The sequence below is a fragment of the Phyllostomus discolor genome, chromosome 4 (genome assembly GCF_004126475.2).
Source record: "Phyllostomus discolor isolate MPI-MPIP mPhyDis1 chromosome 4, mPhyDis1.pri.v3, whole genome shotgun sequence".
Lineage (NCBI taxonomy): Eukaryota > Metazoa > Chordata > Mammalia > Chiroptera > Phyllostomidae > Phyllostomus > Phyllostomus discolor.
The window spans coordinates 109,822,073-109,966,251 of NC_040906.2; the positions used below are offsets into that span (position 1 = coordinate 109,822,073).

A 144,179-nucleotide genomic window follows, 5' to 3' on the forward strand; every position below is an offset into this window, starting at 1 on the left:
AGCAGTAAGGGCAAACTTTATCTGTATTGAACTAGGAGTCACTCCAAACCACAACACATGAAAACAGAAAATGGATGGACAATGGGGAGGAACTTAGCAGACATAAAGGAGATCAAGCCTGAGTGCTTGGAGAAGGAGAAACCAAGGAGAAGCAAGGCAGGCCACACTAAAGACCCTTAGATAGGCTCAAGAATCAAAAGTAGGTCAGTGCAGAGGGAAATTGGAGGAGTGAAGATTCAAGAAGTATAGTGCTAACTAGGGAGATTTGCTTGAAGCCCTATTCAGTATCATATTTTTCAGACCATAAGATGCACCTAGGTTCTAGAGGAAAATAGGACAAAAAACTTTGAAGCAAAAAATGTGGTAAAATATTTAATAACATAAATAACATAATATTTTATCAATGTAAATGTAAACAGAACTCAAAGCAGCATTAACAACCATTATTCCTCCCAAATTTGGGGGGTGCATCTTATAGTCCAAAAAATATGGTAAATGGTCAGATCCCCACTTCCCCAACCTCACCTAATATAATCAGGCTACTACCTTTACCTCCATAGGAACCAGGAAATGTCACTTGTGGGGAAAGTAAACCAAAGGAGTTCTAGATGTGGAGACACCAGACATAGAATAGTGGGAGTGAAACTTATAACAGAGAGATCTGATCAGATCACTGGAGAGGAATAGAGAGGGGCCATAGAAGGAGGCTGCCCAAAGCAATGGTAAACAGTCTAACACAGGACTGGCTGAGAAGCTGAACACCTCCAGTGCACATGGAATTATGGGCCAGAAGATTTAAACAGAAGGAAGGCAGAGACTGGCTGGCTGGTTGGCTCTTCCTCTAGGATGTCTGGATGATTGTGCTGTAGCTGCCTGCATTTCCCAAAGGAAGGTATTTTAAGTGGGAGAAGGAACTCAGGGTGCAGCCTAGAATTGGTCTGGCCTGGCAGAGGATGGCAGGGTTATTCTTCTTGGGGTGTTCTAGAGAGGATGGGCTCTGAGGCAGAAGTCTGCCATTCTTTCAAAATTATGTAGCTTTTTAATCTTATATTGTTTTAGTTTGTAAACTAATCTTATAGAAATAAGGTAATTAAAAACTAGCAAGGGGAACTCAAGATTAAATATTTTAGCCTTAATTGATAGGCTTAAAGTGATTGAAGCTGGAACTCAAGAGCTGAAGATTTCAGCCTGAGCTGCTGGGCTTAAGTGACTAATGCATGTGGAAAGCTGTTACTCCAAAACTGTATAGCTTTTAAATAAATACTTCTTTCCTTTTTCACCAAATCTCGATCTTCAGAATTTTGCCTAGAGGGTGGCAGCAGACAGCAGGACCTCACTTGCTGTTCAGTAACAAGTCATCTTACTGAAAAGAGAGAAATTAAATTTGAAGTGGAAAACCAGACACCCAGGCCTCTTCTGCTGCTCCGTTCTACTACCCAGCAGAACATGTGAGATGCTTCTCAGGAGAGAACGTACCATACCAGGAAAAAGAGCCACAGATACTGGCATTTAAGGTTCCTCATAGGAAAATCCTGCAGTGAATCCCTTCAGTTGACAATTTCCAAACACATGCTTGGAGAATCCCAACGGCTTTTAGGACTTCACTCAAAATATGAATGAGCAAAAATCACCAGATGCCAGAGGAAAACCTTTAACATGAAAGAACAAAAAAGCTCCAACATGTATGAATAAGGATGTGTGTGTGGGAGGTGGAGAATTACAGGAAACAGAGACAATACAGGGGCATAAAAATACTTCAAAAAAATTAAAGTATCATCAGAGAAACATTGCATCCAGGAAAGAAGAACAGGATGCTAGAAGAAGGAATAATTTAAGAGCAAGAAAGAGCAGTTGGAAATTACAAATAGTATAACAAAGCAAAATTCAGTAAAAAAAATTTATATTCAAAGATAAAGACAATGAAATCCTCCAATGTAGAATACATTTGGAAATTGTTCTGTCAGAAACTATCATGAGAATATTCCAATAAGATCACTGGTCTGGTATCTTTAAAAATGTACTATTAAGCCTGGCTGGCGTAGCTCAGTGGATTGAGCGCGGGCTTCGAACCAAAGTGTCGCAGGGTCGATTCCCAGTCAGGGTACATGCCTGGGTTGCAGGGCATGACCCCCAGCAACTGCACATTGATGTTTCTCTCTCTCTCTCTATCTCCCTCCCTTCCCTCTCTAAAAATAAATAAATAAAATCTTTAAAAAAAAAAACATACAAAGCCTAAAATATTTATTTTTTTAAAAAAAAAAAGTGTTTAAGGACTTCCACTCAAGATGGAGGCATAGGTAAACATGCTTCATACCCTCATGCAACCACAGAAAGAATAACCACTAGACCTCAAGACAAAAAACACCCAGAACCATCAGAAAATCAAGCTGTATGGAACTCTGACAACCAAGGATTTAAAGAAGCACATTCGTGCAGATGGAGAGGAGGGGCGGAGATGCAGAGACACAGTGTGGTGCAGAGAGGTGGCAGCAGCAGAAGGGAAGGTGCTACATTTACATGTGGTACACAAAAATCAGGAGGGATACCTTGGGAGCAAGTGATCCCAGCCCCAGCCCAGACTGCACAGCCCAGGGCTCCAATGCCAGGAAGATAAATGCCCATAAATCTGGCGGTAAAAACCAATGGGGGTTGGGATGGTGGAAGAAACTGCCAGGTTTACAGGTGACTCTGACCCACATGGACTTAGAACGTACACAGACCCACCCCCACTGGGATTCAGCAACAGGGCAACTGGAATGGCACCAATTGCCATTCCAGGGAGTAAGTGAAGTGGCTGGAAACAGGGCAAGTGCCAGGGAAATCTCCAGAAGCCAGGCAGAGGCACCGTCCCCTTTCTGAGTCCTCCACCCACACAGAGCCACAAAGCAGTGAAGCAGGTTGACCCACCTTCACAATTACCTAAGTCTTCACCCCACACAATTTACAGGTGCCTCTTATAGGCCATGCTACTAAGACAGGGAGTCAAAGCAGCTCTACCTAATACACAGAAACAAACATAAGGAGGCTGCCAAATTGAGGAGACAAAGAAATATGGTCCAAATAAAAGAACAGAACAAAACCTCAGAAAAAGAACTAAGCGAAACGGAGATAACCAACCTACCAGATGCAAAGTTCAAAACACCAGTGATCAGTATGCTCAAAGAACTCATTGAGTATGGCAACATATAAAAAAGACCCAGAAAGAAATGAAGGTTACACTTAGTAAAATAAAGAAAAATCTACAGGGAACCAATAGTGGAGAGGATGCAGCTGGGATTTAAATTGACGATTTGGAATATAAGGAAGAAATAAGCATTCAACCAGAACAACAAGAACAAAAAAGAATTTAGAAAAACCAAGGAGAGTGTAAGGAACCTCTGGGACACCTCCAAATGTACCAACATCCGAATCATAGGGGTGCCAGAAGGAGAAGAAGAAGAGCAAGAAATTGAAAACTTATTTGAAAAAAATAGTGAGAGAAAACTTCCCTAATTTGGTGAAGGAAATAGACATACAAGTCCAGGAAGCACAGAGAGTCTCAAACAAGTTGGACACAAAGAGGAACACACAAAGACACATCACAATTAAAATGCCAAAGGTTAAATGTAAAGAGAGAATCTTAAAAGTAGCCAGAGAAAAGCAGAGTTACCTACAAAGGAGTTCCCCTAAAACTATCAGCTGATTTCTCAAAAGAAATATTGCAGGCAAGCAGGGGCTGGAAAGAAGTATTCCAAGTCATGAAAGGCAAGGACCAACATCCAAGATTACTCTATCCAGCAAAGCTTTCATTTAGAACTGGAGGGCAGATAAAGTGCTCCCCAGACAAGGTAAAACTAAAGGAGTTCATCAACACCAAGACATTATTACATGAAATTTAAAGGTAATTATATCTAAGAAGATAAAAACTATGAACATTAAAATGGCAATGTGGGACAACTATAATAGAACAATAAAAAAAATATATAAAATGGCAACCAATTCACAACTATCCACAACTGAATCTAAAAAAAACTAAGCAAACAACCAGAACAGGAACAGACTCATACATATGGAGATCATTTGGAAGGTTTTCAGCTGAGAGGGGGAAGGGGAGTATGGGGGGAAGGTACAGGGATTGAAAAGCATAATTGGTACATACAAAATAGACCAGGGGAGGTTATGAATAGAATAGAAAATGGAGAAGCCAAAGAACTTATATGCATGACCCATGGACATGAACTAAGGGAGGAATGCTGGAGGGAAGGAGAGTACTGGGTGGAAGGGGACAAAAGGGGAAAAATTAGGACAACTGTAATAGTATAATCAATAAAATATATATTAAAAAACAGTGTTTAGTGTTTAAACTGATAGTGTTGATCACAGTATTTCACCATTTCTTTACTTGAACTAGTTCATAATAAATACCTATAAAAATTAAATATGTCAAAATGTTGATTATTGTTGCATTTAGGTAGTGGGTATACTCATGTTGAATATATTATACCCTCAACTTTTCTTTGTTTCAAATTTTTCCCAATAAAAACTTAAGGGAGAAAAATCATGACAGATATCTAAAATTTTATAGAATTTTATGTTAATGTCTGTAAGAATTGTGGCCTATTTCGAAAAGAAGTCAAAGCAGTAAATAAATGGTTGAATCTAATCAAAGTGAGGTAGTTATTATAGGCTCTAACCAGATGGGGTAATTAATTAATGATATAACTGAAATTTTCCCTAGTTTTGGTGGAGTAGTCTGGTTGTATAAAGTCCAAGTAAAATCCAAGGGAATTTGGCATATAAGAGAACTAACAATCACTAATATTTATAAGTTTATTAGGCTTACTATAAATATGTACTTGAAAAGGTTTGTCAGTGGACAATGAAGTTATGTGAAAAGGAAGTAAAGCATTTTAAAAGCATGCAATTTGAACAGATTTGTATTTTGTTACTTGGCAAAGGTGCCTTTTCAATTAATTGCTGATATTTACTACTTTTAACTAAAATAATGAAGTGTATCAGCAGTATGTTATAATTTTCTCTTTATTCTTCTTTCAACAGTTTGGGAGAGTCATCCTTGAAGATGTTTAAAAAAACACACTTGTAGAAGACAAACATATAGACAATAGAACAAAAAGATAAGACTAGAGGATCTAGAAGGTAGAGTGCTTGAATAATAGCAAGTCCTGGTGGGGAAAAAAGGAAAGAAAAACCACAAATCTTTAGAGAAGAAATTATCAAATAAATAAATGAGAGAAAGCTTCCCAAAATCAAAGGACATGTGTCTCCAGAATAAAAATCCCACTGAGTTCCCAGAATGACAAATGAAAAGAAGCATGCCAGTGTTCACACACACACACACACACACACACACACACACCTTGAAATTTCAAACATCAGGAGACCCTAAAAACTTCCAGACTAAAAAAGTGAATTAAAACAAACTCAAGAGCACTACTAGACACTAGAAGACAACAGAAACTGCAAACACTTGACAGAAAAAAATTTCTAATGTAGGGCTATGTAACCATTTAAATTAACCAGTGAGACTAGAATAAGACCCATTTTCCTGCAACATCTCAAAAAATTATCCTTCAAGCATCCTTTCTCAGGAAACTATGGAAAAGGGGGAACTCTACCAAAAGAAAGGAGTAAATCAATAGAGATGAAGGCAGGGGTCCTGGAAAAATTTTTTGTCAGATCTACTTAACAATGATTGGTTTTTAAATTATGTGTTCATATTAGTTTCAAAAATTAAAAAAAAAATTGAAAGAAACAAAGTGAAAGAAAGCCGGTGCAATTGAAGAATAGTGGGTAAGGCCAAAATAAGAAAAGGTACATAGGCAGGAGCCAAATCATGCAGGGTCTTCTATGCCCTGCTAGGGTTTTAGATTTTATCCTAGTAGAGATGAAAACCCCTTTAAAGGATTTAAAACAGGGGAGTGCCATGATCAGATTCCTGTTTTAAAAGATTGCTCTGGCGACTGCATGGAGGATGGTTTGGAAGCAAGCAAGAGATCATTATAGTAACTTCGTAACCTGCTATCATGGTAGCACTGGAAATGGAGAACAGCGTATACATTTAAGAAAGACTGAAAAACTAGAATTGGTTGATTAGAAAAGGGGATGATAGGGAGAGAATGATTATGGATAATGCCCAGGTTTTTGATGAGCAAATAAATGGATTGTGGTGGCATTAAGTGAATCAGAGAATACCAGAATAGGATATTTTGCCTTGTTTAGTCGGGGTTTTATTTGGGAGAGAAGTGCAGCAGCAGGAAATGATGAGTTGGATATATATTCAATGTTCGAGGTATCTGAAAATCATTCCAGTAGAGATGTTCGGGGAGCATTTGCCAAAACAAGTTGGAGCTCAGAATAGAGGTCAGGGCTGGAAATTTAAATTTGTGAGTTATCATCATAGAGAAGGTGAAAAATGCAAGATATGTAAGTAGGCTTCACTGAGGGTGGTACCAGTCCGTCAGTGCTGCTGAACAACAGAGGATATTGTGCAAAGGTTGGAGTGCATTTTATAGTGATATTAATAGGGGGTTATATTCAGGTTTAATAGGTAGAATCAGGTACCCTAGACCTATTCCAGTGTCAAGGTTCTGCCCCCACCTATACACACACAAGTTGTCCTACATCCTGTATAACTTTGTCCTGCTCCTCTGGATATTCATGTCAGTGAAGTAAAAACAAAAACCATGTATAATTATTTTAGAGCTTAAGCCTGTTCCACACATACAAACACCAAGATTTTTGCATGGGTTTCATACAAGGGGAAAACAAAAAAACAGAATTTATTTATAAAAAAATTGTATATTTATTCTCATATGTTTAAACCTCAGTCACCTTCAAAGTATTCTCCATTTGATGCAATACACCTGTCAAGGCTCCCCCCCCCCCCACTGCTTAAACAGTCTTTGAATTCATCAATTTTGATGCTTTTTAGTGCTTCTGTTGTTTTTTGTTTTACCTCTTCCACATTGGCAAAATGTTTCCCTTTGAGGACTTCTTTTCATACGGGGGAACAAAAAAAGTCATTCGGGGTAAGATTGGGCGAATAAGGAGGGAGCAGCACAGGGATCACGTTGTTTTTGGTCAAAAACTACTGAATGCTCAGCGAGGTGTGGGCAGGTGTGCTCATAAATCACCCATCATGAAATGGGAAACCACATTGAAAGAGTCTTCAAATGAATTCACTGAAGCCAGACACAGCCTCTCATAACACCACCAGCTGGTCCACTGATACAGATGGGTTCCTAGAACACTCACCTAGCAGGGAAAGCCTATACTACAAGGGAGTGGCCCTCCAGAACATAATTCTGTTTTGGGGGGGAGGGTATCTGCCTTCTACATTGGGTTTTCTAAATATGCATCTGTAATATAAATTGAGACATCAAGAGAAACTTATTCTTTTATGTTATTATTATTTTGTTTTTCTAAACTGTACCATGATTTATTATACCAGAAAACCAGATGACTGTACCACCACACATGCTGTGTTACTCATTTAACTTACCTCACCACACCGTATTTGTGGCTGCCACATTCACAGTGATTTCCATGTATATGTGCAAACAAATGACTACTTAATTAAAGTCTTCTCTCGTATAATATAACTGAGCTTTAACCTACTGAAATATGTATTGTTTTATGGTAACTACTATTATAAATTGTCTTCCTTTTCATTCTCCTCTATGACAAGGGCATAGAGGAGATTTTTTAATTGGATTTGTATGTAGTTTCTATTAATCATGCATGTCATTCCAGGATAGAAAAGAAGGTTTGACAACATTATTTGTTTTAAAAAGTGATTTTCAGTGTTCTAAGGTCCTTGCATTGTCCCCAAAGAGTAAAAGTACAAATTTAAATTTACGTTACACTTAAACAGTTACACTTTTTTTTTAAAAGAATGAGCCTTTTTTTTTAGATTTTATTTATTTATTTTTAGAGAGGGAAGGGAGGGAGCTAGAGAGAGAGAGAGAGAAACATCAATGTGTGGTTGCTGGGGGTTATGGCCTGCAATCCAGGCATGTACCCTGGCTGGGAATCGAACCTGCGACACTTTGGTTCACAGCCCACACTCAATCCACTGAGCTACACCAGCCAGGGCTTACACTTTTTATATGATATAAAATTAGGGATATGATGGTTGGTCCCATTTCTTTACCCTGCACCCACATCTCTGCAGTGGCTCATGAGGCCAGGGCTGGAGTGGCAGTGTGTGAGATCCAAGCCGAGGCCTGAGGAGGCCGGTGGCTTTCTGTTTGCCCAGAAAGAGGTTTCCCTGGGTGGCTGCAGCCCTTTAAACTGAGCACCAGAAAGAACACAAAACAGAAGACAGTAAAATATCAATAGGCTACAATTAGAGATCCTTTTTATCTCCCCTCTTTCACCCAGAGGAAGAGTTAGAGATTCTTTATCCTACTATTTTCTGAAGTTTCTAAATGAGCATAAATTACTTTCCATTCTGATAAAAAAAAAGTGGGGGGTTACAAAAGAAATGAAATCATTAACTTTATTTGCAGTATATTTGTTTCTCCAAGGACATGAATTTATCAGAGTGCCTTGCACACAGTGGGCAGGCAATAAATACTTGTTGAATGAAAAAATAAACTTCCTTAATTCATCTCTCCAGGCTTCCATTGCAATTCTCTTGTTCTTAGCCTTTCTCTCCCTTAAGGCCAGTTTCCAAATTTTCTCACAGTTTCTCTCCCCCTTCTGATTCTTCCTTCTCTTTCCCTGGCTCTTGGGGAAGGAAGGGGGAGAGGGAGAGAAACATTGACAATGCAAAAGCTACATCGAAAGGTTGCCTCTCACACCCCCCCAACTGGGGACCTGGCCTGCAACCTAGGCACATGCCCTGACTGGGAATCAAACCAGGGACCTTTTGGTTTGCAGATCAGTGCTCAATCCACTTAGCCACACCAGCCAGAGTGCCCCCTTTTATTCTTTAATTAGGAATTACGATCCCCTTTCTTTCTTCTCTCCTGTTTCCTTCTTCCATGAAATTTCTCCCCCTTAACTAGCCATAATAAATACTTATGCATTATTTATTGAAAGTGTATTGTTTACAGAAATCTATCCTGTGTTTAGTGTTTAAATAATTTTAAAATATAAAATGTATCTATATTTGTGCTTAATTTGTAAGGACTATTTTGCTGTGGCTGGTGTGGCTCAGTGGGCTGAGCACTGACCTGTGAACCGGAAGGATGCCAGCTTGATGCCCTGTCAGGGCACTTGCCTGGGTTGCAGGCCAAGTCCCCAGTAGGGGGTGAACAAGAGCCAATCGATGTTTCTCTCTCTCTTTCTCCATCCCTTCTCCCTCTGAAAATAAATAAAGAAAGTCTTTTTTTTTTAACTATTTTATTTTTTAAACAATATTTTCACTGTATTTTTTCCAGTTATCTCCTTTTATTTATTTTTTATTTTATTTATTTATTTTTAGAGACGGGAGGGAGGGAGAAAGAGAGAGAGAAAGAAACATCAATGTGTGGTTGCTGGGGGCCATGGCCTGCAACCCAGGCATGTGCCCTGACTGGAATCAAACCTGTGATGCTTTGGTTCACAGCCTGCGCTCAATCCACTGAGCTACGCCAGCCAGGCAATTTTTAAAAAATATATTTTATTGATTATGCTATTACAGTTGTCCCATTTCCCCTACTTCACTCCCCTATACCCTGCACACCCCCTCCCACCTAGAATCCCCCCTTTAGTTCATGTCCATGGGTCATACATGTAAGTTCTTTAGCTTCTACATTTCCCATACTATCCTTGCCCTCCCCCTCTCTATTTTCTACCTACCATCTATGCTACTTATTCTCTGTACCTTTTCCCCCTCTCTCCTACTCCCACTCCCCTATTGCCAACCCTCCATGTGATCTGCATTTCTGTGGTTCTGTTCCTGTTCTAGTTGTTTGCTTAGTTTGTTTTTGTTTTAGGTGTGGTTGTTAATAATTGTGAGTTTGCTGTCATTTTACTGTAAATGTTTTTTGTCTTCTTTTTCTTAGATAAGTCCCTTTAGCATTTCATATAATAAGAGCTTGGTGATGATGAACTCCTTTAACTTGACCTTATCTGAGAAGCACTTCATCTGCCCTTCCATTCTAAATGAAAGCTTTGCTGGTTAGAGCAATCTTGGATGTAGATCCTTGCCTTTCATGACTTGGAATACTTCTTTCCAGCCCCTTCTTGCCTGTAAAGTCTCTTTTGAGAAATCAGCTGACAGTCTGATGGGAACTCCTTTATAGGTAGTTCTCTCCTTTTCTCTTGCTGCTTCTAGGATTCTCTCATCTTTACTCTTGGCTAAGGTAATTATGATGTGCCTTAGTGTGTTCCTCCTTGGGTCCAGCTTCTTTGGGACTCTCTGAGCTTCCTGGACTTCCTGGAAGTCTATTTCCTTCACCAGTTTGGGGAAGTTCTCCTTTATTTGTTCAAATAACTTTTCTACTTGTTGCTCTTCCTTTTCTCCTTCTGGTGCCCCTATAATTCGGATGTTGGAACATTTAAAGATGTCCTGGATGTTCCTAAGCCTCTCCTCATTTTTTGAATTCTTATTTTTTCATTCTTTTCTGATTGGATATTTCTTTCTTCCTTCTGGTCCACTCCATTGATTTGAGTCCCAGTTTCCTTCCCATCACTATTGGTTCCCTGTACATTTTCCTTTATTTCACTTAGCATACCCTTCATTTTCTCATCTAATTTGTGACCAAATTCAACTAATTCTGTGAGCATACTGATCAGTGTTTTGAACTGTGCATCTGATAGGTTGGGTATCTCTTCATCGCTTAGCTGTATTTTTTCTGGAGCTTTAATCTGTTCTTTCATTTGGGCCATTTTTTTTTTGTCTTGACTTGCCTATTATGCAGTAAGGGGCAGAGTCTTAGGTGTTCACCCAGGTGGAGGAACACAGTGGCTGGTTTGTGATGCTGTATGTGGGGAAGGAGTCCGAGAGGGAACAATGGCGCTTGCTCCACTCTCTGCTGGATTCAGTCACTTCCCCGACTTCCCCCAAGCAAACTGGGCCCTTCTGGTGCTGATTCCTGTGTGGGCGGGCTTGTGTACATTCTAGGACCCTGTGGGTCTCTCCAACAAACTCTCCTGTGATGCTGGGAGTTTCTCCAGGCACCTCAACCCCTACAGGTGTTTTCAATCAGTGTTTTGAGGCTTTATTTACTCGAGCTGGGACTCTGGGTTGCGTGGTCTGTCTCGTTCCCCAGTTACGCCTGGTTTATCTGCACGAGAATGTGGGACACCTGTCCCACAGAGTCCGCCAGACACCTTGTGCACCGTGCCCCTCCACAATCTGCCACCTCTGCTGGGTCTGCCAACTGCCACCTTGCGTGCCCAGGGTCTGCCAGTAACCGCTTTGCCACTCTCCCACTGGCCGCCCAACTACACCCCTCCTATGGGTCTGGGTGAATGTGTCTACTTTAAGTCCTTGGTTGTTGAACTTCCATACAATTCAGTTTTCTGTCAGTACTGGTTGTTTGTTGTTTCTAAATTGTTGTTGTCCTTATTTTGGTTGTGCGAGGAGGCACAGTGTGTCTACCTACGCCTCCATCTGGCCAGAAGTCTAGAACTATTTTAATAACACAGTAAGAGTTAAATTAAGTCGCTTTTTAATTATATGTGAATCTTGTTTGGCTTTTCTGTGGTTCAGTGGTTCTGGGTGGAAAAGTTTCACCACCCTTATTTTATACCTTTCCAAAGAAAAGGAATGTCCTCCAGTGACCTTCAAATTTTGAAAATTCTGCTTATTTGGACAGACAATATTTGCAAACAGAACCAAGGCCATCTTTAGGAAGCTTTTGGAGCACAAGCCAAATACCACTGCACCTTCCTATATATATTTCTGTCCAGGTAGAATAAGGTTACAGTGAGCATTATGGGCAAACCTGAAGGAGAAAATAAATCACAACCGTGGGTTGGTCACTGAACCTCTTTGGACCTTAAATTCCTTTTTAACAAATGAAGAACCTGTCACTGATGATCTTGGAGGGTCTTTCCACATTTGGTATCTTATAAGTTAATTTTAAACAATTTCTAAAAGGGAAGCGTAAGCCCAAGGGGTAGGTTTTCTCTCTGTGGAATCCTAGAATTGCAAAGCTGAAATGGTTCCATGGAGTTCACCTAACATGACCTGAAATGATAACTTCACCTCTGAGAACCAAGGTGTATACCTGTAACATGAGACTAACAAGGCCTGTTTCACCAGGCCACTAGGAGAATTAGAGTTAATACCTGCTTACTGTTAAAAACAAGACAAGAGGCCCAAACGAAGTCATTTATGCTTAGCCCCATGTCAGCAAACTGAGACCTAACTACAGTTTGGACTCTCTCAGAGATAGATCGTAATCCAGTCAATTGGGAATCACTCGATCAGCACTAGTCTGACAGAGACCCTGCCATCCTCTGAAGGGAAGTAACCTTGCAATAACCAACTGGTTTTTTTGCCTGTATAACTTCCCTGTTTTCCCTCCCTTCTGCCCATAAAAGCCTTTCATTTTGTAGAGGCCTTGGAGCTCCAATCTTCTGATAGATTAGATGCTGCCCTATTCAAACTGATTTTGCTCAAATAAACTCTTAAGATGTTTACTATGCCTCAGTTTCTCTTTCATCACTACCATATGGGAGACATTCAACAAATGACAGCTATCATTTGGCCCAAACTTCCTAATTTTTAGACAGAGAGGTCATTAATGACTGACCCAAAGGTGACTAGGCTGGTACCTGATGTCAGATCTCCTTAATCCCTGGTCAGCCTTCTCTCACCTGAATCCTTCACAAAATCAATTTAAGTATATGATTTTGACCACAACACTGAACATCTACTACTCTTCAGCATCTTAGGGGGTCTACCTCCGTTTATAATAAATAAAAAGCAAGAGAGAACAACCCAAATTACTAGTTAAACAAGTGTTAAGTGCTATAAAGATTCAGAGCAAGAAGAGGAACTTTCTGAAATTGTTCTCTTCAACTTTGTTCAGATGTTGCTATCACAATTCAAAATCAAAGAAAGCTAAGGAAGGGCTGAGCTAGCAGTTCCTTCCAGATCCAGCCTAGGAATGTATGTGTGCGTGCGTGTGTGTTTGGCAAACTTTTAAGAGTAGGAATCCATGAGGGCAATTACTTAAATGTCCAAACTTTTAAGAATAGGAATCCATGAGGGCAATTACTTAAATGTCCCCTTAAGATGTGAAATTCTCTTTAAAATACTATTGTTATCTGTGATTATGGATAAAAGGAGGAAATATTGAAAATATTTGTCACTGTAACATGTTTTTATGTCCATTCAAACTGCATAATAAATGTTAAGGAAACCAGTATATTTTAATATACGGACAACTTACAGTTGACATTAAGGAGGGCAATTTTAACTCATAAAAAAATCTTTGTGTGTTCCTTCTAAAGATAATATTGGTTTGGATGGAGTGTATGCATAACATTAATACTAATAGTACCTTAATTTTTTCTAGTGCTTTAAGGTGATAAAATACTTTTACATAATTTTGATTATGTTTTCTTCCTCACAACAACCTCATGGCAAAGATAGGTCAGTTATTATTTTACAGATTAAGAAACCAAAGTTTACACAACTTGCTCCAAGAGTGGTGGAATGACCTCACACCAAGTCATTTGGCTCTTTTTCCAATGTTGTTGTTGTTGGGGGTTTTTTTTGCTACATCATATTGCCTTATGAATCTGATATTACTTCATGTTTTCCTCTTCATGTCCCTTGTTCTCACACAGACACTGACTCATTTCCAAGCAGGCATCACAACTCCAAAGAAGCAAGAGCACTTTGGGCTCTTTGTTAATCAGAAGAAATCTTTCTGAATTGGACTAGTTCCCATTATTTGTTTGTTTTTCGTTATAAAATTTCTCAGAGAGTGGAGGTAAGGGACGAGGACACATGCTTTGGTAAACAGATATTGCCTTTCCTCAGTTATTGAAAGTCTGGGGAAAGAAGACTTTCTTTTCTTTTTCAAATGCAGTTTAATACTCATACGAGGTTTTTTAAAAAAAAAACTTCCCAGCATTCTCAGTATTGGGTTCAGGTATTGTGTTCACAAACAGGGGAAACGTGAGCCGGCAGAGCCAGGCATGGGTTGGGAAGGTCAGAGCCTGTTTGTAAACTAGTAACAGGAGGAATGACAGATAAGCATATTATCGGTTTACACCCGGCCTCTGCCTAAGTCCAGAGTAACATACTTCTACATTTTCTGACTTCCCCATTCTGGCTCCTCACAGGACTTCTGTTTACGCAGGTTTACTTGATTCTTGAATTTCAAGCTGAGCATTCTATGTACTTTTACAAAGTCCCACAGTCCTGACACTGCCCTGGCATGCGGGTGGGGGAAGGAAGGGGAGCTCATGCCCTCATCAAGATCTCAGTGGGAACTGTGTATAGATTCCTCTCCTGACTGCCACTGAAATTTAACCACTAAGCTTCAAGAAAATGTTCTAGTCTCTCACTTTCATCATTTCATCCTCCTTTCCACTACCACTCAAAATATACTCTACTACCTACTTGTCCATTATCTTCTAAAAAAAGACAAAATATCTTAATAAAATTCCAAAATTATATTACAATGTGGAATATCTTTCAAAGGATTTGTTTTTTTAAAGCAGTTATTTTTCTTTTTAAAGTAATTTAAGCTTAATATTGTCCCAGGAAACCAAATGGATACATTTGCAAATAGCTCTGTGTGGAGAAAACATATGTCAGCTCTTAGGTAGGACTAGTCTCACCCTCCAAACTTTTTTATTAAAATATTTTTATCATAAAATAAAACACAGAAGCAAGACAACCCAAAGGAAATGTTTGCCTTAAGGAACCTTTTAAAGGCAAACACCCTCGTAACCACCACCAGGTCAAAAAACAGGACTTCACTACCTACCGTTAGAAGCCCCTTCCACGTGTCCCTCCTCAGTCACAACTTCTTCCCTACCACTACCACCTAGTAAGTAACCATCATCCTAACTTTTATAGTAGTCCCCTTCACTTCACTTTTCTTTCAATGGTTTTACCACCAAATGTTTACCCCTAGGCAGTATAGTCTCTCACCCCAATACACACGTTTTAAAATCTTTCTGATATGTATTGTTTTTTTTTTAACCTTACAATTTATCTCTTAAGGAGCAGAGGTCTTCTGACCTGTAGAGTCTTCCATAGCCAGGACTTCTCGAATTGCACCACCATGGTGCAGTTCAGCATGTGCTTTGCTCCCTGTTTCCCATAAACTGGCTGCTGGATCTCAAGTCTAGATCAGATATAGGTTCAGTCCCATTAGCAGCATTTTAGGTGGTGGGATGGCTTTTCCTCAAGAGGCACAGAATGCCTAGTTCTCTCTATGATCTTTGAAAATGTTGATGCATAATGCCTGTATCTACTGATTCACAGGAGGTTGCAAAATTGGGACATTCTATCATTTCTCTTATATGTAATAATGGAGTACTTTTATGTAGATTCCCTCCCCTTTTATCTTATTTGGTTACCCAAATAACAAAACTTAATTTTTGAAAGTTCCTTTGGAAGAGAGATCCTGCCATCATCATTTATCTAGTTTTCTTGGGGTCCTATGCCTTGGACTGTGACTACTTGTTTGTTGAATTTGCATGTGAGACATTCCCTACAAATTAGACTGAGGTACACTGAAGTTGTATGTAAAGCAAATGTATATTAACAAAGATTTAGTAGTAAATTCCAGCCACTAAGAAACTTAAAATTCTTGTATTCAAGGTCCAGTTTCCTGCTGGTCATAAGCCTTTGTGACTTCATAAAAAGATTGTTAACAAAGGTGAACTGATGGAAGTGAAGTAAAACCGATTCTTGTGAATCTATTTTGGGTCAGTATGCAGGGTTCTGGCTGGCTTCCCTATACAAAGTCAGAAATTAACTATTTCAATCTATATCTGAGCACAGTTTGGACTGCCAGATTGTGATTGGTGATTATTCTTTCAAATATTCTCATTTGATATGCAGTGATCTAGAGGTCATAGAACTAACCCAAATATTTAGTAAAAAAATGCAAACATAATTACTCTGAGAGTTCAAAAATCTTGGGATTTGGGGGTTTTTATATTTACTACTGTACATATGATATAGTATATAGAAAGAATAGTTTCTTATATGATAATTGATACTAGCTATGGCTTTAAAAATATTCTCATTTTGCCTGGCTGGTGTAGCTCAGTGGATTGAGCGCGGTCTGCGAACCAAAGTGTCGCAGGTTTGATTCCCAGTCAGGGCACATGCCTAGGTTGCAGGCCACAGCCCCCAGTAACCGCACATTGATGTTTCTCCCTCTCTTTCTCCCTCCCTTCCCTCTCTAAAAATAATAAATAAAATCTTTAAAAAATATATTTTCATTTTAAGACAGTCAACCTTAAATGAGTTGTTTAGTGGCAATAGTCAAAGGCGTTTACAGTGCTTCCTGGAAGGGCTCAGTTCGCCTGGACACAGTTAGGTGAAAGGGCCATACCTCACCGAGTGTCCAGCAAGAACTTTGGGGTCGGATGGTCTGGGCTCTCAGTTCTTCAGCACTACTTGGTAGTTTAATGGCCTTAGATACTTTGTTTTTGTCTCGCTTTTTTCATTTGTAAATCTGAGTAATCAAATCTATCTCCCTAGTTGCTGAGAAATTTAAGTGATGTAAAACACTGGGAAAATGCTTTGTAATAATTACTGTTGATAGATGTTATATTTTTTAAATTTTATTTTTCAATTTACTAGTTTTTTTTTAAGATTTTATTTATTTATTTTTAGAGAGGGAAGGGAGCGAGACAAAGAGAGAGAGAGAAACATCAATGTGCAGTTGCTGGGGGTTATGACCTGCAACCCAGGCACGTACCCTGGCTGGGAATCGAACCTGGGACGCTATGGTTCCCAGCCCGTGCTCCATCCACTGAGCTACGCCAGCCAGGGCGATAGATGTTATATTTAAGGAGACTTAAATAACAGTTAATGAGATGAACTGTATTGCCTTTTGATATTGGCCATTAAGACAACTGAAAATTCCAGGTCTGCCAAGCTGACACTTAGAAACGTTTCAGTTTCACATATAAATACATCTGAGAGGTTCATGTTTTGGAGATGAACTAAAGTAGAAATACAATTATAAAATCAGCATACACCTGTGCTTTCTATGAATATGCATTTGTTATACTCCATCTCCTTGATGTCTACTTTAAAAAGAAGTATCAGGTCTGATACACTATTATAGACAAAAATAGAACCACATGACCTTAGCCTGGTTCTCCAACCTTTGCGCCAGATTTTTGTATATTACAAATCTGCAGAGAGGAACCTGTCTAGAAAGGAAGGATTTGTTTTAAGAATTCTTACAGGAACATTAGAAAGGTTTTTTTTTTCCTTTCTTTTCCTTGACATGAAGACCATAACACTGTACTTTATAGAAATGGAAATAAAGGCATTAGTTTAAATAATCCTCCATGTTACTTAGTATATGGAGAAGTGAAAGTTTGAATCCTATAAAAAGGATCCAAACTTTTCAACTAAATTATTTATATTTATTTTTAAAATTTATTTTTATAATTATTTACATTTATTTTTTCAACTCAAATTACTTCTATTTATTTTTACTACTAAACACTGTGGCAGACACAATGCTATGTGTTCACCAGACCATTTTTCATGTTCCTCCCCGGGGAACACAGGAAGTGATACCTCCCAGACTTCTTAATCAGGCTGAGCCATGTAACTAGCTCAGGCTAATGAAATGTCAGCAGAAGTGAAAGGTTCACTTCTGGATGAGACAAAGAAAAGCCTTGGCAGGATTCTCCAATCAAGCTCATTCCAATCTTGCTCTTCTGCCAGTCTAGCGTTGGGATGACAGAGCCAGAGATGAAAGCTGCTGAGACTGCTGAGTCACCACTTGGAGGTAAACTGCCCTATAGTCACCTGCCCTTCAGGTGACTAGTGCAGCATCATAACCTAGCCCATCCTGATTCAAACACAGTACTGGATGCTTTACAGTCCTTTAAAGTGAAGTGAAAGCACAGAAATGGGGAATGACCTCTAGGCCACTAAGATCAAATTATAATGAAAACATTTTGATTTTTTAAAATTAATGTTATTGACCTTGAAAACGCAATTTTGCTATAAAAATGCTCAGCAACCATTTGCAACCTATTGGAATGAGAGTCAAACTATTTTATCATATTACTAATATTTCAATTCTGATCCTAATGTTAGCCCCCAAATTAGTTTTTAGAGACTTTTGTAATGAAAAAAGTTGACTTAGAATTTAAGAAATCATGCTATTATTAACTTATATAGTTTTCAACATTTTAAAAATAGAATAGTCTGCATAACTAGTATAACATTTTATTTAATTAGTATGATAACTTTTAAAAAGCACAAAAGCCATTCTAAATCATAACAGGATTAATACTATATCTTTTCTTTTATGTTTTCTAGCACTAGTTTTATAGGGTTTTTTAGATGTTGAAATATTTTTCTAGTAAAACAACCAGTTTTCCAATAATTTGCTTTCAGTTGACTTAAAATTTGTAAATCAACTTTGCTATAGCATCTAGTTTCATTAAAGTCAAGGTCTGAGAAAAACGTGTTTTACCTCCCCTTTTTGATCAGAATACATAACCAGGATAGAGGGTTCCCGGCAAAATGTGTTTAAATAATTCCATTGTTCTTACTACCTCCTTATCTCAAATGCACAGAGGAGAAGAGATCGGGGCTCCACAACTTTCTATAAGCTTTAGCTGTGCTGGGGCTACTTGAGTTTTACAACTCAGATTACTAACTTTTCCGTTTTATACCTTCAATAATTGAAAGAGGGTATCCACAGCCCAGAAATCCAATCTACCCTGGCGGGGCGGGCGTGAGACCATCCTCCTCACGACTGGTGGGCACGTCCCAGGAAGGAAAGGTGACACCCCCCTACTGTGGGGCCCGGGGCCACAGTCTAGAGCTCAGCTTTCCCGGCGTGCCCCGCGCGCTGAGGGGACTCTTAACGTGAAGTGCTGGGTGATTCAGCCGCGTGGCCGCGGCGGCCAGGGCAGGGGGCGCGCACCGCTGGGGCTCGGGCGGTCCCCGAGGCGGCTTTTCCCGGTGCGGTCGGCACGCGCGTTCCACACGAATTCGGTCCCCTGGTACCAGATCGCGGCAGGGAGCGGCAGGTAAGTGGCGGCGGGCATGATCACAAGATTAGCCTTTGTGCCGGGCCATTTCCTCAGGACGCCGTTCGGGCGGAAGTCCGTCGGGTCCGACCCCGACCCCCCACTCCGGTGAAAAGGCTCCGGGACTGAAATCATCATGAGGAAAAATGTCGGCAGATGGGTTCTAGGTGCCTGTTTTCGTGCGGAGGGCGAGGTCTGAAGATCCCGGGAAGGGTTTACCTGTATGGAAGTCGTAAATACAGTCGTGGGGACAGCTGAAGTATAACTTGTCTGTTTCTTCAAGGCCTTTGGTGTTTTTATCCCTCCAGAAATGAGGAGAACTTCGTAATGTTTATTAATAAGACATTTGCAGACACGATTATTTTCTGGCGATTAATTGAACTCATTAAAAATTATGTAGTTGGTCGGACTCCTAAACTCGAGCAGAGAGTGCATTTTGCTCGCTTTTTTCACCCCTGCTTCAGTCTTCTCTGCCACCCACAAACAACCAGCTTTTATCAGTGGGTCTGCCTGCAAAAGAGCTGGGAGAGCCTTACCAGGTCATTTTCTTTTAGATAAAACCTCGCTTTTTATAACAGACAGTGTCTTCAGGTTTACACACCTAGCTCTCTACACTATCAAAAAACCTTTTCTGTTATGGAATTGGGGTGACTCAGAAAATTCCTGGGTTGAACCGATTTATTTATAAACAAACCGGCGAGCAAACTACAGGATAAACAAGGCAATGGAGCAACTGTTTAACCAATTCGTGAAAATGCATTTTCCAGGCCCGTTCACTGTGCCCTTGCTGGCTGCTAAACAATCAGTGAGCTGCAGCTGTTACCTGAGAAATTGAGGGGGTTTTTTTTATGGCTCCCAAAACAAAGAGAGTAATACCAGTGGAATATGATGAATCCAGAATCAAAATCTTCACTCTCAGCTCTGTCCCCTCCCTCAAATTCTGGCACAGTAATTCTCAAATTCTCAAACATAAGTTTGCTCCTTAAAAATGCCAGTACCACTCCCAGAAATTTGATTGTAGAGATCTGTGATGGGTGCCTGCGTATGCACTTGAAGCAAGCACCCTCCTTCTGCCTGTCACTGGTGATCCAGGGACCACACTTTCAGCAACTCCACCATAGGGCTGACCTGAGGATTTTTTGAAGGGCCCAGCTCCCTTATCCCTTTATTGCTTTTATTCTCCCCTGCCCACTAACCAATCAAAAGCCAAGGAAGGGAACTTCAGAAAAGAGAGTGTTTTCTTGGACTCACACCAGGGTAGGAAATGACTTCATACATATTTCTAATACTGCCTTGGTGTTTAGAGATAGCCAGTGCCTATATAATCTGTGCTTTTTCCCTCTGGAGGCTACTTTCAATATTATCAGACCAGCGGTGCCATTACTCCTAATTTCCCCCTCTCAGCTAAGTCTCCTTCCCTTAGAACCAGGGTAGCCACTGCTGTGTAATTCCCGTGGCCCTGAGCTCTCAGATTTCCTGGCATGTAGCAGTACCAGTAGCACTTATGAGAGCTTTTAGTTCCCTCATCAAATACCCCAGCAATGCCTGTTTTGTGCAACATTGGAGAGATGGCACAGAGTTACATTGCTCCCCTGAGGCAGGGCAGGATCTCCTCCTCTGCTGCCAAAAGCTTTTTGTGTTTCTTAGTCCCTCTTCAAATAGATGCCTAGGGATGAGGTTAGAGTTCTGCTGTGTGTGTCTGACCTGTTTTCTTTCTTTGGTATCTTTTTAATGTCTGATTTCTCTTCTTCATCCATCTTTTTCTGTTGGTTCACAAAACATTGTCTTTCCTTTTATAGTCCTCGGCTTCCTGATTACGAATCATGTCTTCCTCTGCCTCCAAGTCTGAACATGCCTGCCCCTCCTTGGCTAACTGGAGGAAAAAATTAGGGAAATAGTTGGAAAATTATTGACTTCTAGTTGGAATACCCAGAGTCATGAAAGTATAAAGCTTAGAGATATAAGGAGGCCTATTATGAATTTATCTAGTGCAATCCTCTCGTTTTTCAGATAAAGAATCTGAAAGATGAGATGGCAGAGTGAGGACTCCTGGCTCCTAGCCCAGTTTCTTCCCAATAAGTCATCTCGAGAAAAATGCTGCAAAAATGGAAGAAAGGTCCAGAGAAATTAAGTTATGAGGAGATGAAGAATATGGAGAGGCTTTCACATTACTACAAAAGCAGGATTATTTGGGAAAAATGGAGAATGTGATGGAACTATATAAATTATGAAGAGTGGTAGTACTAAAATGAGGAACTCTGTCTGAAGCTTGAAATAAATAGTAAAAGGAAAAATAGGAGCAAATAGGTAGTTTTCTTATAATCCCAAGAGATGTTTTTTTTAAAGATTCAGTAGAGATTAAGTACATTGATTAATTTTTATTATGTTAGACATTTGAGCAATGTCCAGAATTTTTTGAAGTTGTCACATAACTCTACTGTTGTCCTTACCAAAGTTATTAGGTATCTCTGTGGGAGACAGGATATAAGACTGATATAACTACTAACATAATTCAGTATATCCTGATGTTCCTACAGGAAGTAAGATTATTGGAATAGTATGTGCATTTCTGGAATAGTGGGAAGGAAAGAAGTATGGCTAAAAGAAGAGAACCTTTTGATATCTTTGCTTAGAGTCCCCAAATTAGACATTGTTGGATTGTTCTTTTATATTCATGAAAAGCAGAATTAGAAATACTGTAGTAAGGACTTATTAATTCATAGACATTATTATATACCACATGCATAAGTGCTTTTATGTTCATCTCCTTTTATTATCTCCATTTTATAACTGAGGAGTCTAAGACACAACAAGCTTAAGCTTGCCAAAAGTCACAAACCTAGTAAGTGGTCAGTGTTCAAACTTAAATCTGGCTGACTCCAGAGCCATGAAGATTTATGCTCAATAGCACTCTCATTATATAGTTGACCCTTGAACAACCTGGGCTTGAACTGCACGGTTTCACATATATGGAATTTTTTTCAGATGATTGCAGTTCAGTTGACCCTCACAGTTTAAACCTGTGTTATCCAAGGGTCAGCTCCACGTTTGGGAATCTGAGTATGCAGAGGCTTATACAGTTTGTACAGTGTGAGAGGTCATGCCCCTAACCTGCATTGTTCAAGGGTCAGCTGTACTTCATGGGGTGGTAGTTAAAAATGTGGAATTTGGATTCAGTCTTTCTTTGGTTTCAAATCCTAGCTCCTTCATTTACTGACTTGGATAAAGTACTCATCAGTGTCTGTGCCTCTGAAATAGTGTTTGTAATAGTACCTACCTACCTCAGAGAGTTGTGAAGACTGAGTTAATCCTTGCAAAGCGTTTACACTGGTACCCGAGATACTGAACGTTCTCAGGAAATGCTGGCTGTGCGTTGTCTTTTTTTTTTTTTTTTTTTTTAAGATTTTATTTATTTATTTTTAGAGAGGGAAGGGAAGGAGAGAGAGAAACATCAATGTGTGGTTGCTGGGGGCCGTGGCCTGCAACCCAGGCATGTGCCCTGACTTGAACCTGGGATGCCTGGTTCACGGCTCGCGCTCAATCCACTGAGCTACGCCAGCCAGGGCCATTGTCTTTAAAAATATAATTTAATTTATTGGAAGATACTGTTTTCTTCAGATTCAGATCTTTTCTACTGTTGACATTGTAAGGGTTTCTGATAAATATTGATATAAAGTAAAGTATCTCTTTCTTACTAAAACAGGGAGCCTTATTACAAGTTCGGAAAGCATTGAGCTGTAGTGGAAAGATCTGAAACCCAGCCAGAGGATTTTGTTTCAGTTGTCTCTGTTACTGCATTCCCATTTGTTTCATAGAGAAGGCCATAAGAACCAGATGAAGTAACAAATATGAATGAAATAATTGCATGCTATACAAGTGTAAAATACTGTTATTAAAATTATAGAGGAAAGTGAAAATAAATTACTGTTGAGATTATTTCCAACAGTAATAATTTCCAACAGTTGGAAATTTCCAACTTCCTTAGAATAAAATAGCTCTTATGTGAAGATCACAGTCTATACCATAAAACCATATTAGACTCCTTCCATATGTTTGTCTTAAATCTCTTCTTGGTGGGAAAGAGTGAAATTTAATTTTGGCAGCTGTCACCTGTGTATTAGTTTGCTAGGGCTGCCATAACTATCCTAAACTGTCCTAAGCTTTTCTTTTTCTTTTTCCTTTTTTTTTGAGTTGAAATATTCTAACATTTTAATAGAAAAAAATTGGAATTGAAAATATCCCCCATTAAGCAGAATCTTCTCTGAGCATCTGTATAAAGAGTGTTTTTTAAAATTTTTCTTTGTTTTAAGCTTTTATTAAAAGAAAAAAATTCAACATTTTCTTGAAGAGTCCCTCATGTTTAGAGATATATTTTTTCCTCATTTTTCAAAGTAATAACATTCATTTTAGAGACTTTGGAATATTCAATAAAACACAATTTAAAAATAAAATCACATATGAGCCTACAATTAAGGGAAAATAATATTTTCAGTCTTTTTTCTATGATTATATTTATTATTTCAACCTGCCTTTTTAAAATCTAATATGTCAATACTGTTTCATGCTATTTTAGTTATTTATTTTTTTATTGAATTTATTGGGTCATGCTATTTTAGTTATTATTCTGAAACTCTTTTTTTTAGTCTTTTAATGTGGTGGATTATATTGTCGAATAAAAAACTGACAATAGTCAACACAACAATTATCTTAATCTCTTTTCTTGTTTTAGTATTCCAGTGGCCTACAAGCAAATCTTTAAGTACTCAAAAAACTCTAAATCTTAAAAATGTAAACTTACAAATCTAACGTATTTCAAGATGTGCTTAAATATTGCAACACTCTTTTCAAACTTAGCAAGTTTTTCTTTTATCCTTAAAGTAATAATAATCAAACTTAAACTCAGTTACTCAAGGATACATTTTGTAATCACATATCAACCAGCTGAGATGCTTCAATATGTCAGATTACCTCAAACATTACATCTGAAATCCAGATGGATCTATTTTATTGATTTAACACATTTCATGTGCCATATATTGTTTAACTACTTTGTAAATGTTATTTAATATTCAGAAACTTTGTAAAGTAGGTACTATTATTATCCCCCATTTTACAGCTGAGGAAACTGAGGAAGAAAGAAGGTAGCGAAATTTCCCACAGTCACATAGCTAAAAAATAGTGGAGCGAAGCTTCAAACCCACACTTTTGGCTTCAGAGTCTATAACTGTTACCATTATGCTGTGTTACCTCTCCTTTTAGGTCAGATTTACTTCATGACTACTGTGTAAGTTGCACAGTTTTGGGGCTGTCATCCAAGCCCCAGTTCTGAGGCCAGGACATAGAGCTACCCTATGCTGATAATGGACACATCTAGAACCTTTTCTGTTTAAATAGTTGCTGTGAGAGGACCTCTAAATCAATTACCTCCAGATAAGTGTTGATTTTACTAAGTACAAATTAAAGTCTTACCCAATTCCACTGTAATTTCAACTTTATTACCTAAACATTAGCTAAATGAAATTCTATAATTTCCATATAGGGTGCTTCTATCTTTTGATTGGGTTCAGCTAGTTTTGGTCATTCTAAGAACACATGATTCCTAAGAAAAAGCCAGTCAATATATGACAGAATCTTGGGGGTGAGGTCCCTAACATCCAGGACACTGTTGTGCTTTCCTGGAAGCAAACTTCCAGGAAATAGCAAAGGGATATACTAATAGTAATAATATCTTAAAAGGAACAGTGTAAGACAGTACAATTAAAAAAATTTTTTAAGTGTATTAGTCAACAGACTAGGCCATTTTACAGGAAAAAGCTGTGTGTAGAGTGAGAATGGATCAGTACATGTTGAAAACTCCTTTTTTTTAAAAAAAAAAAGACATTTCTTTATTTTTAGAGAGAGAAGGGAGGGAGAGAAACATTGCTGTGAGGTGTTGCCTCCAACTTTTCAGCCTGCTACACGAGGCCCAGCCCTCTGAGCCACACCTGTCTGGCTGTATGTGGAGAATTCTGGAGGCAGTCCATATCACCATGTCAGAAGATGGTTCAAGGACTGGTTCCAATTAGTGTCAAAGGTTTTCACAGATTCTTAGCAAAAGTGAGGGCAATGCAAACGATCACACACACGCACATGCATAACCAGGTTTAAAGCACTTGACATTAAGACCAATATAATAACAGATTTTTAGGAAAAAGAAACACTACCTTATTAAATATATACATGATGTTAAGACATTCCTGATTTCAAAAGTACTAAAATGTGAACTGAAGAATTATAGTGTGTGTTAATATAATGCTTTCTTGGGAAAACTATCTTTTGTATCCAAATTATACCTTTACTTTTTTTATTACTTTTTATTATTTATTGAGTTTGAAAGGGAAAGAGAAAAAATATTGATTCCTTGCTCCACCCATTCGTGCATTCATTGGTTGATAGCCCACTTTTGTCCCACCCTGTATGTTGATTAATTTGTTGACAATCTGAGACCACCAAAAACTTCTCTATAGTTTTGAGAGATTTAAAAAAACGTAACTGATAAAAGTATAGTTCTAAAAGTACAGGTTTAGTTTACAAAAATAACATGTTTATTATCTGTAAATGTTTAAGAGTTAACAGTGGTATCATAATTGTTTTATTACCTCCACAAGTAGATATATTCAGAATCCAGTACTTATTTCTGTAAAAGTATAGATACCCAGAGCTATATTGTAAATAGAGGGATTTGGTAATCCCTCTATTCTATCTATAGATAGAATTGGAATGAGGGATGATGTGGTGGCTAGGTGTTAATGCAAGAAAGGAGAAGCAAGCAGATATTTTTTAAAAATAAGGTTTTGAATATGATTTTTGTAAGCTTGAAACTAGTTTTGGATATTTAATATAATAACAGCTAACACTTTTTCAGTGTTTACCCTATGCCAGAGACTGTGCTTTATTTGAAGTATTCGTAACTTCTAAAACAGTTCTCCCAAATAGATACTATTATTATTCTTAATTTACAAGTGAGAAAATTGAGGCTCAGGGAAGTTAGTCATGCGCCCAGAGTCACACAACTAGTAAGTGGGGGAATCAAGAACCAACCCAGGTGATCTGGTCCCAGAGCACTTGCTGGTGAATATGGGAGGCAGGGTAGCTGATGCTTAAATATAGCTTTCCTTCATTTGAGACTTTGTGAGGAAGTAGTATTGCAAAGGGAAAATATTTTATAGCATCAGTTCTTTGAAAAGAAAAAGAAATAAAAGAGAAAGGGATTGGGGAAGGGGATTGATCTCTAATAGGGATTAATTATGCAATTGCTTAGGCTCACAGGGAGAATATGTAAGGAACGCATGCGTAGAAACCTTGACCAGTATTCAAGAAATGCACTACCATGAGTTTTTTTCTACACAGAAAAATGTCTTCTGATATAGCTGCAATATTAATCTAGAAATATATAATTTATCTTCAAAGTATATAATGTATTTGTGGGTTAAAATGGCTGCAGTACATTCACATTTTACTTTTTAAATTAAAAATTTGAACAGTGTCTCTTAACAGTAAACATCAAAATTGCTCTGGTACTAATAGTTTCAATTATCCACACATATTTCTGTTAATATTTCAGTGGATTGAGTTATGGCAGTAATAAATAAAGCAAAATTTTACTTCCATCTAATAAGAGAACAACAAAGCTACATTCTGGGTTGTAAACTGGCACAGGGAGTCCAGATGTGTGCAGTTGCCGTCCTCATTAAATTTAATGTGCAGTGAAGACTACCACAATCACTCTAAAACTATAATAAAGCTGGTGTTACTCAGTGCAGAAGAAAAAGTATAAATGAGTAGTTAAGACATAACTTTAAAGATTAGAAGAAAACATGTCCCTGTTGACAACTTAAAAATATTTCAGAACTTCTAAATAGATAAGTGACAGAAAAACAATGGCAAAATATTAAATTATATTTAATATTTATGTATTAAATTATAGATAAATCAGTGGAACAGAGTTTAAAAACTACACCAAGCATATATCATATGTTAGTACTTGATAAAATTGACATCTCAATTTAGTGTGGGGGGAAAATGGACTCTTCAGAATATATTATTAAGGCTTTTAGTTGGTTAGCCATTTGAATTTTGTTAGATCTGTACCTTAATGTAAATATCAAAATAAGCTATATACGGGTTAAAAGCTAATTTTTTTTAAATCTATGTATTGGGTTGAGTAAAATTTGGTGCAACCATGGAAATTATGTACCACTGAAAAATTGATGTAAGCCCTAGCTGGTGTGGCTCAGTGGATTGAGCACCAGCCTCCTAACTGGAAGGTCATCGGTTCAATTCCCAGTCAGGCACATGCCTGGGTTGTGGGACTGGTCTCCGGTTAGGGGTGTGCAAGAGGCAGCTGATGGATGTTTCTCTCCCTCTCTTTCTTCCTCCCTTCTCCCTCTAAAATTAAATAAATAAAATATTTTTAAAAGTTGAGAATTAAAAAAATAGTGATGTAAGACTATGATTATTGACATACAACCATGTTTGTTGCATACTGAATAGTATATACAGCAGAATTTCAAATTGTAAAAATAAAACACAAAATATATTTATGTATTTATACTTAGGAAAATCAGGAAGAGGACTTATGGCTGATTTTTGTCTTTTTAGTGTTTTCTGCCAGGAACAATGAACACATACTACCCAAGTGCAGGATTATTGTTTGTCTTCATTTTTTAAAACTCTGCATCAGTAAAAGTTTTTTTAAAAAAATAGGACAGCTTGGCAGAAGAAGAAGAATGTGGCATTTTCCTGAGGGAAAAGTGGAAAGACATAGAAGATCAGGTACAAATGAAAAGTTAGGCAACTGAGACAAAAAATAATAATTCAGAGAATTCCAAAAGCAATACAGTGTGTGATTTTACTACATCAAACAGGGAAAGGTAGCTAAAATCAGGAAAACTATACAATAGAACATAAATGTCTTCCAAAGTGGAAGGAGCATGATGAACTTACAGAGTCAAGTCAATGATTAGTAGTCATACAAGGGAGATCCCCATACCCACATTTATCTCTTGTCTTCAGATAGTGCTTTATGCTTTTTGAGGACTTTTCTATACATCCGATTTGAGAAAGGATTGTCCAACTTAGTAGTGGTACATGCATCCATTTTTATGGCTTAAAACACTGAAGATTAAAGGGCGTTTTTCTTGGTGACATGGAGAGTTAATAACAAAGCCAAAGCTATAACCTGCTTTGCTTTAGTCTAGTGGGTGGTCCTGTCATCCTGTCTTTTAAATATTTTTAAGTTATTTTCAGAGAGAGGGAGGGGGGAAACATTGATTTGTTGTTCCACTTAATTATGCCTTCATGGGTTGATGCTTATATGAGACCTGATGGGAACGAACCCACAGCCTTGGTGTATCAGGACAAATCTAACCAACTGAGCTACCTGACCAGGTCCCACCATGCTGTCGTGTTATCTCACAGACTACCAGGGAGATGTAAGCAAATCCTGGGAAATACCCAGTGATTCTAGTCATGCCTGACAAACTAGATATGAATAAATCCCTGGTATTACCAGTACCCTACCCACCCAAAACTTTTAAGGCTGTCAAAAATGAAATTTTGGAAGCATTGCTGAAAATAAATAACTACATTAGAATGAAATCCTATTTCACATATCAGATAAGCAAAAATAAGACTGAAACACTGTTAGCATGAGTTCTGGAGCATGGACACTTCATGTTGCTGGAAGGACTATAAATTGGAATATTTATAAAGGATAATCTGGTTTTTATAAAGGATATATCCAAACTTAAAGAGCTTTTTCCATAGCAGGTTTACTTCTGGTTTATTCCAAGGATATAATGGGGTAGATGCCCAAAGATATGCGTACAAAGATTTCACCACACCTTGGTTGATTTTTAAAGTATTTATATCTTCCTATATTGGCTGATTTTTTTTTTCAGTGAGCACATTGCTTTTATGAGCAGTAAAACATTAATAATGCTGTTTTTATTAATGGAAAAATAAAACCATTTATCACAGGATTCTTGCATTACTACCATAACTCCTACTTGATAGCAAAGATCCTGGAAACTACTGGTTTTCTCTTTCATTTCTGAAAAATAACAGAAGGAATAACTTTTATAATCAGTAATGGAGGAAAGGCAAGAGGGTGGAAGCAGTGTGACTGGTTGAAGAGAATGTGGGAATCCAAGGACCTAAGTTTGTAATCTTCCTGCCTCTTAGCTAGAGTTGTGATTTGGGGCAAGTTGCTAACCTTTCTAAATCTTGATTTTTTTTTCCAACAGTAAGTGAGAATAATTAAAATATCTTTCTGGGGTTGTGTCAGTATCAAATAAGATTAGGTTTGTAAAAGCTTTGTAGACTCTGTAGTTCTGGAATAATAACAATAATTAACATTCATTGCGTGCTGTGTGCAGGCATCATACTGAGCATGATGTATAAATGTATGACCTCATTTAATCTTTATATCAACCTGTGTGGTTAATGGTTATTACCCTCTCTTACAAGTGAGCAAGCTGAGACACAGAGAGACTTAGGAACCTGCCAGGGCCACGGTTGTAAAGGTAGAGCCATAATGAAAGATTGTACTTTGGGGAGAAATGTAGCAAGAAGTCTCTAAGAAGTATTTATGTCCCACCAGTCTGCCAGACTTTTTTGAGGAAGACAGCAAGTACTTGGGAAGGGAGGGCCCAGTGGAAATAGCTTACTTACAAGGGTCACTCTCTCTACAGATTTAAACAACTAAATTATTACAGGTTTGGGATATTAGGTAGGAAAACTCCAAGATTTAGAAATGTTAAGAATAAAGTTTATATGGGCTTAATACTGGTGTGGTCTTAATATTTTTAGAAATAATCTGGAAATGGAAAACCAGAAAGCCTTAGTCAGAAGACAGAGTTTCTTCTGAGATTGGAACTTTACGGTTGCACATGCAAATGGAGTGAATAGAAACCTCACACAAAAACATCAATAGAGTTGGTTTATTTACACACACACACACACACACACACACAGCCCTGGCTGGGTTGCTCAGTTGGTTGGGGTGTTGTTGCATAAACGGAAAGGTTGAGGGTTTAGTTCTTGGTCAGGGCACATTCCTAAGTTCTGGGTTCGGTCCCCAGTCAGGGTGCATACAGGAGGCAACCACTGATGTTTTTCTCTCTTTTTCTCTCCCTCCCTTCCCCTCTCTCTAAAATCAATGAGTATGTCCTTGAGTGAGGATATAAATATAAATAAGCACACACACATATATACACATATACACTCACGTGCATGCATGCTCCCATAGTACATTTTGAAGATGGCAGCCTTTTAACTATCGGTCAGTAGTATTCTGGAAGGTGATCGTGGAGACATTTTAGATTGTATCTGTTACCTCTGTTGTCTCTTTCTCTACTTTCTCCCTCTTTTAACCAAAATTCTGGGTATCACCAGAGAACATGTGTGAAGCAAAATGGAATCTGTTCACCTCTATAGACAACATTAGCAGGATTCTCATTACTGTGTGTAATGGAACTAGGCCAAAGTCAATGATAGGCAATTAGAGTAGTTAAAGAAAAGGAGTTGTTTCACTTCAGAACAGACTGAAAGGACTAGGATTTGTGTCTGGAATGAAAGTTTGGCAAAAATGTGATTACTTTCTGAATTTAATTATGAAGTACAGATGAGGGGTAGATAATTTATTTACCAAATTCAATGGCATTCTACCACATACATCACCACCACCCAGCTCTCACAGAGAAGAGACATGGCCCTGAAGTAGAAGATCAGACCCTTGTTCTGCTGATGGACTGAAAGCATAATGCTTTTGAAATGCATCCATGTTCAGTTTGATTGCCCCCAGCCCCATTCCATCGGGATTTTAAAAATCTGAAGAGTTCAGTGGCAAGATACTGATCTTAACGGAACAGTGATCTGTTTAATTTTCTTATTTTCTTCAGAAATAATTAATTAGAGGAAATTGCAAGTAAAAAAGAATACATTATCGAGATTATTTTGGATTAATACTCGAGATGACTGTGTTCTAGAGAGAAACCAGTGTGTCCTTATGTAGGTGCAAGACATATGTGGAGACAATTCCTCTGTCAAAGATTGTATGTAAACTTCCCAAGGTAGGGAGATTGTGATTCTAAATGTTTTGCTGTTCCAGGTCAACAAAACCAAGACTTAACAAAATATGGGACTTCATAGGAGACCTGTGAAATAAATAATAAAAATACTTGTGTAGCTCTTCAAAGTGTATAAAAATGCTTTTACCCATGAGGTATGGAAGTAAAGTTTGAGCTGACTTGCTGGATGTTAAGTTTCTTTGCTTCATAGCTATACAGTCTGTGTTTCATTGGTATTTTTCTAACTCCCAGCTGTTTTCTGAACCAGACTCTTCAGTTCCTGTTAGGTGTGCCAGGGATGTGTTTTGTAGCAATAGAAGTCTCTATTGTTGGAGTACTTTGCTTATTTCTTTTCTTTTTTTTTTTTTTCTTAGATCTGTTCTGAGGACCAAGATTCATTTGGGGAATGGTTACAGAATTGAACCATGGTAGGCAATGAAAATATACATTCAAAATTGAATGAAACATCCATCCTGGAAGGGGAATAGACCATGAATCTTAAATTTAAAGTGGTTTCCCCTGGCTGGTGTGGCTCAGTGGATTGGGCGCCTGTCTGCGAACCAAAGGGTCACCTGTTTGATTTCCAGTCAGGGCACATGCATGGGCTGCAGGCCCCGGTAGGGGGTGCACAAGAGGCAACTATACGTTGATATTTCTCTCCCTCCCTTCCTTCCCCTCACTCTAAAAATAAATAAAGTCTTAAAATAAATAAATAAACTGCTCTGGTGTACATTGAAGAATTTTGTGTCAGTCTGTTTACCTTTTTGGTGTCATAGGTCAAGAGAGTTTTGTTCTGTTGTTCTAGGATTATAGAAGAATTCGTTCATAGGGGACTTATGGAAATGTTGGAATGATTAGGTGATTTCTTCAGGTGTGTGCCAATAAGCATTAATCCTGAGACAATTACCTGAAAAAAGGAGTTCTGCAGCCAAATTCATTTGGGAAAACTTTGCAAACTGGGTCCTGTCTTGAGTTCCACAGTACACTCTGATCTTGTTTATTGAATTGTAATTTGTAGTAGTTAAGTAAAGACAACTCAAATATTTGTAGATGGAATAGACTCATATAGTATTTCATATATAGCAGTTAAAAAGGGATGGACTAGATCTTGATCTTCCATCATGGATGGATCTCAACATTAATTTAGAAAAATATTACAGAATGGGAGATGCATATTGAATATAGTTTGTTTTTAAAACAGCTATATGCTTTTAATATTATATCTGTGTAGGATAAAGTCTTAAAAGGATTGAGGATAATGATCAAAGGGTCCTGTTTAGGAAGGGAAATAGTCATGTATTATTTGTAATAAGAATTAACTGGATACCAATAAAATGCCTGTTAATGCACAGCAAGTTACTTTCTTTTCTCTCCTTGGAGATCTCTACTAATTCCAAGTGTATCTTTATATTTATTAATTGATTGTATACAAGGTAAACTGACTTTTGAGCCTTGGTACTATAGAATGGAAAGAAAGCATTTTCATTCTAATCCATTGTAATGAAACCTTTTTCACACTAAGGAATAAATGAAGTAATATATACACACAGTCTGGGCCAGTGATTTTCAACCTTTTTCATCTCAGGGCACACATAAACTAATCACTAAAATATCGTGGCACACCAAAAAATACATTTTTTGCTGCTCAGGAAAAAAATGCTATAATTTTGATTCATTCACATCAGACAGCTATTGTTATGTTGGCTGTTGTGAATTTTTTAAATTTTTTAAAAATTGTTATTCAAGTACAGGTTTCTGTCTTTTACTCCCATCCCAGCCCACTCCCCACCCCAGTGCTCCCCACCTCCTTCCCATTTCCACCCCCCCTAGTTTTTGTCCATGTGTCCTTTATACTTGTTCCTGTAAACCCTTCTGCTTTTCTCCTGAAATTCCCTCTCCTCCCCCCTCTGGTTACTGTCAGCCTGTTCTCTATTTCAGTGTCTTTGGTTATATTTTGCTTGTTTGTTTGTTTTGTTGTTTAGGTTCCTGTTAAAGGTGAAATCATATGGTGATTTTTTTTATTTGACAGTCTAAGGCACAGGTGGCAAACATAAGGCCTGCAGACTGGATCCAGCCCTCCACCTTGTTTTATCCGGCCCAGCACCTTGTTTCTACCTGGCGGCAGCACCGAGCTCCTTGCCACTAGTTAAGGAGTACTTATATTTATACAGTCCTAAAATTACATTCGGCCCTTTGAAGGCAACTGCAAGGCTGATGTGGCCCCCAGTGAAAATGAGTTTGAGACCCTGGCTAAGGGAAAAGAGGTCAGTGCCCCTGGCTAAATAGTTATCGCATGTTTTAAAATTTTTTGTGGCACACCAGTTGAAAATTGCTGGTCTTCTAGACTGCAAGTTTTCAAGAGGTAGGCTTATTCAAGTTTATTATATTTTTATCTAAGAGGTCTTTGGAGAGCAACAAAGAGAAGTTTGAACTTGGTTTTTGTTTTGTTTTTTAAATTTTTATTTATTTTTAGACAGGGGAAGGTAAGGAGGGAGGAAGTAAAACATCAGTGTGTGGTTGCCTCTTGTGCGCCCCCTACTGGGAATCTGGGCTGTAACCCAGGCATGTGCCCTAACTGGGAATCAAACCAGTGATCCTTTGGTTCACAGGCCAGCGCTCAATCCACTGAGCCATACCAGTCAGAGCTGAACTTGGTTCTTGAGCATTTAGTTAAGAGTTGAGAAGCAGCAGCTATAGGTTGAGTGAAACACTGTAGTTAAAACCAAGTAACCGTAAAGAAGCAGATCCTCTTTTGGTCTTTCCAGTGTTAGTAAGAATGCCCTTTCCAGTTCCATGGATATTCTTTATCCTGTTCTGTAGAACCAGTCTTGACATCTTCTGAATCTAACTTGAGGACAGTAGTGGTTCCATTTGGCTTTACCAGTCTCCACTTAAATTTTAAGTTGCTTCATTTTTGTGTGTGTAAATAAGTTTTTTTACTTTAAGAAAGTGTAATCATGGAAAAGCTGTGCCCATATATCAAGTTTTCTATTGGAACATTCACCTGTTGACTTAATTTGCCTAATGTTGGAAGAGTCGTTGTCTGAAAATAAAATATTTCATCAACTGAAATTATCTCCAATTTAAAATAATTTGTTTTGACTCACATATATTGACTCATCTTTCCAAAGTGGTCATTTTTATATTTCCTCCAAGTTAAAACAGGTACTAACTGATCGATCAACTTTATGCTAAAAAATGTATTAATACAAGTTATGGAGAGATTCAGGATTTAATTCACATTACAAATGTTTATTGGCACCTTTACATGCTTGTAAATTCAGAGTATTAAAACATGATACTGCCCTTAGTGACCTAACTTCTTCCTAAATTGGTGTTAGCCTGCAATGCATAAAAATTGCTGGTGATGTCAGGTAATTCTTCCACCAAAACACCAAGTGCAAATCAGTACAATGTAAACTGTGAAAGAACTACATAGGGTGAACTTCAAGAATGAAAATGTTTTCAGTAGTTGGACAGCCCCCAGTGAGAATGAGAAGGACTACAGGGCGTGACCACCTGGAGGAAAGGTATGAGGCTTCCTGCCTGACCTCTCCATTCTGCCTACTCAGCAAATGAATACCTTGCACAGGGCATCCACCCAATAGGTGTTATTCACGATGATCATGCATTGCTGGAGGGAGAATTGGCCCTATGAGAGGGAAACATCAATGTGTGGTTGCCTCTTATGCACCCCCTGCCTGGGACCTGGTCCAAAACCCAAGCATGTGCCCTCACTGGGAATTGAACCAGCAACTCTTTGATTTGCAGGTGGGCACTCATTCCACTGAGCCACATAAGCTAGGGCTACATTTTGCTTTTTTTAGTGCAGGTGACTTCTAGTTTCAGCTCTCACACTAGCATTATTGTGATTGTTTGACATCTTCTAGTGTTTCATTGTTGCCAGGAGTGTGTGTGTCTCCATTGTTAAAATCTGTAGGCAGATTTTCTGTAAGTGACCAATTGGACTCCTCCTTTCCTGTGTCTCTGTAGTATAAACACCACCAAATTACTGCATCACCATTAAATATGTAGAATTGATCATGAATATAGCTAAAGTTAGTACATTCAATGTTTGTTTACGGATAAAGCTTGAAATTATTCCCTAGTAACAGGTTTATCAACAGACCATTTAAATAAGCCAGTTTCTCTCAGTATAAAACCACAGAAATGTTTAAGATGTCATTTCAGAACAAGAATGAGAGGCATAGAGCTGTCAGTTCTCTAGTTTGGCTGCGTGCCACGAAGCCCTTGGAAACCTGTTTTGAAAGTGTTCTAAATCATGCATATTCCTGTCTTGCAGGATTTTTTTCTGATCGAGCAGACAGTTCAGCGTAGATTCCAAGGATGAATGTTCACCGTGGCAGTGAGAGCGACAGGTTATTACAGCAGGAGGCCAGCTGCCTGATGGATGAAAGCTCAACTGCAGCCCAAGAAAAAGAAACAAATAGCCTGACTTCTTCTGGTCTTCAAAACCTCACCTACCCTCTCAGTCCCAGGAATGATGGTATGGTGATTAGATATTACTTAGTGTGGAGGGCTTTCTGACACCTGAGCATCTCCTCTGCCCAGAAGACACAAATGTTCTTAATCTAAATAAAATATCCAGTTAATTGTCTTAGCTTACATATCACAATTATATAAAGTTAAACCATCACAGAAAATCAGCCAGGCACCTCTAACTTGGCGATAATGGTGTAAGAAAAATAGTCATGGGTTTGCCAGGCAGAAGACAGATGGAAGTTATAGCTCTGCTGCCCATCAGCTGTAACTGCAAGTGAGCTCCGTGATCTTTCTGAACCCTACTTTTTTAATCTAGAAAACAGATTTTTAAAAATTATTTAAAAAATGTTTATTGATTTTGCAAAGAGAGAAAGAAACATTGATGTGAGAGAGAAACATCGATTGGTTGCCTCTTAACACGCACCCCAACCAGGGATCGAACCTGCAGCCTAAAGATGTGCCCTGACCAAGAATGAAACCCTGAACATTTTGGAGTATGGAACGACACTTCAGCCAACTGAGCCACACTGGCCAGGGTTAGAAAACAGGGATATGAATATTCTTACCTCACAAGGATGGAAGATAATGGATGTGAAAGCTCTTAAACTATTAGGTTCTTTTTAACTTTTAATAAAAACAACAGCAACAATAATAGCAATTACACTTCATGAACACTCTCTGTGCTAGGAGTTTTACATACGTCTCATTAGATCAAGGGTTGCAAACTGTAGACTGGACTGCTGCCTATTTTTGTAAATAAAATTTTGAAATACAGACATCATTCCCATTTGTTTACATAGTGTCTGTGGCTGCTTTCCTGCTGTAGGGCAGAGATGATGACCCACAAAGCCCAGGCTATGTACTTCCTGGCCCTTTTCAGAAAGTTTGCAAATCTCTGCTTAGATTAGTCCTCCTTGTAAAAATGAGGAATCGGAGGCTTTAAAAGTTTAGGTAACTTGCTCAGATATAGGGGACTGGGATTTGAACCTGTATCTTTCTGATTAGCCTCTACTATTATTTTATATATATCAACGGACAGAGTGACTGACTGCCACCCTAGCATGTACCATTAGGGAGAATTTGTGCAATGAGTCTCTTTTCCTGCTCATGCATTTAAGGGTGGAACCTGAGGATCCTTCAGGAATCTAATTTAATTGCTTCATTGCTGGGGTGCAAATCAAGCTTTCTAGAGAACTGAATTAGTGACTTCGACACCCACTTTCATTTCGAAAAACAGCACTGCCCGTGAAGGCTTGTCTGGTGATGAAGGTGTGTCTTGCTCCTAGCTTGTCTGTGGATTGTGTGGCAAAATGAGGGCCGCAGCAAAAATTTAAATCCTACAGAAGCTGTAGGATGTGAACCCTAAATTGTTTTTTTGGTCTAGATTTTTCCTTTTCTCTAGAAACAAGTGGGGGAAAATTGAGTGTACTCTAGCTAACAGTATATTTGGTTATCTAAATGCCTGAAAATGGGCGGTAATCATGTTCATTAAGGATTGTATAGAAATTTAAAATACAAGGATGGGAGTGAGATATTCAGTTGTATCTATATTTTATTTCTTTAAAAAAAAAGTCTTGAAGAAAATGTAGAAAAATGTTAACTGAGCTTGCCAAATCTAGGTAATGGCATATACATATTGTATTAAGTCTGTGCTTCAATATGTTGAAATTTTTCATTCAAAAATATTTGTTAACATTAAAATAAAATACATTAGGAGAACTGCATATTTAAGAGTCGCCTCTGGTACCCCTTTAGTAAACAGTTGTTCCAGCTTGTCTTCTGTGTACATCACACTTCATTAGTTCCCTTTTACAACTCTTTTGCATGACGCGGTGTCACACGTTTTTAAGTGCTCTCACATACTTTGAATTGATAGTCCTGTGAGGTGGGTGCAATGAACATTCTCATTTTACACAAGATGAAATGGGTTTAGGAAAATAAAGTACATAAAGAAAATGGCTCTCTGGTGATAGAAAAACTGAGATTCCAAGCGTGAATCCTAATCCAAGGCCATTTGCACTGTAATTTTGCTGCTGATACCAAGATCTGCCTATTCAAAAAGTGGTGTTGATGAAGTTAGGATTCTCCTGTGATAGTGCAAATGCATTTCTCTGTGATTTTTCTAGGAAAAGTGATACATCAGGCAATTAGAGTCTATCGTTATGTTTCTGGAAAATAAAATTTGGAAACATTCTTGAAGAATGTGGAAAATAAACAGTTTAATCACACAGAGGTAACAGGTTCCTTAAAACACAGGAAATACAAGAGTATTAGGGAGGGAAGTGAAAACAGAAAAAGTAATTACCTCTGTGGAACAAGCCAGGGCAGTCATGGGGTGTGGCAGGGGACTACTGGTTTTCCACAGAAAGTCTTCTCTAGTGTTTAATTTTTTAAAACCATGTAGAAGTTTACTTTTAAAGTTTTTAATCATTTTATTTTAAAATGTGGGTATTACTTGATCCCTCCCTCCCCCTCCTCCACCCACAGAAAAGAGCTGGGGCTGGGGGTCCAATATAAGTCCCCGGTTGTATTTTTTCTTTATGGTCTCTAGGAAGGAGTTTGCCTGATGACCTCTAAAAATCCTTGAGGCGGGCGGTTGTTTAATTTTTATTTTTTAAGAACACTGGGTTTGTTTTCTCCCCAAAGCTTTTTTCAGTCAAGTTACTTGGTTTGTTTGCATGATCTTTTAGACCTTTCACCTGACTATGCCTCTCAGCCAGCAAATCTTCAGTTCCCTCACATAAAGTCACTTCCCGAAGACGTCAAAGGCTCTTGCTTCCAAGGCGGAAATAAACGGAACCATGAATCCTTTACTCTGGAACGATTTGGAAACAGCACTGTGGGCTTTGGCAGTAACGTTCATTCCCTGGCGCCAGAGAAAGTGACGCTTCTGGTAGATGGCACACGTTTTGTGGTGAATCCACAAATATTCACTGCTCATCCGGATACCATGTTGGGAAGGTAATTGATGATCATTTTCTTCCAAATGCACTCTGTTCTCTAGGAATAGAATCCCTGCTGTTTATCTTGCTATAGATATGAAAATAAAAGGCATTGCATTGCTGATTTTTCTGCCTTCCTACTTGGTGAGACAGGGAGTTCAGGCTGGTAAAAAACCTTACGTGTGTTGGTGATTTAGGGGGCTGAGTATTTTATTTATAAAGCCAATATAATGAACAAAAGGGAGTGCAGTCAGAACTATGTAACTATGTAAAATAATCTGCTAAATCTCCTTCCCTAGTCCTCTATAAACTCACTCTAAAACAGAAGTCAGACACTTAATTTCTTCTATTCACAACTTGCATAACCTCACAAAAGCAATGTTTTCTAAGTTCCACAAGTCAAAGACACTGGGATAAGGTGCGATTAGGGGTGAGGGGCGTCTTTTGTCTTTTAATTAAAAAAAAAGACAATTAGGTGTTTCACATGACACAACACCACAGCCGTTTCACAGAAACTCATTCTTTTGTCTGCCATCTATCTGTGGGCTGTGCTTGGGAACAGATGTCATAGTGTCGTTTCCCAGAGCCTCCATCACTGCTTGTTTTCTAAAACGGAGTCCCTGTATCTGGCTGTTTTGTTGTTTCCTGGTTGCTCTTTTTATTCTTCATGTTTAATTCAGACTGTGGTCTTATCCTCCTCTCACCATCTCCTACCCCAGCTTTTCAGGGTTAGAACTTAGAAGATGGAAGGAGACTGACTCTCAGGAGGCGCACTGGCCAGAAGCCCTCTGGGGATGTGGGCTGGGGGTTAGCGGGCGTAGACCTTGACATGAGGAAGAGCAAACGGGATAAGAGTAAAATGCGTGTGTATATACACACACACATTTGGCTTTTGAGGATATTCATCTACTTAGAAGTAGATGTTATTTAAAGCTGTAACTTCACTCAAGACGTTGAACTAATTGGAAATGAATTAGAAATCAGAGTGGACTGCACTAATTTCCTGAATCTTAGGCTAAATGGGATGTAGCTATTCAAATATGTGTTTACTTGAACATATACATACAAAGTCACGATGAACCATTCTTAATCAAAACCAAACCTATACATTTCTCAAACATCTCAATTAACATTAAACTACAACATTAAAACATTTTCAAAATTGACCCTATATTTTATCAGACTTGACTAACTGTACTCAGTCTTGGTATTACCATTACTAATGCCCGGCCTCCAGTTCCCCCCGCCCCGCCTGAAAGTGTTCCTCAGGGCAGGCCGGCTGTTTGCAGTAGGTTTCCTCTGAAAGTAGGATAAAGAGAAGAAGGCAAGCATTTTCTAGGTAATAGATTCTCAGGTGACAGTGGTTCTTTGAATCTAGGAGTGGGTTGTTCCAAGATGATAGTCTGATTTCTTTACCTAAATAGCTCATTAGCTGAGTTGGCCGAGATCACAGATTCTGAGTTACTCAGGTTTGTTGTGTCCTGTAGGTACATACAGTATTCATAAGCCCAGCCAGTGAGCTTACAGATGTGGACCACGGTCACAGAGGGGACAGAGTGAGAAGTTGAGAATGGGGTAATGCAGATCTCTGCCACTACTAGAGAACTGTCTCTGAGTTTACGCCCGGCTGATGACAGGGGCAGGGAGGGCGGGTTGTGTTTATGGCATGTTCACTATTTGGTTCATAACCGTCTCGGCTAGACTGCAACCAGAGCGTTCCAGGAAAATGTCAGCATTTTTTGCAGACAGCTTTTATCAGGATGGACTTCCTATGTATGATCTAATGATTTGGAAAGCATGTGATATGGAGTCTTCTTCAGACCTTTGAAAAGCAGCCAATTCAGAGTGGAAGTTGACAGTTTTGAACAGTTGAGCAGCAGGGCTTCCCAGCAGGTTAGGGAAGGAAGTGGCAGGAGCCCCCACTGGGAACACAGATCAGACTAGCTGTAGATAGTAACTGTCTTCCCTGTCCTTGGTGCTGGCTTTCCCCTCCACAGCTCGTGCACAGAAACGCAGCGGCGGTCACAGCAGTCACAGGGACAGTTTTACTGGAGGGGACTGGAGAGACGGGAGGGCGAAGGGCAGAAGATGAGTAAGAAAAGCCAGACTGCCTTGTATCCTTGTGACATCTGAGTGTGTGCCCAGAGCAGGCCTCCTCTCAGAAATACGTCAAACTGCTCATAAGCCTGATAACACCTACCCTCCTTTTCTACTTGACCTGACATTCCCATAGTTAAGAGTTACTCCTTGGATTAAAGAAGGGCTTCCTCCCGCCCACCTAAGAGCTTCATCATTAAAACATCATTAACATATCTGTACCTACAAATACAGATTCATCTATCGGATTAGATGTTGAAAAGCAAAACTCAGGAATATTGAGGACTGCATACCAGATCAGTCAATGTCAATAGAGGAGGGAAAGGAATAGGAAAGGCCAGGAGCATGAGACACTGTCTCCCTGAGCTGCCCGGTCAGTACAGTCAGATTCCTGGTCCGTGGGGAGGGCCAGAGAGGCACCTCATACACTGCAGACATTTCCCAAGGCCTGGCCCTGCAGATACTGTTTTACTTCATTTGCTGTCACAGAACAGAGGACTTGTAGCATCATGCCTCCTTGCACTCAAATGCGGAAAGCAATTGCTGCCTTTTCCAGTCTGAAGGGTGTTTCCTAAGACTTGAGTACATCGTAGGGGCTGGGCCAGGCTCTGTTCACTCACACTAGGAGAGAGTGAAATGCAGTCTCCCCAGAATGAAGGGAAGAAAGAAGTCCTACTTCTGAAGAATCTTGCTGGAGCAGGTCACGTTGTTGCCTGGTGTCTTTCAGGATGTTTGGACCAGGAAGAGAGTACAACTTCACACGGCCCAACGAGAAGGGGGAGTATGAGATCGCTGAAGGAATCAGCGCGACTGTCTTTCGAACGGTGCTGGTACGCAGGAGCCTTTTTGTTACACCCTCGGCCCACATGGTCAGAAGCCCTGAGAGTTCCGCCAGCCTGTGTCCCTGACTTTAGGGTCTCTAGTTTCCAGTTACTGACATTTCCACTTTATTTTTTCATCCCTGTAACTTAAGTCTGTGTGAACTCAGTGGGTATCAATTTCTCATTAAACATGTCAGGATAGCCAGGAATCACTTTGCTGTTAAATGAATCAACCACCTTGGTGATAGTGCTAATAGTCCATCACTTTAAGAGAACCAGCAGTGAATAGGATGTTGAAGAGATAATTTTTCATCTTGTTCGTTGCCTGTATTTCTTCTTCCTGATCTATTTACAGGATTATTACAAAACCGGTATCATCAATTGTCCTGATGGCATCTCTATCCCAGACCTTAGAGATACATGTGACTATCTCTGCATTAACTTTGACTTCAACACTATCCGATGTCAAGATCTGAGTAAGTACAGGAACAGCTAAACTTAGTTTGCCTGGAATTGAAGTGTGGGTTGAAAATCATCACAGAGTCAGAGATGTGATACTGTCCTGCTTCCTCTCTTGCTGCAACGCACTGAGAGGAAGCGGAGCAGATAAAGAGAATGGGTAGTGGGTTCTAAACCTGGCCTGACCATGAGTCACCAAGCTAATTCCTTCCCCTCTTGGGGCCTTAGTGTTTCATCCTTTTAACAAATAAAGTCAAACAGCATAAATCGGCTGGGTTCCTACGATTATTTTTATCATCGTTAACTTAGTGTTTACTAAGTGCTTTACAGATATGAACTTGGCATAAGTCTTAAAATAACCATAAAAGATGGGTGGTAACCCATTTAACAAATGAGACTAAGAAATTTTAGCTTGTTCAAAGCTCTAAGCGTTAAAAACTGAAATTAGAGCCAATTGTCTGACTACAAATTCCATGATCTTATCATTACTTAGGCTTCCTGAAATTGTTCTTTGAAGTTCATGATACATTTCCGTGCAGATTCCATAAAGTTCTCTGGACTTGTGGTTTCTTTACCAGTCTAGTACATACTTAGAGCAAGCCCCTTGGTATCACCAAACTTCAAATTATTCCTCTTCTCTGGTATTCTAACTCCATATTCTGGTATTCTAACTCGAAATCGAGATCCAGAGCATATTCAGAAGAGGTACTACAAAGAATCATCCCCGAATGATGGTTCTTTTTCTTGTAGAATTAATGTTTATGGTATGACACTGTGTTCAACAAAACCTCTGATCAGAGTGCTCAGGGATTTTCAACATAGTGGAAGCGTGGTAGAATGTGAAGCATACTTAACAAAGTCATCTTAGTTATCACCTTGGAGCAGGAAACAATCTCGGCCCATCAGTGGGTCACTTCTCTGGGCCTTATCAATGACAACAGCTATTACCCCATAGTCCTCACTCCAGTAATGTACATACTTGGGCAGAGAGGATGCTCACCTGCACTTCTCCCCCAGGTGCTTTACTGCATGAACTGTCGAATGACGGGGCTCACAAGCAGTTTGATCACTACCTCGAAGAGCTGATCCTGCCCATCATGGTGGGCTGTGCCAAGAAAGGGGAGCGAGAGTGCCACATCGTTGTGCTGACGGATGAGGATTCTGTGGACTGGGATGAAGACCACCCCCCACCCATGGGGGAGGAATATTCCCAAAGTAGGAGCCACCTGCATAACATAGATGTTTTCAGCAAGAAACATGCTGTCCAGTGTAGCAGCTAGATCCTAGAACCCCCATGAGTGTCACTGTTGAGCCGGCGGTGAGCACACTCCCCGGATGACAGTGCAGGCTAGCGATGTGGTCTGACCGTCATGCCTCGGCGCGCAGTGTAGTGGGTGCTCACCTTCCGTGCTACAGCTGCCGTCTGGCCCTGGTCAGTCGTGAGGCAGCACAGTAGATGGTGGTGTCATTCTCTTAATTTTAAGTTCTTTTGAATTTGTAATAATTCAGAATTCAAAAAATACAAAGGGATATATACACTGAAAGGTCTTGTTCACGCCCCCCTGCCTCATCTGCCCAGTTTTCCCCATTTCTCCCAGATGTTTTCAGTGTGCATATATAAGCTCTTACGTGTTTTTCCTTTTTTTCAAGTGACACTGTAGTATTACGGACTGTTGTACACCATTTCTTACATGAAAAGTTTCCGTGATCTTTTTTATAGCACTGTAGTATTTCATTGCATGGTTGTGCTGTAATTGATTTAACCAGCCCTGTTGATGGACATTTAAGCTATAAATTATAAATGATGCTGCAGTGAATATCCTTTTAAACAGTCTTTTCACTCATGCATATCTCTATAGAATAGTATTCCTAGAAATGGAATTCCTGGGTCAAAAACTTTGTACTTTCATAATTTTGATGGATGTTGCCAAATTATCCTCCATAAATGTTGAGCCAGTTTATACTCACAAAACATATGAAGGTCTTCTGTACCCTTACCAAAACAATGTTTCACTAAACTTTTATGTTTGCAGTTTGAGTTTTAATTTGCACTTCTCATTTTATGAATGAGATTGAACATCTTAATTTTTAAGAGCCATTCTAATTTCCTTTTTTGTTTACTGTATTTGTGCCTTTTACCCGTTAGAAAATTGGGTTGTTAGTCTTTTACTTAGCAATTTGTGGAAGTTTCCTATTGTCACTATTCTCTCTCTATATTAAGGAAGTTAGCCCTTTGTAATATGAGTTGCAAATATTTTTTCCAGTTGATTATTTGTCTTTTTAGCTTTGATAGTGGTTTTGACTGAGTAGGAATGTATTTTTGTACAGTCAAGAGTATCAGCTTTTATTGCTTCTAGGTTTTATGTCATACCCAGAAAGGCCTTCTTTATCCCGAGATGATAAAAATATCTTGTATGTTTTCTTTCTTATGGTTAATTTATTATTTAACATTTAATCTGTGATCCATCTGGAATTTGTGTGTGCGTGTGTGTGTGGCTTCAGGGTGAAAAGAAATACAACTTTCATTAGTCTGATTCGGTTAGCTCATCTCTTTCCTCTACGGAAGTTGTTGTTCCACAGCTAACCATACATTTCCCCCCCCTCCCCACCCCAGTTCTTTATAGCTCCAAGCTCTACAGATTCTTCAAATATATTGAGAATCGGGATGTTGCTAAAACAGTGTTAAAGGAACGGGGCCTAAAAAACATTCGCATCGGAATTGAAGGTAACAATGTCCCAGTCAGTCAGTGTGCAGCTTATGGAGCAGGTTGGAACAATGGCCCAGCTTGTGTTCTTAAAACCCAGATTCCAGAGCTCCTAGACAATGGACACACATGTAAACTACCTTTCTACCCAAGTGTGAAGGATCTTTATTTCTGTTTTTGTTTACACTTACATTTCCTTTTCATTTTATTTCCTCTGGTGGGTAAATGGAGCAGGTCTCGTGGGCTCATGAAGTGGGAGAGCTGTTTTGCCAACAGTCTTGGGTACACATCTTTCTGGGATCTGGAAGGGCCCTTCTGAAAGCTGTAGCTCGGAGACTGAAAATACAAGTTTATTCTACTATATACCTTTGAGAAATGCCTGGGTGTATAGACAGAATTGCCTTAAATGACCTTGACAATGACTCCCAACCTGTGGGCTCCATGGAAGGGTCTCAGAGACTGAATCCCAGACAGTGCAGAAGCCACCCTGGTCTCCCTTCCATGAGTCTTTGACTCTTGTGTTTTGCTACTTTTACTGTCTCAGTCTTGCCCACAGAACCCATCAGACCTTCCTTGGGTCTGACTTAGGTTGGAATTTAAAGTTGGAAGAGATTTTTAAGGTCATCTATTAAACCTCTTTCCACTGTGTACTTCCCCTCTCTCTGGAGACCCCAGGGACAGGTGACAGGGATCTCTCCATTTCCCAGAGCAGCACGCCAGACTGTTCTGCCACCAGAGCATCCTGCTGCATACCTTAGAGGTGACCACGTCCTGCTTCTGTCTGAACTCTGAAGCTGTTTGAATAAGATTCCTCCCGTTGCCATGTGACCACCTTTCAGTTATTTTAGGCAGTCCACATTCCCTTAACTAGTTCTCATACAGTGTGCCTGCCAGGCAGTAGAATTAGAGGCCTGGAGTAGCCATGCCCTAGCAGGACTTTTGTTCTACAGTATTGTTGCTAGCAACTAAGGCTTCTGAAATTACTAAGAGGCTTCTCTCCCTTCCACCAGAAGGAATTTTTGTTACTTCCCTTCTAGGGATAAGGCCAACTAGCCGAGCCAGAGGGAAGACAGCCTGTAGGGGACTGGGGCTGGGAGGACACGGTCACAGGCTGGTCGCTTCCCTAGTAGTTTTTGTGCAGTCTTTGGGTTTGGGAGGAAATTGATTCGGGATGGAAGGATGGAAGCCAGAGTGAGCATTTGCTGAAGTCATGAGAATGGCCTTTTTCTGTTTCAGGTTATCCTACCTGTAAAGAAAAAATTAAGAGAAGACCTGGTGGTCGATCTGAAGTAATCTATAATTATGTGCAGCGCCCCTTTATCCAGATGTCATGGGAAAAGGAAGAAGGAAAGAGTCGCCATGTGGATTTCCAGTGTGTTCGGAGTAAATCCCTCACTAATCTGGTAGCCGCTGGAGAGGATGTCTCGGAGGATCAGGAGATACTAATGCATCACCCGCCCCAAGTGGATGAACTTGATCGGCTAAATGCCCCGCTTTCTCAGATGGCTTCAAATGACTTTCAGGATTAGGGCCAGCTATGGGTCCACCCCTATTTGAAGTTTTTCTGCCTCTGGGCTGCCCAAAGCCAATCCTCCCCATGTGTAAGAGACATGCTTCTCCCCTCCTTTCCCTTTCTGCCATAATTAACGTGCACCCCTTTTGGTATATTTGCACCTCTGGCAGGGGATGAAAAGCACTCACTGGTAATCAGCTACCAGCTTTGCAGCAGCCCTGGTAACTTGAAAATTTAGGTCTGGTGCTGTTCACTGAGTCTTTGTGTAACTGCAGAAGCAGAAGAGGAAGTCAGGACTCCTGTTGCCTCATTCAGCAAAGCAATTCTCATCTTTCATGCTTTGTTCTTGGCTTTTGTGTGTTTTGCTTTATACCAGGCACATTACTTAGTAGCAAAGGGACCAAACTTAAAAGGAGACAATCTCTTTTTTGCGAACAGGCACTAATGGCATACTCATTAGGGGTTAATGAAGATGCCACCCCTGGTGACATCTGTGCCCAGACTGTGTCAGGGAAGAAGTAGGCTCTCATTCAAAATGTCTAAAAGGAAATTTGTAGGTGCTTAAATTCAGTTTTGTTTTTTCATTAATGCAGTGAACAATCCCAAACCACACAAATTCTGTGACAGGAAAGGTAATGGCAACAGTATTTATGAAACCTTAGCTTCATGGTGTTTGAGCTGAAATAAAGGACTAAATTTGAAGGAAACTCACAACTGTAGTAGAAGAACCTCTCCAGGTCAGCCATTCCGATGGTCCTGGCTCGGAGTCTGGTGTGAAGCCACAGGTCTCTGCCCGGATCAGCATGTGGCTGTGGTGTGGCTGCGAGGCCTTAGATGGCACTTACAGGCTTTCAGTATGTGCGCAAAAGTTTCTCAAAAGGGCTCAGTTTCTCAGCAGGAGAGTTATAAGAGCTCCAGTGAGGGAGCCTTTGGGGTGAAGCTGGGTGGGGAAGCATCACCTGCCCAGGCTTGGTGCCAGTACAGGGTTTTTCTTTGTATATTCTTTTCATTCTTATGGAGTTTTTTTTCAATATCGGGATATTTTTAATTTTTGAAATAGCCTATCAGCTGCTCACACTGGATAAGAAACCACACTAATGTCATCCCAAAAGGAAGGATGAGTTGAAGGGAAATGAGACCTAGTAATTGTGTTTGCTCTGTCAGCTATGTGTCAATGCACAGTGTGCGACAACCCAGATCACTCCGTGCACTGAACCACCTTCCCCGCCCCGATGTCCCCATGGCTGGAGCCCAACAGACTGTGGGAGCATCTCCCACTTTGTGTGCAGGCTGGCTTTCCCGTCCCCTACCCAGAGAATGTGCTCCTCACAGATGACAGAGAGGCACATAGTTTCCTTTCAAGTTCTTTTAAGGCAGGAACAAGACCGGTCTTCAATCCCACTCCCATACGATACTGCAGTTGATTCTGTTTCATGGCTGTTAGTCCCAGTTCTCCAAAGGTGACGTGAGAAGGGTGTTGAAAGCTGCCCTTTCCAGACTTGAAGAACAAGAATGTCTTAAGTGTGTTCTCTGTGCATGCGGTCAGCATCACAGTGGAAATCAATGCTGTGTTCCTTACTCTGAAAAAGTGAAAGGGGTTCAACTGAACCACCCTTTTACAGACTTCTGGTTCCCATTGGTGTCCCTTTGTAAGGCTGAAGGCCAGGGCTTGGGGTTAGACTTGTTTTGTAGCCAGAGGGTAGTTTTATTTCTGTGAAACTTGGCTAATATTTGATGTCAGGGTGACTGTGACCTTAGTAGTAAACATTCATGCCCTCTGGTAGTTGACTAGTCCAGTAATTATTTAATAGTGCTTCCTTTACACGTTTCAGTTGACTTCCTTGTCATTGCAAAGGAAATTTGCAGTCTTTTTATGTAGTCTGTTATGTATAACTTCTGTTCAACAACTGACGTGTCGTTAACATTTAGTAAGTGTCACCCTGCTGCAGCTATACTGATTTAGTCCTTGCTTAGGTAGAAAGCCAGGTATGAAAGTATGGCATGTACTTAACACTTTTTTCTGTGTAAAAGAAACACTTACTCAGGCTTTCAAGAACTAGATCTTTTTTCCCATATTGGGTTAACGTGCTTTTGGCCCCAACCCCATGGAAAATCTGTGGAGGTAAATCTGCTAGTGTCACCAGGTGATGGTGACTGGGGAAAAAGCTGGGCCCTCAGGCTGCTTCTGCTGGAGAGGAAGGTTTTTCCTGCACCCCATTGCCTCCCAGCCTGGAGCTCAGCATCACTGTAATCTGTGGCTCCCCTTGGTCATAGCTGCTCTGTTCCCATGGTCAGGTACTGGCCCCCTGGGCAAGAAGTGTTTCTGACAAAAAAGGTGGGACTCAGGTTTGGTGTTATTTCTAAGTGCCTAAATAATTAAGCCAGGCAGTTTATACAGAGACATGTTCATAAGGAAATGGTTTTACGCAGGCTGTCTTACTCAGAGGTATCTCAGCAAGCCAAGATGAACCTGAATTTGATCTTTCGAATCCAGGGCTGTGTCTGCATCATACCACATACCACAAGTAGGAAGCATCTGCCATTGAGGACTCAAGAGTAGTGGACAAGGAAACAACGTTAAAATGTGTCTGGTGACATCATTGATTTCTCCAAAGTGGTGGAAAGGCATTGAGAAAGAATGAATAACAAAAGGTAAAGAAGCTAGAAAGTAGCTGGATTTACTGCACACAATGTGCAATAGCCAATATTATTTTAAACTAAAATCCATGAGAATAGTGTGATACCTAATGTATACAGGTCTACAAAAATACTATGAAATAAGCCCAGGAAGGATGGATATATTTGCAAATAGTGTCCCAACAGTTCCTTGTGGAAGTAAAAACAATCAGAACAAAGGCTTTACATCACACTGTCAAAGTGTGATATGGAGCCTTTTTTATCGAGTGAAAGTAGACAGTTAAGGAGGGGGTTGAGTACTTGATTCGGTGCCACTTATTGCAGTCAGTTTGAAATTGTTGAAATGGGCCGAGTTCAGAAAGCAAACCTGATGCCTTTGTGGGAGATGGAGCGACATTTGTGCTCTGGGCGGGACCACCTCTGCAGAACATTTTCTCCTTAAGGCAAAATGCCTTCAGTTTTGCCTCTGTGTTTAAAGTTGCACATGTTCACCTACCAGTGTTTACGAAATCCTATATTTGGGATGCTTTTTTTAATAATAAAATATTATTATTTGTGTTTGTGTGTGTGTTTAGAAGAAAATAAAGTTAGAAGAGTTTAAAAGGGACTGAAAGGAGCAGCACTGGCCTGCCCAGAACAGCTTCCTTTCCTACAGTGGCTGTGGGTGGGTCTCGCCTCAAGCCTGTGTGTTTCCCACTCTGCTGTTTCTTTGTACCTCCAGCTTCCAGAGCCTAGTGGTCTTCCTTCTCTAGTTCCTTGCATTCCAGACTCCTTGAGCCCTCAAACTCAATTAAATAGGATCCCTCAAAGTGAAATGTAAATTTAAAAGAGGACTCAAACTTCCACGTCCCAGTTTTGGTTTATAGCAAGTAAGAAGCATGGCAGCAATGAAAAGCAGGTGGGAGGGTAGAGCGGCATGCAGGCAGGTCCCTTGGAGACACTGCTATAGAGACTTTCTCATCCTTTGGTATCCGACTGCGCCCTACTCGGGTCTGGGATCTAGTGAGGCCCCTCGGCTCGCCTAGCCTGGGAGCATACTGGTGATGCAACTTCAAGGGGTGCTAAAGCAAGCCTGTGCCTCCCTAGCAGGCCTGCCTGTATCAGCACAGGTTAGAACATGTTCTGAAGACGGCCTGTTGAGTATATTTTGTGCCAAGCTGTGTAGGTCATATAGTTCTGTCAAAAGGCCTTTTATAATCACATGAAGATGTTTATGAACAGTCCAGCTCACTCAGGAACCTCAAAAGGGTGGAGGAGCCGGTTTTTACTGTGAGGGGTAGAATTCACAAGAGAATTCTAGAGGTGACACATGACTTGAATTGTGAAGGATAAATACTAGGTTTGGATCCATGAGTACAAGGGTAGGTGGTATCCAGGGCAACTCAAGCAAAAGTGTAAGCAAAAGTGACAATAACTGCTTATTGTCTTCAGGGAAGTGGATGGGGTGATGCAGATATGAGGTCAGAGGAAGGATGCACCTTGGACAAAGGAGTGTTGGGAGTCCGCAAGGGTTTTATGCAGAATGACATGATCAGACTTGAAATTTAAAAGAATTTCTTTGGCAGCAGCGGGGGCCAGACTTGAAAAAAGGACCAAGGGCAAAAAGGTCATTTAAGAGACCACTGCATTGGGTTCAGTAAGGAATAATGAAGGCACTGGTAGGACGGGTGGCCGTGTCCTGGACATGCTTACTGACAGGAGCCATGTAAGAAGTTTCTGGCTTAGACAGCTGGGGAGACACCTAGAAAAAAAGGTTGTGGAGGTGCAAGAGGAGCTATAGACAGCTTTAGTCTGAGCCTGAAGACAGCCCTCCGATGGCAATGTCTAGTTGGCAGTCGGCTACGTGAGATCTATAGGGTTCTGGGGAGCAGTCTGGGTAGATTGGTCACTTTGAAGACCTCACCACAGAACCATGGCAGTTGGAGCCCTAGTATGAGGCAGATGGAGGGAAAAGGGCAAAAGTCATTGCTCTGAGGAGCATCACCAGCATTTAAGGGGTGGCAGAGGAATTACCAAGGAGCAGCAGGTTGATTGAGTAAGATAAGGAGCAATGGCAGGGCACCAGTGCCCAGAGGAATAATAATAAAAAAAATTAATACTAGCATGCTTTATACATGGCATAATTAACACCAACATTTCACACAAAGGACAGGAACCAGACTGGAGCGGGTTCAGCGGGTTCAAGTGGGAGTGGGAAATGATGTAACAAAAGTGACTGCAGTGCACCCCATGAAGCAATCACCCAGAGCTCTGTGCCTGTATCACAGCACGAGGCTGTTCACACCAACCTCCACAATCCCGGACTGCTCGCTCCCCTCTGCCAAATCATTGCAGTTTACGAGCATCTCCCAGAAACTTCCCTAAGCTTCCCAACAACTTTGGGTTGGCTTAACAGTATTGTTACATTGACACTAAAACATGAACTTTATAATTGATGCTGCATTTAAGCCACTTTGTGGGTAAGAATTCTCCCCTCAAACTGATTTGCAGTCAGAACCACAGAGCACTCCCTGTGTACCCTGAGTGCCTGGTATTGAACTCTGTATATCACAGGTACTTAAATGTTATTTGGGTAAGATGTTTTTCTCTGAAAATATGCCTGAAAAAAGCACGTGGTGGTTGGTTTTAAGTCAGTGTTGGCTTTGATAATTCCAGGTCAATGTATAATACCTAGGAAGGGAAAATACCATTCACTGAATCCTTCTGAGTCCTAAAAACCCCCTTCAGATAACACACAAAGGACCAGAAGAGACAAACAGGGGATCTAGGATACATGCTTTCCAAGGAAATGATCCAGATAACAAGTATTAGTAATAAATAGCAGAGGATTCCTATTATGCCATATAGATGAGTTTTTTGAAATTACAATCTGCTAGTCAAACCTTGAATATCAATCCCAAAGGAATTCATCTGTTACTTTTGAAAATATTCTAAAAAGAAGCAGGCACCGAAGAAAATTCTGATGCTCTCTGAATCAAGAGGAAAAACATCCCTAGTTGAGGTTCATTTCAGTATGCACTCCAGTTCAAGTTCTGTATTTTCTAACTCCCATGAACAGAGTGGGAAACAGGACTATCTGTGAATAGGACCAACGGTGAGCCAATCCCAGCATTTTTCCAATGAGCCTTAGAAGGACAGTAGATGTCCTGACTGCATTTAGCTGCCCTCTGTCTGCAGATCCTACCCTAGTCTTGCCCTTTCCTGCCCCTTCCTGAGGCTCCTTTCCCTAACCTAGGGAAGGGGTCAGAAGTGGGACCCAACGGGACTCAAGTACACAAGATCTGGAGACAGAACCCTGCTCTGGACACGGGCGGCTGAGAAGTCTCATCCTGCGAGCTTTTGAGATTGCTGGTCAACCCCTGGCTGGGGGCTGTAAACAGATGTACGAAGGGTCCACCAGTTGAGAGCACTGTGTCAGAAGCTCTCCCCTTGGCCTTACCGTGAGGGGACAGCTCACTGCTCTGTTAACAGAAGTGGGCAAAAAACATGTGTGGGGCCAACTGAAGATGGTCTCTTGGTATGAAGAGCAATTCAGGAGACTCAAGTCCCAGCTTCCCTGGGATAGAAAAGCCTTTTGCCTACAGATGGTGACGCAGTGTAAGCTCTCTACTTCTGTGAATGAGAAACCGTATTTGACCTTTTTCACAGTTTTTAAACAGTTTATTCAAAAGTTTAAAAGTTAAAAGGTGGACATTCCCCCCTTAAACAAATTATCCCCTGCCACTCCCAACATACAGACTATCACCACTCCTGTTACATCTCCTCACCCATGCTTACCACACACTCTTGCAAAACACGTGGGGGTCAACACCCCAACTATTTGGTAATACAAAGAAACTATAAATTTACAAAAAAGATTATCATTGACTTCCTTTTCACTAATAGATCATAAATGAAAGATTAAGGGGCAGACACATTACCTTCATCCAGAGTTAATACTTCCTTAATGTTCTTTCTTCTTCCTCTAAGACAGTAAAATCCAAAGCAATTTTACTTACTACTATAACTTTGAATTCCGTTTTTCTTTTCTGAATGGCTCAGCTAGGACACACTTTTCCAGCTGATCTTAACAACATCAAGACTAGCAGGAAGCAGTCCCCCCGCTAGAGCTTGGCCATGATGCTCCGCAACACAGGTGCAAATGATGCTTTCAGAGTTATAAACATTTTAAAAAGTAATAATGCATTTATATGGAGTCTCCGCAATTATCTGACACAGCAAAATTCCTCTAAAGATGGTGGCAGCTGTAAAACAGAAGGCACTTTGTGCTGAAATTCAGAGGGTGTCTCATGAGAGCATGCCTCAGCAGGGCCCAGGCAGCCCCAGCTGTGGGCCATCCAGTCCAGTGGAGAGGAACATCCCCCAGGAAGGCATCTGCAAAGGAAAACTCTGTAATCGTGATCCCAAGGCAAAATGGTACTTAAAGTTGGAGAAGAAGAAATACAAACATAGAAAGAGGAAACAAACACAGTTGCACCGAGGGTTGGGCAGTGAACTTGACAAAGATCTGTAGGTTGGCTCTGCAGTGCACCTTCTATTGGGCTGGTTCTTTCCCACTTCAAAGGAGGTTCTGGAGACCAAGCAGGAGCAGCACCTTAGCCAAGAGGATTCCAGGCTTCCTGCCTCTGCCTGGCTCTCCTTACTGTGTTCCCAGGATAAACCAAGTGCCCATGGGCAGCACTTGCAGGCATTGCTGGTTCACGGCAACGTCCAACTAAGGGATTTTCTGATACAACCGTGAAGAGAAAGTGAGGGTTTTCCACATGATCCAGGACTCCTTGGCAATGCCCAATGGCTTTAGGGGCCTTCTAAGAGCAACAGTGGATCAAGCTGGTATTCCCCCATCAACACTCAGAAAAGCAGCACGAGTATTTCAGATGGGTGGGAAGATAAAAATCAACGGATTGAGGGTCTTTAGCCTAGTACCATAAGTAAAGTGCACCATGAATGGAGGCTATAAAAAGCCACTCGCCTGGGGTAGGGTATGGGGAGAAACTACCATCACCGCCCCATCAGAGAAAGGTGGATCATTTTCTTCAGCCAGAATGCTGGCTGCTGAGGCTTTCGTTATTGCTTTATTTCCTTAGTACTATGGAACTTCCAGCTGTAAAGGAAAAGAAATACTTGGTGGGCTTGGCAGAAAGCGTATCACAAAATCACAGGAATTGGCTGTTGTTACTCAGTATAAGTATGCATTACAATTTCAACAATGTGGGATGATGGCTGTTTTTTCCCCTTCATTCTGATGAACTCAGGAAAACATCTATCAAATTGGCTCACGACACTCCTACAGAAACTGCTTATGGCTGACGTAGTAAAAATGGCTGTCTTTGTTTTCCAGCTTCTCAGATGGCGCTATGAAGAGGATCTACTCACTACCACATTTCAGGCAAGTTTACCAGGACATACTGGTGGGTTCCATAAACTTCTTGGAAGCTCTTTCAAAAGAGTGTGTGAGGAACAGTGTGATGCTGCACAAAGAACTCTGCTCCATTTAGAGCTCCATTCCGAGAGTACTATTTTGCTGCTTTCATGTAGGAAGGTATTGCCCCCCGCGCAGTCAGGCCCTCAAAGCGCTTGTACGTGTAATTGATGAAGACCCAGTCCTTGTTCTTGTAGTCAATCTCAGGGTGATTGCTTGTTGCCACTGGGAAAGAAATAGATGTGAGAGTTGATTTACTGTCTTACCCCGACGGACCACTGGGTACTGAGGACATGACGTTCTGAAGAAAATACCAGTTTCTATTTGGGAAGAGTTTCCACTCAGTGCGAATTTTGTACATTTGCTTGCCTATATGTTCCTTGAACCTCATTTGTTTCACATGTACTTTAAAAGTTTTATTTTCCCACTTCTGTCATTTCAGGTTACCTAACCTTTAATTTAATAAATAAGAAAAGAGATCTTTGTGATTTACCCAGCCAGCTGAGCAGGTTAAACATGGGAGTTTGTATTCATCTTTCATCCGACAAGGCCTTGCTAGTGCCCAGCGTCAGCACTGGAAGATACTTACGAAGAACCCGAAGAACTGACGTCCCTCTCCATGTTCTCCACCCTGATTTGTAAACATCACCCCAAAACTGGGGGGTAAACAATGCATTTGTAGGAGGCAGTGTTGGTGGTATTACCTGTTGGCTTAAGAATATCAGATTCTGGAAACTCATCGAAGTTTGAGGTATCATCAATGCTTTTGATTTCAATAGATATTGCAGCAGGTCTCTCTCTGCCAAGAACAGACATGCCAAAAATTACTATGATTAGTACTCATGTGGGTCATAACTAATTGAGTCTTCTCCAAAGAAGACCCCTGGTCCAGCATGGGCAGATGAGCCAGACAGGCAGCATTTACTTTCTCTGAAGAGCTTCTGATCACAGACCAACTACGGCAACTGACTACAGCCAAAAAAAATAAATTACAATGAAAAAAAATATAAGGAACAAAATTAAAGTCCACAGTTAGGCACTCCCCGACGGCCTGCCCTGTCTGCTACAAGGGAACCTGGACCTTCTATCAGAGGTGCACATGAGCAGGGGGCTGAAAGTGCAGCACACAGGAGGCAGAGGTAAAAATCACAAGGATACAAGTCAGAACACAGCTGTGAAACGGATGACAACTTCACCTTCTGTTTAGCAACCAGCAAGCGCTGAGTAAGTGGCCAGAGGCTCTCGCTGGGCTGGCCGCCCTCCACAGACCGGAACAACCTCCCCTCCACCCCCCGCACCACTGCCTGCCCCAGTCCTTCCACCCCTTCTCCTTCTTCACCTCCCAGTGACAGTGCCTAATCTCTGGGCAGGGACTGTCCTGCAGGTGGTCCCCAACACCAGAGAGGTTGGTGTGTTCCAGGTAAAAGAACAGGCTTCTTAGATGTTCCCTTCACCATGAAAGCCAAAGTTCACTTCACCGTGGAAACAGCTACTAGGTTCAACATATCCCACGGCTCAGGGCCAACCCGAACCTCCAACTTCCGGTCCTTACCATGAATCAAAATCAGGAAAATACCCTGAATTTCTAAGAAGAAATTAATGACATGGTTTGCCAATAATGATTCTTCCAAATGAGTATTAAACAAACTAGACTTTCTGAAATCACCCTGAAAGCTTTTATATGGATATACCTGATATGTTCCCAGTCAACGCCTTCAAAAAAAGAATTACATTTGATTTCCTCAACTCCAGAGGCTCCAATTCTATGTTCCCATTCACAGCAGAATCTGGAAAAGACAGAGGCCTTTTCAGCATATCTCAAGCAGTCTTTTCAGAGTAAGAAAAGGAATAACCTCCCCTTTTTTAAAAGAAATGGAAAGAAGCAGGGGATGACAAATCCAGGAAATACTGAAAGCCTAAAAAAATGGATTCTCTCATGTCAGAAAGCCTAGGGTGGGGGAATGTTCTCTGACTGATACCTCAAAATTAGGTCCTTGGCCTTCTCAGAGATAGGAACTTCTGGAGGAAAAGTCAAAGTTTCTTTCCAGTTCATCACCTTCTTATATGTCTCTTGAGGGGTCTCAGAACAGAAAGGTGGGTAGCCTGCAGTAAAAGAGGAACTTGGAACTTTAACAATGCAGAACTTTGAATCTGAGATGATTCTCCTTAATATGATTCTATATATCTTTAATGACCTCGTATGTCCTTCCCTCCATGACATAGACAGGATTTCCACTCATCCCAAAACACACCTAAACAAATTTTCATCTTCCCCCAAACTTCTAAACCCAAAGCGAGGTTGTGTTTCTGGAACCATGAGGGAGCCACCCAATCACAGGAGCTGGGAAAAGGGAGGAGGACATAAGCAAGAGTTGCAGATGTGGGAACCACTGTGACCAAAGAAGAAAAGAAAGGATGAAACAACATCAGCAAGAAACGACTCCATTTTAAGAACATCTTTATGTGGGTAAAGACCCAAACGAGTTGAGTAAGCAGGGGTTTTAGCCCTGGCTGCTGTGGCTCGGTGGATTGAGTGCTGGCCTACGAACCAAAAGGTCGCCAGTTCAATCCCAGTCAGGGCACATGCCTGGGTTACAGGCCAGGTCCCCAGATGGGGGCAAGCAAGAGACAACAGATCCATGTATCTCTCACACACTGATGTTTCTCTCCCTCCCTTCCCGTCTCTCTAAAAGTAAATAAATAAAACCTTTAAAAGGAAAGCGATTCTTTCCTTTTTTTAAAAGACTTTATTTATTTATATTTTTTTAGAGAGGGGAAGGGAAGGAGAAAAGGGGAGAAACATCAATGTGCGGTTGCCTCTTGTGTGCCCCCTACTGGGGACCTGGCTCACAACCCAGGCATGTGCCCTAACTGAGAATCAAACCAGCGACCCTTTGGTCCACAGGCTGAAGCTCGATGTACTGAGCCACACCAGCCAGGGCTAAACTCTTTCTAAAAAAGAAAAAAGCATGGGTTTTAAAAGTGACCACTACCCCTCTTCTGAGAATGACAGGCAAGAGGATAAATACTCACATACTATATTATTCCACCTGCCCTCCACACAGATTATAGCCACCCCATAGGCATCCATGCAGTGCTCCCAAAGACCACACAGCCAGACAGATGCCACGCTGTCATATGCACAGATGCACTCGCCATCACCCCAAATACACCGACTCTCCTAGTGCTCTCAGGCTCAGGGCTACCCCACTGATGTGTCCCCTAAATGAAACATTACCAATCTGAGTAAGAGGGAGAGAAGTCAGAGTTCCATGCTTTGAAGGCCTTGAGAGAGGAAGGGGACAGCAAATAAAAAGAGTGGATGAGGCAATGCCCAGGTAAAGCTCTCTGCATACAATGGATGTTTAATAAATGTCAGTGACTGAAAGAGCAGCTACATGGAGAGGATGAAAACGCAGGAAAAACCATGACAAATGATCAGCAAAGCAACCACAGGACATCAGTGTGCCACAGAACACAGGATACATTTTTTGGCCAAAAGTTTTCTACCTGGGAAGCTTAACTTTGAAAGGTGGGGGAGGAGGAGCCTGACCAGGTAGCTCAGTTGGTTATCGCTTTATCCCAATGCACCAGGGCTGCAAGTTCGATGCCTGGTCACAGCAGACTCAAGAAGCAACCAATGAATGCATAAATGGGTGGAACAACAAATCAATAATTCTCTCTCTTTCTCCCTTCCTCTCTAAAATCAGTAATTTTTTTAAAATTAAAAACAAGAAAGATGGGGGAGGGGAAGGAACATATATCAATCCCAAATTGAAAGAGAGTTTATTATTTATCAATGTAGGAGTCTTTCCTGGCTACACAGAAAAAGCCACGTGAAAGCACGCTACTTACCAATGAGCATCTCATACATGATCACTCCAAGCGACCACCAATCACAGAGCTTGTTGTACCCGGTCTGCATGAACACCTCGGGAGCAATGTAGTCAGGAGTACCTACTGTGGAGAAGGCCTGAAATATGTGCCACACATCAGGGAGGTGCAGCAGGTAGGAGGGTGCCCAGAGTTCTGTTCTACAGACCAAAGGCCACCAGCTACCCACGAACTAAACATACAGGAAGGCCTAGCTGCTTAATGGCAAACCTGATTTGCCAGAGCACTTCCAAAATGAAAAATAAAGCTCTGTCAGTGAGGCAAGAGACCCACAGGTACCTGTCATGATGACTAGTACCATGACTTACTGAGCATCCAGTGAGTGCCAGGCTCTGTTCTTCTTATATGATTATGAGACTATTTAGTCCTGCCAAAACCTGGCAAAGAGGGCCTTGTTAACCCAACTTTGCAGATCTGGTGCCCAAAATTGCTTTGCCTAAGGCCTCAGAACTAATCAGGTGGCAGAGTGCAGTTCGGAAATCACCTTGCTCCACATCATCCCTTTCCACCACACACATTCTTTGATTTGAGAGAATTATTAAGGGAAGTTTTATTGTCAAAAACTAAAGTTATATCCTATATGTCAAAGGTTTATCAGTGTCTATTTACCAAACTTGGCTCTTTATATAAACAGTTCTTAGAGGAATGTTTTCTGAATTAAAATAATCTCTTCTCATACACCAGGACGGTAATGCTGGGGAGGTACAGTCCAAGCCTCCCAGTATGCTCAGTACGGAAGGCTCTAATCTAGGTGCTTTCAATATTGTACAACTTCTAGACTTAAAAATTACAGCTGTGTTCTCTTTTTAAGCTATTTATTATGAAATACTGCAAACATACAGAAACAAAGCACAGACAAGATAATACACAGGTAACCATTACCCATATTAAAAAGAAGTTAAATAATGTGCCATATTTGTCTCAGATTATGTCTTTTAAAAGAAATAAAACGAAAATGATTAAAGCCTGATAGTCTCCCTCCCTCCCTCCCCACTGAGGTTAGAACCTCCCTGAAATTGCTATGCTATGCTTGTATGAATACAGACATCGTGACATAACACTAACTCCTCATATATTTCAACTTGGGTTTCATACTGTACTGTATTGTTCTACAAGGCTACAACTTGCTTTTTTTACTCCGATTATAAATGAGAGTAATTCATATAGCTCCAGCACGCCCATTTTACTCCTGTGTACACTATTCCATTACACAAATGTCAGTGTTTTCTTAATCCATTCTCCTATAAATGGACTCTCATATTGCTTCCAATGTTTCGCTATAACAAAAACACCCGAATAAACATTCTTTTAACACCTCCTGGGCAATTATGCAAAAATTTCACTAGATGTAAGAGAAAGAGTATCACTGGGTCTTCTACTTAATTAGACATCTTCCAGTTGTCCTTGAAAGTGGTTATGCCTGTTTGAACACCCCCAGTGGGGATGAATATTCCGTGTCTCACCAACACTTGGCTTTCTCGCACTTTTTAATTTTCACCAATCAGTTGAATATGAAATGAGATCTCACTGTTTTAATTTGCATTTCCCTTATTTGCAGTAAGGCTGAGTGTATAGTCATGTATTAATTAGCCATTCAGGTCTTTTTTCTGTGAATTCCTGTTCAGATTCTTTGCTCATTAGTTGTTTTTGTTTTTTCTTTTTAGTTGCATTAACCTTTTTCTTATTGATTCATAGAAAAATTTTTATAGATCCAGGGTATTAATCCTGATTTAGAACATTAATCCTTTATAGTTTTACATATGGCAAATACCTTCTCCCAATCTGAGGCTTATCATTTTACTATGACTTTTTAAATGATGTAAATTTGTCACATACCAAAAATTTGTAATTATTACATTATAAAGCATAATGAAAATGAATACCCATGATTCAACTGCAGAACTGAAATATTACCAGTATCATTGAAACTAAACATGTACTCCTCCCCATTCCACCCCACCCTAGTGCCTCTAACCCCTGTAAGCTCAATTTTATGTTTATCATTCCTCAGCTTTTAAAAAGAAATTTAATTTTGCCACATGTCTCTTTAGATGTAATCCCTTTTAGTTTTGTTTTTGATTTGTAAAAATAGCACCATTTACATGCAGACTTCTGCTATTTGATTTCTCCTCACTTTTTTTCTAAATTGATCCACGATGTCACACATGTAGCTTCAGTGCAATTATTTTCACTACTGTAAAATATTTTATTCCAGAATGTAACCCTTTTCCTGTTGATGGACAAGAACCACTAAATAATTTCCAGCTTTTGCTATTACAAAAATGCAATAAACACTCTTTGACGTGCCTTCTGGTTCATGGGTGCAAGAGCTTCTCCCAGGCACATGACTGGGAGAGAACTGCTGGGGTGCAGGGTCTGCCCGTGAACTATAAAGTAATTCGAAAGTAGCAGAATCTCGTGATTTATCTTCTCATTTACATCTTTCAACATACGAAAGTTTTTTTCTTTAAAGTAGTAAAATACGTTTTTCTTTATGACTCATACTTCTTGTATCCCATTTGAAAAATGCTGCTTTACTCTGAGGTCATAAAGATATTACAGGTATTTGCTTCTAAAATTTTCAAAGTTTTACTTTCCATCTACAATTTATTTTGTGTATACTGTAAGATAGAAACCCATTTTTCCACATACTTAGTTGTACATAATTTTCCTTTAAATGCACGTTAAATAACAAATGCCAGGGCGGGGGTTCTACAAAGCTTTGAGCCTGAAACAGGGATTGGGCCCACCCCAAGAAGCAGAAATACTTTCCTTCTAATTAAAGGTTCAGAAACTACAGAAACTCTTCCTATAGAGACTAGATTTATCCCAGCAGAGCAGAATATTAAGTAAATCTTATTTGTTCAAAGATTTCTATTAAGAAATCAGAGATATATTGCTACAGGAAAAGAATTACTTCAAGACACTAATGTGTTAAAAAAAACAAAACCCTGGAGCTATGGAACACGGCCAACAGCAGGCCCCGCCGTGATGTGAGGCAATGCGGTCGCTCTCCTTTCAACAACCCGGTGGTAGGTTTTTCCAGTCTAGGGACTGTCCCCTTCCAAAGCTTTTGTCTGTTTTCCTTACCAAGGTGTCCTCCATCTCTAAGCTCTGAACACCTCAAATCTTTTTCCTTTTGGTGTCCGGATATTTAGAGTGCCAGTTAATGCTGCACTGTAAGAGAGCTGTGTTGGTTGTTAACGGTCATTTCAAACTCATGACATGTTGCAATTTAGGATTTCAGGGGAAAGAAAGCAATTTCATTTCCTACTCAATCACTTCTGTAAATTCTACACTAAAAAAATAAATAAATTGACAAAGACTGGATGCCTAGATTGTACTTCATCTTTTACCTCTGTGGTTTAGTAACTTAAAGCTGACACATACCTATTTCCTAACCAGTTACTGAGGCCTAAGGTTACCCAACATCACAAAGCAATTTAAAACATTAAGATATGATTTAAGCAGCCAAGGAGTAAACCTTAAACCTCTATTCAGTGATTCTCAATGGACTGAGAAGTAACAGAGTGGGTGAGCAATATGATAGGCTTATTAACCTAGAGGAATAAGTTTACATTAAGCATTAACATGAACTTTCTGCTTGGTACTAGCTGAATGGGATCACTTATGAAAGATGAGAGCACATGATTAATTGACCTTTTGGTGACTGAGAGGTGCTTTTTACTCTTCCTCAAGTTATCAAAATAAGTAGTATGAGGATGACCTTAATTGTTTTTTTACATTTCTACCATAGATAAAATAAAAAGGCAAGAATGTTAGTTAATCACAGCGTAAGAACTTTGGTTTACTCAGATTTTAAACTACTAAAGGATACTGAACTTCAAATACAGAAACTGGTATCTCCTTCCTTCAGACCTATAGATGCTTCCTAGTAAGTCTGACATGACTCTTGGTACGTGTCAAAGAGCATGAAGGCTGTCTCAAAGGAGGAGGATAATTTAAGGTATTTAAGCTTAACTACCCCCCAAATAAATATGTGTACAGTAGCCAAAAGTTAAATCTTGTTAAAAAAAAAATCAAAGAAGATTCCTAACCTTTTGTTAACTCCCAAAACATAGGTAAATACCAATTTCCCAACAATGCAGAAGCTATTGTTGTGAAATCGTCTCTTCCTTAGGGGGTCTCAACTTTCAAAACACAGTAAAATCACCCACAGTCCTTTTAAAAATCAAATACCCAGACTATATACCCCAAACCAACTGAATCAGAATCTCTGGGGATGGGACCCAACAATCAGGATGTTCTGAAGTTCCCAGGTGATCCCGATGTGCAGCTAAGGTTAAAATCTGCTCTAAGGAGAGACAGAACAGAAGCACCTGACCAACTTTGTTCCTGATACTCCCTCACCCTCAACAAGCTACGTAAACAGGTTTTCAAGCACACACAGAATTTAGAACTTTAAAGAGTATCCTACAGTTTAGAACTTTAAACTGTATCCACAGTTCCTAGGGAAGGACACTACGATGTGACTAACTACACCAAACTTAAGTATCCCCAAGTTAATGTCATAGAAAGATTACCAAAGATTAATTTCAGTTACTGCATCTCCAGGAGTGTTTGGTTTAAGTTAATGCCTCTCCCAGGGCCCAGGTTTAACATAAAAATCATAATATTCAAAGCATAGTCTGGGAACGTAGCCTCAAATAAACTTAAAAATCAAACAAGTCTTTCCTTTGAGTCTTTCTTAGACAATTCTACAGGCTTCCATTTTCACATGACTGACAGCTACTTACTAGTGAACCTACAAAGTACTGGGCTGGCCAAAAAGTCCGTATGGTTCTTCCATAAAATAAAACACATATTCTTCATTTTCACCAATAACTTTACTGACTTGGATATTTTGAGTATGTCGGTTACCTCCTGCATGGTATAACATTGACTGTTATCAATCAATGTCTCAACTTGATTGCTATCAATTTCAACTAGTCTACCTGACCATGGAGCATCGTCCAGAGAGAAATGTCCAGCACAAAACTTCCCAAACCACTTTTGATTCATTTGACCAGTCACAGCACCTTTTCCATACACTGCACAAATCTTTCTTTGCATTTCAGTTGCACTTTTACCTTTCTTAAAATAATAAAGCATAATATGCCAAAAGGTTGCTTATTTTTTCCATCTTCAATATTAAAACAGCTACTCAAAAATTCCAATTTTGATAAGTTTTTTTAAATGCACACTGATATGACAGCCGTCAAAACACAATCTAACGTCATTGTCTAGAATGAAGTTAAAGACAACTAACCGCTATTAGAGCCATCTTACAGAAAAAAAAAAAAACTTTTTGGCCAACCCAATAAGTTATTAAAGATACTATAGAGAACTCTAATTCAGTCTTTTACTAAGAAGATTGTCTGAGAAACAACATTTGGCAGACCTGCCAAGTTACTATCGCATTTGTGTGCACTGACAAGCAGAAGTGCCGCCACATCTAGATAAGAGACGTGCACAACCATCATTCCCAGTTAGTGGTGGTTTTCCACTGCTGCTGCTATTCTTTCTTTCAAATGACCAGCTTTTAGTTTAGCTTTACTGTCACCAATTTCATTTGCCACAGGTTTCTAGCAACACCTAAGTATGCAGTGATACACGTTTCTATGAATTTTCCAATAACTAGACATCATACACATACACTGCACTTCAAATATGAACCAAGGAATCAGAATAAAAGTTTGCTAGACAATAACATTTCACTGTGAATTTGTATTATTTAAATTAACTTCCAACATACTATCAAGGTAAGTCCAACAATGTTATTTTTTAAGTTTGTGGGGCATAATTTTATGTGTATTCACTTACATATTTATAAGGTAAATAATGAGCATTTCCCTGAAATTTCTCTACAATTTTAACACCTGGTCCTTTTTCCATCACAAAGTAGAAGAGGATGGGGCAGGGAAATTGAGGAAATTGAGGAAATTGAGGAGTTTTGAATTGCTGAAGTGAATCAAAATTTTAAAAGTTTGAGAACCACTGCCTTAAAGCTCTGGGTAGGTATTGGTACTTAGTTTTATTTTGAAAGCCCTGCAGCTTTAATATAAACCCTTTACCATCATAAAAATAGGGAAAAGGGGGAACAGGAAGAAAAGGGGTCATCACCAGTGTAAAAGGTCAGAGTGAGGTCATCTACTGAAAATGCCACAACCAAAACAACCTAATATTACCTGCCTTCAAATGATTACTTTGGTGCTACATAACAGTGCTCTATTAAGATAATCTTAAAAGGGGTAGATATGCTGCAAACATTTATTAAAATGTCAATTCATGTGCATACTTTTTTAATGTTTCATACTTGGTTTGTAGCATTTAAGAAGCTACAGCTATTACTTACTAGCTGACGTCTATTTCTTTTCCAGGTTTCTGCTTTCCTTTTGGAATTCATGTTCTGGAAAGCTAAAAGCAGAGAAAACAAGTTCTAATCAAGGTTCAGACAGTGTTTACTACTTTTTTAGGCTCTGGTTCAAACCACATGAGACCCTCAAGTCTGCCAACACATCAGGAACCCTGGATGACACATTTCCCAGCATGTCCATACGCCCCAGTTGGAGGCTCTAAAGCATTTGTTCAGAGAATCGCACAAGGAGGTTAAGCAGCGCTTCCACGTGGATCCTGTGGCCACAGGGGACACGGGCAGGCCTTGATCAGAATTACAGGGAATCAGTCTCATCAGAGGCAAGGGTCCCAAAGTGGACCTAAAACATTTCCAACTTCTCAAAATTACCATCATATTTCCAAGAGTAGTAACTGTCAATCATAGACTCCTGAATTTATAATACATTATTTGACATAAACTCCTCCAAGATGAACTGTAATTTCACCACATAATTTCAATGGTTTGATGGTGCTCAAGTGAAAAGCAGCACTCATGAAGATAAATTTCTTCCTGCCTCAACAGAAAGCAGCGCACAGGATAACGCTAATCTGGAACCGTGCCCAAAGCTTTTCCTCTACCGCCCCACGTGCCTCCCCACGACCCAACCTCTCAGCAGAGCTCCAAAGCTAGCTCTTTCCAACATCTCAAGTGACACATTTGCCGTACCTTGCCGCAGTACACAACTACAACTCAGTTAATGCTCTAAAGCCTCAAAGGAGGACTCTATTAATGTGTCCTGCACATTTAGTTACCAGGGGAACAGCTTTACTAGGCCCCAGTTAAGGAACAAAAAGGCTATAACATCACTGTTAACACTTACTGAAATCACTGGGAAGGCTGTGGTTCAAATTCCTGTAAAATTCTGTCCTATGTGCTTTTTTCAGGCCTGTGCAAAGGCCAAAGTCAGAAAGTTTCACATGGCCCTACGGGAAGAAGAAACAAGGTAATGTAAAACGCTCCTGGGTGTGGAACACAGTCACCTTCTCCAGCTCCTTGCAGCATCCATTACAGCTCCACAGCCAAAGTACACTGCCTTTTTTCTCTTATTACAGGGAAAATATACATAATAGCAAATAAATTTTTAAAATATGACCCCAAATTCTATTATACTAATAAAGTATTTTCATTTGTGCATATTACCTTTGTTTTTGTCCAAACATAAACTTTTAAACATAGTTGAGATCCTCCACAGCATCTAAAGATAATTTTACTTCTTAAACTAACTCAAATATTCTTGTTCATATAGTTTTTTAAATAACCATTTTTAATGTTTATAGATAATATCCAAGTGACTTAGTACATCACTGCTTAGCTCACACTCCCTCATACTGCACGCTCATTCATCCCCATCCCTTCACTCTCACCGTGCTGCGGACCACATGCACCGTGACCCAGAGGGCCTCTGTTCCCCACCCCAACCACACCTGGTCCAGAGGGTGGTCTTAATACATGGTTGTTAAATAATGAACAAATCTTTGTTCATATAGCTTCTCTTTCTCTTGAATTCTTTCATTAGGATAAATTCCAAGGAGTAAACTATTCCAAAGACAAAAGGAATAAATTTTACTACACAGTTCTTAATAAATGTGGCCAGACTGCATTTCAATCTTACGTCTCTAATTCTATCCCTCCCTTCAAGAAAAACTCACACCACGCCTTAAATGTGTTGTCTCATTTGTATCTCTTAAGCCACATTCACAGACTGAGAGTCAAGACAAAGCTGGCTAGTGAAATGGCAAGGCCAAACCAGAAATCAACATGCTCTTTCTCCCCAGGACAGGATTAGCTAACCTCTGCAACCTTCTGATCTCACCTGGAAAATGGGGATAATGACATCTTCCTGGTAGGAATGATGAGAATTCAGACAAGGCTCCTAACTAGCCTTAAGAAAGAGGTAGGTGTTCTTAGGGTGGTTAAATTTTAAGTAAACGAGTAAAACCAGAAACAGGGAAGGGAATCCTGATGCTCAGGGATCTACACTGCTCCAGGGCACAGAGTTATTCAACAGAAGTGTTGTGGCCAATGTCTGAGCCCGAAGACTTCAACACACGTGGTCATTCCATGACACCACGTTCCTTCAGGCCCTAACATACAAACTTCCCAGCGTACAAGGCTACAGAAACCCTGCTCGGAGGGGTCAGGCTTTATTTTGTTTTGTTTTTCAAGAAATCCCATTAAGTTCAACTCTGTGTGTGTGTGCGTGTGTGCGCCTGCATGCATGCAACAAGGTAAACTGCCAAACAAAGACAGCTTTGAGCCTGTTAACCTGTCTTTTTTTCAGGTTTGCAAATAACTTGTTCTACAAGTCGAGGAACAGAGGTTAATTTGTAGTTCTCATAGTTACATGTTCTACCTGGACACCTCTAAGAAAGGAGTGTGTCTTAAAAAGCAGTGCCTGGAGCAAATGCTATTCAAACCTAGATTTTCAAGGAATTCTGCAGCTATTCTGAGTATACGGCAGTCACTCGAAAATTCTGTATTTTCACTTCTACAATATATATGGCTGAATACACAACTGAGCTCGCCTGTGAGAACACGGGCGACTTATTCTACAAGTCTGGGCTAGCATATTATAGAAAGTAAATATGCACCTAGCAGGGTCCCCATTCCTCCTCAGCGAGACTGACTCCCAAGTTCTTAGCCTTCAATGTTTGCTGAACCTGGTCACTGACTACAGGGGACAACTAAGCCAGTACTGAGGCGCCAGGGCACACGAACCCAAGACCAACAAGGGACAGCCAGTGCCTCATTACAAATATATCTGAACTTAGTGACACAGAAAAATACTTCATATACATTAACATTTTAAATACCAAGCTATTTTGTTTGTTTGTTTGTTCTCAATGTCTTGACTTGATCACTATCTGGTCTACCTGAGAAATCTCCAGCATAAAACTTCACAGACCACTTTTTTTTTTAATTAGATAAGGGTTTATTTTTTTAATTTAATTTTTTAAAAGATTTTATTTTTTCTTAATTTTTTTATTGTTGTTCAAGTACAGTTTTCTGCCTTTCCCCCCAGGACTCCCCCACAAACCACTTTTGACACATTTGATCAGTCACAGCACCTTCTGCAAACACTGGACAAATCTTTTTTTTACATTTTAGTCGCATTTTTACCTTTCTTAAAGTAATAAAGCATAATATGCTAAAGGTTACTTTTTTTTTCCATCTTCAATATTAAAACAACTACACAAATTCACCAATTTGGATGTTTTGTTTTTAGATTTATTTATGTATTTTTTAGGGGGAAAAAGAGGGTGAGAAATGTCCATTTGTGGTTGCCTCTTGCATGACCCCTGCCCAGGACCTGGCCCACATCCCAGGCATATGCCTCAACTGGATATCAAACCAGCAACCTTTTGGTTAGCAGGCCAGCACTCAATCCACTGAACCATACTAGCCGGGGTGGATAAGTTTTTTTTAATGCACGCTGATATGACAGCTGTCACAGTACAATCTAACAAAATTGTTTCAAATGAAGTTAAAGACAGCTAAGCGCCACTACAGCTATCTTACAGAAAAGAAACAAACTTTTTGGCCAACACAACACTTTTCTACTTAAAAGAAAATTTCAGTCTAGACAACAATTCTGTGTAACAGAACATAACACTCTACAATTTTAGAGCTGGAAGTAACTTTGGAACTTCTCTGAATCAATATATTCACTTTATAGATAAGTGAGGTCCAGAAGTTAAAGACTTCCAAAAACTATCCAGCAGCACAGAGGATTCTCTTCAAATTTGCTGTGAGCTTAAGAACCAAGCAACTAAACTCATTAGCACATCTACTGGTAAATACAAAAAGGCCATTACAGAGGCTGAGCAGGCCTCTTCTTCAAACACATGGCATAAGATCTGGGACCTACACAAGAGCGCTGTGTTTGCTGGTGTTGTGCCAAGGTTTGCTTCCTGGTTCCTGGCTGGACTCCTCACCTGACAAGCCTGCCCAGCAAAAGTGACACCTCAGTAGAACTGCATGCTAAGAGAATATGACTATCTTTGCCTTTATTACAAAATAACCTTCTAAATAAATTTCACTCTTAATCATTTTTAAAAATGTCCATTATATCTAAGAGGAACATGCAATCAAATTAGAGAACCATAAGCCTTTCAAAGAAAGGAAGTAGCAGCAAACTTACCTGGAGAGAGAGAGAGACAGACACACAGACACACAGACACACAAGGTAGTTTAGAGCTCCACAGCATCCCCACTGCGACTGCCACAGGCAGCGCAGGCAGAGGCTGCTCACCGGGGAAACACACACGGTCACGCTGCTACCCCGGCACCCCATGGTACCTTGCTGTCCAGGAGAAGGTTGTCTGGTTTGATGTCTCTGTGGATGAATCCAAGTTGGTGAATGGAGTCTATGGCTAATACTGTTTCTGCTATATAAAACTGAGTCTCCTCCTCTGTCAAGGTGTCTTTTTTCATCAGTAGAGTCATCATGTCCCCTGGAAACAAGAAGATAAAAAGCACCACACACACAAAACACATGAGTAAGTGCCAATTTTCAGATATGTCTTCCCCATCTGCCAACATAAGGCCTCTGCTGTGTTCCAGAGACTGACCCACAATGCCACTATGGGCAGAAATGCCGAGTACTTTGCAACACTTAAAAGGTAAAATTCATAACCATGGAGAGCAAAGCACTTTGGCCTAGCCTAGCTGATGCTTACCACTGAGCTATGATTTCCATTTTACTTTGACAGAAAAAGAAAATTTCTCTCACACTAAAAAAAAAAAAAAAAGCTTGCTTATGATAAATTTTTGACCTAGGGATAAAAGCTACTTTCCCTTTTAACTTTGCACAAATGTCTGCAAACTTCCTAGAGCCAAATGGCATTTTCACTTAAGTTGTATCGCCATTGTTATAGAGAGAGACTGAAATGCCAAACAATAGTAAGCATTTGGGGCTGAAAACAAACTCTCCAATTTCTATTCACAAAGAACTAGAACATAAACAAAAAAGTGGGATTTAGGAAGCAAAGTGCTAGTCAGCAAAAACTAAAGCTAAACTGAAAAGCTAAACTGAAAGTGCAACAGCTGCTTCCCCGAAGTGCACACGTACTGAACACCTCCCCAGATCAGTGGGGCTTTTTCTTTCAGTGTTTTATTACAGGTATTTAAATATACACTGATATGCTTTATGCAAGTTTTACAACACATTATCAATAGTTTAATAATTAAAAGGTAACTTCCTTGTTTTCTGCAAAGTCAAATTTTAATTATACAAGCAACATAAAATGGCAAAACAAAGATTCTGATCCTAACACAACAATTAAGACAAAAGCGAATTATGTCTAGTATGTAGTTTAAAGCTAAGAAAAACAGGAAAGCCATTTATGTTAGAAAATAGGGAAAAGAGAAAGAAGACTGGTTTTATGCTGCATGCTGCATTTTTCATTTCATTTATAACTTGGGAATTTTTACATTCTTAGAGAAAAGTGGATATTTTACCCCTATGCAAAACAAAACAAAACAAAACATTCAAGCCTTTTATTAAAATGCTCTTTTTTGACCCAAAACATGAAAAATATGAATCCCTACTCACTCCTGGCAGTCACACATGCAATATGGAGGCACACTAGTGACGCAGGGACAGCATGCCCAGGCCAGCTCTAAGGTGGCCATGTGGCAGTTGATGGCCTCCCTGCCTGCCCAGGTGATCAGAGAGCTCAGGCCAGGTGGTCTAAGGCTCCGCAGGCCAGCTCCACCAGGTGCACAGGGCAGGGTCCGGGAGACATGAGCAGCTATGGAAATTGGTGCAGGTAAGGCTGAGGAGACACAAGCCAAGGGGCTGGTGACGGAGCTGCTTCTTATTCCTGTTTAAGAATCGGCATCTATATGGTAAAAAGTTTGCCCTCATTCTATATCTCTTTTTAACCTTCATCAATTGTTAATAAAAAATTATTGATGACCCTAGATCTAAACTAAAGGTTGTCACAAGATCAAAATATTGTGCCACAGTTATATTTGCTTTGCTATAGAACCAAAAAAGAAAAAGTTTTCTTTTTTTCCCACCAGAGTTTGCTCACAGCTCACCTGCTCACTGGGAAACAGGCTGTGTTTCCCAGAAGAGATGGTAGGCACTGTTCTGGGTTTGTCTGGAGCTGTCTTAGGAGATGCACAGGCTAAGTTACATGAATCATAAAAATCTCAGAAATGAGGAACTGATTCTGGCTACTAGTATAGGTAATGAGAAATTCCCTTCTCGTTAATTTAAGTTATAGAAAAAGAAACAAAAGAGTTGAAGCAAAGAATGTTAGTTTCCATTTTGTCACTTGGGAAACTGATTATCCATGATGCCCACTGACAGGAGAGCAGGCAGAGTCCCTAGTTTAATCTTATACATTTAGAAAGAAAAAAAGAAAGAAATGTCCATCTGAAATCATGAGAACGAATGAGAAGGTTATTTTTATGGCACTAAGAATTGTAGAAAGGCACCCAGCACCAGACAGGTTACTGACTTCCTTACAGACCTAAAAAAGACACAGAAAGTAACTTTGTGAGCACGAATTAGAAAGGAGAGTTAATTGAGGTGAGAAAGAAGCCACAGAACAAAAAGGAAAAATGACCTTTCATCGTCAAGTAATTACCTCCAGGCAGGAACTCCATGATTAGGTAGAGGTTTAGCTTATCCTGAAAACTATAGAACATTTTCACAACCCACAAACTGTCTGCCTCCACTAGAATGTCACGCTCCGCACGAATGTGGCCAACCTGGAGGTATATGCATTTGATTAATGACAAGACTTGCTCTGCTTTATTAGACCGAAGATTTGTTTAAACAATTTAAATACTATTTTGAGTATTATACTGTGATTATGCAAAAGATCTAATTTATGATTAGGCCAACCTACTAACTCAAAATTGACAACATTTGACTTGGCACTATTCAGTAATGAAAACTTAAGTGATGGAAGGCTTAAAAAATGGCAAAATGAATGGCTGTCATACAAACAGCAACTTTAACAGCACTAAAAATCGAACCTCTGATTAGTTAAAATCACCACTGTTTTTCATACCTTTGTGTTCCAATACAGTACTCCCTCCTCACCAGAGAGGGATACTTTCCAAGACCCCCACTGGAAGCCGGAAACCAAGGATAGCAGGGAACCCTATCTATACAGTGTTTTCCCCTATATATACACACACCTATGATCAAGTTTAATTTATAAATTAGGTACAGTAAGAGGTTAACAACAATAACTAATAATAAAATACAATTATAACAATATACTGTGAAAAAAGTTATGTGAATGGTTTTAACTTGAACATAAGCACTGCGATACCACATCAGTCAATCTGATAACCGAGGTGGCCACTAAGTGGCTGACAGTAGGGTAGTGTATACAGTGTAGATACAACAGACAAAGGGATTCGTATCCCAGGCAGATGGAGCAGGATAGTGTATGACTTCACCATGCTACTCAAAACACGGTGCTCAGCTTAAAAGTTATGAACTGTTTATTTCTAGAATTTTCCATTTAATATTTTCAGACCACAGTTTAACACAGGTAACTAAAACCACGGAAAGTGTAACTGCAGATAAGGGGGGACCAGTGTAATCTTTTATGATAAAAGTAATCTCAAGATGAGACTCTCTAAAAAGTCCTGGTTCAGCCCTGGCTGGTGTAGCTCAGTAAATTGAGCACAGGCCTGTGAACCGAAGAAAGGGTCAAAGTTAGATTCCCAGTCAGGGCACAGGCCTGGGCTACCGGACAGGTCCCCAACAAGGGGTGCACAAGAAGCAACCATACATTGATGTTTCTCTCCCTTTCTTTCTCCTTCCCTTCCCCTCTCTCTAAAAATAAAAAAATAAAATCTTAAAAAAAAAAAAGTCCGGGCTCAGGTGTGCAAATGCATGTGCAAGGCCAGTGTCCTCGCTGACAGTTCCAGAGAACTGACCCGCAGTACGCTGCTGTGCACAGAATGTGTACTCAAACAGTTCTTACTGAATTGAAATTGATGAGCACCTAAAAGAAGTTTTAGGTTCAAATTTATGGTATTTCCAGTTTTCTACTCTTACTGAAATATCTAGCTAAGGAGGCCAAGTTGCCAAAGGTTTCGGAGAACAGGTAGAATTCATTAAAAAACATTTTATTGTAAAATTTACCTTATCTACTTGTAATATGTAATGGTAATCAAAACAGTGCTGCATATTATCAAATCCAGCCCCCTCTCCTCTTATGTAAGTATCACAAAATGCAAAGTTGGACTGAATAAAATCTAAACTTATAAAGCCCAGTCCAATCCTTGAAGAGAAATTTTGGTCCTAACAGATGCCACAGGGCTTGAGTTAAGGATGTGTTCAGAGGCAACTATGTACCAAAGTTTGCAAACCAGCACTCTTTTTGGCATCTCAGCCCACAGGTGTTGTTTGGTTAGATACAATGTTCTACATGCTTTTTTTTAATTGGAATGTCTTTAGCAAAGCCAGGCAGTCTTCCATTTGGATACAAATCCTACCCCTCTCCTGTCTTATACCTAAACTGCCTCATTCTTTCATGCTAATTCCCAGGGGACTGAAGGCATTTGAGTTTACTTACTGAGTTTCCAATAGCTACTAAAATTGTTCCATAAATTTTTAAATGGCAGAAACATTTTTACACCTCTACTAACAGCATGAAGGTGGGAAAAATGGAACATAGGGTGACAAGGAACAGTGCTATGAATCATGGGAAGTCCAGTTTTACTCAGGTTTAATACAGTAGCAACCTTTTGGGAAACACTAATGCCACTTGCTGAACGGCAGCCATGGCTTTGACCAAGTCATTATCAGACAGGAATATGGTACAAGGCAGCCTTCACCTGCCTCTGTTTCCCCTGGCTCCTGTTAAGGCCTGTCCCTACTGCAGGGAGCAAGAAAAAAAGTGAGGCACTACTATTACCATTTGTCACTCATCTTACAGGACAGACTGGTGACTACAGCATTCTCTGTTTGTCAAGGGGAAAGCAATAGTCTCAAGCTCACCTTGTCCTTCTCTCCTGGGGCTGAATTAGCAGCTAGGGTCCTCAAGATCAAGGAGTAGAGCCCTGGCTGGAGTGGCTCAGTGGACTGAGCACTGGTCTGCAAACCAAAAGGTTGCTAGTTCCATTCCCAGTAAGGGTACATGTCTGGGTTGCAGGCCAGGTTCCCAGGTAGGAGAATTTGAGAGGCTACCAATTAAAATGTTTCTCTCCCTCTCTTTCTCCCTCCTTTCCCCTCCCTCTAAAACTAAATTAAAAAAAAAAAAAAAGATCTAGGAGTAGAGTAGGGTAAGGGTAGGTACAACTCACACCAGAGGTTCCAGTTCCTGTCCCCTGTCCCATAAATATTTAATGGGGTGGGGAATTTACATGCTAGTTGCTACCCTGGGCACTAGTGAAACAGATACAAGTCAGTCTTTTGTCCCACCCTAATACTACGACCAGCATCACAATTAGAGGTTCTCCTTTTTCAATGAAAGAGAAACATGAAGAAACTAGCTAAATGCTGGTCTCTTGTCCTTTAAAATTTTCCAGGTGGCAAAAATTTCCACCCTGTGGGACAAAATAACAACCTGAATTTTCTGTGGGTAGCTTTAATTCTTGCTCGGTTTAATAAAAACAAACAAAAACTTTTTCTCTGAAAAGGCTCTGAAAAGAGTTAGGCTCTGAACCTGAACTTTGTCAGCCGCACCCAAAAGCGATGAACCTGCACTGGTCTACTTCCACTCCCACCTGGCGCAACTGTTCGCTTCTCCAAGTCAGCGGCCCACAGAGACTGTGGCCAAGAACCCTCACTGGACCATTCTGAGATCAAACCCAGGGAGCTGAGTCCAATGGCAAGGTGGACTCAAATCCTAATCCTAACAGATATCTCCTTTACTTTCATTTAGAAAAGCTTTAGGAATTAATCTTGAAGGAGGCACATTTGAGAACACATTTTTGCACAATGTCTGGACCACCAGTCACCATGCTGGGGAACGGGCACAGGTTGTCGAGGGTTAGTACGTGAGGGCCATGACGTGTACTTCTTTACCATCTCATTCTGAGTGTGGTCATTTGATAAAGAAAGATTTTGAACCTTGGGTAAACCTACAGGAAATATAGCTTGTAAAAATAAAACTTACTTGTGAAATACAAAATATACTAACTAATCAACACAGTTGTACAGTTTCCTTTTCAAGATCAGCTAAAACTCCTTCGGTGCTTAAACCCATACCATATACTAATTTTTAGATAACACATAAACAGAGCTGTTGTGCATTTTTAATAAGTTGGTGTTAGCATAAACTATAACGTCTGAAGATTTACTGTCAGGGTATTTGATGCTCTCAATCGAAATTCCTGGGAGTCTAAAGTTTCTGGGTAACATGAAAATTAGACAGAAAATATAAATTCCCAGTGTGAAGCTGGAATTTAAATGAAACCTCAGTGATTATACCTCCTCTCGAGAGGCAGAAAGGACTGAGTGTGGGGCCAGCCCCCCCCAACCCCTGGGCTCTGCACCCAGAGCTCTCCTTGTCTCTCCAGAGGGGAAGGGCCTCTCTTTGCCCTCCTGCAGCATATGATCTTTCACAGGATATTTATGGGCATCACTCACTACAACTTGTTCTTAAGTAACCAGTTAAATTAAGCTAGATTTACAGGAAGTCTGCATTCTTGTTTTTAATATATTGTTTAACATTTAAAATTTATTTTGCACAAACTACTTATATATATTTTTAGGTTTTAAAAATTGTTCTTAATCATTAATGAAGAATGTGCACTGCTCTGCCGTTTGTATATTTTTTCAAATTCATTCAAGAGGAAGACTGTTATCTTTCAGGTAATGATGAGCTTACTCAGAAGACCCAGCTTTGATGGCAGTGAACAAAATAAAATATAGTAAGACACATTTTAGATTGCAAATTCCAAATTCTAATTCCTAAGCCTCAGTTCCAAAGTGTACCTGCAATTTCTCTCTCTCAGCCTTCAGTAAGGAATGCGCTACCACATCAGTTGTTACCTCAGAGGCGGCTCATAAGGACGCCCTGTGGCCAACTGGGACCCACAACAGCAGGCGCTTCTCTGATAGGTTCTCGGCTTCAAGAGGATTGCACAAAACGTGTAGGTATTATTTATACTTTTAAAATATATGTAACTGCTTCTTCGTTGGAATAAGAAAAGTAATATTATATATATATATTCATACTTGACAGAGCTAAAGAAAACTAATAACAATATACATTTCAAGTAAGCAAAAAGAACAGTTTTAGGAGACAACAAGTTCATAAGCTGACTCAAATCCCTACTACAATTGTGTTTTACCTGCTCTTTTTCAAGCATATCTGCTTTACGGAGTATTTTCATTGCATACACATGCCCTGTATCTTTCTTCTGAACAAGCCGCACCTAAAAGTTATTTAAAAAATGCCAAGTTAAAAGTTTACAATGCCAAACTAAGGCTTTCATGTGTTATAGGAATATTTAAACTGAAAAAGTATTACAATTTATATAAACAACTAGCAATAACAAAGCAGAACAAAGTGCTTTTTGATGTATTAACATGGATACATTATGCCCAGGGAAGTCAGTGCTGGAGACATCCTCAGATATCTCCACACATGAACAGCTCTGGCTCCCAAGCTGAACAAAACAATCTAATTTAAAGCCCTCATTTTTTAAGTTAAGGGCTCATTAAACCCATGGCACATGTCATGCAGTCAGCTCAGAAAACCTAAGTAAATGACTACAACAATGTTTAAAACAATAGCAAAAGCTCATGTGTAGAACAAAATGTCTGGAAGGAAAAAAATCTAAAATGTATAATTAGGGAAATGGGGGTTTATGCAGTTTTCCCGTCAATTTTCCAATGTTTTTAAGAGAGAATAGATACATAGATGGAAAGAAAATTAATGGTCTATTGTACAACCCCCCTTAAAAAAAACTTCTTGGCAATTCCATGGACATTCTCCCCTTCCTCACCCAAGCTATGTACGTTTTCTTCTTCCTGAACCTTTGTTTTCCTGACTGAATCCCATGTCCCTTCCTCACTGAACAGAAAGCAATTTAGAGGGGGTACTGTCTGTTTCCCTCTCGTAAGAGGCCAACAGGGATTCTCAATGCTGAGGGATCAATTTAATCTTCTACCTGTGCTTTTGTATACATTTATCTTCTCCCTGAGGTATGGGTTTTCAATAACATGATGATCCTTTTATACAAAAACAGTGTAACTATTGCATCAGTAAGTCAACCACTTTGGATGCTTTCCATTAGGGAATGACCTTGCATGGGCTCATTCAAATCCTCCCCACCAGATCACTCCTGTGACCAAGCAGGATGTATCTGCAAGACTAGCTGGGACAAAGCTATAAATTCTTTCTACTCTCTCCCACTACCTATAGAACTCATTTCTACAAACCCTGTCTCCTAGGGCCATCGTTTCAGAGCTGTACCGATCGGGCATGAAGAAATAAAGGGTGGAGTGGTACTGGGGAAACAAGAGCTTTAAGATCAGGAAACCTGAGCCCTGGGCGGGTAGCTCTCAGGTAATTAAAGCATCATCCCAACATGCCATGGTTGAGGGTTCGATCTCAGTCAGATTACATACAAGAATCAATCAATGAATGCATAAATAAGTGGAACAACAAATCAATGTTTTTCTCTCCCCCACTCCTCTCTCTCCCTAAAATCAATAAATTGAATTTTTTTAAAATATCAGAAAGCCTGGGCCAACTTCTGGTACCACATGCTCAATGGCTGTGTGACACCGCAACACTACATGCTCCAAGTCACCTATGAGTTACAGTCATGATTATAGCAGAAAAACACAATCAATAACAACTACTGATTTCCTTCTACCTTTCAAATCTCCCTCTAGATCAATACTTAAAGCATCAACATCATCTCTGGAAGAGAGAGCACAATGATCGAGATTGGGACAGCGGAGAGGGGGGAGAGGACAGACAGAGCGGTTAGGATGTGGGGCTGGCATGCTCGACCCACCTCCCCCATGCAGGTCTATCAACTGTCACAAGCTCTTGGTACATTAGAAGCTTTGAAGTGCTGTGGCATTTCTCTACGGGGTAAGTAGCTTTGGCTGTGGGGTTCTGTTTTGTTTTTACCTCACCAAATGCTCCTCTGCCTATTACTTTTAAGGACTCAAAATCTTCCAATCCAAGTCTTGTTCTCTTCAAACGAAGAAACTCTGTTTCCTTCCGAGCATGAGCTGATCTCCTGAGTCGTTTCTAAGGTTTAAATAAACAAAAGGAGAGAGGAATGGGAGGGTGAGGAGTTGAAATTCTGCAGCAAAATCTTATTTGTGATTTGACCCATCTGGAAAACAAGCCCCCAGACGAAGCTTAATTTTTCACACACGAAAGCACTACAGAAGGACCTTCACAGGTCACTTCTCCCCTCCTGGCATTCAGACACAATAACCAGACCATAGTCAACAGATGGGTGCTTCCTCAGTGATCCTCTGGTCTAACCTTGCTAACGAAGGAGGGATAAACAACCAACAACATTTTCCTTTAACCTTTGTTACAGAAAATAAAAGTGAGTGCTTTTAAACTTCTCTCTGGGATTTTTACTCATTGCAGTTCATTTTACACTCTAGTTTTCTATTATCCCTACAAATCTGGGATATTTTTTCACCACTTTCCTGGGTTCTGTGATTCATTCCTATTTTTGAAAGCATTTCCTCTGCCATTTCAGTTCCTTTCAGTTTCTTGTTAACTGTATTTTCTCCAATCACATCTGTGGGCATTGGAGAAAAGGGCTGATTTGAGAGATCTTTTTGCTTAATAACTATTTCAGAAATTTGTCCCATTTCTGTGGAGCCTTTTCAGTGAATTCTGCAAGTATGCTATAAATTGCTTTTTAACTTTTTAATTTGGTTTCATCTCTTCCTTTTGTTAGGATTCTAAATTAATTCTAATGAACTTATTTTAGCTATAGAACTAGAAAAATCTTCCCCTCCTGAATGCTTGATAATTAACTTCTCCCTCTGCATGAATACCTAAACCCAGAAGCACACTAGCCCTCCTAAGTTTCTGTCACTGCGCCAAAAGCCTTCCCTGTGCACTAAGGCTAGCAATTTGCTGAAGAAGATGTGACCTGCTGTGCTGAGTATCAAGGAAAAAAAAATTCTGATTTTAATTACCTCTTCATCTTTTAGGCCTTCTTCCTCCATCACTTTTTCTAACTTCTTTTGTCTAAAAATAAATAAAGACACGTGAAATAACATTTGAATGATAATTTTCTGGGAAGTCTATACAAACATAAAAATTATTCTTTTAATGACTAAAACAGGTGAATCTTAAAAGATCTCATTAAAACAATTACAGTTACTAAGACAACTGAAGATTCCTACTTTACTATTAGTTTTACATTTTGAAACAGAATGTATAAGATGTTAATGCAACAAAGAATCTTATTTTGAAATGAAGAGTTCTTTTTTTCTGGCAGAACTGTATTTCCTCCTTAACAAACCGCAAAACAGCTGGTGTTTGATAACCTCATATCAAGGTGTTTCTCTACCTCTCTCTGAAACCTACTTCCTTTATTTTCACACCCTCCTCCTCCCTGCCACAAAGAGTAATAAACAACAAAGGTTGTTTAAGGTAAAAGGCAGAATTTAGATATTCAAGGGAGGTAACTGGTATCACTATAAAACTTAAGGACTCTAAATCTTTGCAGTACTGAATTGCAGAAACTGTATTCAAAAATATTGTTGGCCCTGACTGGTTATGGCTCAGCGGGTTAGGCAGTGATCCTGCAAACCAAAACTTCAGTTCAATTCCTGGTCAGGGCACATGGCCAGGTCCCTGGCTGGGGGTATGCCAGAGGCAACCCATCTCTGTTTCTCTCGCACATTGATGTTTCTCTCCCTCAATTTCTCTCTCCCTTCCCCTCTCTCTAAAAATAAATAAATAAATAAAATCTTTTTTAAAAAAAAGAATATTTTGCCCTGGTCAATGTGGTTCAGTTGGTTGGAACACAGTCCTGTAGAACAAAAGATGGCGGGTTCAATTCCCTATCAGGGCACATACCCAGGTTGCAAGTTCAATCCCCCAGTTGGGGCATGTAGTCTGTTTCTTTTTCTTTCTCAAGCACACATTCCCGCTCCTACTCCCACGAGCGCTCTCGCTCTCTCTCTTCCCTCCCTCCCTCCCCCTCTCTCCCAACCTCTGCCCTCCCCTCCTCTCACAACAATGAAAAAAAAATGTTCTTGGGAGAGGGGGTATAAAAAGTTTTATTTTTTTTAAGATTTTATTTATTTATTTTTAGAGAGAGGTGCAGAAAGAGAGGGGGAAAAACATCAATGTGTGGCTGCCTCTTAAACACCACCAGGGACCCGACCGGCAACCCAGGCATGTGCCCCGACTTGGAATCGACCCAGTGAGACTTTGGCTCACAGGCCCACATTCAATCAAATCCACTGAGCTACACTAGCTGAGGAAAAAGAAATTTTTTAAAGAATATTTTTGATCTACAGTTTCATATGGATTTGATAAAGCCAAAAGAAACAATGAAAACTTCCTCATAACCTTTATTTATTCAGTATAGTAAATGAAAGCACATACGCTGGCATCTCCCCTCCACCACTTATCAGCATTCCAGAAGATGGGCAATACGAACAGGGCAGGGGAGAAAAAGGTTCCGTGAAGTAACAGCATGTAGTCTAGTGTGGCTGAGGCACAGAGCACTTCTGTGTATGCCTGGCTCTTAGTGAGTCGCTGACTAAGAATGTACAGAGGCTTGTGCACAAAGAAGTGATTGGGATGAAGTTTCTATTTTAGAATGGCAGCCAGCAGTAATGAGCTAATGGACTGGTGGGAAAAACAACTGACAGACTGAGGCAAATTTAAAGCTATCGTTAAGGATTCATATGTGCAGTAAAGATCTAGGGCTGGACACCAGAATGACATCAACAGAGCTCCTGCAAAGATGACCGACCAACTGGCAGTAGGAATCGAGGGAAGTCTTAGAATTTCTTGTGTGGAAGGACAATGATGCCACTGACCAAGCCAGGAAACACCGAGATAAACATGGAAAGATAATGAGTTCATTTTGGTCAATGAATATGTACTGCAATAATGGTATTTAGTTTAAATGAATATACTGTTAGAAATATTACAAATCCATAGACCTACTCTACCCCGATGGGAAGAAGCAAGCATCTACATGACTGTTAGACTGCTCACTTTTCTTCTTCTAGTTCCCAGAATATCTTGGGATACGCATCTATGTGTGGTCATATACTGGAGTGAAAAGGTTACATTATTGGTAGTTCCATAAGTGTAAATTAATTGCATTTCGGTGATTAAATAGTTGAAGCAGGGAAGAATAAGAAGAGTCAAACTATCAATGGCAAGAGCCATAAAAACTCAGCCATGTTTAGTTCTTTTTGTGCCTTGATTATCAAATACCATCACACCTTCTGACTACACATTTTCTGAATGATCACCCCAGACTGGGCTATAAGTCCTCTGTGCTATCACACAAGGCATATCACAGAGACAGCTCCTTCTGGCTTTATTTTAGATCTAAATTCAAATTGAGCAGTTTTCCATGTTTTATTGAAAGTGTAATTAAATTGGTTTCAGTAGAATACCTGCCTGAAAGTACAGCTATGAGAATCCGCTCCTTGAACATGATCAGACCTTTCATTAGAGGACACATCCAGAAAAGCCCCACCATACAGAATTATCCCTGGTAATGATTGACTGGGACCAAGTCAGCAAAGGCCCTGAAGACACCAAAAATGGCAAGCACAGCCTGAAATAGGGCTTACAAGAGACATCCTCTGTGAGATGATACCACGGAATTACTGTAAACTTTGTTAGATTTTTGGTGGCATTGTGATTATATACGAAAACGGCCATATTTTTTGAAGTCCATACTGAAGTACACAGGATTGAAAGACAGATATTTGAAATTTGCTTTAAAATACAATAGCAAGAAAAAATAAAATGTAATAGATGAAACAAATTTAGCAAAGTCTTGACAATTACTGAATCTGAGGGAGGACTAAATCGGGATTGACTGCCTCAGTCCTTCTATCTACATGTGTATTTAAAAGTGCTCATAATGAAAATGAAAAGTGGGCCCATCTCTAGTCACAGCACCAGGTTAGCTGGCACTCCCGCCTTTGCTGGGGCCACTCTTCCACTCAGTTCCAATGTTCGAGACAGTAACCCTGGGGGAGAGACAGGCCATTTCCACGTGCAAGGCTTTCCATGAGCTCCACACATTTTCGTGTGAACTCATGTAAGTTTTTTTTTTTAATTTATTGGTTTTAGAGACAAAGGGGAAGGGGGAAGAGAGAGAAACTTCAATTTGTTGTTCCACTCATTTATGTACTTGTTGGCTGATTCTCTTTTTTATTTTTATTTTTTAAAGATTTTATTTATTTAGCCCTGGCTGGCGTAGCTCAGTGGATTGAGCGCAGGCTGCGAACCAAAGTGTCGCAGGTTCGATTCCCATCAGGGCACATGCCTGGGTTGCAGGCCATGGCCCCCAGCAACCGCACATTGATGTTTCTCTCCCTCTCCCTTTCTCTCTCTCTCTCTCTCTCTCTCTCTCTCTCTCGATCTCCCTCCCTTCCCTCTCTAAAAATAAATAAATAAAATCTTTAAAAAAAAGATTTTATTTATTTATTTTTAGAGAAAAGAGGAGGGAAGAAGAAAAGAAGAGAGAGAAACATCAATGTGTGGTTGCCTCTTACATGACCCCCACCAGGGACCTGGCCGGCAATCCAGGCATATGCCCTGACTGGGAATCGAACCAGCAACCCTTTTGTTTGCAGGCCGCTCAATCCACTGAGCCACACCAGCCAGGGCTGGTTGATTCTTGTATGTGCCCTGACCTGGGATCAAACCCGCCACCTTGACATATCAGGATGATGCCTTAAGCAACTGAGCAACCTGGCCAAGGCCCCAGGTAAGTTCTTTTGAAGGCAGGGACCTCATCTGAATTCTACTTCCACTAAGAATAGTGCTTTGTAAGTACTAACATTTTGAAATGCATATTGCTAACTTTTTTTTAAAAAAGGTCAGAGCTCAGAATGCGTAACAATGTGCAGACCCATTCCTGACTACTACTTTTAATTAGCCACCATTCGGAGCCTAATTTAGGCTCCACTCCCAGCGCAGCTTGATTCAGAGTTTTCAAGGCCTTTGCTAACTTGGTCCCAGTAAATCATTACCAGGGATAATTCTCTGTACGACAGGCCTTTTCTGGGTATGCCCTCTAATGAAAGAATCTGATTGTGTTCAAAGAGCTGATTCTGATAACTTTACTCCCAGGCAGGTATTCTACTGAAACCAATTTAGTCACACTTTCAGTAAAGCTGTGGAAAACTTCTCACTTTGAATTTAGATTTAAAATACAGTCTACAAGAGAGTAGACGACGATTTCTGTTGATGAGGCACTTAAAACCAGGAAAAACAGTATAGACATAAACAGTGGTCGTTATCTCCATGATCAAATTGAGAAAATTCTCAAGAAATACCCTAAAAGTGATTATGCAGATGTTTTTTTAAATCTCAACAAATTACTTTGGTTTGACTGATATCCAGTCAATGACTACCATTACAAGGTCTAGATTCACCCAACCCTGGGGCTTAAATAAAACTGACTCTTGCTCATTAGTAATAACCACATATTACAACTCACTATCAGCTCAGTTAGGAAAACCTGGGTAACAACATCTAAGAGGAGTAGCAGAACATGCTGGTTCTCAGAGAGTAAAATGTAAGAAATTTATTTGACTTTGGAGTACGGGAAGATGTAGACCATTACTGCCTATTAAATCAGGTTTTTGTGGCTTTAATCCAGCAAAACAGTATTTATGAAGAACAGAAACAATACAGAATATTTGTAAGAAGAAATGAAGTTTCCTCAGTTTTGGTTTCATATTGCTATAAATTATTAAAACCATTAATTTTTTATGAATAACTAGACAATTATGAACACCTACTGGGAACCTACATCACATGAGAGAAAACAGGAAGAGAAGTGCTATTCCTAGAGAAGGTTACCACAGAGGCCACTATAAAAGGCAAAACAGATGAAATAATGATGACTTGCCCTACTACCAGGTGGACTCAGCTTACAGTTCACCAATAGCATCAACAGGAGAGCATCCAACAGTATCCTGCAACACTGTGTGATGGGGACTGGACTCAGGGGGCCTAATTATTTTTCAATCCATCTGTAGAGCTTACTGCAGTGTTTCTATAAAAATAACCAATGTTCTCATACTCTACTTTTATACAGGAAACAGTATCAAAATGATTTTTATTCTTCCTTCTACTTCTAGGCTTTGGTCTCATCTCCTGTTGCAGGAAGTCCTTTGTTTTTGATGCAACCTGGTGCTCTCCCATACACAGAAGAGTGCAAAAGTCACAAGAGTGCAAAAGTCACATCTACATAGGAGAAAGACTAGAGGTTTTAAAGGCATCACATGAGAACATACAAACAAAATGAAAATTTGTATTATAACCGGGTCTCAACATTTACTAGCCCAAGACTTATTATTTCAAACTGCTTATCATACATTAGCCATATACTCATAATACAATTTCTTTATCAACTGTCTCACATCATTAAAATTCTGTTTTTAGCAGGCGTCTGTGATGTTCCCCCATATCAAAAAGCCATAGCCATTTCTGACAGTTTTCATTTTAGTTTACTTACTACTTCAGGAAATCTTGCCAATAACTGTTTTTCATTTATAATTTTTTAACTCTCTAGGAATAATAAAACCTATAATCATCTTATCAAATTGTATCAACAAACCCAAAACCAAGTATCAACTCACGTCCAAAAAAGAGGGCACCAAGCCCAGACTATTGTCACTTAGTGGGTAGAACACCCTCCTGTTGGATTCTGGCTCAGGGCACGCGCCTGGGTTGCGGGCCAGGTGCCCGGTTGGGGTTGCACAAGAGACAACTGATTATTGTCTCTCTCGCACATGAGTGTTTCTCTCCCTCTCCTTCTCCCTTCCTTCCCCCCTCTCTAAAAATAAATAAATAAAACCTTTTTTTTTTCACAGACATAGAACAAACACTTCAAAAATTTATATGGAATTATAAACGACCCCGAATAGCTGCTGCAATTTTGAGAAAGAAGAGTAAAGTAGGAGGGATCACAATACCTGACACTAAACTATACTACAAGGCCACTGTAATCAAAACAGCCTGGTACTGGCATAAAAACAGGCACATAGACCAATGGAACAGAACCGAGAGCCCAGAAATAACCCCAAGTCTCTATGGTCAATTAATATTTGACAAAGGAGGCAGCAACATTAAATGGAATAAAAATAGCCTCTTCAACAAATGGTGTTGGGAGAACTGGACAGCCACGTGCAAAAAAATGAAACTGGAGCACCAACTTACACCATATACAAAAATAAATTCAAGGTGGATAAAAGACTTAAATATAAAACGTGACACCATTAAAGTCCTAGAGGAGAACGTAGGTAGGAAAATCTCAAATATTTCACGAAGAAACTTTTTTACTGGCGTGTCCTCTAGAGCAAGGGACATAAAGGAAAGAATAAACAAATGGGACCTCATCAAAATTAAAAGCTTTTGCACAGCTAAAGAAAACAGTATCAAAATAAAAAGAGAACCAACTGTATGGGAAAACACATTTGCCAATGATACCTCAGACAAGGGTTTAATCTCCAAAATATATAAAGAACTTACATGACTGCACTCTAAGAAGACAAGGAATCCAATTAAAAAGTGGGCAAAGGACTTGAACAGACACTTCTCCAAGGAGGACATACAGAAAATCCAAAGACACATGAAATGATGTTCAATATCGCTAGCTATCAGAGAGATGCAAATTAAAACCACAATGAGATACCACTTCACACCAGTCAGAATGGCCATCATAAACAAAGCAACAAACAATAAGTGTTGGAGAGGTTGTGGAGAAAAGGGGACCCTAGTGCACTGCTGGTGGGACTGCAGACTGGTACAACCACTATGGAAAGCAGTATGGAACTTCCTCAGAAAACTAAAAATGGATCTGCCTTTTGACCCAGCAATTCCACTGCTGGGACTCTATCCTAAGAATACTAAAACACCAATTCAAAAGAACCTATGCATCCCAATGTTCATAGCAGCACAATTTACAATAGCTAGATGCTGGAAGCAACCAAGATGCCCATCAGTAAATGAATGGATCAAAAAACTATAGTACATTTACACAATGGAATTCTATGCAGCAGAAAGAAAGAAGGCGCTCCTACCCTTTACAACAGCGTGGATGTAGCTGGAAAACATTATGCTTAGCGAAACAAGCCAGTCAGTGAAAGACAAATACCATATGATCTCACCTTTAATAGGAACCTAAATAACAAAACAAAGAAACAAGCAAACTATAACCAAAGACACTGAAATAGAGGACAGGCTGACGGTGACTGGAGGGGAGAGAAGAGGGAATTTAAGGGGACAGTGGGAAGGGTTCACAGGAACAAACTTAAAGGACACATGGTCATAAACTAAGGGGAGGGTGGTAATGGGAGGGAAGTGGGGAGGGTGGGAGGGGGGACTGGATTGGGAGTAAAAGGGAGAAAACTGTATTTGAACAATGATTAAAATAAAAAAAATAAAATAAAATCTTTTTTTAAAAAAGAGGGCACTAAATGAAAAAGATTAACAAGGAAGAGAAATATTAACAAGGAAATATTGATTCTGAAAAGCTCAAAGTATCTGCTGCCTTTTAATTTTATTTATTTACTTTTTTTAAAGATTTATTTATTTATTTTTATAGAGGGAAGGGAGGGAGAAAGAGAGAGAGAGAGAGAAAGAAACAACAATGTGAGGTTGCTGGGGGCCGTGGCCTGCAACCCAGGCATGTACCCTGGCTGGAAATTGAGCCCTGCGACACTTTGGTTCGCAGCCCGTGCTCAATCCACTGAGCTATGCCAGCCAGGGCCCTCTTTACTTTCTTTAATCCTCACCTGAGGATATGTTTTTTATTGATTTGAGAGAGAGAGAAACATGTATCCGTTGCCTCCTGCTCACGTCTGAGTGAGGATCGCACCCACAACCTAGGTGTGTGTCCTGACCCAGAATCAAACTCAAAATCTTTTTTGGCATACTGGAGGACACTCCAACCAACTGAGCTACCCAGCCAGGAGAGTATCTGCTGCTTTTGTAAAAATGAAAAATTCTGGTGATTTGAGGACAACAAAAATTACCAAAAACAAACATTCTAACTCTCTTATATGTCCAAAATTCTCTCCTCATTGTCTTTTGATTAATTTGGTCTTAAAGAAAAAAGCCACAAAAGCTTTTGGAAGTTCTTTCCATCTTAAGAATCCCCCCCCAAAAAAGCATTGATTTCAACCCATTTTAGGGTACAATCAGTGCAAAGCACAACGTAACACATTAATAATGTAAATAAAACCACGTATCATCTTGTTCCTGGGGAATGTAATACATAGGGCAGAGTCAGTATGATTAGAAACCAACTGACTATTATCAACTAAAACAAGTAACTCAAGATTCATAAGTATTTGCTTTGTAACAACAACACCTGCTCAGATCATCCTCGGCTAGCAATATACTATGCAAATTTATCTTTTAATTCCCCATGATCCTAACAACTGGTACTGGGCAAGCACTTGTCCCAGTGAACAGCAACTAGCTACCACCAGCTATTCAACATGTTTGCCAATCTGCAAACAGATCTATATATTTAAGGTCAAATCATATATCCCATGTAAATTATGACTTACATCCTCATTAAGAACATGGATGCAAAAATCTCTATCAAAATATTAATATGCTGAATTGAGCAACATATAAAAAGAGTAATACATTATGAGCAAGAGTATTTTTTTAACTTCAGGAATGCAAGGTTAGTTTAATACTCTAAAATTCATCTATGTCCCTGGCTGGTGTAGCTCAGTGGATTAAGTGCAGGCCTATGAACCGAAGTGTTGCTTGTTCGATGCCCAGTCAGGGTACATGCCTAGGTTGCAGGCCAGGTCCCCAGTAGGGAGTGCACTAGAGGCAACCACACACTGATGTTTCACTCCCCCCTTTTCTCCCTCCCTTCCCCTTTCTCTAAAAATAAACAAGTAAAATCTTTTTTAAAAAGATAGTCAATGGGTGAGAACTTCCGGCAAGATGGAGGAATAGGTGGACGCACCATACCTCCTCGCACAACCAAGATTAGAACAACAATAATTTATAGACAGAATAACACCCAGAACTGACAGAGGATTTATCTGAATGGAAGTCGGACAGCCAAGAAGTTGAAGTAGACCCATTCATCCAGACTGGTAGGAGACGACAAGCCGGGCAGGCGCGGGTCGGCGGTGCACAGAGGTCGGGGAAAACTTGGTGCAAAATCAGCGCGACAGCCATCCAGGGTGCAAGAATGCAGCGGTGATCCCTGAGTACGCAAGCTGAGGCTGGTGGACCCAGTGAGGCAGCAATTGTGGACCAGGGCAGAGCTCGCAGCCCAGGATCCCAGAGAAGGGTCTGAGCCCAGGAGAACGGAACTACCGCCATTGTTCCCTCCCGTACCCGCTCCCGCCCCTACCCCCACATATAATGTCACAATCTAGCGACTGGGGTGCCCAGCCCCGGTGAACACCTAAGGCTCCACCCCCCACCATAACAAGAGCGACCAGACCGGAAAAAAAAAGGAGAGACAGGGAAAGACATGTTTCCAGCAGAACAGATCAGTCCCCCAGGGCTCTCCCTTTTGAGTGACCAAGAAATAGCCAATCTATCCAATTAATAGCCAATCTAATAGCCAGGGTGGAGGGGAGAGAAGGGGGGAAATGGGGCAACTGTAATAGCATAATCAATAAAATATATTTAATGCACAGTTCAAAACACTGGTGATCAGAAAGCTCACGGAATTGATTGATTTTGGATGCAAATTAGATGAAAAGATGCAGGTTACCATAAAAGAGATGCAGGAAGATATACGAAGGAGAGCCAATAGTGAAAGGAAGGAATCTGAGTCTCAAAACAATACAGTGGACCAGAAGGAAGATAGAATCAACCAAGCAGGAAAGCATGATGAAATAAGAATTAAAAACAACAAGGAAAAGCTTAAAAGCATCCAAGACACATTTAAAGGTTCCAACATCTGAATTATAGGGGTACCAGAAGGGGAAGGGGGAAAGCAACAAATTGAGCACGTATTTGAACAAATAATAAAGGAGAACTTCCCCAATCTGGCAAAGGGAACAGTCTTCCAAGAAATCCAAGAAGCTCAGAGAGCCCCAAAGAAGTTGGACCCAAGAAGAAACACACCAAGGCACATCATAATTACATTAGCCAAGGTAAAGACGAAGGAGAGAATCCTAGAAGCAGCAAGAGATAAGGGGACAGTAACCTACAAAGGAGTTCCCATCAGACTGTCAGCTGATTTCTCCAAAGAGACCTTACAGGCAAGAAGGGGCTGGAAAGAAATATTCCAAGTCATGAAAGGCAAGGACCTACATCCCAGATTGCTCTATCCAGCAAAGCTCTCATTTAGAATGGAAGGGCAGATAAAGTGCTTTTCAGATAAGGTCAAGTTAAAGGAGTTCATCATCACCAAGCCCTTATTTTATGAAATGCTAAAGGGACTTATCTAAGAAAAGAAGATAAAGAAAAGACATGTATAGTAAAAGGACAGCAAGCTCACAATTATTAACAACCACACCTAAAGCAAAACCAAAAGAAACTAAGTAAACAACTAGAACAGGAACAGAACCACAGAAATGGAGGACACATGGAGGGTTAGCAGCAGGGGGGTGGGAGGAGGAGGAGAGAGGGGGAAAAGGTATAGAGAATAAGTAGCATAGAATGTAGGTTGAAAATAGATAGGGGGAGGGCAAGAATAGTACAGGAAATGTAGAAGCTAAAGAACTCATAAGTATGACACATGGACATGAACTACAGGAGGGGAATGTGGGTGGGAGAGGGGGTACAGGGTGGAGGGGAGAGAAGGGGGGAAATGGGGCAACTGTAATAGCATAATCAATAAAATATATTTAAAAAAAAGATAGTCTATGTAATTCACCATATTAAAAGATTAAGGAGAAAAACAATATACTCATTCCCAAGATGCAGAAAAAGCATTTGAAAATATTTAACACCTACTCGTGACTTAAAAAAAAAACAACAACAACTTCCAGCCAAACAGGAACATAAGTCAACTTCCCCAATGTATAAAAAGCATCTTTGAAAAACCTACAGCTAACATAATAATGAACAGTGAAATAGTGAGTGCTTCCCCCTTATATTGGGAACAAAACAAAGATGCCTTCCTACTAATATTGAATACTGTACCTGAAATTCCAGCCAATGCAATAAGGCAAGAAAAGAAAGATGTATATATTGATTGGAAAGAAGTAAAACTCTCTAAATATGATGACTGTTTACATAGAAAATCCTAAGGAATCTACCAAAATAAGCTACTAGAATAAGTATATTAGCAAGTTACAGAACATAAGGTCATATACAAAATTCAGTTATATTTCCATATGCTACAGCAGTGATTTTCAACCTTTTTTCATTTTATGGCACACATAAACTAATTACTAAAATTCTATATACTATATTTTTTTGCCAACCTGACAAATAATAGGTATAATTTTGATTCATTCACACCATCTGAATGCAGATGGCTGTTGTTGTGATGGTTGTTGTCATATTTTTATTTGAAAATCTAAGGGAAAAGAGATTAATACCCCTCACTAAATTGTATGTTTTAAAAATTCTTGCAGCACACCAATGTGCTGCGGTACACCAGTTGAAAATTGCTGTGGTACAAAGCCATGGACAGGAACTTCAATGGTCAGAGCATTATCCCGATATGCTATGGTTGCAGTTTCACTCCCTGGTCAGGACACATACAAGAATCAACCAATGAATGCATAAAGAAAGAAGTGGAACAATAAATCAATATTCTCTCTCTATTTCTCCTCTCCATACCCCTTCCTCTCTGTCTAAATCAATTTTAAAAAATCACTGTGCTACAGCAAAGACTGAGAAAATGAAATTTTAAATATCCATTTATAACAGCACCAAAACCCCCCAAAATACTAGGAAAAGATGAACAAATACACATAAGACCTCCACACTAAATACTACAAAACATTGCTGAGAAAAATTAAAGAAGACCTAACAAAGTGGAAAAATATACCATATTCATGCATCTGAAGATTCAATGTTGTTAAGCTATCAATTCTCCCCTAAATTGATCTATGGATTCAATACAATTACAATCATAATTCCATCAAGCTTTTCTGTAGAAATTAATAAACTCTAAAATTTATATGGAAATATAAAGAACTTAAAATATCCAAAGCAAGCTTGAAAAATAAGGGGAAAAAAGACAAAGTTGAGAACCTACACTACCTGACTTCAAAACTTACCACAGAACAACAGTAATCAAGACAGTGTGATACTGGAATAGGAATAAATAGATCAATGAAATAGAACAGAGCATCCAGAAATAGATACACACTTACATGGTTTTAAATTTTGACAAAAAATATCAAAAAACAATCGAATGAGAGGAAAAAAACCCTTTTATACGACAAAATGGTATTAAAATAACTGGATATCCATAAAAAGCAAATAAGTCTCAACCCCCATTTTATATCACACACTTATTAATTCAAGATGAGTCATAGTACTAAATGTAAAAACTAAATCCATAGTACCTCCAGGAGAAAACATGGAAGAATATCTTTATGACTTGGGATAGGCAAAGGTTTCTTAAAGGTCACAGAATGCAAAAACTATAAAAGAAGACAAAAAGAAGCCTGAGTTGAAAACCTCTGCTCATTTAACATCGTTAGGAAAATGAAAAGAAAAGCAACAGACTGGGAGAAACTATGTATGACAAAGGGCAGGTACCTAGGACATATAAAGAACTCCTACAACTCTATGGTCAAAAAATTTGATTAAATTTTCACAAGGGAAATATATAAATGGCCAAAAAGCACATAAAAATAGTTCAACATCAGGACTTCCGGCCAAGATGGAGGTATATGTAGACACACTATACCTCCTCGCACAACCAAAAGGGCAACAATTTAAAAACAAAAACAACCAGAACTGACAGAAAATCAAACTGTATGGAAGTCTGACAACCAAGGAGTTAAAGAAGAAACGTTTATCCAGACCAGTAGAAGGGGAGAAGATAAGCAGCCAGCAGAGAGGACTTGTGGCAAGGTGGTGGCTGGCAGACCAGCTGCTGGACCAGTGAGACACAGGATTGTGGAGTGGGCAGTCCCACATTCAAGTACAGATGAACCTGGAGGGACAACTGGGGAACAAACCATACCATGCAACCCAGGGTCCGAGCGCATGGAAATAAAGTCTCAAAACACTGATTGAAAACACCTGTGGGGGTTGAGAAGGCCGCAGAGAAACTCCCAGCCTCACAGGAGAGTCCGCTTGCGAGACCCACAGGGTCCTACAACGTACACAAACCCACCCACCTGGGGAAATAGCACCAGAAGGGCCCAATTTGCTTGTGAGAAACAGAGTTAGTGACTGAAAACCAGCAGAGAGCAGAGCAAGCGCCATTGTTCCCTCTCAGGCTCCTCTCCCACATACAGCATCACAACCCAGCCATGTGGGTTACCCCACCCTAGTGAAAACCTAAGGCTCCACCCCTTACTATGTAACAGGTGAACAGAGGAAAAAAAAAAAAAGGCCCGAGTGGAAAAACAGATCAAAGCTCCAGAAAAAAATACAACTAAGCTACAAAGAGGTAGCCAACCTATCAGATGCACAGTTCAAAACACTGGTAATCAGGATGCTCACAGAATTGGTTGAATTTGGTCGCAAATTAGATGAAAAAATGAAGGCCATGCTAAGTGAAATAAAGGAAAATGTACAGGGAACCAACAGTGACAGGAAGGAAACTGGGACTCAAATCAACAGTTTGGACAAGAAGGAAGAAAGAAACATTCAACCAGAAAAGAATAAAGAAACAAGAATTCAAAAAAATGAGGAGAGGCTTAGAAACCTCCTGGACATCTTTAAACGTTCCAACATCTGAATCATAGGGGTGCCAGAAGAAAAGGAAGAACAAGAAATTGAAAACTTATTGATTTGAACAAATAATGAAGGAAAACTTCCCCAATCTGGCAAAGGAAAATAGACTTCCAGGAAGTCTGGGAAGCCCAGAGAGTCCCAAAGAACTTGGACAGAAGGAAGAACACACCAAGGCACATCATAATTATACTACACAGATTAAAGATGAGGAAATCTTAAAAGCATCAAGAAAAAAGGAGACAGTTACCCACTGTCTCCTTATGGGAAAGGAGTTTCCATAAAACTGTCAGCTGATTTCTCAAAAGAGACTTTGCAGGCAAGAAGGGGCTGGAAAGAAGTATTCCAAGTCATGAAAGGCAAGGACCTACATCCAGGATTGCTCTATCCAGCAAAGTTTTCATTTAGAATGGAAGAGCAGATAAAGTGCTTCTCAGATAAGGTCAAGTTAAAGGAGTTCATTCATCATCACCAAGCCCTTATTATATGAAATGTTAAAGGCGCTTATCTAAGAAAAAGAAGAAAAAATATGAACAGTAAACTGACAACAAACTCACAGTTATTAACAACCACACCTTAAACAAAAACAAACTAAGCAAACAACTAGAACAGGAACAGAACCACAGAAATGGAGATTATATGGAGGATTATCTGCAGGGGAGTTGGGAGGGAGAGAGGGGCAAAAGGTACAGAGAATATGTAACATAAATGGTAGGTAGAAAACAGAAAGGGGGAGGTTAAGAATAGTATAGGAAATGTAGAAGTCAAAGAACTTATATGTATGACCCATGGACATGAAATGTGGGTGGGAGGGGGTGTGCAGGGTGGAGGGGAATAAATGGGGGGAAACGGGACAACTATAATAAAATAATCAATAAAATATATTTTAAAAAATACCTCAACATCATTAATAATCAGAGAAATGCAAATTTAAACAATAGTGAAATACCACTAAACACCCACAAGAATAAAGTTACAAGATTGACAACACAAATGTTAGCAAAAATGTAAAACAACTAGAACTCTCATCCATTGTTGGTAATATTTTGGAAAAAGGTCTAGTAATTTCTTTAAGATTTTATTTATTTATTTTTACTCAGAGAGGAAAGGAGGAGAAAGAGAGGGAGAAAAATATCAATGCATGGTTGCCTCTCATGTGCCCACCACCGGGGACCTGGCCCACTACCCAGGCATGTGCCCTGACTGGGAATGGAACAAGCGACCCTTCAGTTCACAGGCCGGCACTCAATCCACTGAACCACACCAGTCAGGGCAGGTCTAGCAGTTTCTTATAAAACTAAACATATGCCTATGTATGTTTATGACCCAGCAATTCCACTCCTAAATTGACCCAAGAACTGAAAACAAATACTCACGAAAAGATCTATAACAAATGTTACTGATAATAGAAACTTACTCAAAGTAGCAAAAAACTGAAAAAGCCCAGATGTTTGTGAACAGAAGACTGTACAAACAAACTGAGTTATAGTCAAAAAACAGAATAGGCTTTCTGGTGGTGAAAACCTCTCCACAACAACATGCCTTTTGATAAGGATCTCCTTCATTCCTCTCCAAAGAGGAGAAAAAACACGAAGCACCTGGTGCAGAGCCCCAATTCCTACTTCATGGATGTGAAATGCCCAGAGTATTATAAAATCACCACCATCTTTAGCCAGCACTAAAGGCACCCCAAATCAGAATGAGTGGAGAACCATCCCAATAAACACATTTTGGATGCATTCACACACACACACACACACACACACACACACAAAATCCAGAATGGTTTATATATCAGCAATATAAATGAATAAGCTTTTGATACAATAGCAACATGAATGTATCTTGAAAACATTACACTGAGTGAAAGATGCCTTTCTCAAATGAGTAGTTACCATATGGTCACTGTTACCACAATTACAGTGGTACACACAGTTACCACATCGGTTTACACATTCCATTTGTATGGAATAGGCAAGACCAATCAATGGTAAAAACAAAACCACAACAGTGGTTCCCTGGGATTGAAGGAGAATTTCCAGGAATGAAAGAACTTTCTGGGATAATGGCAATGTTTTATATCTTGATAGGGGTTTAAGTTATACTGGTGCATGCATTTCCCAAAGGGGTATTCGTAACCCATAAGGCAGGGGTGTCAAACTCATTTTCACTGGGGGCCACTTCAACCTTGTGGTTGCCTTCAAAGGGCTGAATGTAATTTTAGGACTGTATAAATGTAACTACTCCTTAAGAGTTAAGCGAGAGCTCTGCGCTGCCACTGGGTATAAACAAGGTGCCGGGCCAGATAAAACAAGGTGGAGGGCCAGATTCAGCCCATGGGGCTTGTGTTTGCCACCTGTGCCTTAAGACTATGCATTTCAATGCATGCAAATTTTACTCCCTTAAAATACTGAACTCTAGTGTGTTATACAAGCAGAAATATTCAGAAGTAAAATATGCTGATATCTGATACATACCCTAAAGTACAGCAAAAATTAAGATAGATTAATGAACGGATAGATGGATGAATACAGAGCTATGTGATAAAACAACAAATGATAACTGTAGAATCTACATGATATATTTATGGGTATTCACTGTACAATTCTTTCAACTTATATGCACTTTGAATATTTTCATAATAAAACACTAGAAATAAATCTTGAGTTACCACATGAACAGTATACACCAGATCAATAGCAAGAGCTGCTACCACCACCATTAACTACACGATTATGACGTGTGACGCACCATGGTAGGTACTCACAGGTATCACACCGAACCCCCACGACAATCCCCTCATTTTCCAGATGTGGGAACTGAGAAACAGAAAGACTCAGAAACTTGTTCTAGCCTCATACAGCTACTAAAATGGTGGAGGCAGGATTCTGAACCCATGCCTGACTCTAGGAGAGTTGTGCTTTCCATCAGATCACACTGCCTTCATGAACTCCGAGGGTCTGGCCGCCCTGTTTTATACTACCATGGAATGTTGTAGACTCAGTAGACTATTTCCAGTGATCGTGGGTTATGACAGCAAGGGCTTTGGAAACCAGTGACACTGTCAATCCACTCTAATGGGACAGGCTATAACATGGCTGCTGCTATTCTTGTCTCCTTTCAAAGAAAAGATAGTATGAAGGTGCTTTACGATAGATACTACACATAAATACCAAAACCGTGACAGAATTTTCTTAAACAAAATTCTTTACCTCATTTCTCGTTCTTCATGTTGAGCAATAAGGTTGCTATAAAAATTCTCCAGTGTCACTTTGGTCATTGTCACCCTTTCTTTTGTGTGATTACTCATGGATGAACAAGGTGTTGACCCTGTCATTGCCATGGCTGCTAGAAACAAAGAAAAGAAGTGGTTTTAGTCTTTAGAATTCACCAATTACACACTTTCCTACCCTACTGGTAGGACTATAAATTGAGACAACTCCTCTAGAGGACAAAGAAGTAAAAAACAGAACACTTGGTGAAAATAATGTCCTAGTAGACATTAATGTCCTATGACCCAGAAGTACCATCCCTAGGTAAAAGGCCTAGAGAAATTGTCACTCAGGCTCTTAAGGGGATATGCACAAGGATGTGCATTACAGGAGATGTTCATTATGCCATCATGTTGTTACGGGAAATTCAGTAAAGAAATAAATAAAATGCTGTGGATACATACAAAGAAACACCACGTATCAGTCAGAAGCAAATCTACCTCTAAAAGTGACCATGAATGTATCTTTATATACTGCTGTATTTTTTAAAAGGAAAAGAACATGATCACAACACCATATGTGTAAATTAAAATATATAATATAGCCCTGACTGGTGAGGCTCAGTGGGTTGAGCACCGGCCTATGAACCAAAAGGTCAACAGTTCAATGCCCAGTCAGGGCACATGTTTGGGCTGCCTGCCAGGTCCCGAGTCAATGGTGTTCAAGAGGCAACTGCTCAATGTTTCCCTCCCACATCGATATGACTCTCCCTCTGTTTCGGCCTCCCTTCCCCTCTCTCTAAAAAAATAAATAAAATCTTTACTAAAAAAATATTTTTAAAAGAATATATAATATAGACATAGTACAATTCTTTGCCATCCAGGTATCTACCTTGGAGAACTCAAAGACCCATAGGGATTCATACACAAGACAGTTTGATGCAGCATTGTAAACAAAGAAAAACTAGAAATAACTTGAATAACCAACAGAACTGATTAAATTATGAAAAAGTCCTATAATGAAACATGCAAACAATTAAAATATGTTAAAATGTTTAATGTCAGGGAAAATGTTTCCAATCCAAGTGAAAAGAGTAGGTTACAAAACAGAATGTATACCTTCTCAATTATGTTTATGTGTTTATGTTTATTCTTGTGCACTGTATGTGCACAGAATTATTAAAAACACTTGTATCAGTTCTCCCACCGCCCCCATCGCGGGTCCGAGCAGTTTGGACCGCGGGAGCAGCAGTATCAGCCAGGCAGTCCAGGTCTGCGAAGGATCCCCGCTTGGCACTGCTCTCAGGCACCCGGCACGCGCCCGCCCCACCGCCACGATGCCCAAGAGGAAGGTCAGCTCCGCCGAGGGGGCGGCGAAGGAGGAGCCCAAGAGATCTGCGAGGTTGTCCGCTAAACCCGCTCCTGCAAAAGTGGAAACCAAGCCAAAAAAGGCGGCAGGAAAGGACAAGTCTGCAGACAAAAAGATGCAAATGAAAGGGAAAAGGGGAGCAAAGGGAAAACAGGCCGAAGTGGCTAACCAGGAGCCTAAGGAAGACCTATCTGCGGAAAACGGAGAAACTAAAAACGAGGAGAGTCCAGCCTCAGATGAAGCAGGAGAAAAAGAAGCCAAGTCTGATTAATATCATATATCATGTCTTATCAGTGGTCCCTGTCCCCTTTCTTGTACAATCCGGAGGAATATTTTTATCAACTATTTTGTAAATGCAAGTTTTTTAGTAGCTCTAGAAACATTTTTAAGAAGGAGGGAATTCCACCTCATCCCATTTTTTTTAAGTGTAAATGATTTTTTTTAAGAGGTGAAATCATTTGCTGGTTGTTTATTTTTTGGTACAACCAGAAAATAGTGGGATATTGAATATGGGAGGCTTTGATTGTCTTGGGTGCCGGCTAAACATTCCATAGATGGGGGTAGTTTTTATATCCTATAACACAAAGCATACTAAATGGCAATTTGGAGTCAGTTGTGCATTTACTATGTCTCGAACATTTTAAATTACTTCTATTCTCATGTTTTTGGTAGAAGTGTTTCCTAAAGAAAACCACTCCTTGATCTTCGCTCCCCCCCATCAGAACTTTGTGCACTCTGTAACATCTTGTTGTGGTAGTCCAGTTTTCCTAGTAACTTCGTTAATGTGCTGTGAAAGATTGAAAATTCAATTATGTAGTATATATATTAAATTGTGAATTAGTCAGGCTTTGATGTAACAGCGTATCAGCATTTGCAGATATTGGTACTTGATACATATAACAGTATCCTTAATAAGATAAGGAAATTAGTCCCCAAATTTTAAGCTGGAAAGTCACTGGAATAACTTCAGAAAAGAATCATAACTACATGATTTTACATTTTTGGTATGTATGTTAAGAATTGTGTACAAATTGAAATGTCAGTGTACTTATCTTCAGAACAACCAATAAAATCTCACTTTTGAAAAAAAAACACTTGTATCAAAATGTTATTAGTGGTTTAACTCTAGACTGTGAGAGATCATTTTATTCTTGTTTATGCTTTCCACATTTTCTGTATTTTCTTCAATAACCATGTACTATTACCATTAAGTTACAACTAACATTTAAATGTATAATTTCTATAGTTTAAAAATATCTGACTAAAATGCTCATCTATAGGTATATATGTACTCTGACATGTCTATTTGATAAATGTTTGCTATCTACTTGAGTTTACAAGTTAAAACAAAGACCTATGATGGAAACATATTACAAACAAAGAAGTGAACTGTAAGTTTAGTGACAGAAGATGCCACAGAAACAAGGCACCCTAGGCTCCCAGGTATATGTACGAGAAAGCCAATACTAACGAAGTTTAAATAGCTGACAGAACATGTTTTCCTATATTTAAAGTTCATTTTTCCCCAGAAATTTTTGCCATCCTACATTGTCACACTTGACCAGATTGCTCACCAACCTTGGCTTGCTCCAGCTCTGGCAATAATGTTCAATATTGTATCCTTATCATGTCTTCCTCCCACACAACCTGCCTCTAAGTCTGTCTCTTCATCCCAAAATAAAGCTGACTAAAAATCAGCAGGCGCCAAGGTCCAGTTTCAAAGGTACTGCATTTTCTGAAAATTTTTCTGAAGGTTCTCCTCTTAATGCTTTAGCAGTGTCTGTTTTGTATAGCAAACTAAGGCCTGAAAGGAATGTGCACTTGTTATTACTAAGAAAAAAGACAACATTAAACAATTTCCTAAAATGACACTCGGGGAAAAAAAACAGAGACTAACCCTTTCAGAGCAAAGAGATTCAACATCAAGGTTCTGCTTCAGAGTCAAACATCTTGATTCATAATGTGCCAAAATTATCAGTAATCACAAATTCAAGACATTGAACTCAGCTCTACCTTATCATAAAATGTTATTTTTTTATGGAAACTTTCTGCTAATACCAAAGCAAACTCAAGTGTTTTTAGGATCTCAGAATTAAAAAAAAAAACTCTGTTTAGTTTATGAAGCTTGGGGCTTGGGTGTGGTTCCTTATTTGTCAGCCTGTACCCTCTCTCCACCCACAATGAAAACCACATGCACTCTAAGTTTGGTGAAGAAATCTTCAAACCAGATTTAAAAACAAGTCTGAAGCAAGTGAGCACTTTGTACTCCACTCCTCCCTTTTCTGAAAATTTCTGGATACCCCTTATACATTTTAAGAACTGATATTACTTCAACTTAAAAAATACAACTCGAGAGAGTTAAGCCTGAGACAAACAGTGCCTTACACATAATAAATGGTGGTTAATAAATGTGAGTTGAGCAAGTGAGTGATTTTTCAGTTGTCAACAAAGCTAAAAGAACAAAATTACATTTCCATCTATGAGTGTATAAAAGCTGGGGGCCAGTTTTAACCCATTTAAGTCATGGTATGACTTACTAAACTTTTAAAAAGAATAACAAGAGATTAAGGTCACTCAAAGATGCTTATGTAGTGGGCCAGTAAGTGTTCAAGCAGAACGGCTTCCGACCTTCACATACAGTCTCTAATGTAAGGCAAAGGTTGCACTGCCCTTCTCTTCCACCTTTCTTCAAACCCTTCCGCTGCTCTTCATCCACTCATAGAAGGGTTAGCCTAATTCTAAGACCTTTCATCCAAAGATACAATGACGCTTGCCCTACAGCAATTTATAGGTTCACTGGGTCAACCAAATGCTTTGTATAAGACATGGCTTTCCCTCTTGTGTTTGATCATCCAAGCCTTGACGCCCTGACCTACAGACCATGGGAGGCCCTTGGTCTCTTTGTTTCATTCTCCAACTCTGCAGAATTAGGGAATAACGGGGAGGTGAGAAAAAGTCAGGGGTAGGCACTGCAAACATAAAAGGAGATCAAATGAAAACCATTGTTTATTCAATACAGAGAGTTATATCTGGTATACTTCACAATGGTACTGTTATCTCTATAAATGCCTCTTCTCTTATCAATTCTTCATTTACTTCTCTGTGACTGGACAATCCAATATCTTTCATTCGGACACTTCAGCACTGGGGCTTAGACTGCTACTTAAGAGTCACCCATCTAATTTCACTAAACTGTAAGCCACTGGAAAGCAAGTATCCTGTCTTCCACTACTCTTAATATCCTTCCCCCACCTCATGGGCAATGCTGTGCACTTAGTGAGCACCTTATAAAAAGCTTACTAGGAGGACACTCGTGTTTATGCCCATTACTAGGAATTAAGAGTATGTGTGTGATGGGGAATGGTTTTCTATGGAGAGCTGGCAGACAGACTTCCCACGCTCTTACCGGGAAGGTGATATCTTTTGGGGGTCGAGTGGAACCTGTAACTGTGACGGTTGTTTTACATTCAGGGAAACCGCGGCTACTACTGCCAGACTACTTCTAATTCCGAGCCAAGGTGGCCCGAAAGGGAGAGGGAGCACAGGGTCTGCTTTAGCCCAGCCTTCCTCTGTGCGTTTCATAAAGAACAAGTTTCTATTTGCGTCTTTTAATCAATTAAAGTGCAACTGGGATATCTTGTCTCTCTCTACGAGCCCTTGTACACACTTTCTGACACAGACTTGCCTCTAAGTCCTTATCAAGTTTTCTTTTTACTCTCTTCTTAACAGTCCTCACTAAGTTTTCCTGTGATTTTACGATTATCTGAAGCTCAGTACCCTCAGTACCCAAAGGTTAACCACGGGAAAGGGAACAAGCTCAAAAGTGCCACACCCAAAGGTGGGCTTTCGACATCCCTGCCTCGCACTACAGATCTTGGGTTCTTCGGCTCCAGAAAAAAGGAAAAGGAGGTGAAAACTGGTAACGAGCGAGATCCCGGAGGGGACGGAGAGACGGCAGCGAGCAGACGAAGCTGGCGGCACGGAAAGAGGAGGGCCTGGCTCCCCGCCCCAGCTGCACGCGAAGAAAGACAGGGGACAGGGTGGGAGCCTGGGGCTGGGAAACCGTGGAGAGCACGGACGGACGCGGAGGGAGCCTCTGGAGACCCGGAGAGCAGCCGAGGGACCGAGAGGGCAGGGCGGGAAGGAGGGCGCAGGCGGGAAGGGGAGAGTCCCAACGAGTCGGGAGAAGAGGAGAAGGGGAAAGCCTGGGATGACTGAAGACAGCAACAGCAAGACACTCACCAGAGCCCCGACGGAGGCTGGGCTGCGGGGGGGGGGACAGCCGCGGACGCCAGCCGGGCCGCAGGTCTCGATGTGCGGACCGAAGCCCAGCGGCAGCAGCAGGTCGGCCAGAGGAGGGGAGGGGACGACTGAGGTGTTCTGAATCAGGGCACTAGGGACGGTTGCGGGTGAGAGCAACAGGAAGCTCCCCAACTGCCGGAAAAGACGGCAGCACAGAGGGGCCAAGGCAGCCGGTCCCCCGCCGCGGTGAGGGGCTGGCGGGGAGGCCTGGGGCCGGGATGCGCAAGCGTAACTTCCCGGAGCCGCGGCGGGGGACGTCGGGACTGCGCGTGCGCGGCCCTGCTCCACCCACCCACCCACACCTTCCCCGCCTCACCAACGCTGAGTCGCGGATGAGGGCAGGCCAGTGGGGGGGGCGGTCCCAGGATGGGCAAGGACGAGGGGAGGTTCCCTTTGTGTTTTGTTTTTTCACTTTTTGTTTTGAAATAATTAGACTCGAGAAGTTACAAAATTAGTCAAAGAGGTCCCGTATACCCATTAGCCACCCAGCTTCTCTTCCTTCAACACCTTATGTACGTACACTACACTATCAAAACGAGGAAATTGACGTAGGCACACTCCAATAAAATAGACAAACAGTTAATTAGATTTCAGCCCTTACTCGGTTGGTTTGCACCAGTTTGGTTTGCACCCGTTTCTGCACGTACCTGCGCGCGTGTCCACGCCCCATTGTAGTTCGGAGTCTTCCTTGTACCTTGCTCCTCCCTCGACTTTCGAGCATTGGAGCACAAGCTCTGGGGGAGCCCGTGTTACCACCTACTCTTCATTCAAGTTATGATTTAATATGCCTTACTTTGGGATCAGGCTTGCTCTCATAGATTTGGACAAGGGCTACCGGAGGGCGTCCCAGTGAGCACGGAAGAGCCTGCTTCTCGAGGCTACTCAACCGCGTCTGTACCACCCTTCAGGGTAAAGAGGTCCCAAGTTTACCTAGCCTTTGGGCACTCATTCTTTGAGAAAGGAGCACAGTGCCCTAAACCTCCTGGAAACAAAGAAGGTCCCTGCCGGCCTTCAAAGAGGCTATCTAGGGAGTGAAAGAAGCATGTGTACGAGTGATAGTTTAGGGTATTTTGTGATATTATGGTGTTCTCCCTCCCTCCCTCCCCCTCCTCCCCCCACCTCTCTCTCTCAACTGTAAGACCATGCATGGGTCTTGGTTTTATTCTTCAGGCTTTGCGTCCCAGGCTTTGTTTCCTTAATGGTCTTGACAACATAGGCCTTCCTTGACTGCTTTCATGTTATTCAACTTCAAAGCCCGTTTTCCTTTTGCCTACTCTCATACAGAGACCACCTCTCCTTTCATTTTCTCTGCCCAGAGGCCCTTCTCCCTCAGTGCCTTCTGTCAAAGTTCTAGCCATCCTTAAGGACTCAAATGCAATGCAAGATGTTTGCATAGAGCTTTGCTGTTTACAAACCCACTCACTCATTTTTATCTCAGTGGATTCTCACAGCTCTTGGGCAAGTTACATAGAATGAGTATGTCTAGGGTTTCTTATTCAATTTTTCAAATTTATTTTTACATTATACTTAACATTAGTTTCAGGTGTACAACATAGTGGATGGACATTTATATACCTCATGATGTGATCATCACAGTAAGTCTAGTAACCATCTGTCACCATACACAGCTATTACAATATTATCGACTATATTCCCTATGCTGTATGCCCATGACTTAACTTATAACTGGCAGTTTGTATTTCTTTTTTTAAAAAATATACTTAATTATTATTTTTTGAGAGGGAGCAAAACTTCAATGTGCAGTTGCCTCTTTCATGCCTTCCACGGGGGATCTGGCCCACTACCCAGGCATGTGCCCTGACTGGGAATTGAACCAGTGACCCTTTGATTTGCAGGCTGGCCCTCAACCACTGAGCCACAGCAGCCAGGGTATAGTTTGTATGTCTTAACCCCCTTTATCTTTTTTGCCCATTCCCCAACCCCTCCACTCTAGTAGCCTCATCAGTTCATTCTCTCTGTGGATTTGTATCTATTTTGTTTTGTTTGTTCATTTGTTTTGTTTTTTACATTCCACATATAAGTGAAGTCATACAATATTTGTCTTTCTCTGTCCAATTTAGGGTGAGTTTTTACTGATAAAGTAATACTCAGAGAACCACAATGATTTGCCTGAGTTCTCACACTTAGTAAGCAAGTAGTGAAGAAATGAACACTATTTCCTGACTGCAAAAGCAATGTTCTTTCTTCTTTCTTTCCCTTTCCCTCCCTCTAAAGCCCAGTTCAAACTTTTATCTTCTCCTTGGAGCCTTTACAGTTTCAGAAGAGGGATTTCATTATCTCCTCTCTCTATTCCTATATTGATTCATCTGTACCTCAACTCTAATAACTACTAGAGTCTTCCTCAAAATAGCTCAGCCAGAATATGCTGCTCTCTCTGCATGGGTGTAGACAACAACATTTCACCATAACTCTAATGAGTGTAGTGGATGTTTGTCATTCTTTTTGACTACCCAAATCCCTTTCATGTGTTTCCCACTTCTCACTAAAACTAAAAATTCCACATGTACACTCTCCATGATCCCTTTGCAGCTAGGGAGCAGGCACAAAACTTAAGTGCCACCTATCACTACACCCACCCCAGATAGTGAGCTGGAACCAAGACTGATCTGATCCCACTTGCAGGATTCAGCATCATTTGCCTGACTCTAGTACTGGTGTCAGATTTTGCCTTTATTTAAATGTTGATATTTTGTTCATCATGGGGTTTTTCACATTAAAAAATTATATTTTAATATTGCAATAAAATATATTTTAAATTGGTTTTATAGCCCTGGATGGGGTGGCTCAGTGGACTGGGCACTGGCCTGTGAACTGAAGGGTGGCTGGCTTGATTCCTGGTTAGGACACATGACTGAGTTGCAGGTCAGGTCCCCAGTGGGGGGTACACCAGGGGCAACCACACACTGGTGTTTCTCTTCCTCCCTTTCTCCCTTCCTTCCCGTCTCTCTAAAAATAAATATTTTAAAAATGATTTTTTTAATGTCTCTCTCTCTTAAAGAGAGAGATATGAAATTGTTGTTCTACTTATGGATTTATTTGTTGATTCTTGTATGTGTCTTTTTGTAACTCTTTTATGAGTGGAGGAAGAGGAGGAGGTGAGTGTCTTGCTCATCTCACCTTATAGTATAGTATCTCTGCACTTATATAATTATAATTACAATATAATTCCCTAATCCAAGCCTCCCAATTTTGAAACGGAATTCTCTAAACACATCTTGGGGAAAACTTTTTTTTATAGTATACTAAGTTATTCTTCATCTCCATGGGACTTGAGTTCCTTGGTTTGAATATTACCACTTTATTGTCTTGCTCTTTTCCCCAGTTTCAGACCCACTAGCCTTTCCTTCTCTTTCATCATTGCCCCAAATTGTTCTTTCTCCCAAGGGAAATCACCTGCTTATCTCCATCAGGCTGACCTTCAATTGCTTCACCAACAGAAGCTCAGTCTGTCAGTAGAGACCACAGTCCTCTAAAGGACAGGCAGTGTGCGCCCTGCCTATTAGGGCAATGACATCAAGTGCCAGCTAGCCCAGTGCTTCTCAAACTTTAATGTGCACACACATTTTCTGGGATTCAGTTAAAATACAGAAGGTCTGGGCAGAGCTGAGTCCTGCACATCCAACAAGCACCCAGGAGATGCTAATGCTGCCGGTCCATGTACTACACTTGAAGTAGAAAAGAACTTGATCTAAGTGTAAAATAAGAAGGGGCCAAGAGTCCTTGATCCAATAAACCTTGGTCCCTACCAGGGCGAGACACTGATGGGTCAAATGAGGCACCTTGGGCACAACACTGAAGGTGTCGCTCAAGCTTAGGTGATGCATCCCCTGAACTTGCATGACCCTGAGAGTTAGCACCTCACATAGTGCATCCCAGGCTCCTCGCTTACCCATCCTACTGCCTGCCCTGCTCACTGCCAAGTAACATTTTGGTTGGCATCCCTCCAGACTACTTTCTCATACACATGTAAACACATACAGAGTCATATCGTACATGATCATACTATACATAATTGTACCTACCACATTATGCACACAATATTGCATTCTTATTATGTATTCACTTATATCTAAATTACACTATTCTAAATCTTCAGGCTTGATAATTTAATCTCAACAAATTCATTTAATAATACCGTTCTTCCAATATGCATACAGTTGCTTTCTCTTAGTGGAAGAATTATGAATGCTTATTTTCTTCCTTACACTTTCCTGCACTTTCCAAATTTTTCATATTGGACCCACATAACTTTTAACCGTTGTTTGTTATCAAAGTCATACATATAAAGACTTGAAAAAGGCTAACCAATCTAGAAATAAGAACAATAAACAGCAGTTCCAACCGAATTGACTCCACAGAAGCAGCTGCCTTCAACACTTGTCGTTTCTTTTGCTACTTACCTCCTTGTTTCTAAATGATATTGCTATTTCTTAAGTTTTCCATTTTAGATATTTTTTAATGTCCTCAATGAAGATGAGGATTTAACTCACACCACGACTTCCACATACTTCTTCTACCACCACCATTCTCCTTAAACCAATATTTAGTGTTTACAACTGAGCCAAGCAGGACAGAAAAATTACTGTCTTCTTGTATCACTCTTTATTTTTCTTAGAGGTAACAATTCCTTCAATTTTTCCCCTTGTGTAGTTTTGTTTTATGTGTCTATCTCTGATTTGTCTGTAAGTTTTCTGCCAGAATGGAAAACTTTTCTCAGATCATGGTCAAACTCATGGTCTACCAGCTCCATATTTTTTCTCTAGGGTCATCCTTCTGGAGCCTTCTGTATTAGTCAGGGTTCTCCACAGAAACAGAACCAATAGGAGATCCACACATATACAAGGTAGAGCAAAAGTAGGTTTACAGTTGTTCATATGGAAACTAATACAATAACTAATAAATAATAATCCAAGAATAAACTCTGTATTTCACGTATTCACAACTGCAAACCTACTTTTGCTACATCCAGAGAGAAATAATTTTTCTTTATCTATTGCTTTTATTTTATTTATATTTCTAATTACATTTTATTGAGTATGCTACTACAGTTGTCCTAATTTTTCCCCCTTTGCCACTCACCAACCAGCACCCTACCCCTCAGGCAATTCCCACACCATTGTTCATGTCCATGGGCCATGCATATAAGTTCTTTGGCTACTCCATTTCCTGTACTGTACTTCACATCCTTATGGCTATTCTGTAACTACCTATTTGTACTTCTTAATCCCCTCACCTCTTCACCCATTGTCCCTCACTCACCTCCCATCTGGCAACCATCAAAACCCTTTCTATATCCATGATCATGTCTCTGTTCTTTTTGTTTGCTTAGTTTGATTTTTTACATTCAATTGGTGATAGATATGTATTTCTTGCCATTTTATTGTTCATAGTTTTGATTTTCTTCTTTTCCTAAAATAAGTCCTTTTAACATTTCATATAATAATGGTTTGGTGATGATGAACTCCTTTAATTTTTTCTCATCTGGGAAGCTCTTTATCTGACCTTCAATTCTAAATGATATCTTTGTCAAGTAGTGCAATCTTGGCTGTAGGACACTGCTTTTCATGACTTTGACTATTTCTTGTCAATCCCTTCTAGTCTGCAAAGTTTCTTTTGAGTAATCATCTGACAGTCTTATGGGAAGGCCTCTGTAGGTAACTAACTGCTTTTCCCCTGCTGCTTTTAAGATTCTCTCTTTAATCTTAGGCATTTTAACTATGATGTGTCTTGGAATAGGCCTCTTTGCATCCATCATAATTGGGACTCTCTATGCTTCCTGGACTTGCATGTCTATTTCCTTCACCAAATTAGGAAAGTTTTCTGTCATTATTTTTTTCAATAGATTTCCAATTTCTTGCTCTTTCTCTTCTCCTTCTGGCACCCCTATGATGCGAATGTTGGAGCAGTTGAGGTTGTCCCAGAGGCTGCTACACTATCCACATTCTTTTGGATTCTTTTTTCTTCTTGTTGTTCTGTGTGGTTGTTTTTTGCTTCCTTATGTTCCAAATCATTGATTTGATTCTTGGCTTCATCCACTCTACTGTTGTTTCCCTGTAAGTTGTAAGTTTTCCCTTTATTTCAATTAGTATGTCCTTCCTTTCTGACTGGATCTTTCTTATGCTGTTGAAGTCCTTGCTAAGTTTCTTGAGCATTCTTATAACCAGTGTTTTGAACTCTGCATCTGATAGATTGCTTATGTCCATTTTGTTCAGTTCTTTCTGGAATTTTGATCTGTTCTTTCATTCAGGCCATGTTTCTTTGTCTCTTCATTTTGCCAGCCTCCCTGTATTTGTTTCTATGTATCAGGTAGAGCTGCTTTGACTCTGTGTCTTAGAAGTATGCTCTAATGTAGTAGATGTCATGTAGGGTCCAGTGGCTTAGCCTCCCCTATTACCCAACCTGGGCATTCAAGGTGTGCCCTTCACGTGGGCTGAGTACACCCTCCTCTTGTGGTTGAGCCTTGATTTATGTTGTCAGGTTAATGGGAAACATTTAGCAAGGCCAGTCAGCTGCAAGGACTGGCTGTGACCACTAACCACGAACCTCTCCTCTCTGTAGAAGATCGGCTATGTGGAAGCAGGGTGGTGGTGCTCTGACATGGTCTGTAGCTGTTCACTGGGTGCACAGACTCTGGGTTTTCCCAGGTGAGGTGTGCCAAGGTCAACCCCCACCTGTATTCTCCCTGGGGCTACCCTGTATAAGCTGTAAAGCCATCTGAGGTGGCTGCTATTTGTGCTGGGCTTGGAGGTTCCAAGGCAAAGCCAAACTGTGATACAATGCTGACTGCTGTTAGTGCCAAGCCTGGGGCCACTTAGCAAGTGATACGGTCCCTCAAGGAGCTCCCAGTCCCTTGAGATAATTCAGGAATTGTAAAGCATGTACTAAGACCAGCCATTCATATGGAAAAGCCACTGTTAACAGCTTGGGTAGGCCTGTTAGTTGGGTGCAAGGGAGCCTCAGAGAATCTCCAGGGCAAGGCAAATTGTGTTAGCCAGGTGATGGAGTCTCAGATATGGCACCCACCTGCCATCTCTGTGGCTCTGTGGGAGAAGGTTTTAGAAAAGAGAAAATGGCCTCTGCCTACCTTTCTGTCTAGGAGAAAGCTGTCCCCCAGCTCTCATCTTGATGCCAGACACTTCCCTCTCTCCTTGTATGCCACTGGTGCTTTTTAAGCTGCTGCCCCAGTGCTGGAGCTCAGAGGGAGTGAGTCTGAGTAAGTCTGTGTGGGTTTTTTAAGGGAACTGCTTGGGACTCCAGAGTTTCTTCTACTGAGTCAAACCTCACTGGTTTTTGCAGCCAGAAGTTGTGGGACTTATCTTTCTAGCACTGGAACCCTGGGCTGGGGGACCTGGTGTGTGGGTGGGACTCCTCACTCACAAAACATCCCTCCCCATTTTTAACCACCACAGGTGGATGTGGGACCAGCCTGTTTGTTCCGAATCTTCACCCCTCCTACCAGTCTGTATGGATGTGGTTTCTTTAATTTTGTAGTTGTATGACTTCCATTCAATTTGATTTCTGACAGTTCTAAGTGATGGCTGCTCTATAGTTTAGTTATAATTTTGATGTGGTTGTGCAAGAAGGAGAGTCATGTCTACCTGTGCCCATCTTAAACAGAAATTCAAACTTGGTTAGTTTTAAGGAACTGGCTCACATGATTGACAGGGCTGGCAAGTTCAAGATCTGTAAAGCAGGCCGGCAGGCTGGAAACTCCAGCAACACTTGGTATTGCACTCCTGAGTCTAAAACCCACAGGGTAAGTAGGCTTGTAGGCTGGGAACTTGGGCAGGATTTCAATGTTGTCATCTTGAGGCAGAATTCCTTCTTCCTTAAGAAATATCAGCCTTTGCTCTTAAGGCCTTTCAACTGATTGTATGAGGCCTACCCACATTATGAAGGATAATCTGCTTTATTTAAAGTCTGGTGATTGTACATGTTAATCACATCTAAAATATACCTTCACCATAATGTTTAGACTAGTGTTTGACCAAACGGGACACTATAACCTAACCCAGGTGAAACAAAATTAACCATCACATCCTTCATCCTCCTATGTAATCCCTCTTCTCCATGCTTTTTTTCTCTTTAATCTCCTTCCCACTCAATTTCATGGCCAACCATAGCTTTCTGTAATTATTTCCCAGGTGAATTAAAACTACCCATCAGAAATTGTGCTGGGATAGACATAGATGACAGGAGAGTCAGTGGGTACTTCCTCCACCCCCATCCAGCAGCCTTCTCCTCTCCATTTCTTCCTCACAGTCCTAGGAGAGAGTGCAGAGCTCAGACAGCACATTCTCTGGGATAACTGCCAACAGCCAGGCCTGGCCAGGAGAAAGAGAATTTACTGGCAGCTCCATCCTTCAGTGAAGCATTAATATAATTAGCTGGGTCTGTAATGTCTATCTGGACGTTTTTGTCCTAATGCTTAGGCTACAAACCTGAAAACCTCAAACAAAGAAAGCACTGCGATATAATAGTAGCTTTTCATAGTGTGCCTTGGTTTTAGACCTGCAGATACGACAACACATAATTCAGCGGTGGCTTTGCTCACGCGATTTTGCCTGCTTAGAGATTTTCATTTTCTTTAAACTGGATGCTTAATGATGGAGCCAAAGTAATTGAGAACTTTTAAGAAATACAGGTTTTAAATTAATTTATTCCCAAATGACTGTGTGTGTGCATGATGAGTCAATGTTTCTTTGGGAATTGAGGGTGAAAATCTCAGACTAATGGAGGAAGCGAAGCAAGGCAGGGCCAGGACTCAAATCATGCATAAACTTTTCCCACCTTCCTGTTTGGGAATGAAAATATTAGGAGGGAAGAAATTACACAAACATTATGGAGCAAGGAGAGAAAGAGAACTATAACTGCTGAACAAAAAGAGTGACAAAGTTCCTAAAGCAAAAATAAATCTGAAAGCCAGAAGTGAAAGGGGTAAGATACCCACCGACTTCATTGTGCTTAGATCGGAAACTTCCCATAAAACGAGGCAGTTTCTGAGGCTTCAATGTTGAAAGGTTTTCTTTCAACTGGTGGGGTGGAGAGCAGTATGAATCACAAGACTCTCAGGCTCCCTCAGGAATATGCTGAGAAATCTTCCCATATTTGCAGAGGCCCCAGAACCATCCTAACTGCCAGCTGACAGCTGATCTCATAAATTCCCTAAAAATGAAGGCATGTGAATCCCATTAGTTCCAAATAGAGGTAAAAGACACACCAACATGTTCCATATTCATAATTTTGGAAAGTGCTGTGTTAAGTGAAGTTATGTAAGTTTTTTATTGCAGGACTTCTCAGGACCTTTTCTAGCATTGTGCCTCTCCATCAGGAGCATTTATTTTACAGGATTTCCCAAATTCATTAGAGATATTTTATGAAGCGTTGATTAACATTTACCAAACCTAGCTCTGAGAAACACAGATCAAGATAGCAGGAGAAAGGGGCCAAGAAAATCACTTATGGTTCTCGTGTAGCTTCAGGTCAAAGAAGCAAAAAGAGACCCAACAGCCAGTTACCATCTCCTGACTTTGAAAAATTGTCTTGTTGCCACAGATAGCTAACTAGTTATTAATAAGAAAGAGAGCAAAAGAAATTAAACATTGAATTTATTATTTTTTAATCTTTTAATTCTTGCCCATGTTTTTTGATTTTAGAGGGGAGGACAGAGAGAGAAAAACATCGATGTGAGAAACATCAGTGGTTTGCCTCCCATACACACCCCAACCAGGGATGAAACCCACAGCCTAGGTATGTGGCCTGACCAGGAATCAAACCTCAACCTTTTGGTGTACTGGACGACACTCCAACAAAGTGAGCCACCTGGACATGGCAAGAAATTGAGTTTAATAAAATGGGAAGCATAAGTCTGTTCACTTCACCAGGAAGCTAGAGCTTCACACACATACCAGGCCCAGCATTGCCCCAGCAAGGATTAACAGCCCTCCTTCCCCACTCTAGTACGAGATTGTTGGGGGGAGCAGGAGGAGATGCTTAATCAGAGAGGTTTGTCAGTCTAACCAGGAGGTAGACCTATCAAAACCCCACGAAAGCTTGGGAAGTTTATTGGTTATTTTGAAAAAGCTACTGGTTATAACCCCAGGGAAACAAAGAAGTTCTCTCTTGCTCAGGGGCCTGCATTCGCTACTGTTGGTTTGCAGGCTCTCTTGCCTAGGAGCGAGCACTCACCCCTGCAAGTCTAGCAGCTACCGGAGCCCACAGCGGCCTGCCTAAGCTCCAGAGGATTGACCTTTAACGTGAAACAGAAACTCTGGACCTTGGTCTTTGTTTTAGCCTTGCTGAAGGCGTGGCTGGACTTTTTCCGTGGCAGGACAGAGGAAGATGGGACATTGAAAACCCAGGGGCAGCTTTCCACATGAACAAACCTTGCCACATCACAATCTCCCACGTCTGGGTCCTTGGAATGCTTTCCTCGTAAATCCACGGAAGAGCCTGATTTCCACTGACAACCATCTCATAAATTCCCCTTTAGTTCTAAATTACTAACAACTGTTTCAAAATCCAATAATATCAGAGGTAAAAGGGAACCTAGAGATTACTTTATCTAATCCTTCCACTTATAGGTGTGAAAACTGGCCTCAGGAGAGGAATTCACTAAAGTCACAGGTGAATTAAATTGCAAAGCTTGGTTGGAACCAAGTTTTCCTGACTCTCTATCCGCTGATCTGCCTCCTGCTCTGTGGTGCCTTTCCATACGACTGAATCTGCAGCCTGCCAACGGGCTGTGACTGCACAACTTTGACAAATCAGCCTATAATCAAAAATGAGGTCTAAACCCAGCTGATAGCCCGTGTTATTCAAGCAAATTTCAATGTGATAAAAACAGTCTAGTCTTTGGCATTTGAAGCATCAGGATTTGACCTGTGCTTTCAACAGTGGATTCTTGATTTACCCCTGAGCCCATAGCCTCATGATGTTTTCCTTGGAATCTAAACTGTAATCATGCAGATGTCATGGTTCACCTCTCTTTAAAACGTTTTTAAATAGGTTTGCATTGTTTGGTAAATACATTAAGAATTATAAAAGGCTCAGCCATAGCTACTGTGGCTCAGTGGACTGAACACTGCCCTGTGAACCAAAGAGTCACCGGGTCAATTCCCAGTCAGGGCATATGCCTGGGTTGCAGGCCAGGTCCCCAGTTGGGGGCACAGGAGAGGCAACCACACGTTGATGTTTCTCTCCCTCTCTTTCTCCCTCCCATCCCCTCTGTCTAAAACAAAACAAAACCTTAAAAAAAAAGAATGATAAAAGGTTCAGAGTGAAGATCTCAACCCTACCTCTGTTTCCCATGCTCCTATTTCTTTTTTTTTCTCATGTTCCTATATCTCACCTTCCTTCCCTACATGGTTAGCTACTGATACTAGTGTTTTGTGTGTCCTTTCTGAGTTTATTGTGCAAATATGGATACAGAGGCTTATTCTTCTCCCTTATTTACACACGCGGCATCTCTTTATTAGGCAAGTGAGTTTCTTCCCCTTTTGGCCTTAGTTTCCTCATTTATAAAGAAAGGATTCTACCAACTCTCTCCACGTTCCCTTAACACACTCAGAGGCTGCAAATGCATCAAGCCCCCTGCCACTCACTCGGCCTCTCTTGACAACGTTTGGTCTTTTGGAAAGTCACACTTGCATGGCTGGTTTAGTCAGTAACCTCACACTGAGAGCACTCAGGGTGTGGTTTGTAGTCTCTGGTATTTCATGTTTTAAGAAAATCCAGTACACAAATGTCAACATTTCCAAAGCAAATTAGGGAGTGGCTGTTTGTATACTCACTTGGTACAAAATTCAAAAGAGCATAAAACAAAAAGGTTCCACCTTAATCCTGGGTCACCAAGCTCTCCTCCGGTGGGCCTTTGTCATCAGTTTCTTGTATATCCTTCCTGAGACTTTGAATATGCAAACATATCTATATATGGTACTCCAAAACAGCACTCCAAACACTGTTTTTCTCTTGTATTTCTCACTGAATAAGATATTTTGAAAATTCTTCATATCAGGGCAAATAAAACTTATTCCTATTTTCTTTTTATTCCTTTTTAAATGTTGTATAATTTTCCAGTAATGGATATGCCAAAAGGAATTGATCTTGAAGGGGTTCTTGTTAATAGTGAACTCCATTGTCCTGTGTGCAATCCGATTTAATCCCTGAAGTCCTGTTGTCAGTCACGCTCTACTGTAGAAAGCAACACTCTGTGTCACAGGGTGTTTCCCTCTGTGCACAGCGTGGACAGAGCAGGCTTCAGCGCCTGCCGAGCAGCTTGTGCCAAACAAACAAGTGTTTTCACCTCCTAAATATTAAGGTTGAATCTCAGACTGCTCTAAGATCCTCAAAACTTAATCTTCTTAAATTTCCGAATAAGTTTTCCCTTCTTCCTAATTTTTAAAACAAGCTTTCTCTCTCTCTCTCTCTCTCCTCCTGCCATCCATTACTGAAAACTGAAAACTCTAATGAAGTTTTTTTTTCACCAAGCTTTTGAAGCTTGCCTCATTCTCCAAGGCTCTGACTAATCCCTAGTAACCACTAGCAACTCTTACCTGATTGGTCCCCAGCTCTGCCCTGATAACAATAAAACTCATCTAGAACTATAGTCACTATAAGCAATAGAAGGAACTTTGGCCCTTACTGGTATGGCTTAGTTGGTTGGGTGTCCTTCTACAAAGCAAAACGTCACCAGCTGGATTCCTGGTCAGGGTGCATGCCTGGGTTGTGGGTTGTCGCTGGTCCCCCCAGTCAGGGTGTGGCCAACATGTGTGTGAGAGGCAACCAATTGATATTTCTCTCCCCTCTTTCTCCCTCCCTTCCCCTGTCTCTAAGAATAAACAAATAAAATCGAAGGAAGGAAGGAAGGAAGGAAGGAAGGAAGGAAGGAAGGAAGGAAGGAAGGAAGGAAGGAACTTTGATCAGAGGCAGGTGATAATGAGATATTGATCTCGCAGCCCTCACTGTAGCCTAGGCGAATCAGGCAGCCCTGAGGAGCCTGGTCATCCATTCACCCCAAGGGATGTACAAGCACTGTTATGTTTGTCGTGTGTGACAGAAAGGTTGAGAAGCTCTGATAAGCACTATGAGAGGAAACACTCTTCTTAGCACAGAGTTTGGCATCTGGTGTTAATATATGAGGTATGCCCAGAAAAAGTCCAGCCATTGTTAATGTAACGAGAATGGTTTGTGTGACCTCGATGTAACCTGGCAACCAAGGAGAGTGGATGGGAATGAGCATGCATGAACAGTGACTTTACGGCACTAGTCAGTGGGGGCCGTAAACGTGCTTGAGTGAGCATGTGTACTATGTGGCCGTCACATTCAAAAAGACTGAGCAAGTACAGCAATGAATTTGCACCAAATTTTGCATTAAACTTGAACATTCCTCCATGGAAACTATTCGGATGATTCAGAAGTTCGCAGCTACGGGCAACTGGTGATGGGCAGCTTCATCATGACTATGTACCCACTCATGGCATCAGTCTCGTGCAGAGTTTTTGGTGAACATCAAATCACCCTGGTGACTCAGCCCCACTACAGCCCAGATTTGGCATTCTGCAACTTCTGGCTTTTCCCAAAACTAAAATCACCTTTGAAAGGAAGAGATTTCAGGCCATCGATGAGATTCAGGAAAATACAACGGGGCAGCTGATGGTGATTGAGAGAACTGTGTGAGGTCCCAAGCTGCCTACTTTGAAGGGGACTGAGGTGTCATTGTTCTGTGTACAATGTTTCTTGAATCTTATATCTTCTTCATTAAATGTCTCGTTTTTCATCTGGCATGGCTGGATATATTCTGGACAGGCCTCATATGATTGATTGATGCGTTGGTTGAATGATATAATCAGTTACTATGTATTCAATAAATAGTAGGTATTATTATTTTTATAATCCTAATCCTACTTGACCACTTATTTTACTTAATATATTTATTTCCCTTAGTTCTGCGACATGACATTCTCCTGCTTTTCTTCCTAACTTCTGAACTCTCTTTGCTGATTCTTCTTACTCCACTGGACCTTTAAATGTTGGAATTTTTCCAAATTTTGTTCTTCGTTCTCTTCTCTCTCCCTGAGCTATGTCAATGCCTCGTGGGACCCCAGAGACAAACTGTATTCCCATGAACCCCAAATTGATGTTTTCAGCACACACCCTCCTCTGAGCTCCAGACTCATGAATCCTACTGCCTGCCTGTAATCTCCTCCTGAATCGACTAAGATGCCGCATCTGCCACCTAGAGGAATAAGAGCTGAAAACCAAAATAAAGGTACTGTTGTCCCCAAACATCTGCTTCATTCTTTCATTTGTACCATTCCTTCAGATAAAGTAATTTAGTAGAAACAATGGAGGGATGGAAGGAAGGAAGGAAGGAAGGAAGGAAGGAAGGAAGGAAGGAAGGAAGGAAGGAAAATACAAAGTTTTTCTTGTGCATCTGGAATTAGTACCCACTCTAGTATCCATTTCAAATCTTTTCTACCTTCTTCAATTCTTTGATTCTGCTAACCCTTCCCACCCACTGACCTGATTCACCTCAGTTAGCAGATCTAACAGTTGCCACTTTATGGAAACCATTAAGCAGATCTCTACCCTCCTACCACCAAACCTACAAACATTTCTATTCTCAGCCTTTTCTCATTCTATGTAGGTCAGTTTCCTGTCCAGGCTTTGGCTTGTGTCACTTTCTAGTGTCTCAGAGATCCTTTGCTCGTGAGTGTCCACCCTCTCCATCCTCTCTTCTAAGCATTCTCTCTACCTGCTGTTGCCTATCTACCGCGTGTGCATATTCAAAGGCTCTCCAAAGTCGAAGTCTCTTCCTTCGACCCCATGTCCTGCTCCTGCTACTACCCTTTGCCATTCCCTTCACAGTCAAATTTCATGAATGAATTGTCTGTTTACCACCTTCGTGGTACATTTCAGCCTTCTGCAATTGATCTCTCTTTCCACAGTCTGCTGAAGCTATTCTCGACAAAATCAACACTACCATCTCCCAAATCCTTTAATCCAATGCTCTTCACATTGCTTGATCTTTCAAGTATTTGCCATTAACCAGGCCTTCCTTGTTTCCTTGCTGTTTTCCCCCGATGATATTTCATAAATGGCTCTGGGTGGTTCATAGGGAATTGCCAGCCCAGGGACAATATTTTCTTTCTACCTTCACAAACTAGTTATCTCTAACTTGCTCTCTTCCCTGTCCCCTCAGACCAGTCTGCAAGGCTTCCTGTGCTTTGTCTCAGGAGCAATTATCACAGACTGCAATTAGTTGTGTAAGGGTCATTCTATACCCCTAGGCTTTCCCCTGAGCTGTATCTGATTCCCAGGGACTTTTGTGGTGCCAAAACACAGGGGAGGGTGGCCCTCTGCTCCTGAATATCACCTGTTATGTTGGCCCAGTTGAAATGCACTGAGAGCTCACAGCCTCCTGAGTAATAGCGTAAAGGGATATGAAGGCTCCCCTTCATTCTCCTCACATTTCGATTTTTTACTCACATATTTCCAGACTTTGTCCAAAGTGATTATTGGAAATGATTAAAGCAGCAGTCCCTGAGAGTGGCCTGGAAATGGCCACACAGACTCTTTGTAGAAGTTTCACTTAGTAACCACTGAAAGCACCAAAACAGTTACCAGGGCATGCCTCTCACCCCAGTTCCTAACACCCAGCCCAGAACCCAGCCCAGTTTGAGGCACTGCACAGGGCCTGGGATACACCGGATTCTGAGTTCTCCAGTCTCCTCTACAGTCCAGGGACTCAGCTCATCTGGAGGTGGAGTCAACTCTTCCTGGCCTTGTGTGCTGTCTTTGCATCTGAGTGCTTTCTGTTTCCCTAAGGGTCTTCCCTCTAGCTGGGTCCATCCTTCCCTGAGTTGAGATAAGATTTAGTACAGGAAGCGGAGAAAAGGCCGTGGAGAAAAGAAAATCCTGGGGCACAAATCACCAGTTGTTATTCCCAAGTAGTCTCCTGACAGGACTGTGGATAGAAAATCTAGGAAAAGTGGATTTGGAGGTAATAGATGAATCCAGAACCTCTTGATGTCCTTAGGAATAGGAATAGCAGAAGGAAAAAAATCATTTTGCCAGAGAGTAAGAAAAGAAGGGCTGTTTCACATTTGGCATTACACAGGAAGTTCTGGGGGAGAATGTGAAGGTTTTGTGATTGTTGAATAGCAAAAGGCATGAGTCATTTGTAAATATTAAGAAAAATAAAATATGTACTTGTGCCTAAATGTAGTTAGCAAGAAAGTTAATAATCACCCACACATCTCCCCTTAATTACTTAATTAGTCCAATTACCTCCTACGATATTTTGACCTTTCTCTTCCCACAGATCCCGATTTCATTGTTTGTTATCTAAATGAAACAACATCATCACCCCAAACAAAAAGCCCACAGATAACCAAGAAAAGACACGTGTTTGAGAAAGCTTCCGTTATATTTTCAAGGGACTCTGCATTAACATACCTCCTTTTTTTTTAGAAAATCAAATCCTGAGAGGAGGATGTTAGATACCAAGTGGAAGGCAGGGACTGCATGCTTTTCTGCAAACAATGCTGGTGGGGGCTGGAAGCGGATTCCAGAGGCCTCTGGCATTTTGATAATCACTCAGGACTGCTGAACGACAAGCACATGTTGTCTGCCTGCAGGTAACTGGAACTTGACATTACCGGAGGGCGTCTCCCCAGCTGCCTTCTCTTTCAACACCAGAATGCACCTTGAAATCCACCTTCCACTGGCTGGTTGAGAAAGACTTAAAATGGTTAAATATCTTCTTACGGACATCCACAGTGGAAATCTGGCCTTTGGGGGCCTTGTAGATGACTCTCTCCCCTGATACTCTCTCCATCTACCCTTGTTTTTTGATGCCCTTTTTTCTTATTGTTGCTTAGACTTCTCTTTGGAGAGATTGCTTTGGAGAAACCAAAATAATTGGACTCCAGGGAGAGCTGAGCTACAGAGCTGAGGCTTAAATGAACTGACAAAATAATTTTTCTCTGTATCATGTTTTTATTTCAAACCCTGATTAAAAACAGCTTTCTAATTGAAGTGTTGTAATTTAAATCATCATTATTAACAATCATTTATTGGGTACCTACTCAATGGACATTGTATCAGGCCCTTGAACTAGGTTCTTTCAATTGATCTTCTGGTATCCATGAGAAACAGGAATTGAGTGTCCGAAATAAAGTGCTAATGAAGGGCCGACAGAGGCTAATTAGGCAGGAAGCTAATGAAGCCCAGGATACAGGCCTTCTCAGCTATGGGCCCCTTTCAAGGCCCTGTACCCGATTCTGTATCCATAGGCTTTATTCCTCTCCCATTTTCACCGGGGGCCACATCAGCCTCCCAGTTACCTTCAAAGGGCCAAATGGCACCCATATAATCCAGGATAACCTCTCCATTTTAAAGTCACCTGATTAATGCCCTGGTTGGTGTAGCTCAGAGGATTGAGAGTGGGCTGTGAACCGAAGGGTCGCTGGCTTGATTCCCAGTTAGGGGACATGCCTGGGTTGCGGGCCAGGTCCCCAGTGGGGGCCACGTGAGAGGCAACCACACATGGATGTTTCTCCATCTCTTTCTCCCTCCTTTCCCCTTTCTCTAAAATAAATAAATAAAATCTTTAAAAAAATAAAAAATAGAATAAATAAAATAAAGACAGTCACCCGATTAGTTACCTTAATTCCATCTGCTACCTTAATTCTATTTTGCCATGTAACATTCATAGATAGCTTCATAGGTTCCAGGGAGTAGGATGTGTATATCTTTAAGAGACCATTATTCTGACTACTACAACATATTCTGTGATCTTCTAAGATTTATGTCCATCTCATATGCCCAATATATTCACCTGTTCCAAGATCCCCCAAAGGCTCAACCTATTAGAGTATTAACTCAAAGTCCAAAATCTCATCTACCTCTCATCAATGAAATCATCTAAATTATTTACAGGTAAAACTCTGGATATAATCCACCCTGGGGCAAAATTCTTCTCTACCTGTGGATCTATGAGACCAGAAAATAAGTTTTGTGTTCCCAAAAGACAATGGTGGGTTTAACATAGGTTAACAGTTATAGATATTCCCATTCAACACAGAAAAAGATAAAAGATATAATGGGCCCTGGGTGGCGTAGCTCAATGGATTGAGCGTGGGCTGCGAACCAAAGCATCGCAGGTTTGATTCCCAGTCAGGGCACATGCCTGGGTTGCAGGCCATGGCCCCCAGCAACCGCACATTGATGTTTCTTGCTCTCTCTCTTTCTCCCTCCCTTCCCTCTGTAAAAATAAATAAATAAAAGCTTAAAAAAAGATATAATGGAATCACTGATTCCCCTCAAAATTTCAGAATCCAGCCAGGTAATCCCCATTAGATTCCAAGGCCTAGAAATAATCCACTATGGTTCTCAGCTCTGTTCTCTGGATTCAAGACTCCATCCTCCCTTGTTTTGTGAAAGGTGTGTGTGTTTACAGCTGAATAGCTTTATCAGACAGCTTCCTGTTTGTAGAATTTGGTGGTCCAACAGACTTCTTCATTTTGTCTTCTCCGTGTCCCTTTTAGTCCAACCTGTCAGTGTTTCTGCTGGTATCAAAATCTTAAGAGCCTCGGGATCTCCTTTGAATGTCATGGGGACTAACTCCAGTAGACAAGAGGCTCCTTCACTAATCTCTTCTAGAGAATCCCAACTGTATTTTGTTGTTGTTGTTGTTTTTATCTCTTTTCTGTTGCTGTTGAGATGGATGAAGGGATCTGTGAATTATATAAAGAGCCTTTTTGGGCTATGACAAGGAAAGCTGCTGTGAGCAAATATTCCTGTGTAAGGCTTATATGGATTTACACTTTCATTTCTCCTGGGTAAATGCCTAGGAGTGAAATGGTTAAGTCACATTGATGCGGATCCTGGCTCCGGGGTCCAGGGCGTTATGGATGAGACGAGACAAATTCACATGGACTGCCGAGTCCTGTGGAGGAAAAGGGATGGCGCGGCTTCTCTCTCAAGGGGAGAAAAAGCCTCAGAGTACTTTGGCCACCCTCTCGAGGGCGCCTGGACCCTTGCTTTGACAAGCTTTTATTGGGTTCAATTTGCACAGGAATATAGGATGTAGACATAAAGCTCATCAATTATTGGCAGGCAGAAATGATTAAACAATAGATAACATTCAAAGAACTCTGAGGGCTTATTCTGAGTCAGGGTCAGATAGTTAAAGGGCCATAAAACTTTGAGAAACAAACTCACTTCCTGTTTGGACCCTTATCATTTAAATTGAGGGTATTAGCAGAGTAGGTTTCATAGGATTTTATGCATTCTTTCTTAGGCTTGAACACCATAGGGAACCCGCCCTTTCCAGCACAGGGCTGCACCCACCTCCAGCATTGTTTCAGGCTTAAGTCAGGCAGAGGAAGTAAGGTAGCCAAGAGATTAGGAGACTTCTTGTGGACAGAATGAGGACTCAGGCTATGTCAAAGCTGAGGGGTGAGGGTCCACCATCCCCTTTTTCTGTAGCTCCCCAAGTCCTTCCCTGAGGCCCCCTTCAAGGCCGTGCCCATCTTAGGTCGTCCCTCTTTTGAGGAATCTTACTCGTCATTGGCTAACCAGTCATCTGCCCAGGGCCAAGTAGGGAGAAGAGAAAGGGGGCAGAGGTGATGTCCCTGCAAGGAAGATAAGCTTTATCTCCTAAGTGGCTTATGGTCCCAAGATCCTTTATGCAGCCTTAGCCACGGGGGACTACAGTTTCTGAAACCAGTCAGGGCAGTTCCCAACATCATATGGTGGGTCTGTTTCACTTTTTAAGAAATTGCCAAACTGTTTTCCTAAGTGGTTGTACATTTTACATTCCCACCAGCATTGAATGAGGTTCCAACTCCTCCATATCTCCACCCACATTTAGTGTAGTCAGGTTTTTAAATTTTAGCCATTCTAATGGCTGGATTATGAAATGATTTTAACACCAGTTGATAATCCTTGCTTGAATCAATCTCATTAGAGCTTGCAAAATGCTTTTATATTTCTAACATTTTTACGTGGACCAGCTGACATTCTTCAGTAAAACAGAGCTTTCTCTCATTCTCATCAACTGAGATTATATAGTTACCCTAAATGTAGCTCCCCTCTAAAAAGGAGTTAGAGAGCCCTGGCCAGGTGCTCAGTTGGTTGGAACATTGTCCCATACACCCAAAGGTTGCAGGTTTGATCCCCAGTCAGAGTGTGTGTAGGAGGCAACCAATCGATGTTTCTCACTTCCATGTCTCTCTCTCTCTCTCAAATCAGCAAACATATCCTTGGGTGAGGATTTAAAAAAAGGAGATTAGGTGTTTAATTTTTTTCACCTCTAGTCTACTGGAGTTAGTCTCCTTGACATTCAAAGGAGATCCCAATACTCTTGAGAATTTAATCCTCACACACCTTTTTCTTTAAAGATTTTATTTATTTATTTTTAGGCAGAGAGGAAGGGAGGGAGATGGGGAGAGAAACATCAGTGTGTGGTTGCATCTCCCATGCCCCCTACTGGGGACCTGGCCCACAACCCAGGCATGTACCCTGACTGGGAATCGAACCAGCAACCCTTTGGTTCACAAGTCAGCACTCAGTCCAAGGAGCCACACCAGCCAGGGCCTCATATACCTTTTTGATTCAGATGGGTCATTCTTGTTTACCCATTTTGCAACATGAAAGATATGACTGTGAAACTGGAAAGAGCTTAGGGAAGTTGTTCAGCATCTCGATCTCAGCCAACAATCAAGAAACCTGGTAAGAGTTTGCTTCTAAAATAAATGGATTCAGTAGCCAAGATACACTGAAGACTTGTCACAATGTGTACTGGGCACCTGCTTCCTCACATTATGGTCAGAGTCTATTGAGAAATATTTCATCTCCCCACCATTAATGCCCTCATTTGCAGCAAGGGCATGCATTAGCAGTGTCTGCAGGCTGCTGTGCTGCCTGGCCCAGCACCTGCTGGTATGGGGCAGAAGCTGAATACTGTGGCCCAACAGTCCCGGAACACAATACATTCCTTTGCCATGAAAGTCCCCTTCACTGACTTCTGTCTGAGCATACTGCTTTTCCTTCAGAAATTAGAATTAGTTATGGGTGACTTCCTGGGCTCCTTTCCAAACAAAGATGGGACAGAAAGTAGCAAGTGGCAGAAAAGCCATGAATCAGAAAGTGAGTTTAGATGGTGGAGTCAGTCAGGGACACGGAAGCTAAGAGGTAGACAGGGCTGGTGGTCAGCTGGAAGGCTTTAGGACAGAGGTAGCGGTTGTTAAATATGCAAATACTTCTGCGTTCATTGGTAAATAGCAGCTGCTCCGAGAAATCCCACCCCCACCTTTCTTCTAACCACCCGCAGCCCCCAGTCTCTTCTCTTGCCACCCTCCCATAACTGTTCTGATTAGCTAGAATCCATGCTGAACTATGCAAAATACTTTGAATAACTACTCTGGGTGTGGACACAAACTGGATTACAATTTTAACTGGTGTCGAAGTAGGATATTAAGAAACTAGGAGAATTCCTGGGCAAGTGGAATAGGGAAACTGAGATAAGAAAATTAAACAAGGCTGAGCAGTTTGAGTAACTTTCAGCCAGCTGCTGAATTGCAAAAAACTTACTGTATCTCTCCTAACCAAGGATACTTAAGAGTAAATGGTTTATACCTCTCCCCCCTAACCAAAGAACCATAACCTAAATCCCTCTGGTCTGGGAGATAGGGAACAGAGATCCAATTAATGCCATTTGTGCCAGCTAAACCCAAGGGCAGACGAAGTCAGGGGACCGAATAACAAAAACCACATTAAAACCCAGGCAGACACAAGACACAAGTAAAACAGTGTAACAGACCAAAGAATATCCCCCAAAACCCCCTATGCACTCGTTCTGATGCATATTAAAAATGCACCTGGAAAGCTAACAAATATTTTGCTGAAGCACTCCCCTGAGATTCTTCACGGAAAAAAAAGATAAAAAAGGCCTAAGAACAAAGATGCAGCTCACCACCTCTGCACCCCTTCTCAGGCATGAACTTTTTTAAAAGTATATTTTATTGATTATGCTATTACAGTTGTCCCAATTTTTGCCCCTTTGCCCTCCTCCACCCAGTACCACCCTTCCCTCCAGCAATCCTCCCCTTAGTTCAAGTCCATGGGTTGCGTGTAAGTTCTTTGGCTTCTCCGTTTCCTATACTATTCTAAACCTCCCTGTCTATTTTGTACTTACCATTTATGCTTCTTATTCCCTGTGCCTTCCCCCCCATTTTCTCCCTTCTCCCTCCCCACTGATAACCCTCCAAATGATCTCCGTATCTATGGTTCTCTTCCTCTTCTAGTTTGCTTGGTTTGTTTTTGATTTTTAGATTCAGTTGTTGATAGTTGTGAGTTTGTTGTCATTTTAATGTTCATAGTTTTGATTTTCTCCTTTTTCTTAAATAAGTCCCTTTAACATTTCATATACTAAGGGCTTGGTGGTGATGATGAATTCCTTTAACTTTATTATGTCTGGGAAACACTTTATCTGCCCTCCCATTCTAAATAATAGCTTTGCTGGATAGAGTAATCTAGGCTGTAGGTCCTTGTTTTTAATCACTTTGAATACTTGTTACCAGTCCCTTCTTGCCCACAGAATTTTTTTTGAGAAACCTGCTGACAGTCTTATGGGAACTTCTTTGTAGGTAACTGTCTCCTTTTCTCTTGCTGCCTTTAAGATTCTCTCTTTATCTTTAATCTTTGCCATTTTAATTATGATGTGTCTTGGTGTGGTCTTCTTTGGGTCCAACTTGTTGGGAACTCTCTGTGCTTCCTGCACATACATGTCTATTTCCTTCACCAAATTAGAAAAGTTTTCTTTCCTTATTTTTTCAAATAAGTTTTTAATTTCTTGCTCTTCCTCCTCTCCTTCTGGCATCTCTGTGATTTGGATGTTGGCACTTTTGGAGATGTCCCAGAGTCTTCGTATTCTCTCCTCACTTTTTAATTCTTGCTTCTTCATTCTGTTCTAATTGATTGTTTATTTCTTCCTTATGTTCCAAATTGTTTATTTGAACCCCTGCTTCCTTCCTTTCACTGTTGGATCCCTGTGGATTTTTCTTTATTTCACTTAGCGTAGCCTTCATTCCTTCTCTTGTGCTTTTGCTGTACTCAGCGAGCTCTCTGAGCATCCTCATCATCATTGTTTTAAACTCTGCATCTGATAGGTTGGCTATCTCCATTTCACTTAGTTCTTTTAGGGGGATTTTGTTCTGTTCTTTCATTGGGGCTATGTTTCTTTGACTCCTCAATTTGGCAGCCTCCCCATGTTTGTTTCTGTGTATTAGGTAGAGCTGCATTGTCTCCCTGTCTTAGTGCACCTATTAAGCTGTAAGGCGCAGAGCTTCAGGTATTCCCCAGGGTGGGGTAATGCTCTTCATTACTTTGTGGCTCTGAATGTGGCAGAGGGGTCAGAGAGGGGACAATGCTGCTGCCTGGCTTCTGAAGGCTTGCTGGGCACTTGCCCCATTTCTAGCCATTTCACCCTCCTTCTCATATGTGGCTGGCACCCCTCTGGCTGCTGCCCTGGTGGTGGTTCCCAGAGTGGGTGGGTTTGCATACATTCTAGGTCATGCAGGCCCTTTAAAGGGACTCTTCCAAGAGATCAGCAGTTTCTTCCACTGCCCCAACCCCCACTGGTTTTTATAGCCAGAAATTATGAGGCTTTATTTTCCCAGCGCTGGAACCCTGGGCTGTGCAGTCTGGCCTGGGGCTGGGATCACTTGCTCTTAAGGTGTACCTCCCAATTTTTATCCACCACACGTGAATGTGGGACCAGCCATTCTGCCAGCTACCACCTCCACCTCACCACCACCACACCACTTCCTCCCTGCCCAGGCTCCCTGTCTCCCCTCCTCCTACCCATCTGAATGAATATGGCTTCTTTAAATCCTTGGTTGTAGAACTTCCACACCATTTGACTTGCTGGCAGCTCTGAGTATTTTTTTGTTTTGAGGTTAGTTGTGATCCTTCTTATGGTTGTACAAGGAGGTGAAGCATGTCTATCTACACCTCCATCTTGACTAGAAGCCTGAACTTTTTATCTCTTCTTAAATTCTAGGGGTCTCAAGGAGACTTGCAGCCAGGGGAGCAGTGGGCAGTAGCAGCTCAACCCAGGATTCCCCCCGCCCCCCCAATCTTGTCTCCAGGGCTCCCTTTTCTCTTACTACCAGGTAAGCTAACAGCAGCCCTGCCTTGGCTCACTCCTTTCCTATAACTTTTCTAGGGAGCCAAAGCAGCCCCACCGAGGCTCTCTCCTGTTACTTCTTTCACCCTAAGTCTTCCCTTTGTTTCTCTGTCCCTAGCCTTAATAAACGTATTCTCAAAATTACCTGGACTCATGTTGTGAAATCTTTCCTACACAAGGTCAAAAGCCCACATACTATAGGCCATCCTGAGACAGACCCCCTCCAGGCCAGTGCTTGTCCAGTGACAGTGTGACCTGGCACCTGTATAGTAACTTGAGCATGAACATCATGTTGTGAACCACAGTTGAGACAGCCTAGACAGCCAATCGTTGGGTCAGGTACTTGTGGGCACTGGTTTGTGATGTCATGTGTATTTCTTACTGTTGGGATCAAAAGTTTGAAAAATCCAGTCAAGGGAATTCCCAAAAAAAGGGAGTGTATGTGGAGGTACATAGCTTGTTTCTGGAAAGGAAAAACTAGAAGGTAAGTAGGACCAAGTAAGAAGGCTCTGGGACTCATGGTAGTGGAGCGTGGCCTGGAGGCAGAGAGACTCAGATAAGGAGTCAGTGATGGAAAGATAGTGACCTGGAGTTTGAGGTAGTCTAGAAGCATAGGAAAGTAGCGTGTGCATTTGGGTGCGTGGCATAGCAGTAAAGGAATAAGCACTCCAGCAAAGATAAAGCAAAGAACTTAGGTCACTTATAGACAGAGATACACAGGGAGCCAGGAAAAGACCAGGAGGGAAGCTGAGGGCTCCTCCATCAGCGAGCAGTAAAGGAAGGAGTACTGTGAAGGGCACTGAGAAAAGGAGCCAGAGCTGGGAACTCCAAAAGTGGAAGGGAGAGAATAGAAATGAAAGAGGAAGGGATCCACAGGCTGAAATGCCTTAGGTCAAGTGATAAGGATGCAGACACCTGGCGGGCTCAGCAGCAGTGGGGACCCGCGGTGAGCATCCTGATTGCAGGGGGCTACACTGTCTCTGGTCATTCTGAGCTCTGGGACCTTGGGCAAGGGATTTCACCTCTTGTGCCTCAGTTTTTTCATAAAATGGAGACAATAAGAACACCTCCCTTGGAGAGTTTCAGAATTAAAAGAGAAGAAGGGAGGAGAAGGAGGAAGAGAGTCAGTCTGAATTGGCTTTAAAAGGTTGTAAAGGCTACATAATTTAGCACATGCTAAATTATGATAACTATGGCACCAGCTACCTAAATGTTTCTGGGCTGACGTGTAAACTGCTGAAACTCAGGAAAGAAGGAAGGACAGCTGAATAAAGGCAAACCCATTTAAAAATGCAGGATTAAGCACACATTTAACATTTGACCTCCTGACCCCTCCACTCTGCCCTCTTCAGTTGTTTCTGATAGTTGCTTTTGAGGACAGGCTTGTTCCCCTGTGTTTGTGATTTCCTGAGCTTGAGCCTGAGTCACTGAAAAAAGATTTCTCAACCCCTAGCTGCACAAGCAATCTTTAATCTGGCCTGGATCCTTTTCCAGACCTCTTTGTGGCTCTAGAACCAAATAAGGTAATACACTGAGGAAGGCATTGAAGTTCAGGGCCACCAAGGCAGGAAGAGGGGAGAGCTGAAATGAGAAAAGGAGGATCAAGAACTGGATGCTTCGGGGGGGTGGGGCACAGCGAGGGAGGACATCTGTCCATGTAACATGTTGTTCCTTGGGGTTCCCAGAGGAATGTGGGAAACTGAAAAAACAAACACACACCCCAGAAATGCTAAACACAATCTTTCCAAATGGCCACAATTTCTGAGCATTCCAGCTTTCTATTTTTCAACTTATCACTAGGCTGCAGAGCCGGGCCTGGGGACAGAATCCTACCTCTGTCCCTGACAAGTACAACCTTGGGCAAGTTACTTAACCTCTCTGTATCCCAGTTTCCACTTGTTTCAAGTGCTTCATTTACATTTTATAAATCAGGTGCATTCCAGAGGAAACCACAGGGTGGAGATTATCGTGCATGTTGGGTTGGTGGTGGTTGATGCATGTGGAGAAACATATCTGGTGGGGGCAGTGTGAGGAGAACAAAATGACTCAGATGCTCTCAGCTAACTCACACACTTTAGGGGTCACTTAACAGCTCAAACTAGAAAGAAATTAGATGATTTAACTGAAGATTATTGGAAACTGAGGGCCAATTTAAAATGAAAGTTTTAAAGCGAAATTATATTTTAGGTATTTTGGCTCTTCAGTAAAAAGATACTTTATTAATTTTCATTAAAATATAATTATAGAAAATTAGACCACACAGAGAAACAAACAGCTAAAAATCCTCAACCATCTTATCATCTAGAGGTAAATGCTATCAATTTGATATATAGCTTTTTTTACTTTTTATTCAATATATATACATACACTATATTATATGTAATATATAATAAATACATATTTGAAAAACAGATCATGTCTTCATTGCTCTATTACCTGTGTGGGCTCTCGTAGGTGTTTTTTTTTGGAAGGGGAAGAGTTAAGAATAGTAGTGAATCCTCTTAAAACCTTCAAAATTTCTACCAGCCTTGCCTGTTTTCCTTATGTACAGAATTCCTCCTTGCTGATTCAGCGTTTCCCAAGCTTTCTAATTCTGTGACACACTTCGAGAGGACTAAACCTTCCCAGGACACAACATGGTGAATGAGAGAAAATATAACCTTAATAGAATGGTGAACTATAACCAATTTGAACAGTGTTCATTTGCTGCTCCTGCCCCTTAAGCTGAAAAACAAAACCAAACAACAAAACTCAGGAAGCAACCTACAGGGGATCTGGAGATCGAGACTTTAACTGGGCATATTTCACTTTTACCTAGACCTGGTGGGCTGGAAAGGGACTGGGTGCAGTGGCCAGTGGTCCCCATGGAGCTTAGTCACTCTCTGCTCTAAGGCCAAGGTGGGTCTGGGAATGAGAGCTTTCATGCTCATTTTTGATGAACATCTATTGTCTTCTGTGCCAGGTGGGCCTCCCTCTCGAGTCAGGCAGAGGTGTGTGGCTTTTAGGAAAGGGGTTAGGGAAGAAGCTAGGGGTTAACCTGTCTTTTCTGAATTACTGAATGTAAATGTCCAATAATCTATAAAATACTCCACTATTAAGACATCAAGAGTATAATTATTCTTTTTCTCCTCTTCTTGCTCTTCTCTTGTGGCTTCTCTCTGCCTCTCTTCACCCCACTTTTTGACCTTTTTATTATGGAAAATTTTAAACATATAACAAAGTAGACAGGGGAGTATAATGAACCCTGTTTATCCATCACCCAGCTTCAACAATTCCCAGTTCACAGTCAATCTTGTTTTATCCTCAATCCACTTACCCTATCCCTGTATTATTTGGAAGCAAATTCAGAACATCATATCATTTCATGTATACATATTTCTTTATTTTTTATGTTTAATTATTTATTTTAATATATTTTATTGATTATGCTATTACAGTTGTCCCATTTCCTCCCCTTCCCTCTACCTTGTACACCCCCTCCCACCCACATTCCCCCCTTTAGTTCATGTCCATGTGTCATACATGTAAGTTCTTTGGCTTCTACTTTTCCCATACTATTCTTACCCTCCCCCTGTTTATTTTCTACCTACCATCTATGCTACTTATTTTCTGTACCTTTTCCCTCTCTCTCCTCCTCCCACTCCCCTGTTGCTAACCCTCCACGTAATCTCCATTTCTGTGTTTCTGTTCCTGTTCTAGTTGTTTGCTTAGTTTGTGAGTTTGCTGTCATTTTACTGTACATGTTTTTTATCTTCTTTTTCTTAGATAAGTCCCTTTAACATTTCATATAATAAGGGCTTGGTGATGATGAACTCCTTTAACTTGACCTTATCGGGGAAGCACTTTATCTGTCCTTCCATTCTAAATGATAGCTTTGCTGGATAGAGCAATCTGGGATGTAGGTCCTTGCCTTTCATGACTTGGAATACTTCTTTCCAGCCCCTTCTTGCCTGTAAAGTCTCTTTTGAGAAATCAGCTGACAGTCTGATGGGAACTCCTTTATAGGTAACTGTCACCTTTTCTCTTGCTGCTTCTAGGATTCTCTCCTTAATTTTAATCTTGGCTAATGTAATTATGATGTGCCTTGGTGTGTTCCTCCTTGGGTCCAACTTCTTTGGGATTCTCTGAGCTTCCTGGACTTCCAGGAAGTCTATTTCATTTGCCAGATTGGGGAAGTTCTCCTTTATTATTTGTTCAAATACCTTTTCCACTTGTTGCTCTTCCTCTTCTCCTTCTGGTACCACCAAAATTCGGATGTTGGAACATTTAAAGATGTCCTGGAGGTTCCTAAGCCTTTCCTCATTTTTTTTGAATTCTTATTTCTTCATTCTTTTCTGATTGGATGTTTCTTTCTTCCTTCTGGTCTGCACTGTTGATTTGAGTCCCAGTTTCCTTCCCATCACTATTGATTCCCTGTACATTTTCCTTTACTTCACTTAGTGTAGTCTTCATTTCTTCATCTAATTTGTGACCACATTCAACCAATTCTGTGAGCATCCTGATCACCAGTGCTTTGAACTGTGCATCTGATAAGTTGGCGACCCCTTCGTCTCTTAGTTGTATTTGTTCTGAAGCTTTGATCTGTTTTTTCCTTGGGTCATTTTTTTTTATATTGACACACCTGTTACGTATGAGGGGCGGAGCCTTAGATGTTCACAGGGGGGGGTAACCCATGTTGCTGTGTTGTGACACTGTATGTGGGGGCGGGGTCCAAGAGGGAACAATGGCGCTTGCTCTGCTCTCTGCTGGGTTTCAGTCACTTCTGCCACTTCCCCCAAGCAAACTGGGCCCTTCTGGTACTGATTCCCATGTGGGTGGGTTTGTGTATGTTCTAGAACCCTGTGGGTTTCTCCAGTGAACCCTCCTGTGAGGCTGGTTGTTTCTCCAGGCACCTCAACCTCCACAGGTGTTTTCAGGCTTTATTTCCCCGAGCTGGAGCCCTGGGTTGTGAGGTCCGTCCAGCTCCCCCTTTGTTTTGCCTGGTTTGTCAGTGCACAAATGTGGGACTGCCCGGTCCACCAGCCACTGCCTTGCTGTGTGTCCTCTCTGCCCCACTGCCCAACTCTGCCCTTCCTACTGGTCTGGATGAATGTGTCTTCTTTAACTCCTTGGTTGTCGGACTTCCATACAGTTCGATTTTCTGTCAGTTCTGGTTGTCTTTTTGTTTTTAAATTGTTGTTGTCCTTCTTTTGGTTGTGCGAGGAGGCACAGTGTGTCTACCCATGCCTCCATCTTGGATGGACTCATGTATATATATTTCTGCATGTATCTCTAAGAGATAGGGACTTAAAAAAATCATAGGCACAGTCTTATTATAATTCTTTAAAAATTAATTATAATTCCTTTTCTCTTTAGTTATGACTACAGGTGATTTTTATTTCTTTCTTTATACTTTTTACTTCCCCAAATTTCCCCTTGGTTAAAGCCTTTTATAGATGCTTTACATATCAAAGCACCTTATAGAAACTGCTCACACCAGATCTGAAATGCTATTATCCTTATTTTATGGGCTCAATGAGGGATTTTTTAAGTACATTTTATTGATTATGCTATTAGAGTTGTCCTATTCTTTTCTCCCCTTTATCCGCCTCTGCACCCTGCACCCCCATCCCTCCCATTACCCCCCCACTTAGTTCATGTCCATGGGTTGTATGTATAAGTTTTTTGGCTTCTCCATTTCCTATACTATTCTTAACCTCCCCCTGTCTATTTTCTACCTACCACTTATGCTTCTTATTCCCTGTACCTTTTGCCCCCATCTGCTCCCTTTCTACCTCCCCACTGAGAACCCTCCATGTTATCTCCATTTCTGTGATTCTGTTCCCATTCTAGTTGTTTGCTTAATTTTTTTTTTTTGTATTTTTAAGTTCAGTTGTTGATAGTTGTGAGTTTGTGGTCATTTTACTGGTCTTAGTTTTGATCATCTTTTTTTTAGATAAATCCCTTTAACATTTCATACAATAAGGGCTTGGTGATGATGAATTCCTTTAACTCGACCTCATCTGCAAAGCACTTTATCTCCCCTTCTATTCTAAATGATAGCTTTGCCAGATAGAGTAATTTTGGCTATAGGTTTTTGCCTTTCATGACTTTGAATACTTATTTCCAGTTCCTTCTTGCCTGCAAGGTTTCTTTGGGGAAATCAGCCAATAGTCTTATAGAAACTCCTTTGTGGGCAACTTGTCTCCTTTCTCTTGCTGCTTTTAAGATTCTCTACTTATCTTTAATCTGGATAATGTAATTATGATGTGCCTTGGTGTCTTTCCCCTCAGGTCCAACTTTTTTGGGTCTCTCTCAGCTTCCTGGACTTCCTGGAAATCTATTTCCTTTGCCAAATTGGGGAAGGTGTCCTTCATTATTTTTTCAAATAAGTTTTCAATTTCTTGCTCTTCCTTTTCTCCTTCTGGCAACCCTATGATTCAGATGTTGGAATGTTTAAAGATGTTCAGGAGATTTCTAAGCCTCTCCTCATTTTCTTGAAAAATTTTTCCTTATTCAGTTCTGGTTGAATGTTTCTTTCCTCCTTCTGGTTCAAATCGTTGATTTGAGCCCCGGTTTCCTTCTTGTCACTGTTGGTTCCCTGTACATTTTCCTTTATTTCGCTTTTCATACTCTTCACTTTTTCCTTTATTTTGCTACCACACTCAACCAATTCTGTGAGCATCCTGAACACCACTGTTTTGAACTCTGCATCTGATAAGTTGGGAATCTCCTCTTAGTTCTTTCTCTGGAGTTTTGGTCTGCTCTTTCATTTGGGCCATATTTCTTTGTTTCAGCTCACCTGTTACATTGTAAGGGGTGGATCCTTAGGTATTTACCAGTGCAGGGCAACCCATGTCCCAGCGTGTGGCACTGTATGTGAGAGAGGGGCCTGAGAGGGAACAATGTCACTTGCTTTGCTATTGGCCAGCTTGCAGTCACTTCCTCCACTACCCACAAGCAAATTAGGCCCTTCTGTGGTGCTATTTCCCCAGGTGGGTGGGTTGTGTATGTTCTAGTACCCTGTGGATCTCTCCAACGAACTCTCCTGTGAGGCTGGGAGTTTCTCCCACTGCCTCAACCCCCACAGGTTTTTTCAGTCAGAGGTTTTGATGCTTTATTTCCCCTTGCTGGAACCCTGGGTTGTGCAGTCTGTCTCACTCCCCAGTTGTTCCTCCCTGTTTATCCATACACAGATGTGGGACCGCCCACTCTGCCAGCCCCTTCCCACCCTGGTCCTTCAGCTGTTGCCATGCCATGGGTCCTCTCCACCCTGGCCCCTCCTACCTGTCTGGATGAAAATTTCTTCTTTAACTCCTTGGTTGTCAGACTTCCATGCAGTTCAGTTTTCTGGCAATTCTGGTTGTTGTTATTGTTGTTGTTTGAATTTGTTGTTGTCTTTTTCAGTTGTGTGAGGAGGCACAGTGTATCTACCTATGCCAACATCTTTAAACTTAGCATATTTTGGGCTATTTTCCCCTTCACCTTTTTCACCCACCCCTCTGCAACACCTCCCTTCTGGCAACCATCCCTGTTTCTATGTGTCTGTTTTATTTTGTTTGTTCTTTTTTTTTTAAGATTTCACATATAAGTGAAACTGTACAATTAAAATTAGTTTTTAAATGATTATTTGTTGTAATTGTGTGTGGTTATTTTCCATTTTTCTTGGTAGAGCAATACTACCCAATAAAAATATAATGTGAGCCACACATATAATTTTAAGTGTTCTAATAGCCACATTTTAAAAAGTTGAAATAGATGAAGTTAATTGTAATAATATAGTTTTTAAATCTAAAACATCAAAAATATTATATCAACATGTATCAATATAAAAATGTATAATGAGCCATGGTTGGTGTGGCTCAGTTGATTGAGTGCCAGCCTGTGAACCTAAGGGTCGCAAGTTTGATTCCCAATCAGGGCATATGTCTGGGTTGCAAGCCAGGTTCCCAGTAGGGGGTGTGAGAAAGGGAACCACACATTGTTTCTCTTTGTTTCTCCGTCCCTTCCTCCCTGTCTAAATAAATAAATTAATTAAATCTTTAAAAAAAATTATGAGATATTTAAATTATTTTCTTTTTTATACTGTCTAAAACCCAGCATGTATTTTATACTTGCTGGGTTGGCTAAAAAGTTTGTATGTTTTTTTTCTGTAAAATAAAAGACAAATATTTCATTTTCACCAATAACTTTATTGATTGGGATATTTTGACTATGTCAGCTATCTCCTATGTGGTATAGCATTGATTGTTCTCAATTAATGTCTCAATTTGATCACTGTCAACTTCAATCGACCTACCCAACCAACTGTGGGGCAGTGTCCAGCAAGAAATCTCCAGCATTAAACTTTGCAAACCACTTTTGACATGTTTGATTAGTCACAACATCTTCTCCATTCACTGCCCAAATATTTTTTTGCATTTCAGTTGCGTTTTTACCCTTCTTGAAATAATAAAGCATAATATGTTGAAAATGTATATTTTCTTCCATCTCCAATGTTAAAATGGCTACACAAAAATTCACCTAATTGGATGAGCTTTTTTAAAAAAAAATGCATGCTACCCTGGCAGGTGAGGCTCAGTGGTTGAGTGCTTGTCTGCGAATCAAAGGGTCAACGATTAAATTCCCAGTCAGGGCACATCTGGGTTTGGGCCAGATCCCCAGTAGGGGGTGCATGAGAGGCAACCACAAATTGATGTTTCTCCCCTTCTATCTCCCTCCCTTCCCTTCTGTCTAAAAATAAATAAAGTCTTTAAAAAAAATAAATGCATGGTGATATGACACCTGTCACAATACAATCTCACAAGATTGTTTCAAATGAAGCTAAAGACAACTAAGTGCTACTAGAGCCATTTTATGGACTCTTTGGCCAATCCAATATAACACATCTCATTTCAGACTCAGCCACATGTGCCTAATGGCTTCTGTACTAAAGAGCATGGTCCTAGATTAGCTTTCCAGTCTTCTCTGCTCTGTCTCCTGGGAGGCTCACTTTTAGGCTTGCATCACCCAGCTCTCTTACTCTCAGGTTTCCAGATGGCTTTGGACTATAGGAGGTACCACTAAATGATGGGACTATGGAGGAGAGAGTAGTCCAGTTCTTCTACCTCTGATCCTGCTCCCTTCCAACAAACAACAAAAAAGCAACCCCCCCCCCCCCCCCCAAGCCCATGCAACTAGACTGCTATAGTTCCTCTACTTAAGGCCATAATGGCCTCTCTTCGTAGCTACAGCACTTGCCTGGTTTTGGTAACCCTGCTCACTCTTGCCCCTTTTGGGCCTAAGAGCTGCCTCTGGGAGTCCTGCCTTCCTTTGTGGGTTTCCCTAACCCTGCCCATGCCTCTGTAACCAACCCTTTGTTGACTGTGCTATCTGCTTCCTGCCAGGACATTGAACCAAGTAGTTAATGAACTATTGTTTTTGTAAGGTTTTTTTTTAAAAGATTTTATTTATTTTTATAGAGAGGGGAAGGGAGGGAGAGAGGGAGAGAAACACCAGTCGCCTCTTGCATGCCCTTAACCAGTGACCTTTTGGTTCACAGGCTGGTTTTCAATCCACTGAGCCCCACTAGCCAGGGCTGAACTATTGTTATGTTCCATATTCTTATTGGATTTTCCTTAAAGTTAGCCACACTATTTAAAGTATAAATTATTATACATAGGTATTATGCCTGGCTATTAGTAACACTTTTCCCCTTTAAATTAAAAATGTATTTAGTTTATTTGTAATGGGTGAATTTTTTAGAATTGGAAGATAACTTAGTGCCATAGTTCTCGACTTGAGGTACTGAGAAAGTGTGTGCCAGAGTAATTTCTATGTTTGGGGTCTTTCTGTATGCACTTGATGGGAAAGAAAAGTCAACTTGAAGTGGCTTAAGCAAGTTGGGGGAAGAGACAGGGAACCCTTTTGTTTAAATAGCGGAATTCCAAAAGTGGAACTAGGTTCAGGCTTCTTCAAGGACACGTCCAGGGCTCTTTATTTCCCGTCTCTCTGCTCTCCCTGCCTTTAGGTTGGGTCTACCTCAGACTGCTTCTTCTCTTCTGGAAACAGGATGGCTGCCCTGGCTCAGGATCCCACCAGTCAGAGGAAATGAGCACACCTCTGGTCTGATTGGATTAGTCATCTTTTTTTTTTTTTTTAAACATTTTATGTATTGATTCCAGAGTGGGTAAGGAAGGGAGAGAGGGAGACAAACATCAATGTGTGGTTGCCTCTTGAATGACCCCTACTGGGGACCAGGCCTGCAACCCAGGCATGTGCCCAGACTGGGAATCTAACTTGAGACCCTTTGGTTTGAAGGCTGGCACTCAATCCAGTGAACCACACCAGCCAGGGCTGCATTAGTCATCATTTTTAATGGGGGTGGAAGTGGGGGCTAAGAACTGGAATGATTTAATTAACCAGGGATGGTCCTGTCCCTACCCATGAAAAAGTGGGTGGTAGGGCCCAGCCACATCTGAATCGATAACAAGGTCTACTTGTGAGAAACTTAGTTCCCCCAAGAAAATCAAGAGATGTTCACTACAACACATGCTCTCATTCCTGGTCCCTACCAAGAAATTCTGATAGGTCCTCTTGAAATTTCCTGTGGTTCTAGGATCTGGACAAGAATGGTTGGTGGTCAAATAAAATCAAAGGAATAGAGGGTGTGTCGGGGCAGGGGGAACTGGGTGGAGGAGAGCAAAGGGAAAAATTGGGACAACTGTAATAGCATAAATGATAAAATGTAATTTAAAAAATCAGAAACACTAAAATATTCCAGAATTTAAACGGATAATTCATTTGGCTGCAGTTAACAGAAGATGGAAAGTATGTGTGGATAACAGGAGGTTCAAAATGTTATTCACAAATACAGTTGGAGGAATTAAGAGAGTTTCATTGAAAGATGCATGCTAGACTAGAATCACACAAAAACAGAAAAAATGATGAGAAAGGATGGGATACTGAGATGTTAAAGGAACATTTAAAAAAAGTCAGCATTTTTTGAACAAAGGTTTTACCAGGTGATTTACACACATATTTCTTTTTAATTAACTAAATAATTAAACAAATATGTATTGATGGCCTGTGCTGTGTGCCAGATTTGTTTCCAGGCCTTGGGGATGCAGCAGGGACCACAAAAGACAGAAGCTGAAGTTCAAGGGGGAGGCAACAGCACCTAACAACCCTGCAAGGCTGGCATTATTATCCCATTTTACAGAGAGGGAACTAATCCTGTCATGTTAAGGGATTCTTTTCCAGACACTTCAGCAGGAACTGGCAGTGGGGCAGATAGTCCAAATCCAGGACTATCTGACTTGGCTTTGGCAGAAGAAAAAATTATAAAGAAGAGAAAAGCTTACACAGAGGAGGGGAGAAGGAAAGGCAAACATTAAGTGAGGCAGAAGAAAAAAACATTCAGAGAATGAAAGAAAAGTGAACGAGATGGTTTGCTAGAACCCCTCTCCCCCACAAACACCCCAGGTAAGGTCAGCACAGGGCTAGCTCAGCAACTGTACTTCCCATTCCCCTTCTTCCTCTGCGATATGAAATTCCCATTTTACAAGTGAGAAAACAAAGGCTCAGCGTGGTTAAATCTTCGTGTTTTTTCCCCTCCCTAGGTAAAAACCTTTTAGAGAGATAAGGCTTCCAGGAAAACATCTAGGAGAGATAAGAGAAATAGTTGGCATACCTTTCAGCTAGTGACTGAAAATACAGGTTATTTTTGCTTTTTTTTTTCCTCTTGAGAGCTGATTTAAACATATTTTAGCAATATGTAAGTCAGACTCTACTGCGAGGGGGTAGGGCAGGTTTGAGGGCACCAAATTTCGTAGCTGAGCTCACTGTTCCGGAGAGGGAGATCTGGTGATTTTTCTAACACAATTGCAGTATTTCTCTCCTAAAAGTTAATTATTCTCCCGGCTCTGTCTTCCCAGGGGGAGTGCAAAACAGGAAGGTGTGAGTGGCCTGCGGACCCCACCCTTACCCCCTTTTCCGGGAAGAAAACCACAAGTGCCTTTCTGGCGTTTGTTTGGGAGCTCAGAATTTAAATTCAATCTTCTTCAGGAACTTCATTTTATTGTTATTCGCTAAAGGTGATAGTTTCCAGACGGCTGACCGGGATCATTTGTCTTTTGAGTTTCTATTACGCATTTTAAGCGGCCAGGCTGATGACGCCACCCGTCTCTGCCAAATCCTGCAGTTTGGGTGAGAGGCGGGAAACCAGCCAGACTTGGGCAGACCGTCCAGGATCCAGCTTTTCCCTAAATGTAGGACGTGGCGGGCACGATCTGGTGGCAGCTCGGTCACATAACTCAGTGACCTCGGAGGAACTCTGAAGCACGTTTGTAAACGCGAGGGTCTTAGACTGAACTGCTGACGAGGACCAAGTAATGAATTCATCTAATACCTACATCTTACTAGGAGCTTTGGAAAGTGATGGCAATAGTGTTAATAACTCCGGCCTATTTGGAGATGAGGGAAAGGAGACTGAGAATAACTTGGAAATCGAAAACCGGGAAACAACACTGGAGCGAGCTCCAGGTTCGGGTTCACGAGAGCATGGAGGCTCGCACCTCCACAGTTTAGGCGGCGCGGCCAGAGCGCGCTCCCTGCAACGGCGGTTCCTTACGTTTGTAGCCTCTACGTCAAGGCCTTCTCGGCCTCTTATTGGGCGAGCCCGCCCAATCATGTGATTCTAGGATGCCGTATAAATTAGGGCAAGGAGAAGGCGGTGGTCCGCCATTTCGTGGACGCCGGGCAGGGTACTGTGTCAGTGGGAGCCGGGCGGAGGAGAGCGGAGGAACAGTAGGAAGGTGTGTGGATTTAAGTCGCCGCGTCCCTAATTCAAGATCTCGGTAAGAGGCCAGCGTCCAAAGGCGTGAAAAGAGAAATGTAACTTAACAGTGCCGCGGTGGGGCCAGGCCCAATGGCGGAGCCAGACTGAGACAAAGAGACGCCGCCGCCATTTTGTGACGTTCAGCATGGGGCGGTGGCGGGGGCTTAATGCCCACCGAAGGCCGTATCCCAGCCTTGAAGTGGAGGTGTCTATAAACCTTTATTTGGGGGAGGGGGGTGGACCGGAGTTTAAAATTACCCGAGAGTTGAGGCGGAGAGGAGGGCCGGTAACCGTACAGTACTCCAGGCCGCGCGGTCTTTCAATTTATGGCGCCTTTTTTGGCCCCACGTTTCCTTAAGCTTCTAGGATTTTTTCAAGTCGCTAATCAGTACTGGACATTTCGGTGCATAAAAGTGTTTTCTGTAATCATCTTTGTTTTCATGTTACTCTAATTTGACCTCACCTTTTACACGTTGACTCTATTTTTCTTTTTTCCTTTAAACCAGTTTTCTGTGGCCTGCATTTTTCTTGTAGCACCTTCCCATTAATCTGTAGTCCTGAAACTAGAAGTTTGGTCTCGATTCCTGGGCACAGGGTGGGGTCTCGCAAATGAGGATGTATCTGGGTTGTTTTTTTAATTGGATAAGCCCAAAGTGAGAAGAACGTGGCGTCTATGAAAAAGCCCTTGAGCTCAGTTATTGAAGAGGCCGCTCTTTAATGCAATTGAAACTAGTCTGCAAGGCGATTGGGATCGTTGCCTAGCGACTCTATTAGAAGTTAAATACAAGCCTTTAAAGTGCAGTTAATTCCTGAAAAACAAATGTAACCACTAATCTTTTTCTGGATTTACCTGTTTTGGGCATTTAATAATGGTTGGAATCGTAACATAAGCACTTCTGTGTCCGGCTTCTATAATTTAGCATGTTTTCGTTCGCGTTTGTAACATTTATAAATGCTTTTTCTGAGTAATACTGTATGGATAATCGATTTTACTTATCTATTGATGGACATTTGGGCTAATATCTTTTTGCTGTTGACTAAAAAACCTAACATTTTGTCTTGCTGCTTGAAGTATGAAGCTGGTTAAGTTTTAACGTGCCTTACAAAGCACATTTTTATCACTTTTCTAGTGGTTTAGCCATAATGTACTGTCTTCTGCATTGTTCCATTTGGTTTTGAGCCTCGGGATTTGCTTCTGAGCAGGTTACCTGCTTGTCGAAGTGCTGTATTTTTGAGATTAATTGAAGTAACGTGAAGTCCACAACTGTGTCCACACCGTAGTAAATGTTCCTCCAGTGTTTTCAGTGTTTATTTTCCCCATCACTTTTCAAGGAGGCTTTTTTTCCCCTCAAACAGCTTGTGCTGGCTTCCTCACAGTTACCATTAACAATTGTGTCCAGCTTGTGCCGCATGCGGCCCAGGATGACTGAAGTGCAGCCCGACAAAAAATTGTAAATTTACTTAAAGCATGATGAGATTTTTTTGTGATTATTTGTCACAGTGTACTTAATGTGTGGCCCAGAGATGCCAAAAGGTTGGACGCCCCTGAACTAGGGAGAAATGGGTGTTTCACGGGTGATAATTTTACTCCCTTGGTTTTTAGTTTTTTGGCAGTTGTCCCTAAAACTCTTTTTCATTGTGTAGATTATTTGGGTAAAATATTAAATTTTTTTTCAAACAGAAATGCATCGTGATTCCTGTCCATTGGATTGTAAGGTTTATGTAGGTAATCTGGGAAACAACGGTAACAAGACTGAATTGGAACGAGCTTTTGGCTATTATGGACCACTCCGAAGTGTGTGGGTTGCTAGAAACCCCCCCGGCTTTGCTTTTGTTGAGTTTGAAGATCCCCGAGATGCAGCTGATGCTGTCCGAGAGCTAGATGGGAGGTAATTTAATCTGGTTTATACTAACAGTAAATATGTTGCTTGAGTTTCTAAGGTTTAAAGTCTCTTGGGATATGTGGTTCTGAGTGGCTTCTTGAGTATCTGAAATTGATGTTACTGGAGATTTACATAAACCTCATTTGCCATAAAAAGGACTGAACAGTTGAGATATGTAGGAAGTTTTTTTATTCAGTTGGCCATTAAAGAAAATAAGAGTTTTTAATAGTCAATTTTTGGTGAGTGGATAGCTGCATCCAAAAAATGGTCAAAACATTTTAATCTAAATTCTACAGTGTCAACTGTTCTTACCTTTGATTGTTTCTAAAAACAGATGTGGGGTCCTATTTCTATAAGAACTAATTGTGGCTGAATTACTCTTACCTTTTATGTTTGACACACCACTTTTAGGAAGTGTAGAGTGTATACCAGGTTTCCTTAGTAATTATTATGTTGGCTGGCTGATAATACCTGAGTTTTAATAGTGAACAGGTATTGCCTTTTACTTAGCATTTGAAACCATTGGATCTCATGAAACCAAGGAAAACTCTTAATCCTTAAGATCCTAAGATTAAATTGTCTGAGGGTTGGCTGTATAAAAAATCTTCCTTAGCCAAGCAGATGACAGAAACATTTTCAGGGCCCCATCTCTTCCCAAATCATTGTCTAAATATGGTGGCATATCTAAACTTAACAGTGGTGGCCATTTTCTGTGTCACACACTATGATGATTGAAGGGGAGGGGTGATGTGATGTAAGTGATCAAAAGTCTTCTGTCCCATTTATTGCTGTTTCCACCCCCACGGACACAGATGGAGAGGTGGAAAGATAAGCAAGTGTAATAGGGTAAAAATCAAAGTATTCCTTGCAAAGAAGCTAGCTAGAAGTGCTTTTTCCTTTATTTTTAATACTCATCTTTTAGAAAGTCAGCTTGGCTGCTTTAAATTTAATGTTTTTTTTCCTAGAACACTATGTGGCTGCCGAGTAAGAGTGGAATTGTCGAATGGTGAAAAGAGAAGTCGAAATCGTGGCCCACCTCCCTCTTGGGGTCGTCGTCCTAGAGATGATTATCGGAGAAGAAGCCCTCCACCTCGTCGCAGGTACTTGAGAGTGAATTTAGAGGTTTGGTGTAATGGAGTAGCTAATAGGAGCAGGTATTTCTCTTAAAGTTTGTTGGTGGGTTATAAACTTACTGAAGAATCGGAGGTTTTTATGAAACATTTGCTGGGTGTAGTTTGGGGTATGTGAGTTGTGCTGAGTGTTGGCTTTTGTCTTTAGGTTCATGTTGGTAGTCAGTAACTTCTATCTTGGATCTATCTTCTAGTTCATCTTCTAGTTGCATCTTTCCAAGTCTTCCCTTATACATCAATTTAGGCCTTTTTCCATTTCTTGACTCCATAATGACAAACATTACATTCAACTCTAGCTCGTCACAAAAATGTGTTTTCTACTATTAGCACGATTGTAATATTTATCAATCAGGCAGCTGTTTTAATGTTACAACTGGTAAAATAGAAATCTTTCTGAAACTAACTTTAAGTCACTGACCAATAAAGGGGGCTAAAAAAAGTAATCCCAGTCATCTATTCTTCAAACCCAAATAGAAGATAAATCAGTTTTTTTATAATTGAAAATGGCATCATTCTTGGCCCAGGCAGTGTTGTCTGGATGCTAACTCCACATCTCCTCAAACCTCCAAAATAGTTTCTATAGGACTGAATTTACCTCTTACAGGTGAGTGAAGTCCTTCTAGGAGATAGGAGTTCAAAATCTTGCCCCTTTTGCTATTTTGAAAAACAACACGCTGTTGCCCATCATAATAAAGAGTATTTGTTAGCTAATAGATGGTTGTACTGATGGCTTGTTTTTCATTTTTTTTTTGTGCTTTTTGGTCCATCTATTAATAAAAATGAACCCCGTTACAGAGTCACCATCATGTCTCTTCTCACCACCCTCTGAGTCTGCATTAGCCAGTCAACTAGCCCTTTCAGCGTCATGTGACCAGCGCGCCCCATTTCAGCTTGGCTGGTGTCGTTTCACATGACCCAGGCATGGCCAGTCGTCAGGTTGCACCGCCCTTTGGTTCCCGAGCATGCTGTTTTCTCTCAGCCTTCTCTCCAACCTTAACCAAATCGGCAGCAGCCACCTCGACCGCCCACACATTCCTGGCCAATCAGCTCAGCTGTTTATTTACCAAATGTCTTCACAACAACTACAGCAGCAGCCTTCGGCTAACAAAAAAGCAGGAAAAATCCACAACACCCCCTTCGCCAACCAACTAAATCCAACGCAACATCTGGCAAAACCTTTTCAGCAAATTCTTCCTGGCCGTCAGTCCGGCAGCCTCACCTCACCATTTCTAGCTTGTTGAAACCCAAAACTAGTAAGTTTTTCCTGCTTAATACAGTTTACTGCTGGTTAAAATAAGGAGTAAGCGGCTTAAAGTAATTCTTTTTTCTGGATCAAAGGCTGGCTGTGCATAATTGAATGGTAATGTACATATATATTGCTTGAATAAAACTTTTAAGGGTGATAGGGAACTCATAATGTAACTTAGACCTTCAAATGAAACTTATTTGCATGTGTGAGATGCCAAACTAAAAATTTTAATGACTAACAGATTTAGCTTTCCTTTCTAGCAAAATTTTGTTGACTCCTATCACCTTTAAATGGTTTTACTAACAGTTTTCAAAATTTAAAAATTTTGGGGGTGAAGCGGGCCAAGCTAAGGTAATTTTGATAAGTCTAAACACACTCTTAAATGTGACGATCACAAATGCAGTTCTAATGTAAGCACTTAATGGCATCAATATTTACACCTACCGCGTTTTCACAAAATTACACTATCCACCTGGTACCTAAGTCTTGTCATAGACTTACAGGTTTGCATGGGTTCCAAATACTGGTTTATGGTACTGTTTTTGGAACTACTTGTGGGAATACATTTTGGTGTGGTGTTTTGGGTACTGAAGTTAGTTTGACATGAAGTTTTGCATTGGACAGATCTGCTGTGAAACATTCTTTGTTAAAGTGAGTCCATGGTTGGAATATCTGCTTTTCACTTGAGCTTTTGGTTCCTTAATCCTTCTGTGCCTTTTTTTCTATTTTTTTTTCTTTTTTTTTTTTTTTGGACGATGGGTGCCAGTTCTTCCGGCACATTCACTGGGCCCAACAGTGAGATTGAAAAGTTGGGAAATGCCTCACGCCATAAATACTAATCGGCAATTAGGCTAACTTTCCTGTTTCTGCTTTTAGATCTCCAAGACGGAGAAGCTTCTCCCGCAGCCGGAGCAGGTAAATGATTCATGGTTGCATTCTCGAAAATGACAGCGTTAACTACTATTGTTAGGCTGTTTTTCAAATGATTTGAATAATGGTAAGGCATCGGCTTTAGTAATGAGTGACGTGGTGTATGGAACCAGTATTAAGTTGCAAGAATGAACCAGTTCTTAGTTTTCAAAAAGACTTACTAGAAATATTTGTTGTGTTTAATCCTTAACAGTCTTATTTTTCTTTTCTTTGTTTTTAGGTCCCTTTCTAGAGATAGGAGAAGAGAGAGGTCACTGTCTCGGGAGAGAAATCACAAGCCGTCCCGGTCTTTCTCTAGGTCTCGTAGGTAAGATTTTTTTTTAATGACCTGAGCCATTTGAGACCTTGCATACATAAAGTATTAAAAACGGAAATAGGTCTTAAGCCCTATTCTACCATAAAAGTGTTTTGATGTTTTGTCACTGTTACCAAGTTACAGGTGGAACTGGTT

General features: G+C 40.7%; 4 protein-coding genes and 1 long non-coding RNA gene across 7 annotated transcripts in view; 4 read left to right on the plus strand and 1 right to left on the minus strand.

Annotated features, from left to right (window-relative positions):
- Nucleotides 1-18,978: 18,978 nt before the first annotated feature.
- Nucleotides 18,979-49,491, plus strand: KCTD20 (potassium channel tetramerization domain containing 20). Of its 2 annotated transcripts, XM_028509747.2 has the most exons (9): nucleotides 18,979-19,146; nucleotides 31,631-31,684; nucleotides 35,560-35,763; nucleotides 38,450-38,720; nucleotides 41,526-41,628; nucleotides 41,975-42,095; nucleotides 43,096-43,293; nucleotides 44,693-44,803; nucleotides 46,020-49,491. In XM_028509747.2, the coding sequence occupies exons 3-9, from the start codon at nucleotides 35,604-35,606 to the stop codon at nucleotides 46,310-46,312; spliced, it is 1,257 nt and encodes a 418-aa protein (XP_028365548.1). In that variant the 5' UTR covers nucleotides 18,979-19,146; nucleotides 31,631-31,684; nucleotides 35,560-35,603; the 3' UTR covers nucleotides 46,313-49,491. The 2 variants fall into 2 exon arrangements, with proteins under 2 accessions (XP_028365548.1, XP_028365549.1); XM_028509748.2 differs by lacking the exon at nucleotides 31,631-31,684 and having other exon boundaries at nucleotides 19,013-19,146.
- A 3,291-nt stretch (nucleotides 49,492-52,782) lies between these two features.
- On the minus strand, nucleotides 52,783-101,771 carry STK38 (serine/threonine kinase 38). Of its 2 annotated transcripts, none has more exons than XM_028508644.2 (14): nucleotides 101,464-101,771; nucleotides 95,854-95,986; nucleotides 78,760-78,811; nucleotides 77,720-77,842; nucleotides 75,924-76,007; nucleotides 71,246-71,369; nucleotides 68,946-69,100; nucleotides 65,467-65,569; nucleotides 64,605-64,666; nucleotides 58,211-58,328; nucleotides 56,335-56,458; nucleotides 56,047-56,142; nucleotides 55,060-55,154; nucleotides 52,783-54,580 (listed from the first exon to the last, which is right to left on the minus strand). In XM_028508644.2, the coding sequence occupies exons 2-14, from the start codon at nucleotides 95,982-95,984 to the stop codon at nucleotides 54,450-54,452; spliced, it is 1,398 nt and encodes a 465-aa protein (XP_028364445.1). In that variant the 5' UTR covers nucleotides 95,985-95,986; nucleotides 101,464-101,771; the 3' UTR covers nucleotides 52,783-54,449. The 2 variants fall into 2 exon arrangements, with proteins under 2 accessions (XP_028364445.1, XP_028364444.1); XM_028508643.2 differs by having other exon boundaries at nucleotides 95,854-95,989.
- On the plus strand, nucleotides 97,048-97,907 carry LOC114493884 (non-histone chromosomal protein HMG-14-like). Its single transcript, XM_036024032.1, has one exon. It carries the CDS (start codon nucleotides 97,190-97,192, stop codon nucleotides 97,490-97,492), a length of 303 nt encoding a protein of 100 aa, XP_035879925.1. The 5' UTR covers nucleotides 97,048-97,189; the 3' UTR covers nucleotides 97,493-97,907.
- A 13,503-nt stretch (nucleotides 101,772-115,274) lies between the features above and the next one.
- Nucleotides 115,275-117,914, plus strand: LOC118500180. The gene is made up of 2 exons (XR_004902729.1): nucleotides 115,275-115,813; nucleotides 117,869-117,914. It is a non-coding gene; the product is annotated as an uncharacterized LOC118500180 (long non-coding RNA).
- A 20,490-nt stretch (nucleotides 117,915-138,404) lies between these two features.
- Nucleotides 138,405-144,179, plus strand: part of SRSF3 (serine and arginine rich splicing factor 3) — a 7,278-nt gene continuing 1,503 nt past the window's right edge. Inside the window, exons 1-5 of the mRNA XM_028511030.2 lie at nucleotides 138,405-138,555; nucleotides 140,218-140,425; nucleotides 141,385-141,519; nucleotides 143,675-143,713; nucleotides 143,949-144,035. Coding sequence (XP_028366831.1) covers nucleotides 140,220-140,425; nucleotides 141,385-141,519; nucleotides 143,675-143,713; nucleotides 143,949-144,035 — 467 coding nt within the window. The 5' untranslated portion in view covers nucleotides 138,405-138,555; nucleotides 140,218-140,219. The remainder of the gene's footprint in view (nucleotides 138,556-140,217; nucleotides 140,426-141,384; nucleotides 141,520-143,674; nucleotides 143,714-143,948; nucleotides 144,036-144,179) is intronic.

Bases quoted from the DNA above. Each gene is read 5' to 3' on its own strand.
- KCTD20 (XM_028509747.2), top strand. From the start codon at position 35,604: ATGAATGTTCACCGTGGCAGTGAGAGCGACAGGTTATTACAGCAGGAG. The intron at 43,294-44,692 runs GTAGGAGCCACC...TCCCCACCCCAG, and splicing joins GGGGGAGGAATATTCCCAAA to TTCTTTATAGCTCCAAGCTC. The intron at 44,804-46,019 runs GTAACAATGTCC...TTTCTGTTTCAG, and splicing joins CATTCGCATCGGAATTGAAG to GTTATCCTACCTGTAAAGAA.
- STK38 (XM_028508644.2), bottom strand. From the start codon at position 95,984: ATGGCAATGACAGGGTCAACACCTTGTTCATCCATGAGTAATCACACA. The intron at 77,843-78,759 runs GTAATTAAAATC...TTTAAACCTTAG, and splicing joins AAGGCCTAAAAGATGAAGAG to AAACGACTCAGGAGATCAGC. The intron at 71,370-75,923 runs GTAAAACACAAT...ATATACCTCCAG, and splicing joins ATATGCTTGAAAAAGAGCAG to GTTGGCCACATTCGTGCGGA.
- LOC114493884 (XM_036024032.1), top strand. From the start codon at position 97,190: ATGCCCAAGAGGAAGGTCAGCTCCGCCGAGGGGGCGGCGAAGGAGGAG.